This window comes from Rattus norvegicus, chromosome 12 (assembly GCF_021556685.1).
Source record: "Rattus norvegicus strain SHRSP/BbbUtx chromosome 12, alternate assembly SHRSP_T2T, whole genome shotgun sequence".
Lineage (NCBI taxonomy): Eukaryota > Metazoa > Chordata > Mammalia > Rodentia > Muridae > Rattus > Rattus norvegicus.
Window position 1 is genome coordinate 14,935,549 of NC_141545.1, and position 139,016 is coordinate 15,074,564.

Below are 139,016 nucleotides of genomic sequence, written 5' to 3' on the forward strand. Positions count from 1 at the left end.
GAGGCTGTCTTGGGCCTGAGAAAGAACAAAATGGGACCTGGTCAAAGATGCTCAAACATGACACCAGAGTAGCCCTTGAAGGAGCACTGGACAAAGAAATCACTAAAGCATAGCTGTCTGGTTCTCCCTAGCTTCTGCGAGAGGCTTTTGACACAGAAAGCCTCAGACAAGTGCTCAACCTGGATTATTTTCTGAGCTGGTCTGGATGTAGACCGGTAACCTAGTTTTTCCGACAGGCAGCCTCCAGTGAACTCCAACCACTTAAGAATAATTACAGACCAAAATGGCTTAGTTTTCAGGGAACTAATTCATAACAAACAAAACCCTGGAAACAGTCCAACATAAATATCTATTCCCAAGCCCATAAAAAAATATTTTTAGCAGTCAACTTCTTGAGAATGTTGCAGAAACAAATTCCTCTCTCTGGGCTCTCCACTCAACCTTTTCCTCCCTAGAAGGACTGAGCAATTAGTTAACTTGCATTCCACAGTGATAGTCAAACCGTTATCTGATTGCAATTACTGGCTTGAGAAAACACCCCCAGCTTTTTTGGGGGTAGGGGTGAGAGGGACAGCCCTGGCCAGGAAGCAGACCCCCTTCCTCCAGAATCCCACCTACTTCTTGCTTTTTTTAATGTAGTGCTGGGAATTGAACCCTGGACTTTCGAGTGAATGCTTACTACTTAGCTGGACCCCTAATCCTACGGCTGTGGTGGACCCCTAATCCTACGGCTGTGGTTTTTAAATTGCTCCTGGATGTGCTCTGAAAGTGTTAACACCTGCCTAGGCAACCCAGGCAAGGGCGGTCAGCTAGGGCTCCCGCTGGGAGGGCGTGGCTCAGCCTGTAATCCCAACACTTGGGAGGTTGAGGCAATACAGATTATAACGAGCCCAAGGCAAACCTGAACTACGAGGCAAGTAATAAACCAGCCAGGGCTACACAGCAAGACACAATCTTTAAAATCATTCATTAAAAGTGGCATTTAAGAGGAAACTAGATCTAACCAACCATTTCTTGCCACCTAGGAGGGCATCCAGCATCACATCCTAACCCTCAGCTCACCCTGTGTCCACACCTGAATATTGGACATGCTGAGACATCTCACTGAGGGCCTGGAGTCAATCACTTCAATGTCAGCTGTAGCTGCACCATACACTCTCCTGACAGTCCTTACCTGGATGCCTCCCGGAGTGTCCTGGATCTGTAGGGAGAGTTGATCCCCCTCTACATAGACGAGTCTCGAATACAGTTTGCCTGTACAACGAGAGGAGTTTGCATTTAAGTTCCCACAGCCCGAACGGCAAAAGAAAGAGAGAAGGGAAGGGAGGGCTAATAGAGTACAAGAGCCAGGGAGCATGAAAACATTCTAACCTGTGTTGGGTTCGTAGTCGCCGATGAATCTCTTGGTCAAGAAGCGCACAATCATTGCTGAAAAATGAAATAGGAAAATCAGCCGAAGAAGGGGTCAAGGTGGTCCAAACTGGGCCCTCAAAGAACAGTAGGCATTCCCCCCAGGTTCCCGGGACAAAGCTCCGCCGCCCCAAAGTGCCTTCCCCGCGGAACAGTGACTGGTCTTGGAAAGACCCTCAAGAGACGCCAACCCCTTCCAGAGCTCAGAAATGGACTGCTGAAGCAACAGGCAGGGGGTCTTTCTGCATCCCGGCATCCCTGCGGACGGGGATCCTCCGCTGTCCCTGGGTGACTTGGCGCGCCTTTGTCCCACTCACCGCTCTTGCCCACACAACTCGCGCCCAGCACCGCCAGCTTAATGTCCTTGGGCAGGAGGTAGTCGGAGGAGGACTCGGGGATGGGCGCTAGCAGAAAGTGCCCAGACATGGTGAGTGGCCGCATGGGCGCGTCCCGAGACCCCGCTGCAGAAGAGCCGGCTGGATACGCGCGGACACAGAGCGAGGAGATGTGGCGCGGCCAGCGATGCAGCCCAGGCTCTGGGATTTTAAAGAGCTCGGGGAGCGCGGTGGCTGCCTCTGGCGCCTCCTTTTCTCCGCCCCTTCCTGGAATGGTGGGAGCAGCGCGCGAGCAGAGCACTGTCATCTGCTGGTGTGTGCACCCCCAGGCTGCCTGATGCGCTCTGCTCGCCCAGCTGCGCGGGTTCCTGCGGATGGAGCCCAGGGGAAGCCTTTACTCAAATTGTATTTGCTGGGTCCTGGAAGCAGCCGCCAGCTAGCCTGGAGCATGAACCTGAGAGTGGAGCTGAGCCATTGGAAGAGCAAAAGCTGCAATTGGCTGGATGTTTCTGGGACAACGCGAAAGAGATCCCTTTTTCGTGTCTTTGATTGTCAAACAGTACCGATGAGAACCCTGACTTTGATCTTCAGCGTCCTGTAAACTTTGTATGTTGGCACACTGGCCTGCTATCCTAGTGGTTAAAAGGTAGAGGCAGGAGGGTCAGAAGTTCTAGGTCATCCTTGTCCACAAATAGGGTTTGAGGTCAAGGCCAGCTTGGACTACATAAGACCCGGTCTCAAATGTAAACAAACAAATAAATAAATAAAAAAAAATTTAAAGGGTACTGAGGGGTGACAGGGCACAGGGCCTAATTTTACTAATTTAATATGAATCAAGGTAATTGCAGTCACTTTCCTGTGAACTCCCTTAGGGGGCAGTCATGCCCACAGCTCAGCATCCAAACCCAGACAACAGCCCCTTTCTCCTGTGAACTGACTCACTCAAACTCAGTGAGCATCCCACCGGTTCTGGCCTGACAGATGAGGCTCCTGGACCTACTTTACTATTCAAATATTACACAGAACTTAACGTTTAAAAGATCTATTTACTTTTGCCGGTGCTCTATCTGCAATGTACAGCTGCATGCCAGAAGAGGGCATCGGATCCCATTATAAATGGTTGGGGGCCACCATGTGGTTGCTGGGAATTGAACTCAGAACCTCTGGAAGAGCAGTCAGTGCTCTTAACCGCTGGGCCATCTCTCCATCACACTTTCTCCACCCACTTCTGTTCTTAATCTACATCAGGCGGTGACAAGCTTGCCTGAGCTGAGAATTTATGAGCCTAATGAAATGATATTGCTCCACCACAGACTCGCTCAAGTTTGGCTCTGCGGGACTGTGGCAAGGCTTGTCCTCAGAGTGGCTGAGTATGGCCCCAAGACAGTAGGTAAGGTTGGACATCTGGAGGCTGGATGGGCAGAATCCATCATCCCTGGTGTGCTCTGTTGGCCAGCATGAACTCAGAAGATGGAGAAATGATGCTCTACCCTTTAATGACAGAGCAGCAAGCCACATAAGAAAAGGGCTGGCACACAGAAAGGGACAGGGTCTAGTTTTGCTGTTCAAAATGCCAATGAATGTGCTTCCTCCCACACACCGAGTAGCCCAAGTCTTGTGAGTCCTCCTTGACCTCAACCACTCCCTTCACATCACTGGTTAAGTTCCATGATTTCTTCTCCTCATATTTCTGAGTGTCTCCTGGGTACCCCCACTCCCCTTCTTTCTCACCTGAAGAATGTTCATGAAGTCAGCTAGAAGAGTCAGCACCTCTTCTTGTTCCTCTCTCAAAGACACAGGGAAATCTCTGCCAGAATTCTTACCTCCATTGTAACTTCTCAGGGTCCCCATCTCCTCTGTTACCAAAGTTGGAATATTTGATTGTTGTTCATTTCCACTGGGAAGAGGTCTTACCATGCATCCTTTTCCACAGCAAGTGGGGATACCTAACATTTCCAAGGAGCCTGCCCCCAGCACTCACATGTGTACACACACACACACACACACACACACACCCCACCACTTGGTTGGCCTTCTGAATGATTAAATGGATGGACATTGACTCTACTGTTTGAAATGGAATGGCCAAAAGTCCCGTTTATGTCTGTTGTTCTGATGATCCTAGAAAAAGATGTTCCAAGAGAGGCCTGCCATAGTTGAGTGGTATAGACTGTAATCTTCTCACAAGGCAATCATCCTCCACAAACGTTCAGTTTAGCCGGAGGAACTTCTGTTCTCCAAAGCCTGTTGAGAAGCTCTGGGGAGGTGGTTGTTTCTTGGAGTCTCTTGGCCTCTCCTTGATGGATACAAGATGGTTTCTGCAGCGTCCAGTTCTCACACAAATAGAGGGAGGGGAGGACTATCTCGCTTTGCCTCTTGAACTATGAAATGAAGTCTTTGGGTTGGGGACTTAGTTCAGTGGCAGAGCTTTTGCCTAGCACACCATTGGGCTTGTCTAGCTTTGGTTCAGAATAAACTAGGAGTGGCGGCTCACACCTATAATCCAATAAATGAGGAGTGGTGGCCTTCACCTATAATCCCAGTACCCAGGAAGCAGAGACAGGAAGATAACAAGTATTCTTGATGATGTTAAACCGGTGGTTCTCATCTTGTGGGCTATCCTTGACTACACAGTAAACTGAAGGCCATCCTGGGCTATATGAGAGCCCGTGTAAAAGAAAAAAAATTGTCCATTACATCTTACTAATCAGAGCAGACAAATAAACGCAAACGAAGGCAAGCAGTGCTCCAAAAGATGGCAAAGGCTGGGGTCGCAATGACTCTACCTTGGGTGCTCATGGTTCCTCCTGGAAGGACTAGAGACACTATTGATAATCATGAAAAATAAAACACAGAGAAGGACAGTTGAGCAGGGGCCAATACAATCTGTCGCAAACACCCTGCAATTCCCTGTGACAGAAATGCAGACTGAGAGAGAGAGAGAGAGAGAGAGAGAGAGAGAGAGAGAGAGAGAGAGAGAGAGAACTGCCTTGATTTAAGCTTGAGGCTAACCTCCCCACTCCTTTACCGTGTTTCCAGTCCCTCTGTTTAAGGCAGAGGTTCTCAGCAGTCATAAGTTCCTTTACAGTTCCTCACGTTGTGGAGACCCCTCCAACCATGAAACTATTTTTGTTGCTACTCTGTAAGTATAATTTTGCTAGGTATGAATCATCATGTAAATATCTGATATGTGACTCCTGTGAAAGGGGTCACAACCCACAGGATGAGAACCACCGGTTTAACATCATTCGCTAAGGAACATTCCAGAGCCTGTTCTCTGCCCAGAGGAAATTATGCCCTCAGGAGTGCTCCTGGCTTGGAAAAGCTTGAAGTGTGTCTCCATTCTCCTTGGAAGGGTTCTTCACATTCAGACTCGAAAAACAGCCTGACCCTTTTGTGAAGACAGTAAGCCACCAAACCAGAGAATTATAAATAGGCTCTCCTGAATCAATGCTGCCTGGGTCCTATCTCGTGTTATATCTGTGTCTAGAATTATGTAAAGCTGTGGTGTAACCAATGGAACAAAGGCAGGCTGGATGGATTTTAGGAAGAGAATAGGAATGCGTGGGCACAAACCCCGCACCAGTCTGTGGGTGTCTAGAATGAGTGTGAAGGGCAGAATTGGCAAACAGTAATAGCAGGTTGGGCAAGCTATTAACCCTTTCCAGCCACATGAAAGCTTAATTCCAGCCCTTCAGTGAGGTTTGCCCAGGGGCCCACTATAGTTGATAATCCCACCCACCATCCAAACTGAGGGTCAATCAATGTCTTTTTTTTCTCTTAGAGACAGTGTTTCTCTATATAGCTCTGGCTGTCCTGGAACTCAGAGATCTTCCTGCATCTGCCTCCCGAGCTGGGATTAAAGGTATGTGCAACAACCACCCGGCTTTACTTGAGAAAGTCCTTAACTGCTGACCTTAGGGGAGCTTTGGAGGCTCTAGCTGTAAGCTTCTCGGAAGCTCAGGAACCAAGCCTGTGCCCTCTACCACGTCCCTCCATTATCTCAAGCACCAGATAACTAAAACCCTCTTTGCGAGGCTGTGCTGGGTGTTGGTACAGAACACAAAAGAACAGCTGTGTTAAGAACTGCTTATCGGACATTCCTGGACGATCCCTCAGATACCCCAGCAGCGAAGGAATTGACTTTAACCCTCAGCTATATATTACTTGTTTACAAAAATTCTTAAACCTTATCTCCCACTCTGTGTGCGTGCTTGTGTGTGTGTAGGTCAAGTCAATCTTGAGTGTTATTCCTTGTTGCTTGTTTTGGTTTGGTTGGGGGTTTTTGTTTTTATTTTGAGACTGTGCTGCCCTGGGATGTCCTAGAACTCACTCTGTACATCAGGCTGCTGCCTCCACCTCCCTGCTGGGATCTAAGGCATGCAAGTGCTGGTGTGATCTCCACTTCAGCAAGTTCTCAAGTTGGTGCTGATAGCTAGAGAACCAAAGAAAAGCAACACATGGTGGGGGCCTTGAGGAGCCTGACAGTGGCATCTGAGAGGCCCCTGGAATAGAAAGCTGGTTGACACTGCCAATTATTATTAGATAAAATTCTAATTTGAAAAGGCTCTAAATGTGTTAACGAGATTTTGGCAACCTCTGAGGATAGTTGCATCAGAATGGCGGAGGTGGGAGCCAGATTTGTAGTGGGTAACCAGAAAAATAGCTACAAAAGGGACCAGAAGACACGAGAGAGACTGGTCTGTCATCTTCCCGAGGCTGTAGGCTTCAAGTCTAGGAAGTAGCAAGTGGAGAGGGACAAGATGGAGTCTGGGGGGCAATCAGTGCACCATGCAAGGGCAGCAGGTTTCAGGCAGCTCTTACTGTCAACCCACTGCCTTCTTCTAACTGCCCTCTTCCTGCACTCAATTATGGGGGATAGGCAGCCAATGAGAGCCCTGACACCTTTGTGCCCTCCCTTACACCCCCAGGACCCTCCCATCTTCCAGGTTGTCACCTCTTCCAAAAGAAAGGCTGTATGGGGGTTGGGGATTTAGCTCAGTGGTAGAGAGCTTGCCTAGCAAGCGCAAGACCCTGGGTTCGGTCCCCAACTCCGGGGGTTGGGGGGGGGGGAGAAAGGCTGTATGGCACTGTCTCCTTTGTCCTCTTTCCCTGGCAGAGTCCAATAAGTATCCCTGACCTCAACAAAAAGCTGGAAATACGTTGATTAAAAATCAGACTCCCCAAGGAAAAGATATATTGGGTCCTAAGTACTATAAAGAATAAAGGAACAGAAAGATAAAGGAGCTTGCTATTTTTATAGGCCGTTAAGAGGCAGTCTTGACAAAATCTGGCCAGAGGTTGAGTAAGGAAAGGGGACAGACCACAGGCATCTATGTAGGACAAGCATTCCAGCAAAGGAAATGTCATGCACAAGGGCTTTGAAGAAGTGTGTGCCCACCATATCAAAGGCACAGCAAGGGGAAGTGCAACCATATCCAAGCTCTGGATTAGAAGTCACTTAATCAGAAAGCCACAGTTTTGATGGTTTTATAGGGCAGGGTCATTGTCAGGATCTAAGTAATATTCCAAGTCATGAAACAGTATCAGCTGGAGAATAGATGTACTTCATAAGGGGTCAGAAAGACACCCCCCCCACACACACACACAAACTGCAAAGATGAAATGAAACTTAAACTCAGTAACAAGGAACTATCAGTTTTCAAAATTTTAGCATATGAGCCTAACTAAAAAGCTTGGGGCAAGCACTTTGTTGCTTTTTAAAGACAGGGGTTTCTCTGTGTAGCTGTGGCTGTCTCGGAAGTTGCTCTGTAGACCAGGCTCACCTAAATTCAAGAGGTGTGCCTGCCTCTGAAATCTGATTGCCACCTCGACCAGGCAAAACTGTTACCTCTTCGTCTATGTAAGTGTACAGTACGCTCAGAGACCCCAAGGCGCTGTTGGAGCCTCTGGAACTGTGCCTACTGATGGCTGTGAGCTATCACGTGAGTGCTGGAAACGGAACCTGGTCCTGTGTTAAGAGCAGCCGTCTCTCCAGCCCCCTTGCTCTTTTCCACTTACCAAAGTAATTCAAGCGCCGGCGGCATTCGCCTTTTGCTCAGACTTGAAGAAGCCCATCTTAAACTGCTGTGCTTCATGTCAGACGCAAACAACTTTTCCTGAATAGGTGTCTTGAAAATAAGTCCCCCTAACCAGCACTTCTCAAACTGTGGGTGGCAACCCTTTGAGGGGGTCCAACATCATTAGGACTCAGAGTAGCAACATGACAGTTATGAAGTGGCAATGAAATAATTGTTATGGTTGGGGGTCAGCACAGCATTGGGAAGGCTAAGAGCCACTGCTCATGTGAGTAACCACTTATGCCACTTCACTAGCCTTCCTGAATGGGGTTTCTCCTCTGGTCCGGGTAAATCATAAATCATGTACATGTACAAGGACATCTAGGAATCCTTCACTCTGGTCCAGTGTACTCAGGTTACTGACAAGATACCAGGACTTCCTGGCAAGGAACAAAGCATCCTTAAGTCTCCAGGTCTTTCTACATACCAGGGGCAAAATGGTAACAACTTCAGAGAAACAGTAGTTTTGCAAAGCATAGCAGAAATTAAGACCCCAGTTTCCCCATGACAGGCATCATGTCTCAGTCCTACCATATTGCAGTCTTCCAACACATACAACTCAGCAGCCCTCACATTTCAAATGAAGATAAAATTGTACACCCTTATCAGATGAAGAAATGTTGGCACTGCCAGCCATAGTGACACACACCTTTAATCCCAGCACTTAGGCAGATGTCTCCTCCCACCCCCAGCTGGGGACCGAACCCAGGGCCTTGCGCTTCCTAGGCAAGTGCTCTACCACTGAGCTAAATCCCCAACCCCAGGCAGATGTTTCTTAAATTCAAGGCCAGCCTTGTCTACAAGTCTAGGACAACCAGGGCCAGTTACCCTAGAATATTCAAGAGAATATAGGGCAGGTGTTTGCACGCACACGGACAGCCACCACCTAGGTGCACTGCACTTATGTACCCTGTCAAACGTAGTAGCCAACAACTGCAGAGCTTCAAGCTGGAGACAGTAAATGTGTCTGAAGACCGAGGCTTTCTTGAGGCAGTGTCATTAGGTAACCCTGGCTGACCTTGCAGCTTGTAATCTGCCTGCTTCCTGCATCCTGGTAAGGTGTGCAGGTATCACAGCAGCATGCTGGGTTTTTTCTTTTTTTTTTTTCGGAGCTGGGGACTGAACCCAGGGCCTTGCGCTTGCTAGGCAAGTGCTCTACCACTGAGCTAAATCCCCAACCCCAGCATGCTGGATTTTCAAGTATTTTGCTTAGATTTGGATGCTGCTGAGGGATTCTGCACTTGAGGAAAACAAAGCCTACAGTTGACAACTCAAGGGCTTTTAGTGTCTGAAGGAAAGCAAGCCCCATAAATGTAACAGACCATAGTGTCTGTGAGTGAAAAAGAAAAACATACCAAAAGACCAAGGCACTACCCTTGGGAACTAGGGAAAAAGTGGCTCTTAAAAACCATCCCTAATAAAAGGGTTGAAGCTTTTCAGTGCATTTAAGTAATTCTAACAGAATCACAACCAGGGACTGGGGTGGGCATCCACAGAGACAACTAAGGCAGTTCTGTGGTTTGTGTACTGGACATTTGTGTACCCACACTCACACCATGTGTACACAGACAGGTAGCAAGAATGTTAGTTCCACTGCCTATGAAGGTCGTCAACGGGACTTCACATGCTGTTCTAGAACAGGATGTTAGCAGCCGTGTGTTTCACTAAGGTAATAAGAGTACTTCTAGAGAACCCACCCTTACCTTCACTGTCCAATTTCAGTATAGCTGCCAGAGTATAAGGAGCTACCAGTTTGGCACTGCAAATTCCAATCCTGGGTTACAACCTAAGCACTGCCAAAATGGCCATCAGAGAAGCAGAAAGGCAGCCAATTAGACTCCATCTTTAACACTCTGTGGTGACATTTATTAAATGCACCTGTGATATACAGCCTGAAAGAACACCAGAAAGGTGAGCCCAATGCCAATTTGTCCTTGCTCTTTAGGTCAGGAAAACAATCAATGCTTTTTCAGCAAGTAGTACAAAATGTCTGTGGCCAGCCCTGTCCTTGGCTTGGTTTTGTTTGCCCGCTCTGGAGAATTCAGTCTTTGATGTGGGAACCACACCAGGCACGCACTCGCTGATACTCCACCTTGGGACCCTCACATGCTACTATGCAAGTCCTGCAGGGCTAGAGCCGCCTGCCTCGGCCTCCAGGTGCTAGTTTAGAGCTGCGCCACCATGCCTGGCCACAAACTAATTTCTCTCAGCTTTCCCCTGGTGATTCAGAACTAGGGTACATATTTTGTAAATATTCTAGACTACTTTCTATTCAAGAGTATACTTTCTGCACACTAAGCAGTATCATTTAGAAGAACAATTAGTAAAATCTGAACAGCAAAGACAATGAAAATTTGCTTTAACATTTTCTTTCAGGGAGAAGACACCACACTTCAACCTAAGGAGAAGACTTTGCAGTTCAGGTTCTTTATTTCCTTTGTATACATTAGGCCATGAATTCGTATGGAATGGGCTCCAGCAGCTCAGGCTCCTTTCCGTTAGTCCTCACAAAGTGGGCTTCTCTGGGTGGCGCAGGCTGGTAAAGGAATTATGGTAAAGTTTAGAGTCCTTTGGAATTAACAGGCATTCAATTCTTAAACTTATTAACAAAGTGAGCAAAGTCTTATAGATTCCTCAACTTCAACATTAATAAATACCGCCAAGCCGGCTCTCACCTGGCGCTTCAGCTGAACCCAGGTGCCCTTCTCTTTGGCTTCCTTTTTCTTCTGATCGTTCTCCTTCACCCGCTTCAGGAAGCTGTCTCTGCTCTTTGAGTGCTTGATGTGCTCAATCCGCACATTGATCCTCTTGGCCAGAATCTTGCCTCTGGAATGACCAAAGACCAATAAATTCTAAGTGCTTCATTCAGAAAGACAGCAAAAATGTACACTAACGTACACTAACACTTCACTTAAGACCAACATGGTGACATGTCAATCATTCTCACCCAAAGTTAGAGGACCGTAGAGGATACCTTAGTTGCTTTTCTGATGAAAACAAGCCCAAAAATCATAGTAACTTAGCCCCAGTAGGCTAAGCTTGTAATGAAGTTTTAATGCTATAAAAACCAGTACCAACCACACTCACAGAATCCTCCCTCCCCAATGTCAATGTTTCCCCTGACAGGTTACAAGACAAACACTTAAGTTTGCCTGAGTTTTAAAAGGTTATTTCCTTTGCCCCACTTGAATGGCCAATGAAGACATTAAGTCCAATTGGCAAAGTGAAAGGGGGTGTTTGACCAACTCCTTAGTTACAAAGAAAGGTGTTGTACTCACTTAACTTGCTTGTTCACAATGATGCCCACGGCATGCTGGGTGACATTGTAGACTCTTCCGGTTTTGCCATGGTAACACTTATGGGGCATTCCTTTTTGAACAGTGCCCATTCCCTAGTCAACAGACAAAGCATTACTGCAGCAATCCCTCCTTCCAAATCCTTGTAACTAACCAAGGCCCCCTTTCAAGGTCAACTCAAGAACTCTCAGAGCCGGTGAAATGTGGTTTTCACATTGCATCAAGCAATCAAATAGACAATCATCATTAAGTTCCAGAGCACCAGAATATATTCAACTACCCATCACAGAATGTAGACTTCACTGGGGTTTTCCTTTAATAATGAATTTTGTCTTCAGATGGGGTCTAACTGTATAGACCCACCTGGCTTTAAAACAAGAAACCTGCCTTCCCTTGTACCTGAGAGCCATCTAGGCTTAAATACATGAGCTACCACTCTCAATTTCTAATGTTATTTTTAATGGTATCTTCTACCCCCCCCATTCTGTGCTATTAACTTCAAGTAATTACATCAGCATTCCTAACTTGTGGTGCCTTTTCCTAACTTACCTTGATGTCTACAATATCACCCTTCTTGTAGATTCGCATGTATGTGGCCAAAGGAACGACTCCTGCAACAGGAAAAAAAGAACAAAGACATGTACACTTTCATGAGGGTACCAATTTTCAACACAAAGTATACGTTTAGTAGTTATATACACTGTAAAGGACGATTTTTTCCTACAAGCAAAGCCAGTCAAAGTAAGACATGCCACTTCTTTGCAGGGTGAGCCTGCAGACAATTATGAACTATGAGATGCACTTCTCCTTATGGCAGAACACAAGCGAATGCTGCTAACAAGCCACCATTTAACAAGCTGGGACACAGATAAATGCAATCATAAGTATCAAAGAGGATCGTGCCACTTACCATGTTTCCTAAAAGGTCTAGAGAACATATACCGAGTACCCCTCCTCTTTCCTTTTGTGTTCGTCATTTTGGCGAGTTACTGAAACCAGAAATAACAATTCAAATTTAATGTTAGCACTGTCCCATTAACCTCCTTCCAGTGTTTACATTGCCTTTTAAATTTATCAGGGGGATGTCACACAGAGCAGGCTCCCTCAACCTCATGAAGCACTAGAATTAAAGATGGGTGCCCACTATTCCTCTTAGCAGAAGAGCCCAAATTCCGTCATTAGAACCAGCAGGGCTGTATATTAAAACTTAAGCCAACATACTCATTATCTTCATGTAAAAGGGTCTAGAATGCCAAGACAATGAAGCCTACAACTCCAGGATAACTTGGAGACCACCAAACTCAGCCTGATCTTCGATGCTAGTTTCATTTTTACCAACCTAGTTTTCTATCAAAACTCTTAATTCCACACTTCCACTTGCTAATGTATTAGGAAGCATGTAGAGAAAAACCAGATTCCCACCAAATTTAATGCAAGCCCCAATGCTCTCTGCTACAAAGAACACTTAAGCTCACATTCCTCCCTGAAAATAGACTAGTTCTATAGGCAGCAAAGAGAACACAGAACCCGCAGATTTTTGGCACAGGAAGACTAAGACTACTCAATTGGCAGCTAATTTAGCACCGTCTAAGAACTTACCAACTACACATACTTAGAGCCAGATCTTGTTTTCCCACGAACCAACAAGGTTGGATTACTCCAGTCATACAGGGCAGAAATACCTGCCATTCCTAACCAACAAGGGAAGCCCCAAAGCATGGTGTACTAGGTAACCAACTGACCTTGCAGCCTTAATGTTACCTTCCTTCCCTACTCTCGTCTTCTAAGGGCCAAAATTTGCAAATTGCTAAGTGTTTCATGCATCCGGAGGTGGGATCCCCATTACATCTATATCATTACCAGGCTGACCCGGCGGGCACCCTTCTCGCCCTAGCCAATTCCAGGATTGTACACACCCAGATATCGTTAAGACCCAGAATCGTAAGTCCTAACCCAACAGCACATGCTCAAGTTTGGAGTTAGGCCGATGCCCGGCAACCAAGACTGGGCCAGGCCCAGTTACCCCGGATAGAAGCCCCCTAGCACACGCCGCACAGGGGAGTGGCCTCCAGACAGTCTCCCCACGACCCTAACAGGCAGTCTCCGCGGCCTGGGCTCCTCACGCAGCGTGTGCGGCGCCTAAGACCAGAGAGCCACGCGCACACCAACCTGGAAGATGGCTGCCCCGCCGGAAAGGAAGAGGGAGGGGCTGCGCGCTCTTACAAGGCCCGCGGGCTGCCCACGGCGCCGCCTGAAGAGAAACGGCCGGCCTGAGAGGATCTTCGAGAGAACCTCCATCGCCCCGATAACCTAGAGACTCCGTGAGCATGCTCTCCTTTGCACAGATTGAAGACAGCAGGCCAACAGAAACTCACACAGGCATCGTGTTAAACAGCCCAGAATGGGGCCCTCGCGGGCTTAGAGCCAGACGCGACTTCCGTAGCGTGCTGACGTTACCCTGCGTCATGTGACGTGAGGGACCGCCTCTCCTCTGTCTTGTCCTACGTTCTGTGGTGCGCTGCGTCTTAGTGTTCGTAGCGTGAGTCGCGTAGGCAAACAGTTACGTGTGGACAAAAACCTTGTCTGTGTGTATTTCAAGTTTTTCTCCAGAAGTTGTTAAACAACGCACCTACTAATATGTTAAAGTTTGAAAAGCCATGCATGGTGCGCATGCTCATAATCCCAGCCTTCGGGAGGCAGAGGCAAGAACATCTTCCTAAATTTCGAAACTGTCCTGAGCCATATAATTGAGACCCTGTCTCAAAAAAATCCTCATTTTGGTTTCCCTTCCTCTTGTATCTGTAGTTTGAATCTGTCCAGACACTCGCCTATCTTGATTAGTGTATATTAACTGTACAAAATGATAGGTTAAGGCAGGCATGTGTGTGTGTAAAATACTCTCATCATATTCACCCCCGTTAGCCTCACTTCCCTTCCTGACTGCCTCACTGGCTGTAGATAAGGGTGTTTATTTAGTCAGTCATATTGGACGCAGTATTCCTAATAATTTATTGGCAAAACCGAATTGGATATTTGAAACGCCCGGATAATAGACGAGGACTTTGAGAGACGGACGTTTTTATAATAGCTATTGGAATCCTCGTTGCACTTATGCAATAGTCCCCCCAATGTGCTGGTTCAGCCAGGAGATCTCTGATCTTTACTCTGGACTGTATAGTGTTGGGACCGAGCTGATGAGATTGCTGTCCAGCCTTGCTCAGGGAGAGCCTGATGACTGGAGTCCGCTCACTTCCCGCGGCTTCTGCCTGCTTCCAAGCCTCATCCTTGAATATTTATGAACTCTGAAAAACCACTGTATCCTGCTAATAAACCCCAATAATAAATTCATTAAAATCCAGTGAATGACATGTCCAGCCAGGGTTAGGTTTTGTTGTTTGAAATCCCATTCATTCATGCTAGCTGATGACCGTCTAATTGGAAGACTGTGGGATAACATTGAAGCCCCATCTCAGAGTGTGTGAAAAACATAACTGATTTAATTAACCAGGGGTTTGCAAACTTTAATATCTATGACCAAATTATGTACAGTTGCTTATAATTAATTTTTATCTTGGTCATAGCAAAATTTTATCCCCAAAGCAATTTTTTGTTTGATTTTGAGATAGAGTCTCATTATGTTACTATGACAGATTTGAAACTTAGAGGATTCTGCCTGCCTCTGCTTCCTGGGTGCTGAGATCAAAGGTGGACACCACCATATCTGGCCCAGTTTTTCTGTTTTTTTTTTTTTTTTTTTTTTTAGCATATTGCTTACTTGAGTTGATTTGGGTTGAGTGTAAACAAAATAATACTAGTGCTAGCCTAAGAGTTAAGAAGATGAAAATGCTATACAAAAATGAATACCAGAATGAAACATGTTCTTGCTCTGGGCCATTGTTTTAGACCTTACTCATTGTCTGTGATGTGTGTGTGTGTGTGTGTGTGTGTGTGTGTGCACGTGCGCACGTGTGTGTTAGCATGCCTCTGTGTATATGCACATACATATTCAGGTATATAAGTTGAGAGTTGCTAATAAGCAACTAGCATAAGTTGACTTAGGCTAAATATTCAGACCCTCAGTGCACAACTGGATGTTTTGTTATTTTGTCTTTTTTTTTTTTCAGAGCTGGGGACCGAACCCAGGGCCTTGCGCTTGCTAGGCAAGCACTCTACCACTGAGCTAAATCCCCAACCCCACAACTGGATGTTTTTATACTAACATTTTTAAGCTTCATAACCTGTACCTGCAGTCAATATACAAAATGTTTCCTAGTCAATCTACTCTCTCATCAGAATCATGAAATAGCCTCATTTCTGATCTCTACTTTCCATTATTTCTTTTGTCTCTTTCTTTCTTGAAACAAAGGGGCTAGAGAACTGAATCTAAGGCACGGTGTATGCCAGACAAGCTCTGTGAGGCTACACCCCTGCTCAGTATCCCGGGTTCTGTAAAAATATTGTTGTTTAACTGCATGTACAGCACCATATTTATGTTCTTTTTTTCCTCTCATTTTTTATTCTACTTAGTGTTTTCGATATTCGGTCGAGTTGCACGTGTCAGTAGTTCAACACTTTTTAGCGTTAACTAGTATGGCACTGTATGGATATACTGAAATGTGACTTCATTCCTGGTCTTTTGACTAAGATCGGGTAAGGTACATGACAATTTACTTTTCTCTTGATAAAAATTAAATTATTTGTTCTCTCTCTTAATAAAGCGCAAGTTTTCATGAGCTCGTTCTTACTTCTGTTGGGGTGATAGGTAGCAAGTACATTTCTGGTCATATATTAGGCCTTTACTTCATTAAAGCATTCCAAAGCAGCCCAAAGGGAACCCCAGCTTTGTTTATTTAGCACTCTCCTCTGAAGGAGTGACCATATATGCACTTTATTATGATGAAGGGGTCTCATTAAGTCTCTCAGGCTACTTTGAACTCTTGGGCTGAGTCATCCTTTTGCCTCAGGCTCCCCGGCAGCTGGGCTATTAAATTCGCTACTTTGCCGTCCACAAGAAATTAATTAGTACTGCAGGTTTCTTATTTGAGACAAGGTCTCAATATGTAGATCAGGCTAGCCTCAAACTCATAGAGATCTTCCTGCCTCCACCTCCCTGGGGCTGGTCTTAAAAAAGCGTGCTCCACCACCTCTGATTGTTTGATTTATCGTTTGTAAACTATTGGTGATCAAAGACCTCATGTATTAGTGTTCTTCCACTGACCTCTGTCCCCAGCTCTGCCACGTTTAAAAATAACTGTGTCACCAGCTCCATTGTACGAATCTGCAAACCAAAGTTTTTTCCTGAGCTCCTCATGATCGATTTGTCTCTATGTAGTAAGTGCAAAAATTCACATTTCATTGGGTATTTATGAGCATCTAGATTCAGTCGGGTACTGTAACACAAGATGAGGTTACAATGGCAGGGAGACTGGCAGGAGAGAAAGGTAAGCTCATACATTGTCCCAGGTGACCTAATAGAAGAGACCGAGTTTGAGCATTGAGGAAACTGGTGTTCCTGGATTGGAGGAAGTGAGCCAATGAGGAAGCTTCACACAGAGAGTCTAACGTAATGAAAGGTCAACAAAGGCAAGTGGAGTTCTTCCGGCAGAAAGAAAGCTTGTGAACAGACAGAGAGTCAGATCGCAACTTGAATTTTCAGAAAAATGAAATCACCTAATAACTACAGGAAGGAAGGTGAGCAGTGAGAGGTGGCTCCCCCAAAGCACGCACCAGCAGACTTGACTAAGACACTAAACCAAACACAGCTGTGGACTGGCGGTGTAGCTGAGTGGGGCAGAAACTGTCCTAGCATGCAGAACATCGTTTGTCCCAGCACTGGAAAAACAAAAACAAAAATAAAACAAAACAGTTTAGGTCCTGAATATAAATCTACATCTCTGTGCAGTATGCATTTGCCTCATGACGTATGAAGGACTTCATAAAGAATTATTTGAGGGGTTGGGGATTTAGCTCAGTGGTAGAGCGCTTGCCTAGCAAGCGCAAGGCCCTGGGTTCAGTCCCCAGCTCTGAAAAAAAGAAAAGAAAAAAAAAAAAAAAGAATTATTTGATGAGCCAGCTGGTGGCACAGGCCTTTAATCTCAGCACTTCGGAAGCAACAGGCAGATCTTTGAGCTTGAGGCCAGCCTGGTGTGTGTGGTACCTTCCAGGACAGCCAGGGCTAAACAGAGAAACTCTGTCTCAAAACAAACAAACAAGCAAAAGAGTTTTTTAATGTGCGTGTATGAATGTGTACCTGAGCGTGTGTGTGTGTGTGTGTGTGTGTGTGTGTGTGTGTGTGTGTGTGTGTGTGTGTAGGTAGTGCCCCCCCAGAGGACAGACAAGGTGGTAAGATCCTGTGGAATACAGAAAGTTGTAAGCCACCATTGGGTGTTGGGAATTGAAACAGGGGGTCCTCTGCAAGACCACTGAGCCATGTCTCTAACCCCAGAAGGATGATTTAAAAAGTGTGTTTTCTTGCTACTGCTGCTACTGCTCCTCCCCTCCTCCTCCTCCTCTTCCTACTTTTTCCTTCTCCCAAAGACATTGGCCATCAAGATAGAAGATCTGTCCTCCATGTCTAAGGCTCTATCTAGGCCCTGTTTGAGGGTCTTTCCTCTTTTTTCTGATTGCCCTTTATCCTGGGAAGAGGAACAATCAGTGGAAGGATTCTTGCAGATAAGAACTGAGGAGGATGTCCATGTGCTGGCACATAATTCTAATTGGGTGGCTGAAGCGGGGGGGATCGGGACTACAAAGTCATCCTCAGCTACATGGAAGCCTCAAGCCCATCCTGGGCTACACGAGTTCCTGTTAATGTGTGTACACACACACAGAAGGGAGGAAGGGTTTCTGCCGTCTACACAAAATTCTCATCTTCAGCAAAATATTCCTGAAATTATAATCAGCGAGGGGGAATAAATGCTATGGATAATTAAAAAGCATATCATTAGGAATATTTAAAAAATTAGTTAGGGTTGAAGAGATGGCTCAGCGGTTAAGAGCACTGACTCCTCTTCCAGAGGTCCTGAGTTCAATTCCCAGCAACCACATGGTGGCTCACAACCGTCTGTAATGGGATCTGGCGCCCTCTTCTGGTGTGTCTGAAGACAGCGACAATGTACTCACATACATTAAATAAATAAATAAATAAAATCTTTTTAAAAATAGTTAAATAAGCACCCTTTTCCCCTCTGAAGTTTTCATTTTCAATCTCAAGAAGCAGAATAATAAAACAACTAAAATATTGTTTTAAAAATCAGCTGAACGCAGGAAGGCACGAACAGGCTCGGAAGCAAGTAGCTGCATGTTCCAGTTGAATCCCGTCCTCTAGACCCATCCAGGATTGTCTTCATCTGAATGTTTTTGTTCCTGAGTCCTGTGCTCTGTTTCAGTGTCAAAGCTGTCTTCAGCTTTCTTTGATTCTAAGGTGAGGGCCATGTGAGGCAGAGCTAATGAAATGGTCAGGTATTGGGGACCATAAGTATGTAGAAGCAAGGAGGACAGTTGGGGAAGTAACTGCTTTGGCTGAGGCCCTACTGTGTGCAGGGAGTAGAACATAGATGGAGAATGTGGCAGGATGTGTTGGTGGTTTGTAATAGCTGGGGAGCATCCCTATGACTAGTAACCATATTCATTTCCAGTGACGTTGTCTGTTTCCCCTCATAACCATCATCTGAAGCTATACACCTGTGATGTGTAGCAATCTCCTCCAAATGAAAGTGTTCCATCAGGGAAGGAAGCTCTTAAGATTCAGTATATCCAAGCCAGGGAGTGGTGGTGCACACCTTTAAGCCAAGCACTTGGGAAACAGAGACAGGCAAATCTCTGTGAGTTCCAGAACAGCCTGTTCTACAGAGCCAGTTTTATTGGGCTACATAGAGAAACTCTGTCTTAACAAACAAGCAAACAACAAAGACTCAGTACATCCTCAAGACTCAGGAAATTCTGAAGGGTGGCTTGTTAAGACTCAGGAAGTAAACAATTAAAAAATCCCAGGAAGTCCCTAAAACTGAGCCATACCTCCTGCGTAAGACCCGTACCTCCTCAACATTGTATAACTGGTAAAGACTACTCCCGAGAATCAAGACAACTGAACTGTCTGGAAGAGATTCCCTGTCCTGTCTGAGTTGCCTGTAAGTTATGCAGAGAGCTCTATGGTTCCAGTTCTGGGGTGGGCTTCGGTGATGCAGTTGACTTTGGGTCATCCCTGCTTCTGCAAGTCACCCCTCACCCACATTCCAGGAACTAACCCCAATAAACTATTGGTTCACTGAATTGGATTTCTGTGGTATTATTCTTTTGGTCTCTTGTCAGTTCCCTTCTTGAGGTGAATAGATATCTGTGCTGTGTCTCCCCAGGAAAAGTGTCCCACAGCAACATGTCTTCCTGGAAAAGTCAATCTTTCAGTGTGAGAAAAAAGGCAGGCACACACACTGGTCCACATACTTACTTCATACAGGTGGGAATACTGATACAATTTGCTTTTGTCCTTATCCTGATTGACAGATGGATTGATTATGGAAACTCGAATTGAGAAGTTTCTGGGGCTAAATTCCAAGTTCACTGAAAATCAGTGATTATAAATATTTGACATGGCCAAGGATAGTGGCTCACGCCTTTAATCCCAGCACTGGTGAAGCAGAGGCAGGTGGATCTCTGAGAGCTGGAGGCCAGCCTGGTCTGGAGGCTAACCTGGTCTACAAACAAAGTTCAGGACAGCCAGGGCTAGTTACATGAAGAAACCCTGCCTCGAAAACACCAAAAATAAGTAAACAAACAAATATTTGACATAAACTGACATAGCCCACACAGGGCTAGCTGTTATTCAGAAGAAAGTTGAGAATGTTTGTTGACTGGTTGGTTTCAGCTTTATTTTGCTTTTTGGGTGAGTCTCTGACCCCAACATGCATGCTTCCTTAGTGGTCTTAGACCAGCAAAATGTTCCAGGAACCGGGATTTATAAGCTCATTTCCATTTCTCTGCGTGAATTCTAACAGATTTTAGTGCAGCCTTGCTGATTGCCTCAGGCTGGACGCTAGAGGGTTTTTGTTTGTTTGGTTTGTTTGTTCTTTGTTTGTTTTGTTTAAACTTGGATTTGTCCTGTAAACATGCTGCTTTAAAAAAAAAAAGTTGTTATTTTGAAAGATTATTATTGCGTAGCCCAGGTTAGCCCGAGCTTGAAGTGTCTAACCTCTGCTTTCCTAAGGCTGGATTACAGATCTAAATGCATCCTATTCCCACCTTACTTCGATGATTTTGGCATATCTTTAGACATTTAGAAAAAGTGCCCTTAATCCAACCAGCTCTGTGTGAGGAAAGAAGAGGAATCTAGTCGTTGCTATGCTTATTTAAACTTCTTATCTGGGGGACATTTTCCAAGAGAGATCCGCAGATGTTTTCTCAAGCTTGTGTTTCCAGTCGCTGTGTGAAATTGTGAGCAGTTAGGATTGTGTGTACTGACACTAGAAGATTTCTGCAGATGGCCTCTGCCTCTGAGCGATCATTCAGGTACGGGCTGTATTTTAACAGAATAAAAAGAACGTGGGGGAATATTACTTTGGCCGTCATACTGGCTGAGCAAAAACGAAACTTTAGTGTCCATTAGAGAAATCACTCTGCCAAAATTTGCTGTCATGCTAGGAAATTTTGAAATAGCCTCCTTTTTGGAAACAGACGGTAGTCACCACGATGACCACAGTGGCATCAAAATATTTCTGTAAAATAATTGATACCAAAATCCCTTTAGGGTTTTAGCTGGAATTTGTAGCTGAAGCAGACCATGGAGTGTCTAAGCAGTTGTCAGACGTTAATACTTAGTTCGAGCCACACCTGCAGCCTCAGAGGGTGGGATCGTGCTGCTAGCTGTTTTCTTCAGACTGACTTTAAACCATCCATGATGCTTGAATTTTGCCTTTGGATGTACTGGTTACTTCTTGGCACCAGATCAACTGGCTCTGGAATCACCTAGGAGACACACTTCTGGGTGTCTGTGTGTCGGCAAAGCTCTTACTGAGAAGTCCCATCCTAATGAAGGAGGGGCCATCCTACGATCTCAGACGCCAGACTGAAGAAAAAGGGACAAAGCGGGGCTGGTGAGATGGTTCAGTAGGAAAAGCGCCTGCTGCCACACAAGGTCAATGACCTGAGTGTTTCCCTGGGACCCGTGTAAAAGTGGGAGGAGGAAACTGACTCCACAGAGTTGGCCTTTGACCTCCACACATGTGCCATGGCAAGCATGCACAACACACACACACAGTGCCTGGCTGGTTTAGATGTAAGGAAGTCACCTCTTTTTGTCAAGTCTTCCCCACCATGATGGGCTCCTCTCAAACGGTGACCCAACATGCCCTACCCTCCCTGAACTGCTCTTGTCATTTCAGTCAAGGCAACAAGAAACTAATACAAAATGGTGATGCTTAAATGTTGGGTTTTTGTGATACCCTGAAAGCTCACGTTTTCTTTTTTTCTTTTTTTTCCAAGCTGGGGACCGAACCCAGGGCCTTGTGCTTGCTAGGCAAGCGCTCTACCACTGAGCTAAATCCCCAAACACCCCCCCACCCCCACCCCCACCCCCACCCCCACCCCTGCTCACGTTTTGATTGGAATGATCCCATTTAAATTATCTCCTAACATTCTGTTTATATTTTATTTGGTCTAGAATATTCTTGATACTGGTAACACTTAACAGGAAGCCTCCTGAGACAGCGGCCTGACTCCTCAGAAAAACCATGCCATAAGAAGGGGTGTTCTGGGGCTGGAGAGATGGCTCAGCGGTTAAGAGCACTGACTGCTTTTCCAGAGGTCCTGAGTTCAATTCCCAGCAACCACATGGTGGCTCACAACCATCTGTAATGGCGATCTGATGCCCTCTTCTGGTGTGTCTGAAGACAGCTACATGTACTCATAAAATAAATAAAGCTTTTTTTTTTTAAAGGGGTGTTCTGTCCCTATAAGATTGGCACTTTGTGTCTGTGCAGTATAGACACACACATATATGAATATATTACATACATATATTTAGGAGGAGAGAGGACTGTGGAATGGAAAGAAAACGATCTTGCCCAACTGGATTAATGTTAGTGTGGGGCCATTTTTAATGCCAACTTTGGTCTTGTTGAGAAATTTTCATTCACTTGTTGCAGTCTTACCAGGATGATCAGCTTGTGGGGCGGGGAGGGGAGGGGACTCTGCTCAGTGGCTGGAGTCCAGCAGCACTCGTGACGCACTGACTGCTTATGATGGGTGCTAGGGGTTCAGATGACAGACGAATCCTTGTGCTCTTGAAGTTTCCCTTCCATGGAGGGTAGTCAGTGATACATAGTCCAATGTTGTTTATAACCTTTCCTCACAATATGTGTGTCATGGAGGGTGGAGGCAGGGGCTAGAAGAAAGCGGAAATTACAAATCCCGGTTTGTACGGTATCCAGGGAAGACAGAAGGGGAAGGGGCTTATCCGCAAAGATGTGAGAAAGGGAGGGACAGAGGCTCGGAAGAGGGCCGAACCAGCCGGGAGATCAAGCGAAGGTTGTGTGGGCGTGGCCAGGATAGAGAGGGCGATAAGAAAGCACTTTCGTTACTGTTTCATTGCTTGTAGTTTGAGGGTTCAGTCCGTCATAGTGGGAAGGCGGTTCTCAGCTGCGGTGGAGGCTGAGATGCTGGCCACATGTGTCGAAACTCAGGAAGCCGAGGGAGATGGACGCTGATGTTCAGCGTTTAAAAAAAAAGTCAACGAAGAAAACTTGATGCAAACAGTTTTAGATTTATGTATTATGTGTATGTGTGAGTGCTTTGCTAGCATGCATGTCTGTATGCCACACGTTTCCCCGGTGCACACCAAGGTCAGAAGGGGACGTTAGATTTGCTGGAACTGGAGTTACAGACAGTTGTGAGCTGCCCAATGTGTGCTGGGAATGGAACCCACGCCCTCTGCGAGAGCAACAAGCGCTCTTTCGCTGTTGTTTTGTTTGTTTTTGAGAGAGGATTTCAACCAATGTTCTTTTTTTTTGTTGTTGTTCTTTTTTTCGGAGCTGGGGACCGAACCCAGGGCCTTGCGCTTCCTAGGCAAGCGCTCTACCACTGAGCTAAATCCCCAACCCCTCAACCAATGTTCTTAATCACCGAGTTATCACTTTAGTCTCTAAATAGAAATTTTAAAAGCAAAAGAGAAATGAGAAAGGAAAACTTAGCATCGGAATTTAAGACTTGCCCATGATACCTAGCTACAACCTTTTAAATTTCTGTAGACGTGTATGTATGGGTACCTGTTGGGGGCCTGAAGAAGTCTTCAGATCCACTAGAGCTGGAGTTACAGATGATTGTGAGCTGCCACTTGGGTGTCAGGAAGCAAATGAGTCCTTTGCAAGATAAGTTGGTGCCCTTAATTCCCAAGTCATCTCTCCAGCTCATTAAATAAATTAAAAAAAAAAAAAAAAAGATTATGTAGACAGTGCTCTGCCTGCATGTATACCTCCAGGCCAGAAGAGGGCATCAGATCTCATGACAGATGGTTCTGACCCACCCCTGTGGTTGCTGGGAATTGAACTCAGGATCTCAAGAGAGCAAACAGTGCTCTTAACCTCTGAGCCATCTTTCTAAGGCTCAGTTGATGTGGCGGTTTTACTGTGGCTTTGCTTTTCTCTTTTTTTTTTTTTTCCCTCCCTCCGGCTTTGCTTTTCAATCACTGCTCTGTAGGCCACACGTCTGCCAAAACCACACAGCCTAATTACTGTAGGTTGGTATAGTTTTTAAACTGGTCGTTGTTGTGTTTATACATAAATATATTGTGATGCTGTAATACATATGTCTTCTGTGGACTTCAAACCAAAGCGATTAGTGCCCCATTTCCTCAACACCACTGATTTTACAGACTTCAGGCTTTGCTCTTCTAGATCCTGGAGAATATAGAACCATTTATCCTGAACAGCAGAGAGGTCATTGCTCCGAGGAATGCTACAACTTACTCCTAATTGTGTTGAGTTTCCATCACCCACCCTTCCTTGTTTTCTCCTTTCCCAGTCTCTGACAATCTCTGTGCAACATTTAGAGACTTTTTTAAAAGAAGATTTACTTATTTATTATGAATGTTAGTACACTGCCACTCTCTTCAGACATACCAGGAAGAGGGAAAAGGGCATCAGATCCCATTACAGATGGTTGTGAGCCACCATGTGGTTGCTGGGAATTGAACTCAGGACCTCTGGAAGAGCAGTAGGTGTTCTTAACCACTGAGCCATCTCTCCAGCCTGAGAACTTTTTTAAAGATAAAATTTAGGGGCTGGAGAGATGGCTCAGCGGTTAAGAGCACCCGACTGCTCTTCCAGAGGTCATGAGTTCAATTCCCAGCAACCACATGGTGGCTCACAACCATCTGTAAAGAGATCTGATGCCCTCTTCTGGTGTATCTGAAGACAGCTACAGTGTACTTATATATAATAAATAAATAAATCTTAAAAAAAAAAAAAAAAAAAAAAAGATAAAATTTAGTGTCTTGTCCTCACAATTCCAGGGTATTATAGCTGAGGATAATCTTGGATTTGGGATCATCCTCCCTGTCTGCTCCTCCTTTCTTTCCTCTTCCTCTTCTCCTCCCCCCTTTTTCTCTTTTACATGTCTTTCTTCTCTTCCCTCCCCCATCTTTCTTCTCTGATCAATTTTCCTTTTCAAACCTTCTAGTCAAATTTTGCTGATGTCTTTATACTTTTAAATTCTACATTTTATGTTTTATTCATTTTAATTCCCACCTCCCCCCTCCCCCGGAGCTGGGGACCGAACCCAGGGCCTTGGCCTTCCTAGGCAAGCGCTCTACCACTGAGCTAAATCCCCAACCCCATTTTAATCATTTCTGTTTACATGTTTTTCTCTTTAATTCCTTTGGGTCTTTTTAATGATTTAACTGTTTGAAAGTATAATAAATTTTTTGGCTAGTAAGCCTTCCTCGAAGCAAGTGTTAAACATTACTTTTCCCCTATGAACGGACATTCCTCACATTTTTTTTTTTTAAACTGAGAACTGGGACATTTTGAAAAGCGTCATGTGCTTTCTCTGGGTTTCTCCCCCAAATCGTTCCTGCTCCGTGTCTAAGTGAGTTTTCTGAACTCCCTTTTCTCATGGGATCCTATTGTGCTTACCACACTGGCTTCAAATTCCTGAACTCCAGCAATCCTCCTGCTGCAGCCTCTAGGGTAGTTGCGACAACAGCATGCAGTATCCAGCAACCAAACTCATTTTAGAAGAATATTCTGGGTTGGGGATTTAGCTCAGTGGTAGAGCGCTTACCTAGCAAGCGCAAGGCCCTGGGTTCGGTCCCCAGCTCCGAAAAAAAGAACCAAAAAAAAAAAAAAAAAAAAAAAAAAAAGACAAGTTCTTGAGCATGTCTTCTAGACAGTTTTCTGGGACGAGGCAATGGGGCCATTATTTCCCCAGAAGAACTTCCATGTCTGGTTCATCTTGAACCAGTGGTGCAGTGCAGGCTTCTGCCCTCGAGGCTGCACCACTGGAGACTTGTGGAGCCAAGGCACCAAGCTGGAGTGAGCAGAGGAGTAACCAGGTGAGTCAAAATACCACAGGATGCTTAGGAGAAAAAAGCTCTCTGCCGGTGACCGTATGTTTTTGCTTAGGTCTCGGTTTTGGAAAAAATGATCATTTTTTGAAAGCTCATTCATTGCTTTTGTGAATATTTACTTTTATGATTCTTTTCCTTGGCTCTGACAACTGTCCAAAGGAGGAGGCAGGAGAGATGTGTGTGCTGTCAATCACCCACTAGCAAGGACCCGAGTGCCTAGTTCCTAGCCTGTCCTACTTGGCTGGGAGTCATGTGCAGCTGAGTCCTTATGTCCCCTCTAGGCCAGCAGTAGCACCAGAATGTAACCTCTAAGAGCTTTTGCATACGATGAGGGGACACCCAAAGGGATAATCATAACAAAATAGACACTATGCCTTCCCCAAAGTGCTGGAGGCAAGGGTCTTCATCCCTGGCCCATTGGAGATCACCTAGAATGTAATGTCAGGTGTAATCCTTTCCTGAAGTGCTAAAGGACAAAGAAGGGAGTCTTAAAATGACTCATTCTTTTTTTATTCTGGGTAATTTTAACATGTCATCTGACTAACAAGTCACCTCTAATAAAATAGAACTGGAAATAGATTTTTATTTCTCTTCCTTGTCTAGACTGTTTAATTTGGCTCTCCTCTGCTATTGCCTACTTCCCAAAGAAGCAGTCGAGTGTGGATTTTGTGGGAAGGACTCTGTTCAGGGTTTCACTTCATTACCGAGTAACCGAGGAAAAAAATCCAGCAGAAAGTGGAGATTTCTAGAGGGCACTGAGAACTTTTTGGAAGATGGAGGGCTCACAGACAAGTCCTCTAAACCAGAGTTCAGCTTCCGAGGTTAAAATCTGAATAAGCACAGCCGGGCATGGGGGTGAACACCTTTGACCCTGGCACTTGGGAGGCAGAGGCTGGTGCATTCCTGAGTTCAAGGCCAAGCTGGCTTACAGAGTGAGTTTCAGGACAGCGAGGGCTACACAGAGAAACCCTGTCTTCAAAAAAAAAAAAAAAAAGGAGGAGGAAGAGGAGGGAGAGGAGGAGGGAGGAAGAGGAAGAGGAGGAGAGAGGAGGAGGAGGAGAAGCGGGGAGGAAGAAAGAAAAGCACCAGGTAGAGCTGTTCTCCGTCTCAGTACTTCACTGCATTTGGGGATCTCCGTCCCCCAGCCCCAACCCAGGGTTCTGTCCCTGGATGATCCTGCATCCAGATTTCTTTACGAAGCTTTCCTCTGGTGGTGCTTTTGACTCTCACACGCTTCTTACTAAAGATTTTTAGAAGTCCCCCTCCCCCCAAAAAAAAATTCCAAAAAAGCCAGGTTAGTATACTAGAACACCTGCCCACCCGGTGGCTCATCTTTCTTTACCCACTCCAGCATCCGTTTTCCCCCCTTTCGAATTGTTCTGAGGGGGAAAAAGCCAGCTGTCAGCTTATTGTATCAGGAAACGTTTTAATATGCAACCTTTAAAAACAACCAAAATACCAATACCGCACTTTCCAAGAGGCCAATACCTTAACACCACGAACTGTCCTGTTCCTGGTTGCATTCCAATTTGCTTATAGTTTAACTTAAATTTAAAAATTGTAAATTAAAAGCCAGGGGGTCAAGTAAAGGTCACGTGGGATTGGGGCTGGGGATTTAGCTCAGTGGTAGAGCGCTTACCTAGGAAGCGCAAGGCCCTGGGTTCGGTCCCCAGCTCCGAAAAAAAGAACCAAAAAAAAAAAAAAAAAAGTCACGTGGGATTATCCTTTCTGTTTCCTAGACTCCTTTTAATCTATGTGTTTCTCCAAGACCCTTTCCCCTCCCACCCCCCTTGCCATTTATTTGCGGAATGAACCAGTTGTTCCTGCGTCGTACTCACAAGTTGGATTTTGCTCACCGTAACTCCATGGTGTTATGGTAACTAGTTTCTGCATATTATTCAGTCTGATAAGGACATAAAAATCAAACATGTCGGGCTGGAGAGATGGCTCAGCGGTTAAGAGCACCCGACTGCTCTTTCAGAGGTCCTGAGTTCAATTCCCAGCAACCACATGGTGGCTCACAACCATCTGTAAAGAGATCCGATTCCCTCTTCTGGTGTATCTGAAGACAGCTACAGTGTACTTATATATAATAAATAAATAAATCTTTAAAAAAAAAATCAAACATGTCAGGTTCTAATAACACCCCATCACAAAGGGCTCGTGGGTGGGGTGAACCTGATGCTGGGTTCATGAAAGGGTCAAGTGTGTTCAGTTACTCGATTCTAGCGACAACCGGGACCCGGGTGGAGGCCAAGGTTGTCAGTATGGGCCAGGAAGATGCAGAAAGGGCACAGGGTCTGCCTGCTCTTTGCCTCCTATCTCCAAGCCAGGGTTCAAGTAAAGGCCACATACGGTCATTCTGTTTCCTCTTTTAATTTATGTGTCTCCAAAACCCACTGCTGCCCTTGCAATGCATTGAGCCTGAAGTTCCCACTTTCAGGCCTTTCCTGAGGCGGTTGTAGATCAGTAGCTCATGTGTGGAAGGTTCCATCCTAGCACACAGATCTGAACATAAAGCTGTCCCCGCTTTTTGCTTTCTGCGTTAAGTGACTTCTGGGAAGTCCCTGTTAAGGCCATAGGTGAACGCGGAGAGACCTAGAAACTAGAAAGGACTCTGGAGCTGTCATAGAAACTAAAAAGAGCTCCCCCCTGACCTTTCCTCCCAAAGCAGCCATAAAAGTTAGCTGGCTTTCCTCCAGAAAATGGACTCTAAGATCCTCCTTTCAGATGAGCCCTGCCCCGTTCTGAGTGGAGGTGAAGCAGAGACACAGAAGAAGCTGAGTAGATGTGGGAGGACGCCAGGGAGCTTCGTGGAGATCAAAGGACAACCCTGCAGAGTTGCCTCTCGCCTGCCACGCTTCTGTGGGTTCCAGGAACTGTACCCAAGTGTCTTTCGCTGCTGAGACATCACACCACTGGGCCCGGGTGTGAAGCTCATGGGTGGGGTGAAGACTCCGTCCCACGGCGATACCATTTAAGCTTTACAGGGAAGGTTACGGAGTGTTTCCATACCGAGCAATTGTCATGAAGTAGGCATTTGTGATGTAGGCATTTGTGACCCAGAGCCATGTACACCCCCCCCCCAGCACCCTCCCCCCAGTGTCTTTTCAAGTGGAAAAATAAAATCAGTTAAAAGGTGAAGAGGGTTGGTGTATCGGTGTATCTGTTTGCCGGGTTCATTTCCTCCGAGGAGTCCCAGGCTTCGTGTGATGCGGCCTGGACTTGTTGCTGTGTTTTTCATACTTGTTCCCACTTAGAATTGGGAGCTTATGAGCCACCCAAGAATTAGACTAAGGCAAAAGCCAAAACACGGTTTCAATTACCTCTACAATCCAGACACGACTGATTGTCATCAGGGCCAGATACAGATACTGTTATCTTCCACAGGGGAAAAAAAATGTCCCCATAGATCCCAAGACCCTCGGAACTTCCCAGTGACCCTCCTGCTCACTGGGTCCAATTATAGTGTGACTGTGAACTGTCAAACAAAAACGGTGAACTGTATGGAATCCTAACAGGAGTCAATTCTGCCCTGAGACCAGACAGCGGTGATGTTTTGCTGTCCTTGATCGGGAAGGTAAAGAGCTTTTGGCTTCTTTTGCTGATAGAGAAGTGGAATAAAAGTGTCTCTAGATCATTCAGAGCAAACGGGGTGGGGGGGCGGCAGGGTGTCTCCTTGAGCATTCCACCCACAGCGACCACACTGAGAGAAACCCACAGGTATAAATATGCAGCCTCAGTTGGCTACCGACCTCCCAGACTCAGAGCAACAAATCCCTAAGGCGACAACGAAGACGAAGACGCAGACTTTTTGATGGATTTAGTCAAACAACTGACTGCAGAGGAGGGGGTGTGGCATAAACAGCTGGGGAGGGAGGAGGAAAGGCGGGAAGCCGTGGGAGATGCCACAATGCCCTTCCCTTATAGGCAGATCCCCAGAAACCAAGCAGAGACCAGGAAGTGGGATTTGGAGACCATAATGGAGGGCAGAGGGCAGAGAAGAAAGACTCAATGTTCCAGCCTCTGGCTTCTCCAGGGAGTCTAATTTGATCTAGAGTGCATTTACTTACTGTCATCGAAGAGAAGGCAAGACCAGTCAGTCTCCACTGTCTGATCTGAGAGCCACACCCCTCTGTTCCAGTTTCTGCCTCTCGTGGCTCTTTTTTCTGCTTCTGCTTCTCATAACTATCTCATTTCCGAGTCCGGTTATAGCTTTGTTATTTTCTTTTTGTGTCATTATAATAAAACACCAGAGATTGGGTATATTAAAAGAAAAAAGAAATTAGCTAAGCCATGGTGGTGCACATCTTCAATCCCAGCACTTGGGAGGCAGAGGCAGGCGGATCTCTGTGTTTGAGACCAGAATGAGTTCCAGGACAGCCAGGGATACACAGAGAAATTCTGTTTCTAAAAACAACGAATAAAAGAAGGAGAGGAAGAAAGATTATTTTCAAAGATATATTTATTTGTTTTATGTATGTGAGCACACTGTCTTTTCTTCAGACATACCAGAAGAGGGCATTGGATCCTATTATAGATGGTTGTGAGCCACCATGCGGTTGATGGGATTTGAACTCACGTCCTCTGGAAGAGCAGCCAGTGCTCTTTACCGCTGAGCCATCTCTCTAGCCCGAAAAAAGATATTTAGTTCATAGTTCTAGGAACGGAAATGTCAAGACTGGGCCTCCCGTCTATGTGTGACTGCATCGTGGCATGGCAGAAGGGATCACTCGGAGAGCATGTGTGAGGGAGGTCAGGGGCTGAGGGGAACAAAGCAGCAGAGGAAGGCCGCCAAACTCACTTTAGAGTGAACCACAATGGAAGCTGGAAGTCCTAAGACCTGGCCTAGCACCAGAAGACGGACACCAGTCCCTTCCCACGTCTCAACACTGCTCTCCTCGGATTAGTCCCTACACAAATCCCACGTCCGGGAGGGGCTCAGTGGCACTATTCCTCCAGGGACGCCCTCAAACTTCAAATCCTCTCGACTCCACTGATTTCGTTGGCGAATGCTTCACGTTGTAGCAGATGAAATACCGCGTCATCTTGTTGGGAAAACCATCGAAATAGTTTAAAAACAAGAGAGGGACACAAAAGCGGTTTGTTTTTTTTTCGGAGCTGGGGACCGAACCCAGGGCCTTGCACTTGCTAGGCAAGCGCTCTACCACTGAGCTAAATCCCCAACCCCGCAAAAGCGGTTTTAAGGGAGCTGTAGAATGGTAAGAGCACCAACTGCTCTTGCAGAGAATCCCGTTCCCAGCATCCACACAGCAGTGCTAACTGCCTGCAACTCCAGTTCAAGCAGGATCAGATAGATGCCTTCCTCTAAACTCTGTGGACTGAACAAATGCGACACACGTAAATTCACACACACACACACACACACACACACACACACACACACACACACTAAAGAAAGAAACTTAAAATGTACTGGTCTCAGACTGGCTCAATGGCTCAGTGGTTAAGAGCACTGACTGTTCTTCCAGAGGTCCTGAGTTCAATTCCCAGCAACCACACGGTGGCTCACAACCATCTGTCATAGGATCCGATGCCCTCTTCAGGTGTGTCTGAAGACAGCTACAGTGTATTTATATATAATAAAAATAAATAATTTTTTTAAAAGTTGCTCATTAAAAAATAAAAAATGTATTGGTCTCCTCTGCTTCGTGTGAAAATTTCTTACTTATTTTCTGTGCATATGCAAACTGAAAGCTTGCCTTCCAAGTCAATATAAACATCAGTTTTCTACATTGCAATCCCAATAGCTGTGGTATTTGAATGCTTTTCCTAGGGGTAAAGCTTGAGGGTGACGGTAGAACACAGGAGCCACTGGAATCTGTGTGATTTCTTCCCCTATGCTTTGACTTCCTTCGTGGAATACTATGTGTGTAGTTTGTTAAAAAAAAAAAATCAATGAATGTTTCACCTGCATGAACGTATGAGCGCTATATGCATGCAGTATATTTGCAGGCCAGAAGAGGGCGAACTGGGGTTACAGATGGTTGTGAGAAGTCACATGGATGCTGGGAATTGAACTCAGGTCCTCTGGAAGAACAGCCAGTGCTCTTAACTACTGAGCCACCTCTCCAACCCCTTTAATGATATTCTTTAAAGATTTAAGGATACCACTAGATCCATTGATTTGCTTATTTACTCCTTGGGGACACAACTGCTAATAATTTTTCCTACTTTGTTAGAGAATCAGAAAAGGAATCGTGTCCTCCGCTCTTCTGGATTGTCTGGTGGAGATTGCATCCGTCTGCTGTAACCTCTGTGGGTTTACAGGAAAGCTAAGGTGCCGGGGGATGGGTTCAAAGAAAGCCACCAAGATGACTAATAGCTCAAAACAATCGCCTGGAGGGAACAGGAATGAGTCAGCCAGGGCAAAAGAAGGCTAGAGGGTGATTAAACAAAAATCCCTTACACGAAAGACCGAGGAAGGCTCAGAGATGAGAAAAGGAAAGTGACCAATCCGGTCCCAGGAAGCCTGCCGCACATCAGCCAGTCAGTCTACCACAGAGCTACGTGGCCGGCCTTATTTTGGCTTTTGCGATACAGTCTCACCAGGCAGCCTAGGCTGGCCCTGAACTGGCAATGTAGCCCAAGCTGGCGTCTAACCGTGATTTATAGCTGTGTACCACCACAACTGACCTTGTGGAACTCCCAATGCCGATTCCACCCCACGCACTTAGCAAACAAGTACTGAGTTCTTGCCCTGTTCGAGGGAGGGAGAGAAGGCAAGTTCAGGAAAAGCAGGCCAGAGCTGCTGGGGACAGCCACAGGCTGGGAGCGTGGTGGGTGAGCCTTTCTGTGTCCCGAGTACCTCTCCCCAGTGCTGGCCAGTGCAATTTCTTCTCTTTCCGTTGAGAGGCTTTGAAATTGTGATTGCAAGCTGAGTTCTCTTTGAAGTTCCATAATCCAGCACTCTCTTCTTCTGTGCTTTTATCAAAATTATTCTCTCAAATCGCTATATCTGGGTTTTCCTGTTTCGTGATGAACGTTTTGGGAGTCAGAAAGGATGTTATTCATACTGTGGACATACCTGAATTCTGGAAAGTGGTCACACCGAGGTATGCCTTGTCTTCACTCACCCACATCCGGGCTCTGGGCTGTGGGAACGAAAGCAGATGAGGCATAAAATTAAAGCGATCCATCAGAATCGGAATAACACTTGTGGATGGTCTTTATGAGTTAAGCTGCAAACGAGGTTGGAGGGAAGCTTGTTTTTTCGAGTTTCTTTTTACAATCTAAAAGAGGAGCATTAAGAAAAAAGTTCCGGTTGGGGATTTAGCTCAGTGGTAGAGCGCTTGCCTATGCAAGCCCAAGGCCCTGGGTTCCGTCCTCAGTTCCGGAAAAAAGAAAAAGTTACCAAAAAAAAAAAAAAAAAGTTCCTTGTTGAATACAGTTGCGCACATCACGGTACTTGGGAGGTAGAAGTAAGAGGAACATAATAAGTTCAAGGCCAGCCTCAGTTATTTGAGACTCCTCATCTCAAACACCCCCCCCCCACACACACACACAAAAGATCTCATTTTTAGAAAATTGAACACTGTTGATCACGAAACCTCTGTCTCACCTCAGGTCTGGCTCCGACATAGTCTCCACTGGTCCTGACTCATGGTGCTCCTCCTTCTCTCACACTGATTGCCAACGACTCTCAATCACCCTCCTTATCATTCCATGATTTCTTTTCAGGTTTGGTTTGCTTTGGTTTTTCTTTGTTGAGACAGGATTTCTCCGTGTAAAACCCTGGCTGTCCTGGAACTCACCCTGTAGTCCTGGTTGGCCTCCAACTCAGAGATCCACCTGCCTCTGCCTCCTGAGTGCTGGAGTTAAAGGTATGCGCTCCTACGACCCGGTTATCATTTCAGTCTTTCTGAACAGCAGACAACTTCCATGCCCATTTCAAGCAGCTAGTGTGGCAGCCATCAGCCCAAACCAGACTATGCTTTGCTGTGAAATCCTATAGTAAAGCCTCGTGCATCTATAATATATGCTCAAAGATAAGCCCACAGCCTTTTAAAGGAAACTTGCAGAGTGACCTATCACCCGGAGCCCCCGTGTAAACCCTACACATAATGACCTCCAGTCGCTTTTGCAAATTCTCTGAGTCATCATTTCTCGATGCGTTATGACCCTAACACCAGGTGCAACACAGGAGGAAACACCCAACATAATTTTTTTTTTTGGTAGAAAACTTGGTTACCCAAATAATAGGCCATGAATTGAGAAGAGACAGACAGTATTTTTGATTACAAAGAGAAAAATGATCTTTGCTATCTATGGCCAACACATGGTAGAAAAAAAGAAATGGCAAGCTCTAAATATATAGAAATAGTTAAAATAAAAATAGAAATCTCCCGAAAAGGACATTAGGAAGCCCAGGGACAATAGAGGCGCTGGCAAAGTTACAGACATGGAATGGACAAAACCAGGAAGTGCCCATTGTTTTTTTTTTTTAAAGATTTATTCATTTATTATATATAAGTACACCGTAGCTGTCTTCAGACACACCAGAAGAGGGCATCAAATCTCTTTACAGATGGTTTTGAGCCACCATGTGGTTGCTGGGAATTGAACTCAGGACCTCTGGAAGAGCAGTCAGTGCTCTAACCGCTGAGCCACCTCTCCAGCCCCCGAAGTGCCCATTGTTAAGGAGTATGAAAAGTTACCGTAGTGAGCAAGCATGGAAAAGCGGGGTGAACCATGATGTGGCTTTAAAAGTCTCCTGTTAACAAGCATTTGAAAACAATACCCTCTCTAGAAGTGATGTGAGAGGGTAGCCTTTGCTCCTGATTGGAGGAAACACCCAAGTTTCTCTTCAGATCTCATGAGGAAACATTTGGACTGTCACCATGCGGATGGGGTGATGACTGGATGGCTAGAGTTGACATAAAGTTGTTTGTTTCTTGGTTTGTCTGTCTGTTTTGTTTTGAGACAGGGTCTTACTCTGTGGCTCTGGCTAACTGGAATCTGGAACCTGATTTGTAGACCAGGCTGACCTTAATCTCACAGAGGGGGTGGTGGTGTATGGTTTTAATCCCAGCCATCTGGAGGCAGAGGCGATTGGATCTCTGCGAGTTCGAGGCCCTGATCTACAGAGTTTCAGTATAGCCATGGGTCTGTAGATATGTATAGGGAGACCCTGTTTCAACAAAATAAAACAAAGCTTCTTGAGTAAGTCTGAGCCTACCTCAGGATATAGAGAACCCTGATCTAAAGAACACCTTTCCAAAGGCTGCTCTGACCTGAATGCAAGCTCCCTTTCGGACTGGGGTGGACATCTTTACTTAGCACCTATGTATGGCTTCCTCCCTGTTAGCTTACAGACGATTCCACTAGGCACCTCCCAGGGACCTAACAACAGCTCACAGCATCATCTGCCAGGTACCGGGTGTGGGCAGCATATAAAAGGACTGCTAGCCACCGCAGCGCTCTCTCTCTCTCTCTCTCTCTCTCTCTCTCTCTTCCCACTTGTTCTCTCCCTCTTTCCCTCTCCCCCTCCCTCCCTCCCCTCCTCCTCCCTCTCTTTCCTTCTCTGTGCCCCATCCTTTTCTCTGCCGTCATAGCTCAGCCATCTGTCTGCCTCTACTTCTCCTCCCTTCCCCCAACTAAAGCCCCTTATTCTAGATCTGTTGCATGGCATAATTTCTCAGGGAGAGACCTTGGCACGGACCCGCCTATATTTCACAACACCCCCTTATGACAGAAAGTTCAGAAGGAATTAAACATTAACTGGCTCTATGCCAGGGATTCTTCTGAGTCCAGAGGAGGCGAAGAGACGCTACGCTCAAGAGAGACGGGTAGGTGGCTCAGTGGGTAAAGGTGCTTACTGCCAAGGCCGATGAGCTGAGTTCAAGGTCCAGGACTTAGAGCAGTGGAAAGAGAGATCAATTCCTACAAGCTGTCCTCTGACCTCCACATGTGTGACTCCACATATGCACACACAGGAAAAGGAAGTAAATGAATGAACAAATAAATAAATAAATGATTTTTAAAAAAAAATAATTCTAACAGAGAATACAGACATGAGGTCATGGACACATGATCCAAGGGCTAGAGAGATGCTCAGGGGTTAAGAGTGCTCAGTGTTTGCCAGGCGGCTGTAATCCCAGCACTGGGGAGGCAGAGGCAGGAGGAGCTTTGTGAGTTTGAGGCCAGCCTGGTCTGCAGAGTGAGTTCCAGGACAGCCAGGGCTACACAGAGAAAGGGTATTTAGTGTTCTTGGCAGAGGAACTAGGTTCAGTTCCCAAAGTCCACATGACAGCTCATAATTGTCTATACCTCCAATTCCAGGTGATCTGGTGCTTTTCGTAGTCTTCCTGCATGCACATGGTGCACATATATACCCCCAGGCACATATGCATACACATTAATGTCAATAATACATATTCTTTAAAAAGATGAAAAGACGATCCCTCTGCAACACACAGTATTACTCGATGCATAAAAGGAAACGTAAGACGGTGCACCCCATTTTCCCTGCAGGATAGGTCCTTCTCAGGACTTCTAGCACCCGATCAGATCTTGTGGGAGGGAGAGAGATTTCCCAGAATGAAGAGCAACCATAACCTGATCGAATAATTCTTTGGCCAAGCCAGGACTCCGTGGGAAGGAAGCTACTGTGATGACAAGGAACAGCACTGGTAAACAGATGGTTCAACAGAGAACAAGCCACATGATCTCTCCGGACAGAAGGGGCAATTGTGGGCAGACTCCATGGCTAAAGGAAGTAACCTTGAAAGGCAGTGAACTTCCGGAAGTTGGAGTGAGTCTGGAAGTGGTTGGGAAGAAAGATGGGGCTGCAGTCGGGGAGGGGCTGGCAACGGAAACTGTTACCGGATCTGCAACTGGGATAACTGGGCAAGCATGTAGAGAAGGAACCGGAGGAGCACAGACTAGAGAAGAGAGAGGTGAGGCAGAGAGGCAGGTGCAGCGAGCTGCGGGGGAGTCATGAGGTCCTGACCCCCAACAGAATGAAGGTGGGGGTTCCGAAGGAAATGTACCCAACACGTGACTCCAGAGACGTAAATGACTGGGCATCCAGAAGAGACAGCGCTGGGAAGCAAAAGAAAAAAAGGACGGTACCCAGGTCTCCAACTTGGGCGACTGGTGGCTTCTGCCTGGCTCCCCCTAAGGTGGTTTAAAGGAGAGAGAATGGCCTCCACTATTTGGTTGATTCTGAGAGTTTACAGGGAGGGAGAGGCAAGGTGCTGAATCTGACAGAAGGCAAGCGGCCAACTCAGAAGCTGACTCACTAAATCGAAAGAATGAGCATCGATGCAAAAGAGAGGGTGAAGGTGCCTCTCGGGACCGGAAAGGTCTATTAGCACAAAGTACAATGCACGGATGCTGGTCGGCGGGCACCAAGCACGCTTTGTGCATCGCCATCTTTGCATTAAGACCATGATGGCAGCAGGTGACCTCCAGGAAGAACCAAAAGGACATGAAAGGGTTTAGGGTGGGGGACAGAAAAGGAGAATCTGCAGCTCTGGGTGATAACCTTCCCAGTGCTGCGAACCTTTAACACAGTTCATGTGGTGGTGACCTCCAGCCATAATTTTTTTTTTTTGCTATTTCATAATTGTGATGTTGCTACTGTTATGAATCATACTGTAAACATCTGACGTACAGGACGTCTGCTATGTGATGACCCCCCACAGGGGTCGCGACCCACAGGTTGAGAACAGCTGCTCTGCAGGGACCGCAAAGCAGCCAAAGCGATGGGTTCTTTGGGTGAACAAGCTCAAAACCGACCACTTGGCGTTCTGTCTTACCCTGGGTCCCTACCCCGTGGTGCTCTTGGGAGATAGTGGAAACCTGAAGAGGTGACAGCTAGTGGAAAAAAGTTAGGTTTCTGTGCAGGGGTGGGGGTTGGAGGTTGGGAGTGGGGAAGTCCACATTAGCTTTCTACCATCCAGAAGTGTATGGCCTGAAGACTGCTTCCCTACCTAGACTGCTCGCACCTAGATCAGCTAAACCTGCCCTCTTTACCCATCTGTAAACCATAAACTGTATGCAATAGGACCACTCCTTGTTTGACTGTATGCAAAAACCCCACCTCTATGTTCAACTCTATGTAACTCTATTAGCACTGTGAACTGGTGTTCCTCCATCTATCTGTCTGTCTGCCTGCCTGTCTGTCTTTTCTTCGTTCCCTTGATGCCCTAGTCAGGCTCATCCCTAAACTACACCTTAGTTTTCGAGGCAGCGTCTCTCACTGGACCTGGAAGCTCATCCTCCCATCTCTGCCTCCTCATCTCTGGGAGTGCAGCTACCCATGGTCTGTGCCCTGCTTTAGCTCAGAGGGGCTGAGCTCAGTTTGCTTGCCCACCAAACGCTTTATCAATTTGGTGATTGTTGGAGCTCCAGACATTTCTTTATTCTAAAAATGCTTCAGGGTGGTTTTTTGTTTGTTTGTTTGGACAACTTTTTTTTTTTCCCACAGAAGTGAAAGCGACACCTGTCTCCTACCACTGAGGACCCAGCTTAGACATTTTAGGGGTTCTCCAAGGGAAGCATTGCCTCTCAGAAGGCATCCTCAGTGGGCTGACCAGGATCAGGGCATAGGAGGTCCGTTGGGTGCTGATGTACAAATCCAAATGTGATGAAGACAGCAAAGCCACAAGTCAGAGCCCCAAATTTGCAGCGCAGGCTCCAGACAGTTGAACTGGGCCTCTGCAGATGTGGGGGGGGGGAACGACAGCTTTCAGGGAGAAGTGAGCAGCATTGGAGGAAATGAGAGAGTTTGGGTTGGGGAAGTTAAAGTCAGTGCTTGAGACTTTCCCAGGGGGTTTTACATTTCCCAGAGTTATTTGAGTTGAGCAAAATGAGGAACAAATTGGGGGAACAAAAGCATGATGTGTGACCCCTCAAATGGGGAGTTCAGTGGGGAGGAATATCGCCAGCGCCAGAGGAGACTATACATTTATTATGCCGGCTGGAACATTATAAACTTTATATATCAGAAAAATACTGTTTGAGACATGGTTTCTCTGTGGAGCCCTGGATGTCGCTCTGTAGACCAGGCTGGCCTCAAACTCAGAGATCTACCTGCCTCTTTCTCCCAAGTGCTGGGATTAAAGGTGTGCACCACCACTGCAGGGCATATCCATCAGAATTTATTTTACTTTTTCCCCTCAGTAGTGGCAATGAAACCAGGGCCTCCTACACTCTGGGCAAACAGGCAACACCTTAAGTGCAGAAGTTCGTTTTTACCTCCTCTGGAGTTGGACAGGCATTTATATGTTTCAGTTCATTCGGTAACAATGACTTACTGAGCATGTACTATTCTCTGCCAGTGAACAAAAATGTCACCTGACAGTTTCCCAGTCGGCACGGGTGTGACACCAGGCTCAGGCCTGGCCTCTTTGAGGTACTATGTAGGTAGAGATCTGGCGTCGAATGTCTCCCATGGTAAAAAGGAGGGAACGAGTTCTAGAAGGGAGGGATGGCAAGTGTGGACACTCAGAGGCTCGAGGAAACTTGATGGTATCTGAGGAAAAAATGGAGGAAAGAGTGAGAGGAGGGGAGGATGGGAAGGCAGAAAGGGAAGGATCAGAAGTGGGGGAGGGACAAGAAAGAGCTGGAGAGGGGAAAGAAAAGAGGAAGGGGAATGTAGTTAGTGTGTGACCACTAGATGATTTTACAAAGGAGACAGTATATCCTCAATGAACCCTGCTGTGATAGAAACCACATGATTGGCACTTGTCTTGTTTATCTCAAATGGGGATGTTGCCTGAATTTTTCAGAAAAACCCCAGGTGTGATGTACTGCCCCTAAAATATCTCTCTTCAAGAAACCATGCAGTCATGTTCTCTCTCTCCTCTCTCTCTCTCTCTCTCTCTCTCTCTCTCTCTCTCTCTCTCTCTCTCTCACACACACACACACACACACACACACACACACACACACACACTGTATAGAGCAGGCTCGCAGAGATCCACCTGTCTTTGCCTCCTGAGTGCTAGGATTAAAGGCTTAGGAGACGGGCTGGAGAGATGGCTCAGTGGTTAAGAGCACTGACTGCAGGGGTTGGGGATTTAGCTCAGTGGTAGAGCGCAAGGCCCTGGGTTCGGTCCCCAGCTCCGAAAAAAAGAAAAAAGAAAAAAGAAAAAAAAAAAAAAAAAGAGCAGTGACTGCTCTTCCAGCGGTCCTGAGTTCAATTCCCAGCAACCACATGGTGGCTCACAACCATCTGTAATGGGGTTGGGTGTGTCTGAAGATAGCTACAGTGTGCTTCTATACATTAAGTAAATAAATAAATCTTAAAAAAAAAATAGGCTTAGGAGACGAGGCCTGAGCATCTCTCATTGTTTCTGGAAGAACAGTCATAACCACTGAGCCCTCTTTCCAGCCCTCATCTCTTGTTTCTTAAACATCCCATCAGAGCTACTACCATGACGCATTGTGTTGATGGTCAACTCGATCGAATCTAGAATCATTCAGGAGACAAGCTTCTGGACATACGACCATATGTGGGAATTGGGGATCACATCGATTAGGTTAAGATGGAAAGATCCAGCTTAAAAGTAGAAGTCACGGGGTTGGGGATTTAGCTCAGTGGTAGAGTGCTTGCCTAGCAAGCGCAAGGCCCTGGGTTCGGTCCCCAACTCAAAAAAAAAAAAAAAAAAAAAAAAAAAAAAAAAAAAAAAAGTAGAAGTCACCATTCCCCAGGCCCAAAATCCTGGACCATATAAGAAAGAAGGTGTCCGGACAGGAGTTGCATTCACTGCCGTCCACTTCCTTGAACTGCGAGTCAAAATAAACTCCTCCTTCTTTAAATCACATTTGCGCTCCTTCCCCTGCTCCCCGCCTCCCGCCCCAGGTAGCAATGAGGCAGCCAGAGGGAGTCATGGCTGAGCCTGCACGGCTGCGCTCTCTTCTGTTTGGTGAAGGGAAACAGAAAATGTGCCTCGTGAGAACATTCAAAAGGGAATCTGCAGCTGGGCAGGCGGCACACGTCTTTGATCCCAGCACTCAGGAGGCAGAGGCAGAGAGAGGCAGGGGGATCTTTGTGGGTTTGGGGTCAGCCTAGTTTAGAGTTCCAGGACAGTCAGGGTTACATAGTGAGGTTCTTGTCTTGTGGGTGGAGGGGAAGGTATCTGCCTCTCAACTGAGGCTTAGCCACTTTCGAGTGTGTTCTAAACCCCAGCTTTCAAAACCGTAGGTTTGGAGACCCAACAGAGTTGAGATCACTGAATGGGGGAGTTATGAAAATGTTGACAAGAAAACTGTTTTGAATATGCAACAACTAGAAACTAATTGAAAATCTAGCCCACGCTGTGTCTGAGGTGTTATGGAAGCAACTATCTCGGTTGCATCAGGTGACTCCTTGGGTCTGTTCCTACAAAACCCAGACTTTGGGCTACAAATGCTGTCATGCCACTCCAAACACCTCAGCTCTGGTTCTAGACTTTTCTCTATCTTGAACCGCCGGGTTTCTACTGTACACACAAAGTGTTCTGCTCTTGCTGAAACATGATTTAGTTTGGGAAACTATAGGCTTTTGAACATTTCCCTACCGTCATTCCTCAGTGTATAAGTATCGAATTAATATAGCTCTGGGTTGTACTGTGTTAAAGTATTTGGGTTTTCAAATTACTGTTTGAATCGCTAAAAGGAATTTCATAAAAATGTACTAAGGGCCAGAGGTTGTAGTCCAGTTGGGTAGAGTGCTTGTCAAACATTTGTGAACCTCAGGGTAATGTTAGCCTTGGAGAGCAGACCAAAAGTTCAAGGTCATCGAGGTGGCCAGCTTATGAAACAGGAGACCCCTGTGATTCAGTATAATTTCATTTGGGTTTAGTTAGAACAGTTTTCATGGTGGCCCCAAATTCTTCTGCCATTTTGTACTATATGTTGAGGGGAAGCTTCATCCTCTGCATTGACAAATATAAAATCAAAATATCACTGGTAGTGGTGGCACACACTTTTTAATCCCAGCACTTGGGAGGCAGAGACAGGCAGAGCTCTGAGTTCAAGGCTAGCCTGGTCTACTGAGTGAGTTCCAGGTCAGCCAACATGGAGAAACTCTGTCTTGAAAAAACTTAAATAAATGTGTAAATAAATAAAATAAAAATATCATTCAGCTAAGAAAATGTTCTGCGTCCTGCCATGTCAAACATTCAGCCAAACCTTAATTGCTTAATTTTAAACATTTATTTATTTTGTGTATTTTGTGTGTTTCATGCACACACATGAAGGATGTATGGGAGTCAGTACTCTCTTTTTTTTTTTTTTTTCTTTTTTCTTTTTTTCGGAGCTGGGGACCGAACCCAGGGCCTTGTGCTTGCTAGGCAAGCGCTCTACCACTGAGCTAAATCCCCAACCCCAGTTCTCTCTTTTTACCATGTGGGTTCCAGGATCAAATTTAGTCATCAGGCATAGTAACAAGCACTTTTACTCACTGAGTCATCTCACTAGCCCAAGATTTACATTTTTATGAACAAAAGAAACAAGTAAATAATTTCATTACTAGGTCAATTTACTTTAGTTTTTAATGATAAAATTGTGTGTGTGCTAAAAAATTATTTTCAAATAAATTTCTTTATGTTTGTCTTAGTTAAGGTTTCCATTACTATGAAGAGACACCATGATCAAGGCAACTTTTATAAAGGACAACATTTAATTGGGGCTGGCTTACAGGTTCTGAGGTTCAGTTTATTATCATCAAGGGGGAAGCATGACAGCGTCCAGGGAGGCCTGGTACTGAAGGAGCTGAGAGTTCTACATCTTGTTCCAAAGGGAAACAGGAAAAGACTGTTTTCAGGCAGCTAGGAGTAGGGTCTCAAAGCCTACACCCACAGTGACACACTTCCTCTAACAAGGCCACACCTCCAAATAGTGCCAGCCCCTGGGCCAAGCATATTCAAACCACCACATTCTACTCTCTGCCCCGCCACATAGGGTTATTCAAACACATGAGTCATTCAAACACCTAGCCATAGTCTAATGAAAAATACATTTAGTGCAACTTCCAAAGTTCGCGTAATCCATAGCAGTCTCAACAATGTTAAAAGTCCAAAGTTCCAAGTCTCTTCTGAGATTCATCCAAACACTGAACTATAACTCCTTATAAAATCAAAAATAATAAAAAAAAGGAGATGGCATACCTTTAACATCTCAGGATGTACATTACCATTTCAAAATGTCATAGTGAGGAAATAGAGGACAAAAGCAAGACCAGAAGCCAGCTGGGCAAACTCCAACCTCTGTATCTCCATATCTGACGTCCAAGAGCTCTTCAGATCTCCAACTCCTTTCATCCTTGTTGACCACTGTTGGCAGATCTGGCATTCAGCAGCAACAAACTGTTCTCTTGGGCTGCTTCCTCTCCCTCTTAGCAGCTTTCCTCAGCAGATAGCCCATGGCTCTGGCATCTCCAACATCCTGGGGTCTACAGGTCAACTTCAACTTCACAGCTTCTTTCTTTTTCCAATGTCTGGGATCCACACATGATCTTCTGGGCTCCTCCAAAGGTGCATGGGTCACTTCTCCAGCTCTGCCCTCTGTAGCACTCTAAGCTCAGGTTGATCCACTCCACTGATGCTGCTGTTCTCGGTGATCATCCCATGGTACTGGTATCTCCAATATGTTGGAGTCTTCTGCTGCAACTAGGCTTCACCAATAATAGCCTCTCACAGACTCTTTTCATGGTACCAAGCCTCAACTTCTTTGCATGACCTCTTCAGTCCTGAGCTGTCAACAAGTGAGACTGCACCTTTACCAATGGCCTTCCATGGCTTCCCTCAGTGCCCAGCCTCAGCTGCTCTTCATGGTCCCTTCATGCCTTCAAAACCAGTGCCACCTGGGTGACTCTTATACATTACCAAGCACAGCTGCAGCATGAGGTACAACCTTGGCTACCTCTGGAACACAGCTTCTTTGTGCTCTCAGAAAACACTTTCCAGAAGATTTCACCTTATAATGCTGATCTTTTCTTAATCACCGCTAATTGCTTAGCTCCAACTAACCAGCATTAATTGTCCCAGTTGTCCCTTTTATTCTGGACTCTAAAGCCAGAGCCACATACCTGAGGCTGCCGAGTTCTACTGCTTGCTGGGGCTGGAACGTGGCCCCTTGTTCTATTGCCAGTTTTCTGTTTTCCAACTCCTTCACCTGCCTAAGCTTGGAGCTTGCTCTGTACCAGGCTGGACTAGAACTTAGAGAACTGCTCGCCCTCTGTCTTCTGGGATTAAAGGCATGCACCACCATGCCTGGGCCTAAGCTCTTCATAGCAATGATGCTTCAAGATCCAGATCAAAAGCTTGTGTCATCCCATGTCAAGTTGATACCTGATCATATCTCCTTATGTCCAAATGAGAGGAATAATCTAACTATCCATTGTTCAACCGCAAACACAAACAGTAAACCCAGCTGGGTGGTATCTTTGCCCTGAGATCATCACTTCTTTAATCTGTTTATCTTCTTTTTTTTTTTTTTTTTTTTTTTTTGGTTCTTTTTTTCGGAGCTGGGGACCGAACCCAGGGCCTTGCGCTTCCTAGGTAAGCGCTCTACCACTGAGCTAAATCCCCAGCCCCATCTGTTTATCTTCTTGAACACAAGATACTTCACTTCCTGGTTCCCCTTTATGACTTGAACCATACATTTTGTACTTTTTCTTTTTTAACCTTGATATACTTGACCAAAATATTCTTCATAAGATTAAACCACAGGATAAAGCCTAAGCTAGGCTTCTTTGAGACTTCCTTTGTCAATACAATTAATCTGAATCTTTTCACTTCAGCCTTAATCAGACTTTTCAGAAAAGGGCAAAAAGCAGCCATGTTCTTCACCAAAAAACAAACAAACAAACAAACAAAACCCACAAGAACAGTCTCTAGGTCACTAACATTCCTCTTGAGCTAGACTCCAACAGTTCAAATCACCCTCTGCAACAAAGTCTTCCATATTCCTGCTAGGATGGCCTATTAAGCCCCACTTAAATCATTCCACCACTTTCCAAATCCAAAGTCCCCAATCCACATTCTTCCAAACAAAAACATGGTCAGGCCTATTGCAGCAATACCTCAGTCTTAGTTAGGGCTTCCATTGCTGTGAAGAGACACCACGACCAAGGCAACTCTTATAAAGGACAACATTTAACTGGGGCTGGCTTACAGGTTCAGAGGGTCAGTTCATTACCATCATGAGGAAGCACGGCAGTGTCTGGGTGAGAGTGGTGCTGAAGGAGGTGAGAGTTCTACATCTTGTTCCAAAGGCAAACAGAAGGGTGTTTTTAGGCAGCTAGGAGGAGGGTCTCAAAGCCCAACCCTACAGTGACATACTTCCTCCAATAAGGCCACACCTCCTAATAGTGCCAGCCCCTGGGCCAAGTGTATGCAAACCATCATAATGGTTCATTGTTGTGGTGGGGAATTCACCAGAGAGGACTGCTTGAATGTGGGTTTAAGCCAATAAAAAAAATCTGTTAGCCAGCTGCCAACGACACTGGGTGTTCAGGAGCCCAGTATAGCCCCGAGTCTTTCTCAGTGTGAGCTTTTGGTTCTTTTTTTTTTTTTTTTTTTTTTTTTTTTCCGGAGCTGGGGACCGAACCCAGGGCCTTGCGCTTCCTAGGCAAGCGCTCTACCACTGAGCTAAATCCCCAGCCTCAGTGTGAGCTTTTAAGCACCAAAACCATGTTTTGGGTTGACATACTTCAATTAACAAGAACAGTTAGCCAGCAGAACTATAGAAGCCAAAAAGCACGGTTAGTACACTCAGAGACTTTCCTAGAACTGTGGTCTTTGATAGATTAGGTTTTGTTCTTTAGGCAGGTGGTAACTGTCCATGTGCTGAATTTATAGCCGAAATGTTACTTTCATCATGGCGACAGTTATGCTAAGGTCTGGGGCCCTGTTACGTTTATCAGTAAGTGTTGTGTTTTAAACAGGTCTCGACTATGTGGTTCTGGCTGTAGACCGGGCCGGCTTTGAACTCACAGAGACCCTCCTGGCTCTATCTCCCAAGTGCCAGGCCTAAAGGTGTGTACCACCACACCACCACACCCAGCTACTATGCTGCTTTTTAAACCTGGGCCACCCTGGCTAATTTGTGCAGGATGATTTATATGCTGTTATTCCTGAGGCCACACGGCTATTTCTCAGGGTCGCTCGAAGGTACAATAAATAGTTTAAGTAGCCTTGCTCTGAGACCACCCAAATGAACGTGTGCCCCTTACTGGTTGTCTGGTTGTCTAGCTGGTTTTTGACACAGGCTCCTTCCCAAGCTTATGTGTGCACATGCAAATTTGGGTGCATGAATGTGTATGTGTATGTATATGCGGTGTATATGTATGTGCTTGTATGTATATGTGTGTATATGTATATGCAGTGTATATGTGTGTACGTGTACGTGTGTGTACGTGTACGTGTGTGTATGTGTATGTGTGTGTGTGTATATACATGTATCTGCTCTGTCTTCACAACTATGATGAGGGTATGTGCTGAGGTCATAGAAAGCTGCCTTTATAGAGGAACCTGGTGTAGAAGTTTTGCCCAGCCAGTTGAAACGTCCAAAGTCACTTAGCAGAGTTAGTGAAATGGCTCAGCAGATAAAGGTACTTGTTGTCAAGACTAAAAGACCTGAGTTCAACCCCAAGAATCCACATGGTAAAAAAAGAACCGGGGTTGGATATTTAGCTCAGTGGTAGAGCGCTTGCCTAGCAAGTGCAAGTGCAAGGCCCTGGGTTCGGTCCCAAGCTCCAAAAAAAAGAAAACAGAAAAAAAAAAAAAACCCAACTACAGCAAGTTTGCCACACATGCGTGCATGCGTGGATACATGCATGCATGCATGCACGCACACACGTACGCACGCACGCACGCACACGCACACACACAACTTCCAGGGCATACAGCAAGTCAAAGCAAGCTAAGTAAGACCTCTTCAGTTCCAGAGAGGACAGAATTGCTGAGCTTTGGGCCAGGAAATAGACGTGTTTTCTAATGATCTGTATCAAGCCATCCGGCTCTGGAAGAGAAGAGCTGTAGGAGAGGCCTGGTGACTGAGGACACTGGCAGGTAAGAGATGGACAGATACATCTGGATGCTGCTGTAAAAAGAAGTCCAGTTGGAAGACACTTGGCCCAAGGAGGCACTGACAGTCATTCGTTCATGAGCAGCTTCCGGGTATGGGTGACCACAGAGAGTGCCAACAAACACAGCAAGGCCGGAGGGTAGCCCCGGTTCTGTTGCTGTGCTGAAGCCTTCCTCCGGGTCTCCAATGGGACCCTCTATGTCTGCAGAACCAGGACCCGTCTGACACATCGGCCCTGAGTAGAAGGCAGCTAGCCAGAAGAGGGCAGGAGGGTCCTAGCAACCCTTTCAAAGGCAGAGTGGTTCAGCTGTTCTAATAGCTGAGGCTTGACCAGCAGTTTCTCAGTGGTCAGGAACATATAGGTGAGACCTAGTTGGGTGAACACCAGGAGCAGCAGGACCTCAAGGAAGAAGATGCAGGAGTATATTTAGAGGAGGTAGTATCTTCCAGAAGTCACAGAACCACGGCTGGCTTTATCGCTGTCCACTATGGCTGATGTGGAGCAACGAGGAGTACCAACATCATCAGGGATGTTGATGTGGACGGAGCAGGCAGGCAGAAGCTAGAGAGCTCTCAGCAGGACCAACCAGGGGTAAAGGCGCACATCTCCCGCACCATCTCTGTTGCCTTTGACATCTTCCTCACTCACTGTGAGGAACTCGGCTGTCAGGAACAGCTGCAGAAGACATATTGTCACAAACAGAAAAGTATCCAGGCGACGTAGTCTGGACACCATTGTGAAACAGCTGCTCTATGAGGAGAGCATGTTGCAGCCAGCTGCTTCTGTACTGTGTTCGGTGTGACTGGAGCAGAGGTGAATAGGGTGGAGTTCGAGGCATGGGGTGAGGAGGGTGTATGGTGGGGTGTTTCTGGGTTCAGGAGAGGCAACCCCCTGCTGAGCACCAGGACTCAGCCAAGGAGCCTTCCCACTGCGGTCTGTGACAGAAACTTGATGGTGTCTATCTGTCTAATCTATCTATCTTCAAATGAATGAGACCATGTTTCAATTTTAAGTAGAAGCTGATAACTCTCTTCTTTTAGTTAAGTTCATTAGTTTCGTTTTGTTTTGTTGATGCTGGAGACCGAACCTAAGACCCCTTGCTAAGAATATGCTCTCCCCCTGAACTACATCTTACCCTTCCAATGGCTTTAAATCTGTGTTTAAATACAAACATGGGAGCTGGCACAATGGCTCAATGGTTAAGAGCACTGACTGCTCTACCAGGGGTCTTGAGTTCAATTCCCAGTAACCACATGGTGGCTCACAACCATCTGATGTCCTCTTCCGGTGTGTCTGAAGACAACAACAGTGTGCTCACATATATAAATAAATATATATTTCTCAATATAAATAAATACACGTTTTTAGATTTACAGGTTATAGGCCATTTGGAGCAGCCTATATAAGAGCTATGCCTATTGTATAGATACTCAACTTAATTTGCTGGATTAGAAGTGAGGTTTGAAAAGGTATTGTGCTGGGAGCGTAACTCAGTGGTTTGACACTTGCCTAGCCTACATAAGGTCCTGGGTTCCATTCCTGTGGTGAGTTGAATATGTTTGGCCCACGGGAAGTGGCACTATTAGGAGGTGTGGCCTTGTTGAAGTCACTGTATAAGTAGGCTTTGAGGTCTCTTAGTGCTCAAGCTCCACACAGTGTGGAGAGTTCCCTCCTGGCTGTCTTCAGATCAGTATGTAGAACTCTCAGCTCCTCCTGCACCATGTCTGCCTGGATGTTGCCATGCTTCCCGCCATGATGATAATGGACTGAACCTCTGAAAGTGTCAGCCAGCCCCAATTAAATGTTTTCCTTTCTAAGAATGTTGCCCTGGTCATGTTATTTCTTCGCAAGCAATGGAGACCCTAACTAAGACAATTTCCAACAGGACGATTTAGGGCTATTGCTGTTTTGATCGACACCTACTATCTGAACAGCTAGACAACATTACTAACCTAACCAAGGAGGTTGACTCATTCAGTTGGCAAGAAGTAGGGTAGAGGTAGGGAAAGACGTCAGATTTCAGGGACAGAGCCTGTGCTCTGGGTGTGTAGACCTGGGCTCTGTCCTCGTTGGGGTTGCAATAATGAGTGCCATACTTCACTTAGAAAACGAGCCTGAGATGATGGATCTCTGGGGTCACTGGAAGGGTTACACTTAGTGCATTCAAAGGGGCTGGGGAGCCGGCTTAGAGGTTAAGAGCACTGACTGCTCTTGCAGAGGACCTGGGGTTGATTCCCAGCACCCATGTGGCGACTTGAAAACCTTCTAGAACTCTAGTTTCAGGGAATCTGATGCCTTCTTCTGGCCTCCATGCCTATGAGCAAGTAAAACGCCCATACACATCAAGTAAAAATAAATAAAGCTTAAAAAAGAAAATACACCCAGCAGAGTACCAAGCATTTGACAGGAATTCTGAAGCAGCAAACTGGCGGCTCGAGGGTTTTATTTGCTTGCCATTTTAAATAATTATTTGTTGACTTTTGCTAATTTCTTTTTGACAACTTCATACATGTACTATTTATTCTCTTTTACTTAGTTTTGAGCCTGGGTCTCCCTATGTAGAGCTGGCTGATCTGTAGACTTGTTATCTAGTCCAGGCTGGCCTTGAACTCACAGAGACTCACTTTTCTCTGTCTCCTGTGCTGGGATTATAGGTGCCTGCCACCATACCCAGTGGCTGGGTATTCGTTCATTTATTTTATTTTTTTATTTTTTGGGACAAGAACTCAAGCGATCCAGGGTGGTCTTGAACTCACTACATAGCTCATTACCTTACCATACTAGGATTTATGAAGTGCTGATTATGAAACACCTACACACTACACAAGCACTTTGCCAACTAAGCCATATGTCCAGTTCCCATCCTGACCTTTAAAATATAGATGTCGTACGCCCATGCTCTATGCTTGCGGAGGCTAGAGAGAAGAGCGAGGAGACAAATGCTGCACAGACCTGTACTGGTGTAAATCAGAGTCCAAGCCCCTGCCGTGGTATCTATGGAAAAGAGGGAGGCCCCGCCTCCGCGCAGGTAGATACCTGGAGAATAGGCAGCTGCCTGAGGAACTTAGCTGTATTCAGTGGGTGTTCCCCTCCCCCAACGCTTACAATGGAATTGCTATGGAAACAGTATTCACGTACCAGAAATCTGTTTCTCCACTAAATTTTGTTCACATTCTTTGTCTCTTGAATGCTTTGAGAGTATGAAGTGAGGCTTATCAGATTTTAGGGCTTTCCTCGGAATTTGGGTCGCAAGTTCCACACGACGGGGTGTGGTGGGGGTTGGGTGGAAGGTAGAAAAGGTCCCACCCTCGGGTCACCAATCAAAACAAATCACAGGTTTTCTAAAGTAGTAATTTATGAAGTTTTATGAATTTTCTGCATGTAGAAAATAGAAAGGGTCCACCCACTAGCTAACATTGCGTATGTGCTCCTCTCACGCTGGCTTCAGCTTCTTTCTTGGGTCATCATACCCCACCCCCTCCCCCTTACAAATTCCAAGTTGGTTTCACACTGTCAGGCAGGATTGACTCCGCTTCCTCTCCTCCGCTATCTAATTCATAGTTAAATCTTGTCTTTTGTTTAAACCTAATTAGTCTTTTCTTAGGGAATTTGGCTCAGATGATTCACCCCAGAAAAACATCCAAGTGCTTGGGACTCTGGCGGGGTTGCCTTCCAACCCATCCAGTTTCCCAGACATGATCTCTGTTTCTGTTTCAACAGTGGGGCTGACTGTCCTTTAGAGCTGTGGGTCAGTCGCTCTAAAGGCTGCTTGATGCCACAGACACCGCAGAGCAAAAGATAGAGCTTTCCCCCTTTAAGACCCGCTCTAGCAAGCTAGGGTAGTGACTTTGTGTCGGCACTAGGACCCATCTGCAGGAGGAACGCGGCACCGGTCTCGCCCCGCCCCAACGCGCACTGGGTGGAGCCGTCTCTCCCAAACTCGTTCCCCCGTGGGAGGGCGGGGCAGCATGGGCGTGGCACAGCTGCGGTGGGCGTGACAGCGCCGGAGGGGGCGGGGCGGAACGACGCTGCCAGGTCGGCCGGGCGGTAGGGCCTGCGCGGAGCTCGCTCCCCAGCGCGCTGGGCGGGGTGTGCGGCGAGCGGCTTCCCGGGCAGGCGCGGGCCCTGAGGCGGCGGCTGCGCCGTGCGCCGGGGCGGAGCCGGGGGCGGGCGGGCGGCCGGCGGGCGGGGGCTGGGCCGGAGGAAGCCTGAGCGCCCGCGGCGACGACGGCAGCGGCGGCCCAGCAGGCTAGAAGCGTGGGTCCGCGGCTGCTCCGGGTGCGGCCGCGGGCTGCGGAGCGAGCGGGCGGCCCGGCTCCCCGCGTCCCCCGCCCGCCGCTACTGTCTGGAAGATGGCGCCGGGCGGATGGAAATCCTAATGACAGTCTCCAAATTCGCCTCCATCTGTACCATGGTAGGTGCGGCGGCAGCGCGGCCCGGGCGGCGGGTCCCCGCCTTCGAGGCACCGCCCGCGGGCCTGTTCGAGTGCGAGCGGACGGGGCGCGGGGCCGAGTGACCGCGGGGAAGGCGTGCTGGGCACAGCAGGCGAGGCCGGGGCACTAGGGATGGGATCGAGCGGGGCTCGGGGTTGGGTACTGACCGGGGGTCGCAGCTGAGGAAGGGGAACTCTGGGTCTGGACACCGGGGACTCAGAGATTGTGGCTGGGGACTAGGGCCTGGGGGCTCAGGGACGGGGTTGGGGGCCAGGGCTGCGGACTGGGGCTGGGGACTTGGGGACTCGAGGTGGGGACCGAGGTTGGGGGCTGGGGACTAGAGACCGGGGGCTCGAGCCGGAACTTTAAACTGGGCACTGGTACCGGGAAGCCAGGGGATTGGGCCAGAGGAAGGGACGAGGCATTTCCTTGGGGCCCTGCGCGGGGCAGGGCGGGGGTCTGCGGCAGGAAGGAAGGGTCTCGATCCTACCGGAGGACGGAAGTCCTGGCAGAGTTCCTGCTCGGGTTAGGTGGAGCCCCGGGGCCCGGGCTCGGGAAGGGGGCGTGTGAAGGTGGAAACTTTTTAAGAGTGCTGTTGAAATGTTCTCTTTATTTTCAACTCTGTGGAGAAAGGAACTCTTGCGGCTTCCAACCTGTGTCTGTCCAGATGGCAGCCTTGTCTCTGGGAATCCGTGTTAATCTTGAAATGCTGCATTAGCTTTCCTGTCATTTATTTACTTTAATAGAGCAGATGCCGCTGTGTGGTGTTGAAGTACACAGACCCCCACTCCCTCCAGAAAAGCGAAACGCGAGTGGGTTCCAAACGTGCTTTTGTGCATTGCCAGAAGCACCACGGTTTCCCACGTGATATGGCAAATTCATTACCTCCTTTATGAACTTCGACGTAGAGGTTGCGATTTATGAATCAATGAAAAGAGTTACTCTTTGCAATGTGGGTCCGGGGTTACATTACCAAAGACCTGCACCCTTCAGTTCCGTTTTTTGTGTCTTGAATTTTATGTAGGAGATTCTCCATCTCCCACCTGCAAGTGATCTCTCTCTGGGTGTGTGTGTGTGTGTGTGTGTGTGTGTGTGTGTGTGTGTGTGTGTGTGTGTTGGAGAATCAGGTAGGAAAAGTCAATTCTTTGCTGCATTCTGCGGAACAGTATAAAAAAAGGGGGGATGGAATTGGTGGAATTAACATACACAGCATCAAAAAAGTCATAAGATTATGGAACCACTGAAGGATCCATTTTCCACGTGAATAATTGTGTTTTCCTGGTGTTGAGAAGGGGGCTATATTAACAGTTTCTGGGATTGGTTGTGGTAATTAATTTTAGATTGCCACATGGGACAATTGAATCTTTTATGATGATAATTTTGCCAGATTGCCGAGCTCCACATATTTTGGGGTCATGGTTCATTGACAGAGTCTAGGGTTTCAGGAGTGGTGTGATTCCCCAAGACCCGTTCATTCACTCAGTCTGTCAGGTGTTCTCGCAGCAGCTGACTGGAACCAGGGGTACAGCAGTGATCCAGACAGTTCCCACAGCAGGGCTTCAAATAAGAGCCACAAAGGGTGTGGTGGTGGCACTCTCAAGGCAGAGACAAGCAGATCTCTGAGTTTGAAGCCAGCCTGGTCTACAGAGTGAGTTCCAGGACAGCCAGGGCTACACAGAGAAACCCTGTATCCAAAACCTAACACACCCCCCACCCAAAAAAAAAAAATAACCCAAACCAACCTTCACAGAACAAGAAAGAGCAGCAGGGCAGAGCCCAGGCAGGGTTCTGTACCTAGTGAGAGGCCGAGGTGAAGGATGTGTACTGGGAGCTCATCTCCTTAGGGCGTCTGCCCAGATGCATTAATTGCACATGGTGTGTGTATGCTTTTTGGCAAATGCATAGACATCCATTCCTGGCCAAAGAGAGGTTGTTACCGAGGTGCTATTAAGATTGGGCGTGTCTGTTCCCACTGCCCTCCCAGAGTCCGAGCTGAGCATCATCACAGTGATCTGCAGTTCTGAGTGTAGGCAAGGCTGCTGTCCATCTGCCGAGAGTGAATGAAAGTGAAAATCAGCAAAGGTCCTGCCCTGCTTGGAATGTGAATTGTCCAGTGAGTGAGTAACTCTCTCTTAAGCCGGTTACCTGACCTGAACACCACCCTGCCCATTTGCCTTATACAGTGGCACAGGCCTTTTGTGATCTCAGGTGTCCTGTGCTGTATATGTCCCCCTTGTCTGTTTATTTGTTTGATTTCCAACTTTGCTGGTGTTTTGAAGCAGGGTCTTATGTAGGTCATGCTGAGTTTGAATTTGGTATGCGGTGGAGGCTGGCCTTGAACTCATGATTCTCCTGCCTCTACTTTCCAGCCACTGAGATAACAGGCATGTACCATCACACCAGGCTTAGACTGTGAGGACTTTAAAGTGAAAAACTTACTGTTTATTTCTGCCATTTGATTGGCATCTTCATACAATGGGAAAAGATCTTCATTGACTCACAAAAGGTGAGTTTGAAGTCGAGGTGAACCTGTGGAACAGTGGAGGGCTGGGGGCCTGGACTTAGACATGGATGCATTGGAATGTCAGCAGCTTTGGAAACATTTACAGGAACACTTAGGATGAATTGAAATTTTATTCTGTAAATATGGAAGTTTACATAATTTATTCACTTGTCAAAATAAGGTGGAGAGCAAACCTGCAGTAGCTTTATTGTTTGAAATGGATTAAACATAAGTTGTGAGATATGCCTCGATTTAGATCCCTGCTATTCTGCTTTTGTGTGAAGATGAATGAGATGTGTTGGTCTTGGTTTCGGAGCCTGGCTCAGAGAGTGACTGACTTCAGCCTGTTCTGCATGTGCCTCCAGAATCGTTTACGTGCTGTCCGCTGTTGGCACACCTTCAGCTTGATGTGCTGGCTGGTGCTCCTCAGTGAAATTCTCTTCTCACAGCCTGGTGCGTGTAGTTGATGAGATGTTGAGTTCTGTACTTAATAATCAGCAAACGGCAGGGAAAGTGGCCCATCTATGCATGCAGAGGACTCTGGTTGGCTAGCTAATCCAGGTGCTCCCACTGGGAGTTCCTTAGCTGCAGCACTGGCTGAAGCTGGCCGCTGGCTCTGGTTGGTTGTGGGAATCCTAGGTGGGAACGACTTACTTGGGAGGGAGGGGAATTGGATAGAGCAGAAACAAGGAGGTTGAGTGAAGGCTTCTCATCATGAGATGGCACTGGCTTGGCTGCTTGCTAAGCAGGGAGGTGTGTGTGTGTGTGTGTGTGTGTGTGTGTGTGTGTGTGTGTGTGTGTAGGTGAACTGGACCCTGAAGCAAAAACTTTAAACCACTCTTTGAAGCAGTCTCAGGTAAACCTGCCTATTTTGCCTTTTCCTGCTCCTCCTGACTGCTGTGTGTGTGTGTGTGTGTGTGAGTGTGTGTGTGTGTGTGTGTGTGTGTGTGTGTGTGTGCCACTTAGCATCGTTCCAGAAGAGGAAGGGGCACAGTCTTAAAGCTTAGCTTTATTTGAAGGAATGTGGAGAAGTAAGGAGGTCACTGCCTTCCCTTCCTATCCACCCCCCCCCCCCCAACTTCTTTCTGTGTTTGGAACTCCTGAGTCTTCTGATCCATTAATGGCTGAGATTAAAAGTGGTCTCCACCATTCTTGGTGTACTTCCTTTCTGTGGTCATCAGGATTGATATTTTGATTTTATGTCTATGGTGAGAAACTGCTTCCCATAAAACATGTTGTGAAATGCCAGAAGGATGTTTAGGGACATTTAAGAAACTTTGCTGGTCTGTCCTGATCCCAAATCAAAATTCTTTATGTGGAGGCAGTGGATGGAACTTGGGTGCCATATTCCTCAGATGCCACCATCCACTCACCCCACTTCTTTCTTTCTCTTTTTGGCAATGCTTAGCCTGGAGCTTTCTAATGAAGCCTGGTGTTTGATTTTGGAATTAATTTTGGGTGATTGTTCATGCACACACACTAGAAGCCTGCCCAGTTTGTCACAGGTCATGTCCCTGTGGGATCATGGAATGGAGACTCTGGTGAAGAAGTGGAGTCTTGGGCTGTGTATTCCATACGCCTGTTTTCTGCTCTGATCCCCAAGCCAGGATCCAGGTGACAGTCCAGTTTGTCCCTTCAGTCACTATCATGATTGTTTCAAAAGTTGACCAATAAGCATGGAGAGTTGGATGCTCTAAGATAATTGGCAAGATGACCGGGTCACAGGGGTAGGTAATTAGGTGGCCAGCAGGTTGTGTTTATGAGATCAGAGCTGTGTTCTCAACCTTCCTGATGCTGAGACCTTTAATACAGTCGTTCATGCTGTGGTGATTCCCACCCATAACGTTATTTTATTGCTGTATCATAACTGTAATTTTGCTAGTTATGAATCATAATGTAATATCTGATATGCAGGCAATCAATATGTGACGTCTGTGGGTGTTGTTAGAGGGTAAAGTGATATAGTTATTAGGCATGAAATTATATATAAGACACAGTCTCTTGCTAATCTTGGACACTCACCACAAGTAAAGGTACTGTGCTGAACTACAGTAAAACAGCACATGGGGTACATACAGTGGACCTGCCTCATGCCAAGTGGCCTGATATCTCCTTCCCACCTCTCCACAACCTTACTATAGATCCCAAGTTGGTCAGTTACCACCCAGTTAGTTCCTGATCCACTCGGTTAGTTTCTGCCACTGAATCTGTACACAGCACCCTCTTTCACACAAGGCTTTTAAAAAATCTATGCTTTTGACCAGGTCACTGCAGATGAGGCTGCTCCTGCTCCCTGACCACATTCCTTCTTCCTGTCTGTAAAGTAATGTTAACTCTACTTCTACACCTTGCCATCGCAGGGAACACTTATCCTGAGTGCATTTCTTATAATTCCAGAAACTGAGATTTAACCACATTGGGGGCGGGCTGTTTCTCTTTGAGTAGTTGCTTCCAGAAACTCAATAGGCTGTTTTATTATGTATTTTATTCTGCATTATGCTATAATAAAAAAGGTAAATTCGAGCCCAGATTTTGACATTTAGATGTGTGTGTGGGAAAAAGTTTTCTTATAATTCCAAACTGGTTTTTTTTTTTTGTCATCTGTGAATGCAAGGATTGCATCAGATGTCTCTTTTAATTAAAAAAATTATCACTTGTATGTGTATGTAAATATGTGTGCACTGGCGAGCATGTCCTCTCCTGGGTAGGTGGGTTTTGGGGATTGAACTTGGTTGTCAGGCTGCTGACAAGCACCTTCACACATGGGGCCATCTTGCTGGCCCAGATTAGACAGTCTTCTGGTAAGCATTGCGTTGACTCCTTTTAGATCTAAAATTGAGGCCTCATTCTTTGAGAAGTTGTAGCTGATGTCATGATGCTGTCTGTGCTCCCATCAGGAACTCATAGTCTTGTTTGATTTTCCTGGCATCTTTTAGTGTTGCAGAATTTATGCAAAATTACACCCCATTGTAAATACACATTTTCCCCCTTTCAAGTCTTCACTGCAGATTAATGATTTCAGTATTTTATTACCATCAGACTAATCCAGATAGCTACTTACTAACCTCCGACTTCTGGACCTTATATGTGGGAGACACTCTACTACTAAGCTGCATCCTTGACACTTTTCTGTTTGTTCTAGTTTTGGCCTTTGAGATAGGGTCTTGGTGTATGGCCCTGAGATGCTTCTAGCCTGATCAATGTGTCTCAGCTCCTGAGAGCTGGACGTGCAGGGTCACAGCTCTGCACCCCCACACCTGGCTTTCTCAGTTTGGACACTTTTTTGCCTGTACTGTTGAAAGAAAAAGCATGCACTTGGATTGGTTCCCTTATGTAAGAGTCCACATTTATTTCCTAACTGTGACTTCTTGGGCTAAGTAACCTGTTGCCTGGAGTGTTGCACTGCTCCTGCTGTGGCCACTGGATGGGAATGGGGATGGGGTGAGGTGGGGTTAAGCTGTTTCTGTTGCCCTGGTGAATCTTACAGCCCAGCAAACACTCGCTGAGCCTGAACTTACCGGTTCATCCAGCATTAGTTATTAGCAGCAGCTGCCTCTGAGGACACTCACTTATATTTAAATTAAATTATAACACTAAAGCTAAGAATGAAGTTGATTATCTTCATTGAAAAGAAGTTGAAAAGTTTGAGAACTACTTTGTTTCGTCTGGCAACAGCAGTGCCTGACTGGCCTACTTTAAAGATTCAGGTAGCTTTGAGCACACTGTGAGGAGAACAGTTGAATCCAGTGATTTGTACATGCTAAGCACATGCTAAACCTATGCTCTGCCACCCCAGCAGCCAGCTTTTACCTTATTACCATGTTCATATAGATAATTGTTTAATACGCACAGTTTGTATAGAAGGAGGTAGGAATGGTGTAGAGTTTGTTTTGGAAGAATATCAAGACTGAAGTGGGGTGTGGTACTGTGTGCCTATAATTAAAGTACCTGGGAGGCTGAGGCAGGAGGATCATGAGCTTTAACAGCAGACCTTTGAGCCATGTATTGAGACCCTGTCTTAGGGGAAAACTAAAATCCCAGATTGCTGATGGTACAGTGTGATGCGAACCAGGGAGCTGGCTGGCTGCGATGCTAAACTCTTTGTTTAAAAAAATTACAGTAAGGTATTGTAGCTTGGTTCTTTTGCTGATACAGAGCAGTTAACCTCTTTTTGGTTTTTCAGACAGGATCTCTCTGTGTACCCCTGGCTGTCCTGGACTTGGTCTGTAGATAAGCTGGCCTCCGACTCAGAGATCGCCCTACCTCTGCCTCCTGAGTGCTGGAATCAAAGGCTCAGTGTGCCCTGCACCTTTTTTTTTTTTTTTATAAAGTAGGTTCCCTTGCTTCCCTGTCTGACATGGAATTCAGTAGCTGAGAATAACTTTTTTAATTAAAAAAAGTTTATGTATTCATATGCATGCGCACATGTCATGGTGCATGTGTGGAGGTCAGGAACAACCTTTCAGACTTAGTTCTTCTGTGTTTGGGGGATTGAGGTTAGGAGCTCAGGCTCTGTAGTCCATGTCTTAACTCACTGAGCTGTCTTGCTGACATCTCTCTGAACTTCTGATCCTTCTGCATCTTCCTCATGCGTGCTAGAACTACAGGCTAGGAGTCCGTGCTAGGTTTTATGTGGTATTGGGGATCGAACCCAGGACTTTGTGAATGCTAGGCTATCACTTTACTACATTTCAGCCTAAGAGCTGCTAAGTTCTGATGTCTGCAAAGTCTGAATGCTATAACATTTTTAAAAAGGTCTGAAGTTGTAGAAGTTGGGTTAATGTGTACAGAATTGCGTCTACTGGATTTTCTCGAGGGTATCTGAGAAGAGAACTTGAATAATTCTTCCAAGTTAGAAGTGCCTGTGTGGGTCAGGTAAGGCATGAAGGAAGTCTAGGGGCCTGGAGAGGATAGGCTAGAGCAGAGCCCTCTGTAGGGTAGACAGTTTTAGTGAACACTTTGTGGAACGGACATTCTTCTGCTTTGTTGGTGAGTATCTTAGCCTGTTGTCAATTCCTTATGACTTTGAAGACATTTTTTTTCTAGACTTTTAAAATGTTTAATATGTTGTTTATTTTATTTTAAGTGTGTGAGTGTTTATCTGTGAACCACATGCATGGAGTTCCTATGTGGGCTAGAAGAGGACATCAGATACTCCCCCAAAGGTCGTTTGTTCATTCGTTCAAGGTTGCGCTCCCCCCCACCCCCCTTGAGACAAGGTTTCTTTACAGTCTTAGCTCTTCTAGAACTCATGCAGAGATCCTCCTGCCTCTGCCTCCCAAGCACTAGGATTAAAGGGGCGCGCCACCACACCCAGCACATTTCTGTTTTTTAAAACAAACATTTTGAGGTCACATATTTATTAAACCAATTTGTTTAAAAAAGCTACTTCAGAATCTTAAATATGTAATTCACAAAGATGAGCCGAGTATTTTAGTTTTCATATTAAATATTTAAATACTTAAAGTGCATTTGTTTCTATATGTAATGTTTACAACAAACCAAACCATTGTGTATACATTAATCTCCAGTGGCTCCATAAATGCCACAGTTGTAGCCACATCTGTGTACTCACAGCAACCCATACGTTTACTGTGTGCTTCTGGAGGCCGGAACTTTGAAGTGGATGTTAGAGGGATTATTCTTTGGGAGGGTCTGGGAAGCCCAAGTTTCTTTCTTTTTTTTTTTTTTTTTTTTTTTTTTTAAATCTTTTCTACCTTAGAGGCTTCCTATGTTCCCTGGCCCCAGCTTCTCCTGTGTCTTTAGGTCAGCAATGTCTGGTCCTCAGATACTGATTTCCTGTCAGTCACTGACACTTGGGGTGGAGGGGCCCATCTGGATAATCCAGGATAATCTCCAAGCCAAGGCCATTTGATTTTAGCAACTTTAAGCCCTTATGCAACCTTAATTTCCCCTTGTCCTGTAACGCATCATATTTACGTGCTCTGGGGATTAGAGCATGGCGGGGGTGGGGATGGGGGGATGCGGGCGCCGGTGCGGGCTGGGGAAGGCTTTTCTCACATAGTTCACATAGTGCATTCTGAGGGCTGTAGCACGGCCTATGTAGGGGCCTGTGTAGGATGGGCCTCGTGTCTGCACTTTGACCAGTATAGCAAACAAGAGCGGTTACTTGAGTCCTGATACCATGCTTAGTCTCAGCGGAGCAGTCTTTACTGTGGGAGTCAGCTGCTAGATCTGTAGCTCGAGAGGTGATAAAAATGAGGTGGATCCTATGTGGTCTGGCCGCAGTGAGTGCTTTGGAATCATGTGACTGGCAGTGGTGGCAGGAGACAGCCCTGTGCTGCTGCAGACCTTCCTCCCCCCATTCTGACCAGTTCCTCTGCTCAGGTGAAGCTGGGGTTCCCAGCATAGTTTCTCTGTGTAGCCCTGGCAGTCCTAGAACTCAGGCTGGCCCCGAACTCAGAGATCTACCTGCTTCTGTCTCCTAAGTGCTAGGATTAAAGGCATGTGCCGCCACTACTGTTTTTTTTTTTTTTAAATTAAAGATTTTATTTTTATATATGCGTGTCTGTTTTAATGTGTGCAGATGCCCACAGACACTAGAAGAGAAAATTTGGTTCTCTGGGGTTCCTATGGTGGGGCTGGTGAACCACTGGGACATTTCTCTAGCCCTGAAGGAGATTATTGATTTACATTGATTAAAAAAATTATAGAACATACCTGTGTAAATAGAGTTAGAATTTATTAAGAAAATGTTTTGATACAGACTGAGTACATGTTAAGGCAAGAGAGTCACGTTTAAATGTCTCAGCCACAGCTATATATAGGATGTTTGTGGCTTTTGAAATTGCATTGCACAAAGGATTTAAAAAATTAAAAATGTTTTCATAGGGGCCAGATTCAGTTCCCAGCACCTCCATGTCATCTCATAACTGCCTGGAGCTCCAGTTCTGTGGGATCCAGTGCTGGCTTCTTTCCTTTGGCCTACAAGGGCACTAAGCTCACACATGGTGCACACACATACAGTCCACAAAACACTCATAAAATAAAGTGAAAGTAAGTCTAAAACAATATTCTGATGTGTTTGTTTTTAATCCAAGGAACTGTTTTGTTTGCTTGTTGTTTTGAGAGAAGGTTGCTCTGTTTAGTCTTGGCTGTTGTGGACTACACTTGTAGACCAGGCTGGCCTCAAACTTCTCCCTCATGTCTGGTCTAGGAACTTTCCTTAGTGAATGAAACCAAGGTGGCTGGAGGTTCATCTTGAGGGTCACAGTCCAAGAGCACAGATGAGTCAGTGAGACAGATGACAGACAGACAGAAAGGTCCAGAGAGTGCTTCCGGATGTGCTCCACAGGAAGTCAGGGAGGTTGACTGCAAGCATGGTTCTAAAGCTTAAGATATTTTCAGCCAGCAGGAGTATGGGGGTCCTCATATCCCCCTAATTTTCTCTAGTCTTAAATTCCTGGCTAGTCTTAAAGCTTCCTATCAAAAGGATGGGTGGGTTTCATTAAAACCTACCCTGAGGTTACAGGAAAGATTGGACACACTCTGCCTCTGAGGACTGCAGGACAGGAGAGGGTACTGATTTAAGCCAGTCAAAAGGTTTGCAGCTTGCTGTGGGGAAGGAGGTAGGGTCAAATGGCTAAAAGTCCAGTCAGAAGAATCCCAAGGTTTGAGCTGCCAGGACTGTTGGGATTAGATTTGGAATCTCAGTAAAGCTACTGGCTAGGCAGAGGAAAAACAAAACAAAACAAAACAAAACAAACAGTTAACAACTTAATCTTTCCCATTGTCTTCTTAAGTCTAGACATTCAGCATGACAGTGTAAGAGAAAAAAACATACTGAGAGGGAGAGAGAAAACACCAAATATTTATGTCTGAGCTGGATAAGGATGAGAGTGCTTCAGGTTCACAAGGTAGGGTAGTCGTGCCTCGAGGTGAGCCTCGGGTCTGACAGAGAGCACTGTTGACAGGTGGGTGCTCCCTGAGAGCTTGTGAGGCAGCAGGTTGCAAGATCTGACGCTGTACCAACTAGTGGATGATGGACGGCTTTTCATGTTGGAACCAAGGTCCATTCTTGTCCCATTTTGAAGTCTATTATTAGAGTTTGTGGAACTTTCTGTCACTTTAACTTTATATATAATTGTGTGGATCTGTACCTTGTGTACACAACTAAGTTTATATTGAAGAGTAAAACTGGATTTGAGTTTGGACACAGTAAGTTTAAATACATCGGCTATAGCACCTCATTGGACAGTTGGTGCCCATATTCTTTCTTAAAACTGTTGCTCTCTGGTTCTGGAGTAGTGAATCTAACTCTTCTGCCTTTCTCCAACGGGCGGTGCTCCACCACAGTGTTACGTCTCCTTCATGCTTCTGGGGCAGGGTCTGTCTTTATTATTTATTTTTAAAGGCAGGGTCTTGTGTATAACCAGGCTGGCTAGAAGTGTATGTGCAGCCGAGGACGGCCTTGAACTCATGATTCTTCTGTGTCTGCCACCCAAGTTAGGTTCACAAACATAACCAACCCCCAAATCCAGCCTTCTTCCTACTGTGTTACTTTGAGAAAGGGCAGAGTTGGCAAAGCTGGCCTTGAATTTGCCACTCTCCTGCCTTGGCCTGTACTAGCCAGGATTACAAGCCTGTGTTACCAGGCCTAGCTCTTTTTTTTTTTTTTTCTTTTCTTTTCTTTCTTTTTTTTTTTTTTTCCGGAGCTGGGGGCCGAACCCAGGGCCTTGCGCTTGCTAGGCAAGCGCTCTACCACTGAGCTAAATCCCCAACCCCCAGGCCTAGCTCTTAAAACATGTAGGTACAGTTCATACTCCATGTAATCTGTGTTTTATGGGACACAGTTCAGTGGTTTAGCATTTTGACCATCCTGTCAGTTGTCAGACATTTCTCCATCTCAGAAGACATTGCTCCCTTCAGCAGCCATCCTTCTGTACCTTCTTTCCCACTCTCCTCCCTCCCAGCCTCAGACAGCTACCATTGTATTTTTTATGTGGCTTTTGTGACTGGCTCTCTGCACTTGGTATCATTTTCAGGCCTATCTGTGTTAGAAGATGTACCAGTATTTTGTCACTTTTAGCGGATGTGTTTTCTACTGTATTTACATCACATGTTTTATCTGTTGGCTCATTGGCTTTGAGTTGTTTGCCATTTGGTGGATAAATGCTGCTGTGAAGTCAGGACAGTAAGTTTTGGGTGGTCCTGCCTTCTCTTTATCTTGGGCATCTGCTTAGAATCGCAGGGTTAGGGCCAATGAGGAGGCTCAGCAGGAAAAGGTCTTCACCACTCAAGCCTGCATTCCGGCCCTGGAATCCTTGTAAAGGTGAGAACCAACTCTGGTTCTCTGTCCTCTGCATGTGCAACTCACATTTTCTAACCACACACTCATGCACACACATGCACAGCCTATTTCCCATGGAATGGCCTTAGTACCCTTGCTGAAAACAGAAATGTATGAATATGCGGCTTTATTTCTGGAATCTTGGGTTTTTTTTAATTCTGTTTTTGAGATCCTGTCAAGGCTGTTTTCAAACTTGTTAAGTAGAGGATGACCTCACAGATAGATGCTGGGGTGACAGGCCTGGCCTCCACTCCTGCTGAAACCTCAGCTCTGTTTCCTTGAGCTGCCCATATGACCACCCTCCAGTGTTACTGCTTTGATTATGGGTGCTTTGAAGTGAGTTTTGAAATCAGGAAGTGGGGGTTCTCAGACTTTGTTCTTTTCATGATCACAGTCGACTCTTCTGGGTCTCATGTTGATTCTGCATGGGTTTTAGATCAGCTTGTCAGTGTCTAAACAAGTTGCTGGGATTCTGATAGGGATTACATGGATTGATTGTGGAGTATTGCCACTACATGGCCCATAGTGTGTGGGGATGGTTTTTTTCTGTTCCCCTCAATATGCTTTAAATTTTTTCAGTAATTTTAAAAGAGTTTGTTGAGTGTATTCTGGTGTATTAGGATGGTTTTGATGAAATTGTGGTCTTGTTAAAGATTGTTGAGTGTAAAAGATGTGGAAATAAGCAGTCTTGTCTTATGCCCAGCTCCTCAGAGCCCGTTTGTCCCAGCAGCTCTTGTATGAGCCTAAGATCTTGGTGTGAGATTGTGCTGTGTGGGTAGAGATAGGCTAATTCTTCCGTTCACACTGAGGTTTGCTTTTTTAAAAAGACACATGAGGTTGGGGATTTAGCTCAGTGGTAGAGCACTTGCCTAACAAAAAAAGAAAGACACACACACACACACACACACACACACACACACACACACACACACACACAGTAGCTGTCTTCAGACACACCAGAAGAGAAGATTGGATCCCATTGCAGATGGTTGGGAGCCACCATGTGGTTACTGGGAATTGAACTCAGGACATCTGGAAGAGCAGACAGTGCTCTTAACCACTGAGCCATCTCTCCAGCCCTGCTGTTGAGGTTTTTTTTTTTTTTTTTTTTTTTGGTTCTTTTTTTTTCCGGAGCTGGGGACCGAACCCAGGGCCTTGCGCTTCCTAGGTAGGCGCTCTACCACTGAGCTAAATCCCCAGCCCTGCTGTTGAGTTTTTATGGATGTTTCCTGTGTTTGTTTGTACATGTGCAGGTGTGTGTGTGTGTGTGTGTGTGTGTGTGTGTGTGTGTGTGTGTGATCCTGTCTCAGAAATCAAGGTGGATGGCCCAGGAATCTGCTAGTTTGGCCTCTTGGGTGATGTGATGGCAGACATGTCACTGCTCTTGGCCTTTCGACATGGGTTCTGGGGATCACAGTCATGTCTGTGTGTGTGCCTGCATGGCACACACTTTTGCAAACAGGCGAACAGTCTCCGTATTATCAGGTTGAGAATGTCTCCTGTGCCCTGTTCTGTTGGGTTTGTGTGTTTCTTTTCTTTGGTCATGAAAAGGTGTCACTTGTGTCTATGGAAGTGAGCGCATGATCTTACTTAAATTCAGGTAGCACGCTCTATGATAGGGATTAGTTTTAGGTGGTCAAACCACCCTTGCATTCTTGGGGTGACTCTGGGGGTTGCTGGTGCATGGCCCTCTGGAGTGTCGATGAGGTCATTTGCTAGGGCAGTGTTGGAGATTTGTGTGTACTTTTAGAAAACCAGTTTATTTTCTTCTCCTTTGTCTATGTGACTGAGGCTAGCCTAGAACTCCTAAGTCTTCCTGCCTCAGGCTCCCCAGTAGCTAGATGACAAGCCTACAGTTGTGCCTGGTGTGGGATTTGTTTTCTTGTGTGTGTGAATGGAGTATGAGTGTGTGCTGGGTGGAGGCCTCTTCTGTCACTCCACCTTACTCTGCTGAGACAGTCTCTTGATGAACTTGGAACTCACTGATTTTCTGCTGGCATCTGCCCAGCCAAGCCCTGTCAGCTTTCCCCAGTGCTGGGGATCCGGGTTTGCTTATGGCCTTGAGTGGCTTTTATGTGGGTGCTAGAGGTCCATACTCAGGGTCTCGTGCTTGACAGCAAGCCCTCCTAGCCGTGAGTCACCTCCCCAGCCTAGGATTCTATTTGATTGAGTCTGCTAACCTCTACCTTTAGTTTAGATTGTGTGGCCTGTTCATGTCTGGTGTTAGTGAGGCAGCATCTGGTTTTCATGTCTGCTTTCTGCTGCCTGTGTCTGTGTTCCCTTCACCATTTCTGTATTATGTGTGGAGGTTGACAGGATTTATAATCACCTATTGCACAAGCCCCCGGGCATGCCTGAGAGGATTTCCTAAAAGCCTTACCTAAGGTGGGGTCACCTAGCCTGAGTGTGGGTGGGGACCCTTCTGTGGATGAAGGTTCCAGACCTGAACTGAGCCCCAGCATCGGTCTTTGCTTCTGCACTGTGGGTGCAGTCTGGCCAGCTGCCTCAGGTTGCCTCCATGCCTTCTCCCACCAAAGTCAAACCTGGAGCTACAACACACTCTTCCTTTATTAGTTGCTTAAGCAGCACAGAGCGTGAGTTTTCATGGAGCAGTGTAGCTGTTTCTGATGGTCTGGCTTTAGGACAGTCTTGCTATGCGGGTAGGGTGGCCTCAAGTCACAGCCGTCCTGCCTTAGCCTCCCACGTGTTGGGATTGCTGGTGTGTACACCACACTCACTGTCCACTTGTTTTCAACTCATGCTTTAGGTTGGTTTTATTTTCTGTGTCTGAGTGTTTTGGCCACAAGTAAGTGTACCAGGTGTATGCTGTGCCAGAGGAGGCCAGAAGAGGGTGCTGTAGTAGAGTGGGAGTCAGACAGTTTCGAGCTGCCACGTGGGTGTGTGACCCAGGCTGGATTCCTCTGGAGGGTTGGTTGTGCTCTCAACTGCGAACCATCTCTGGCACCCCAGTACTCTTAAAATCAAGGACATTTTGCTGTTAACTTTTTTTCTCATTCTGTAGTCTTTTAACACATTTTTATTGCTAGTCTATTATAATAAAAATTTAGTGTTATAAAAATACTGTTAGAAAGGACTTTGGGGCAGTGATTCTTTTGTGACAGATAAGTCTGGCTGTGGGACTAAGCTGAGCTCGTGTTTCACGGTAGTGAGTAGAGTCTGAGTGAGTGCAGCCCAGTGATTCAGAGCAGGTCCGTGGGGCTAGTTTGGGTTGAGGTTATTGGTTTGCCTTTCCCCCTGAAAAGTCCCCGTATGGAACAACAAACTTTGGAAGTAAATGCTGTGTAGGAGGACATCAGTGAACCAATTGAGTTCCAAAGATTCTCTCTTGGAGCTTAGTTTTCTCTGCAGAAAGTGTTGAAATACAGTTCCTTGGCCAGGTGTCACCTCATCTGTACTGTAGCCTTAGTTTGATGGAAAAGTTGGTGAAGGGTTACCTCTGCTAGAAGCAAGGCAACGCTCTGTCCACCGAGAGGGGAACTCCCTGGGAAGTATCTGAACTTTGACAGTCACGTGGGGACATTGACATTTGGAGGGAAGTGCAAGATCTGTTAATAGCAATCATCGTGAGCCTCATCGGTCCTGCAGGGAATGAGGTCTGAAACCCATGTAGATCGTGCAGATTGTTAGAAAGCAAAAGAGGTGCTCATGAAGCAGAGGGGCGCAGAGGTTAAGGTGCAGGCTGCCGAGGCTGCATGCTTTTAGGTGGCTGCGGGGCAGGTGAGCAACAGTGGGGATGCAAGCAGGACTTCCCTTCTGGTGTACAAGGTGACTGGGTGGTCCTGAGACAGCTCTGCCATAAGCTAGTGTGGTTACCTAGAGGTCGTCAAGTAGAGGGGCATTGACCCACTGCCATTAGCAGTCCAAACTGCAGGCATCTCCAGACTACACAGGGCCCCAGCTGTCTAAGTTCCCCACTGCTCCATGACGCCGTAACTTGTGTCCCCGCGTGCACATGTGTGCATGAACATGCCAGAGGACAACCTCAGCTGTAATTCAGTCAATTGGGCATTATCCACTTCCTTTTTTGTGGGGGGGGGGATCTGGGGGCAGGGCCTTTCACTGACGTGGAGCTCAACAAGTAGTGGGGCTGTCTGTGTCTCCCTCCCTCCACTACACTTTTTCTTTTCTTTTTTTCCCTCTTCATTTTAGAGGCAGAATTTCTGTAGTCCTGGCTGTCTTGGAGCTTGCTATGTAGACCATGCTGGCCTTAGACACAGAGATTCACCTGCCTCTGTCCCCTCTCCCCCAGCACTGGGTTAAAGGTGTGTACCACCATACCAGACTTTACTTTTATTTTTACATGTCGTTTCTCCTAATTGAACTCGGCTCCAAATAGATTGTTTAGTAACCACTAACTGACCGAGCTATTTCCACAGCCCCATATCTCCACTTCTTACCCAAAGAGACTAATGTGATTTCCTTACTAACACTGACTAATATTCAGGCCACATTTCAGTAGCTCGGGTTGTCTCCAGCACGTCTTGTGTGGTCTTTTGTCTTCTGTTCTTCGGAGTCATGGTCCAGTAGTGACTCATGCTGTTGATTTGGGTGCCGTGTTCCATTAACCAAGTGCGGCCTCCTCCTTTCCATGGCTGTTGAGCAGGCAGGCTGGTTGTCACACCGAGAACTTGCTGTGTTTGAGTGTTTCCTGTGGTCTTTAGATGTGCTTCTTTGCCCTTTGATTTGCTGTAAAGGGGAAGTAGGTGCTAAGGCCTGGAGTGTGCTGGGAAGAATGCTCAGTGACTCACTGTGGGACGGAGCTGGGAGAAGTGCCACTGCTCCAGATGGAGACTGAAGCATCCTCCCTGTAAGCAAATCGCTTTACTTCCAGATAGCCAAAGTCATGGGGCTTGCCGCTTTGCCACCGCCTTCCACAGGGCATCCATGGAGAGAAGAGTGATCAGTTATTGAGTCAACAGCCAGCTACAATCCTGAATGAGCACTCCAGCGTGACCTTAAAAACAGTTAGGGTAGATCAGCACAGGCGGCTCAGCACAGCATTTGTGGGCAGGCTGTGCACACCGGTTGCCCTCAGTAAGACTGGAAACTGGGGGCTTGAGCACTGGCTCTTAGAGTATAGGAGCTATCCTTCAACTGCAGTCCCCGAGACAGCTGCCCATCAGTACAGCAGGAGGAGTGAATTAGGACTGTGCTGTCCCACAAGAATAACGAAGGGTGCCGTGTGCTGAGAAGCCGCGCGGGCCCTTGTGCATGCTAGTCACTTTCACGTTCCACGCACGAGTTCTCCAGGTTTGTGAGTGGAGGCTACCCCATTGTGGAGACTGAATCTGCTCAGAAGTCTTAGGCAAGTTGCAAGTGCGAGAGTTGCCCAGACTTTCTCTACTGCTTATTTGCATTTTGCTAAATCTGCTTTGCAAATATGATGTTTGCACATATGCCATCTCTCTGGACCTTCTGATAATGTCTTTCCTAGTATTGCCAGCTGTTTTGGTCTCATTTGACCTTGACGTGATGAGTGGGACAAGCCAGCCATTCTGCATGTTGTTCCTCAGGTGGGTTTGGCCGATGTTCCTTCATGATTAGATTCACATTATACATTTTTTTCCAAGTACGGAAACTGGTTCATCAAGTTTTTCCAGTGTGACATTACCTTAGTGCTTTTACTTTGTAATTAATTTCTGGGGAGATGCTTTCAAGATGACTGTAAATAGGGGTTGGGGATTTAGCTCAGTGGTAGAGCGCTTACCTAGGAAGTGCAAGGCCCTGGGTTCGGTCCCCAGCTCCGAAAAAAAGAACCAAAAAAAAAAAAAAAGATGACTGTAAATATACTGTTTCTCATCAAATTTTATTCATTAGATTTGGGGTTTTCTGTGTGGAGTTGGCAGTTCATTTTAAGAAGGAGGGTTCCTGTCATTCATTTGTTCGTGTCCTTAAAGCAGCATGGACTTTGCCTGTACAGACTGTGATCCTTGTCAACACTGACAGTGAAGGCTCCGATTGCCCCGCATGGTCAGCGGGCGTCAGACGGACTCTGTGCTCCTTGTCCTGCTCTGTATTCCTCTGTGTGTCCCCTCCCCCACCCCCGCAACACCCCGCCTTGCACTCTGCAGTGCCTTGCAGTGGAGAATAGTGCTTACAAACAGGTGCTTTCCTGTGTCCCCCCCCCCACCCTTCCTTCCTTCCTTCCTTCCTTGCTCCCTCCCTCCCTCCCTCCCTCCCTCCCTCCCTTCCTTCCTTCCTTCCTTCCTTCCTTCCTTCTGTGAGTTTATCATAATTTCAAATCAAATTAGTATTACAGATTGCTTTAGAAGAATTCTTATGGCATTTCTGAAACTCAGCATAACTTTGCTTCGTTCTTTTGGCTGAACAGTCACTGACCTCTTTTCTTAGAGCGGATGAACATTTCAAAGTGTGAAAAATTGTATTTCAAGCTAAAATGTCTGGATCTGTTCTATCTAAAGAATTCTTATTACATAGTGAAGAAAGAATATAGTTAATAGAAATGTCTTAGGGCTTAACTGAAAATACTGGTTTTGTTGTATATAAAATTAGAATCTCTAAAGAGTTTGTTTAGAGGATTAAGTTCCAAAATTTTTAAGGTAATGTATATAATTTCTAGGTGTAGGTTTTTTTCCTTTTTGAAATATTTACAAATTGCATCTGCTTGCCCGCCTGTGTGCCTGCTTTCTTGTGGGTATGTGCAGTACTCGTGGAGAACAGAAGAGGGTGTCAGGTCCCCTGGAGCTTGAGTTCTTGGTAGTAAGGTATCTGACATGGGTGCTGGGAACTGAACTGGGGCCTTTTCTACTGTAGATGAATATTATCCTTAATAGGCATAAAGAGCATGAAATTCATGCTTACATGTTTCTACACTTGTGATGTAGATTTAAAATCTCATATTCTAAAACTTAGAACTATACAACTTGAAAATGAAAGTTTAACGTAAGCATATACCTTACTGAGTTTGAGACTAAATAGGCCTGTGTGAATGCCTCACTTTAAACACAGGACTTGGAGGATCTGACCTCCATCTGACCAGAAAGCCTCCTCCTCCCTGAGGACAAGCTTTCATAGTGCTGGAAGGTGCTAGTCAAGCTTCCCAGAGAGGGAAGCTGTAGCGCCTAGGATCCACAGCAGTGTCTAGCATGGTGGGGGTAATTGTGGCACTTACGTCTTGGCAGCAACCACAGCTTAAGACCAACCTTAATAGGAGGTAACTGAATGTAAAATCATGGACCCTGGTGGAGAGCAATACCAGCATACTTCCTCCCTGTGTTCTAAGTACTTATCCTTGTACCACAGATAAATGGAACTCCCACTTCTCATCAAAGAAACTTATCTTTGCACTAGGTGGAGACATTGCAAAAAACCCTACAACTGGTTAAAGTGTGTAGAAAAGTGATCAGGGAACCTAGCCTCCGTCTGCAATACAGTTCTTGCAGGGCTTAAGGACCATCACTAAAGAGCTTATGGGAAATCGTGAGAGTCAGAGGACCAGGAAATGTGTGTTGAGTCAATTTTAAAGGTGATGGTTTTTCTCTATCCTGGCTACCTCCCAGATAAGAGACAGAGACTATTAAGATTTATTTAATAAGCTTTACAGCAGAGAACTCTGAGCAGTTGTCAATCTATTCTATTCCTCTAAGCTGATCTGGCCACCTCCCAGCCAAAGTCCCTGAGATACTAGTGTTTCAGAATGGATCTGGCTGGCTCTTTCTGCCCTAGGTGTGTTCCATGGTAGGCAGCTCTTGGTCCCCCCCAGTCCCCCCGTCCCCCAATCCCATGGATAGGAGTTCAGCCCTGTTCTCTTGTCTGTCAGCCACTGTTGATCGTTTTCTATCAACAAGTCAGAATAAATGGGGAGCACTGTTTACACAGCATTCAGGCAGGCCATACTTAGAATGAGCATGGCAGTGTCATGTTCTGATTGGGAGCAGAGACCTCAGCGTTTGAATAATACAAGGAAAATCTTTACACAGGGCACAAAAACAGTGTGCATACATGTGCTGTGCGTGAATGAGTGTCTTCTAGAAATGGCAGGGAAGCTTCTCCCATGGTCCCTTAAGTACGCTTACTGCCTAAACAAGACAGGTACACCACCAGTCAATAGACACGTTCACATGGAAAGGGACTTCTCACAGGGCCCGGCCCCCAGATTAACAGGGACAGAAAACTAATGACCTCCGAGAGGGGGAGAAATCATCTTTAGGGATGAGCACCCTAACTGGTTATCCAGTACCAGTTGATTAGCCATAGAATTGTATACACAGGTAAGATGATGTGGACTAAGCAATTACATGTATACGCATATACGTGTGTGTATATGTATGTGTATGCACATTGTTTTATTAATAGGTTAATATTGCATGCCTGTTGTTTTTATTGATAATTTTATTAATGAACTATAGAAAGAGGCAACTGTCACTTGTTGCTTGGCGTTCTTATGTGATGTGGTGGTACGTATTATGTCATTGGATGAGAAGGAGTACAGTAAGATCTGCAATCATTGGCCATTAATTTAGTCATAGTTTGAGGTTTTCTGAGCTGACTAATGGTCATGTTCAGTGTTATCCATGTGCTGTTGAGATGATGGATAAAAGAGAAAACAGCCACTTATACTATCCCGTGAGAAAAAAAAAAAACATCAAAAACTTGGAAGACTTGCTTGCTGGAAGGTTTCCCTCTGGGGTTGGAGGTTGGGGAGTGATGGACAGCAGGTGGGAGGGTGAGATGAGCAGGCCTAGATGCTCCTGGGAAACAGTCAGGCCTCACTCCTGCCCTGAGCCACTTTCCCCATGGCCTTGGGGCAGCAGAGGCAGAGCGACTGCTATTGAAGAGCATGGTGGCAGCTTGTACAGGGTGTGATCTCTTCCAGAGACAGCAAACCGTACCAGCTTCCTGCTCCTTCTCCATTTGGCCACAGTCGTAGGAGGTGATTATCCAGCTTTGTGCCAAGTCCTCATCTGAGAGGCACTGGCTTCCATCTTCCTTTTCGTGTTTCTAGAGAAGCAGGCCTCGATTGATGCTCTTTACCCTGCTCTGTGGCTTTGTGAATATGGAGCTCAAAGGAGCTCAATCTTCCTCACAAGTCAGACTTGAGCTGTGTCTGTACTAGGACACTGTAACTCTTTTCTTCAAACCTTATTTTTAATGATGGTTCTTAAACGTTTTAGCCTCCCTTGTAACCCACCGCCTACCTACCAGAGGTAGTGGAAAAGAAAGGTTACAGGGTTGGGGGTGGAGTGGACCTTTTTAGAAAGGTTCTTTGGAGCAATTCCCATTTGTGTTGTCTGGAAATCAGCTCCTAGGTTAGCAGGCAGTGGCAGCTTGGTCCATTCACAAACACTCCACGGATACACCAGCAGTCTAGTTTGGTAGAGTTGGGTTAGCAACAGTGGTGACACACCTAGCAGAGACAGCCCGGCCTCAGCCTCGGCTCGAATCAGCAGGAGGGACCAGGAGGAACACCAGGAGAAGTTCTCCAATGTGCCTCTCTCAGGGAAGAGAAGATCAGCGAAGACTTGACACTCACAAGGGTTGCACTGTACCAGCAAGCCATGTTCTCTCTCTGTCATTCTGTGGAGTCTTATTTATACCCTCCAAACAGCACGCGTCTCCACATGTCTTGCCTCAGCATTGGTCTTGTCTCAGCACGTGCATCCAGTCAGCCCGTCCGAGTCCGCAGAAGAAACTGCAACACACCCCCAAAAGGTTTTTGGTGCGGGTTCTCTTTACGGCATCATGACAAATGCAGCCCAACTACACAATGTAAGGCAGACTAATACATGCGTGTGGTTAGCTCAGAATCCTTCATCACGTGTCCTCTCACGTGCTTGCTTTAGCAGAACGTCCTCTCTCCTGCGTCTGCCTCAGTGAAGTCCAACTTAGCCTTTCACACCTGTGTCCACTTTTTAAAGGAAGGGCTGGTCCCCATGCCCCTTTGAGTCTTTTTTTTTTTTTTTAATATTTTATTTATTATATAGGAGTACACTGTAGCTGTCTTCAGACACACCAGAAGAGGGCATCAGATCTCATTACAGATGGTTGTGAGCCACCATGTGGTTGCTGGGATTTGAACTCAGGACCTTGGGAAGAGCAGTCGGTGCTCTTAACCACTGAGCCATCTCTCCAGCTCCCACCTGTGTCCACTTTAAGAAAACATTTCTTCACGTGTTTGCCCCAGCAAAGCATCATCCAACCAACTTTCCAAAGAACTCCTAAGTTTCCACTTCGTTGTCACCATTTAGATTCTGTGTGGCAGTGCTGAGGGCCTGCAGTGCATGCTTCTCTGCTCCCTTCTTTGCCGGGGAGAAGACTGAGGCCACCTGGTTATCCCGGGTGATGCTGCAGTTCATGTGAGAACTAGGTTAGGGGTGCAGCTTCCGAATGGGCAGTTGCCGCTCAGCCAGTTCACTGCCAGCCTGTCTGTGGGCTCCAGCAGGCCAGTGTCATAACCCAGTAACTGTAGTAAGGTTCCCTAAAGGGAAAATCCCTGATGTGCACCTCAAATATTCCACAGTGTCGTCTACTCTTGTCCTCATAGGCTGGCTGGTCAGTGTTGGAGCATGGGTTTTTATTTTGTTTTGCCTTCTTCTACTACTCTTTTTCTTCCTCCTCCCTTCCCCCCTCTTCCTCCTCACCTCCCCCCCCCCCTTATTTTCTACACAGGGTCTCACTGTGCAACTATGTCTGTCCTGGAACCCACTATGTAGATCAAGTTGGCCTGGAACTCTATGTAGACCAGGATGGCCTTGAACCCACAGGGCCTCAACCGCCTGAGTACCAGCATTAAATGCATATGTGGCTTTTATTTCAAGAATCAAATTCAGCAAGCAAGTCCAGAGATGAGAGACACACACATTTGGAGTTTCATTGCTTCCTAGCCTTTTGGCAGACATCAGATTAGACGTCTTCTCTGATCCTGGCCTGTTTTCTCTCTCTCTGGTGCTTCCTAACTCCGTATAAATAGGGTTTGTTTTCTTGTATCATTTGTTGACCTCAGTGGATTTTTAGTTCATTCTAGGACAGGTGTGAGAGAGGGTTAAGCTCCGTTCTCCTGTACGGTATGAAGCTGTGGTGTGGGCATTGCCCTGTACTTGAGAAGGTTCTGCCTGCTCTCAGGATGTGGCGTTCATGCCCTCCCACTGCACGGCTGCTTCCGTCCTTCCTTCCCTCCAGAAGCTTTCTTAGTTTTCCAAGGTCACTGGCTTCCTCACCCCACAGCGGCTTCTTTCCTTCCTGGTTTGGCTGTTCTCTTTAATGCACTTACCTCAGCTGACTGTTCAGTGCTCAACCTAGCAATGAGAAGTGCTAGCTTCTAAAATAAGGTTGAAACATGAAACTGAGAAGAATTTATTGAATTTTCTCATTAAACAACAGGAAAAGTGAGATATAATAGTTTAGAATAACTGTGTAGCATGCAAACACAATGCATACTTCCATTTCTTAGGTAGCAGGTCCAGATGCTACACAATCACTTATTTCTCAGTGACATGCATTACCATTTCACACAAACATGAACATTACTCATAATTAACTTTCCAAAGTAGCATGTCCTCATGTCCCCAAAACACACACATCTGGCCTTGAATGTGGACTTTGGAGGCAGGAGACTTCTAATTTCTAGCTTATTTCTACAGACATCATGCTTATCCTAAAGTAAGTGAATTATTTTAATGAAAACAGCACAGGGTATCAGCGTGCTTTCGTGTGATTTTGTATTTCTGAAACAGGTAGAAGGAAGACTTGTTGGATGAGTTCCTATGTTGGAGAGGGAAACGGTCAGATGCTCTCCTTGCTTTACCAGCAGAGGCTAGCATATTACTGCTTTCTTACTGTCAGGGCGACAGGCCAGTGTCATCCTTTGATGATAATCTCTCTGTATGGAAAGTCCTCACCTTTCCAAAAATATGTTGTGAGCGGTTGGGAGAGGTACACCTGGCCTTTGCCTGTGGCCGGCAAGTCTTACTGTCTGTGTATCTTAATTATCTGTATCTAATATAACCTAACACCATAATTCTCTGTAACAATTGACCTGTGAGACTGGCTCCTCTGTCTCTTGTTCTAGACGCTGGTCTTTGGCGGAGTGTGCTACATTGTAGCCCATGCTTTAGTGAAGTGTAGTGAGCTGCCATGCCTACTTGTGGACGGGAAGACAGCACAGGCATGGGACTGTGCTCCTCAGGAAACCCAGGCCCAGGCAGAGCAGCAGCGCCCAGGCCAGACTCGGGCCTGTAGCTTTACAGTCTAGCGTGCCTGCTTCCCGTCCCTTCCATAGTGGATTCATATTCTCATTTGATCGGTTTTTGTAAAATATTTGGGTAGGGGGTGAACACAGGGGTTTCTCTCCTAAAACTCGATCTGTAGACCAGGCTGGTGAGATCCACCTGCCTCTGTCTCCTGAGCACTGGGATTCAAGGTGTGCACCACCATTTCTGTTATTAATAAAATGAGTTTTAGTTGGCCACCCATTGGCAGAAAAATGGGTTAAAGCAACCTTGCTTGATTGACATCACAGGTTTTATTATGACTGCTGAAGTATTCTGTCTTTTCTAGGAACACTGTTGACCTTTAGGGTCTCAGGCTCATGCCCGGTGCCTGCTCTTTGTTGGCAGTGCTGGCTTCTCTCTGCCGCTGCCGCTCTGGGGACTTCTGCCTTGGAGCTTTGTGATCTGTTGCCTTTGCTCTTCATGTGCGCTAACCTGCGTTAGTAATTCTCACTCAGAACTCAAACTTCTTAGCATGTTGCTCCAACTTTTTTTGTGTGGGGGAATTGAATCCACCTTCCACAGTGTGAGTAATTTTGCCGTTTGTGGGATAGAAAAGACACTTCCTTTAAGGCACGGTTGAGCTGCTTTCCTGGGTGGGTCTGACGCTGTTGGTAATTGCACTGACCCACATGTTAGGTTTCATAGGGTCCAGCTTGTGGCTGTGAGTCGCCGTTGGAAGGGATTTATTTTCTCTTTCTGCCCTCTCAGCAGTAGCCATGAGTCAGGCACATTTCCTTCTTGTCTTCCTGTGGGGCTGAACTATTTCTTGGCTAAAAGTAGACTGAAAGGAAAGGTAAAGAAGTGGGACCAGGGGGTTGGGGATTTAGCTCAGTGGTAGAGCGTTTGCCTAGCAAGTGCAAGGCCCTGGGTTCGGTCCCCAGCTCCGAAAAAAAAAAAGAAAAGAAAAAAGAAAAAAAAAAGAAGTAGGACCAGGTTCTGGAGAGTTTGCTCAGCTGTTCTTCAGGAGGACCTGAGGCCACTTCATCCCCCATGTCGGACAGCTCCCAGCTCCTGTCACTCCAGCTCCCGGGACACCTGCACTCACATGCATGTAATAACCACACTCAGTACACACATACACATAAAAAATAGGAAAAATATAAACCATTTTTAAAAATAATAAATATGCTCAGAAAAGTGCCATCTCTCAGGAGGCTGGGACATTGGGGCCCAGCAGTCAGGCCAGTGGCTGACTTTGGGAGAAGACCATGAAAAAGGGAGAGTAGGGAAGAAAGCAGCCTTAGGGAGGGGGCAGTGGGGAGGTCAGGACACAGAGCAGGGGCTGCACGGGTATTGATGTGAATGGGAGGAAGTGCATGCTCTGTCTGTCTGTCTGTCTGCTTGCTTCTGGCTCCCTTCTAGTGTTTCTGAGTCCAGAAAGTCTGCCTCCCTATTGGGAGTTCCTGTGCCATGCAGGGTCATTGATGCTGCTTACCCTGTGGGCATCTGACTGATACTTCTGGGTCTTCCTGTAGGACAGTAGGTTATCGGCACTGGTCCAGTTGGATCTCCCGTCCTTTAGGGGTCCTGCTGCCCAGGCTGGCTGGGTCCTGCACTGTGCGAGCCTTCCCTTCCTTCCTTTTGGCTCCACGGTGGTTGCCAGCAAAGTCTTGTCCTATTACGGCATACAAGTCAGAAGTTTTCCTTGATTACTTGGGGGTGGGGAGTGTGCTAGGAGCGTGATTCCTGACTGATTTGTATAAACTAGTATTAAGTCATATGACTAAAAGCTATTCATTTTCAATATCAACTGTTTTTGAATAATGTTAATTTGCTGTAATTTGAGTATGGCCTTTTAAAGGATGTCTCAGCCTATATGACTGGACATTATAGAAATACTATAAATCCTGATATTTGTGGTTTTCGTTTTACAGGGCGCCAATGCCTCGGCATTAGAGAAAGAGATTGGTCCAGAACAGTTTCCGGTCAACGAGCACTATTTTGGATTAGTCAATGTAAGTGCGCTCCAGCCTTGACGCTTCGAGCACTGAGTCAGTGTACTTCCCCCTTCCTTACAGGACCCGCTTGTGTCATGAGGATTTAAAGTGACCTGTGGTTGAAAGGAGGTAACACTTTCAGCCTAATTTCACAGTTCTGGCAACAGAATTCTCCTAGCAAAAGTTTGACTTATAATTATAAGAGTGACCTCTCAGTATTTAAGAGTTCTTTAGCTAGTGGCATTGCACATGTAAGGCTACGTAAAAGCTCCCCGCTGGGAGGTGCCTGTGTCCTTAAAGCCTGGTAAGAACTTTGGAATTTAACTGAACACGACTTTACACTACTGAAACTTAACAAAGAAAAAATTATTATTTTCCTAGTTCCAGGTCTGTCCTGGATATTCAGTCTTGGTGTAGATACGGCATAAAAATGCATTTGATAGTGAAACTCTGCAGCCCTGTCCAGAACGGCTGCTCTTGCTAGACAGTCATAAAGCCATATCATATTCAGGTCCGGTTAATTTTGAGTTTTTTTAAAAGATACCCTGAGTCAGTGTAAATATAAACAGTGTTTGTGCTTCCCTTGAAGCCACATAGCAGCCACGTCAGGAAAAACGGAGGCATAAGCTGAGAAGAGACCATTGAGTTGATGGCTGCATTGATGGATGGAAATGCAGCTTCTGACCTTCTTGTCTCATTATTATATATAATATATAATAATTATATACATACAACAATAACAATAACTATTATTATACAAATCCTGCCACCTCTGAGGGGTCTCAGGACCGACCGCAAGGTAAGGTGGCCGAGAGTCTTGGACTCCATTCTGTGACTTACACTCTCAGACAGCTTCTGTTGCTTCCCCTTCTTCTGCCCAGCCCTTACTTTTCCGTCTCTCTGCTTTTCTCTCACTAGCTTGGCTGCTTTTTTATTTTTAGAGTTATAACACTGCTTACTCATAGAGGTGTCCCTTAAATATCAAGATTGGCTCAACTCTCTTGAGACGCCTGCACCCACACATGGGGTGTACAACTGTCTGTCCTTCACAAGCACGGCTTTCTATATTGTTGTGTGTGATTAAGTCTGTATCAAAACTCCAGCTTTGCTTAAAAACAACAGTATGGCCTGGGGGCGGTGATGTAGGGATGGGTGGGGAACTCAGAGGCCAGTGTTTTAGTCACGTTTCTGACTCTGGAACGTATGTGCGCTGTGAGCAGTACTGCATCCATGGAGCTGTTGTAGAAACTCTGAAGCGGGGTCAGACATCTGGGTGGTGAGCACTGTGCAGTGTGCTCACCGCCCTGGATTCCATGCTCCCAAACTTCAAGGGGGCTTACAGGAGGGGGAAGAAACTTTGGGGTTTGGTAAAGGAGAGAGACCGCTTCCATCAGCCTGTAATAGCGACATGTCCAGGCTTCTTTGCTTTGCCAAGGAGTACATGTGGAAGAGTTGCTGCTAGACCCACCTTCTGGGTCCCTTTCAGGCTAAGAAGGAGGGTTCATAATAAACACTCACCTGTGGGAGCAGGCCCTTTGTGTTTGCAAAACAGTGAGATAACCAATTTAATTGACCTACCAGAGACAAACGGGGTTATTCTCAGCATTGTTAATGATCAACTGGTTAATCTATTTTTAGTTACAGGTTGTTTTTGTTTTGTTTTTAATCTTTTAAAATTTGTATTAGCTAAGTTCTTTGAAAACATTGTTTTGAACTTTGATCATGTGTGAGCACATCTGGTATTTGCTGGCGAGGAGCTTGCAGGACCAACGAGCTTCTGAATGTGTGTGGTGCAGGTCACAGAGGAGAGCAGACAGTGGAATGCTAACCCCTCACTGCTGTGTGTGCGCCTCCTGTGGCAATGTAGTTCTCACACCACTCTTCCTGTACACGCACAGTGACTCCATTGCGAGCCTCCTATGGAGCCGCATTGGCAAAATCAGGATTGCTGGGGCCGGAGAGAAGGCTCAGGTTAAGCGCACTGGCTGTTCTTACAGAGGACCTGGGTTCAGTTCCCAGCTCTTACATGGTGGCTCCAGTCTCAGGAGATTATCTACCTTCCCTGGCCTCCCTGGGCACTGCATAAAGAGGTTCATACGTGTGCTGGCAAAGTACCTGTACACATAAAATGGAAATAAAATTCTAAAAATTTTTTAAAAATTACGTTGCCTTCCTCTTACGATGACTGTTTAAGCTGAGCTGTTTGGAACAAGGCCTGGTGTGGAGAAGAGAGAATAAAGTTGCTTTCTTTGCCTCCGTGGGTTATGGACTTGATTAGGTGAAGGCGCCTGGTTCTGTTTTCTTAAAATCAATTTCTTTCTTGTCCTGTGACTCTCTACTTGACAACCACAGCCTGGTTTTGGGATGTGTTCCAGAGATGCCAGAGATTTCCTGGTCAAAGAAAGCTGGTCCAGGGATGCTAGCTAGATTGTCAAGGTGCCCTGTCCCCTCACAGATGTGATGAGACACAGCTACTGGACAGGATGTGGAGAGGAGTCGGCCCCCACAAGGAGGCAAGGGCAGTAGAGTGGGAGTGAGCATCACTGTCCGTGCAGGGGTGGAAAGGCTTCCAGTTCAATTAACAACCTTTGGACCACTTGGGCGAATACAGAGGTTGGGGTCACCAGGGCCCACTGGTTGAAGAAGGTATTTTCTTAGTGGCCAGGGAGATAGCTGAACAGGTAAAAATGCTACCTTGTTGTGTGCATGCATGCCCATATATAATTAATATGAATTATAAGAAGTATTTTAGGGGCTGGAGAAAATTTGGCTCTTGACACGCCATGTCAGTTGGCCCTCAGCCAATTGTAACTCCAGTTCCAGGCTCACTCTCCTAAGTTTTTAAAACCAAGAATGGTGGCACACATCTTTCACCCCAGCACTTGGGAGGCAGAGGCTGGTGGGTCTTGGTGAGTTCAAGGCTGGCCTAGTTTACATAGTGTGTTCCCGGACAACCACAACCATGGCTACACAAAGAGAAACCCTGTATTGAAAAACAAAAGAAGAGGGTATATGTGTTTGTGTTTGTGTGTGTGTGTGTGTGTGTGTGTGTGTGTGTGTGTGTGTGTTCTTAGTTAGGGTTTTACTGCTATGAACAGACTACATGACTAAGGCAACTCTTATAAAGGACAACATTTAAGTGGGTCAGGAGTCTGTTATCGTCCTGGTAGGAAGCACAGCAGTGCCCATGGTGCTGGAGGGGCTGAGAATTCTGCATCTTCATCCAAAGGAAGTCAGGATCACCCTAGGAGGAGTGTCTCAAAGCCTATTCCAAGGCCACACCTACTAGTGCCACTCCCTGGGCCAAGCATCTTCAAACCACCACAGGGGGATGATGATGATGATGATGATGATGATGATGATGATGATGATGATGATGATGATGATGTTAATGATGATGATTGTTATTATTATGACAATGATGATGATGATGACGATGATAAAGAAGATTTAATATAAACTGATTGTTGAGAAAGAATCCTGACTCTTTAATGATTTCCTTAATAGAACTGAATATGTAAAGGAAAAACGACCCAATGGCAGGGCTCAGGGCTGGGTATGTGCTGCTTCAGAAGATGGACTGGCTGTATTGACATAGTAGGGACCTACACTGGAATGTTTTATGTCAGCTTGATGCAGACTAAAATCATAGATCAGACTGCATGTAACCCTGTAGGCATGTTCTTAGTTAGTAGTTCATAGGGGAGGGCCCAGCCCACTGTACGTGGTACCATCCCTGGGCTGGTGGTCTTGAGTTCTGTAAGAAAGCAGGCTGAGCAGACCACGGGGAGCAACCTAGTAAGCAGCACCCCTCCATGGGCTCTGACTCAGCTCCTGCCTCCAGGATCCTGTCCTGCTTGAGCTCCTGCCCTGGCCTTCTTCAGTGGTGGACTATGATGTGGAAGTGTAAGCCAGATAAACCCTCTCCTCTCCAGGTTGCTTTGGTCGTGGTGATTCATCACAGCAGTAGTGACCCTGATGCAGTCAGAGCCTCGTTTATAGTCTTCTCTGTATTGTACATGTCGTAGATGCCCCCTGGTTTCTCAGCTTGTGCCATTTGCTTCTTAGAACAGATGATGAGTCCCTTATTGTCTTTCTGATGTAACGTGAGGTTTTTCAATACAGGGTTTCTCTTTGTGTAGCCATGGTTGTGTTGTCCGGGAACACACTATGTAAACTAGGCTGGCCTTGAACTCACCGAGATCCACCAGCCTCTGCTTCTCAAGTGCTGGGGTGAAAGATGTGTGCCACCATTCTCGGTTTTAAAAACTTAGGAGAGGGAGTAAGAGCCTGGAACTGGAGTTAGAATTTGCCAAGGGCCAACTGACATGGTGTGAGGTGCTGTGTTTTTCTCTTATTTCTGGTGAAGTTGTTAAATATCTGTTACATATCTCTTGGTAAGGATCTCCAAATGCTGGTTATTTTCTACATTTTGGATGTCGTCTCTCTTTGACAGAACCAGAGTGTGCTGACCACTAGACTTCTATGGCTGTGGTATGGCTTCTACTTTGCAGATGAAATGAAGCTGGCTAATTAGTGATGAGTCTTAGTGATGTGTATTCTGCAGGGGCACGTTCTCCAGAGATAGCCAACAGTACTAGCGAGCCGTAGCCTAGATTGAGTATCTTTCCTGGGAGGTCTACATTTCACACTGTTCCTGAAGCCAGTGCTTTGCCCTCCCAAGCAGGTGTGGAGATGGGAAGTCACACGTTCTCACTGGGCCTTCATAGCTTTTAAAATCGATTTCTTTACAAACAAAAAAAGTTGCAGCTATTCTGAGGGCTTTGTCCCTTAGAGAAGGACATGCAAACAGAAGGTTTGCTGTTGCTGTGCTGTGAGCTTTCTTAACTCTGCAACTGTGGGCTAGGCCTGCTTCTGCCTTGCTGCTGTTACTCTACACAGATTCTGTATTTGCTTTTAACTTGGCATATGATGGTTCCATTTAACCCAGAGAAGGGAATTTTCAGCCCTATGTTTGCTCCGTAAGGTAGTGTCCTCTGTGCTTTTGAAGGGAAGAAGTAGGAGTTGAGTAAGCAGCACTTCCCCAAGACCTATGTGGGTGACACTGCTGCCAGCACTGCCTGCTGCCTTCTCTGATCCTCCAAGGCTGTCTCCTCCATGACTAACGTCCCAGTCAGCTTTGGTTTTAGTTTTTTGTTTTCTGTTTGTGCTTGGTATGTGGCGCCTGTGGGACCTTGATAGAAAATGTTTAGTTTATTTCTTGAAGGGTTTCTGTTGAGGGTTTGTGTTTTGTTTATTTGTTTTTGTGATAGGGTTTCTCTGTGTAGTCCTGGCTGTCCTGGAACTCACTCTGTAGACCAGGCTGGGCTAGAACTCAGAGATCTGCCTTCCTCTGCCTCCTGAGTGCTGGGATCAAAGGGGACCACAAGCAGCCTGAGTCTGTTTAAACCATTCTGTGAGACCCTTAGGGTCAGGGCAGAGGTAATCGCGACGGGCTGTAGAACAGAGCGCACATGCAGCCCTCTGCTTTCCTCAGGCTCCTCACTCATGCGCTCCATGCACTAACGCTCCACTCTTTGCTCTTGTAGTTTGGGAATACCTGCTACTGCAACTCCGTTCTCCAAGCACTTTATTTTTGTCGTCCGTTTCGGGACAAAGTTCTGGCATACAAGAGTCAGCCCAGAAAAAAGGAAAGCCTCCTCACCTGCCTGGCAGACCTCTTCCACAGCATAGCCACCCAGAAGAAGAAGGTCGGCGTGATCCCGCCCAAGAAGTTCATCACCAGATTGCGGAAGGAAAACGGTAAACCGTCTGTTTCCTGTGTACTGTTGCTTGTGTCCTAGGCAGGTAAACAGTGTGCCGTGATGCAGGTTGCTGGGGGTTTGGTTGTTTGTTTGTTTCGAGCACCATCTGTTTATACTTCATTCTGTGTTAGCCGTTTTACTAGAATATTCTGACTAAGGCAGGCCAGGGGAGATTGTTTGTTCTGATGTTCATCTAGAAGGACATGTGTTTTGTTTTGTCTGGAAAAATATAGCAGCAGGAACTTGAGAGGCTGCCCATTAGAGCGACCACATTTCAACCTGACACAGGAAGCACACAGAGAAAGAACACGGAGTAGAGTGAGTCAAGTTGTAAAAGTTCACGTCTTCCCCAGTGACTACTAACCTAGGAAGTCTCCTCCTCTGGATCGTTCCATAACCTTCCCAAAGCATCAGTAACTGGACCCAAGTTCAAACGCACGAGCCATGGGGAAGCAGAGATGTGGGGCTCCTGTTTCAGGTCCAGAGGTTCATGGGAAGTGTGATCAGTGTTGGGAGTGTGTCACTCAGCCGACATCCTGTGCACCAGCGAGTGAGGAAGCCCTGCTCTCTTCTGCCCGCTTGACATTTCTCCCAGGAGTGGTTGTTTTTTGCCTTCTGTGGTGGCATGTGCCTGGAACTCTAGCCCTCAGGAGACAGAGACATGGAGATAACCAGTTTGTAGCCAGCCTGGACCACATGAGATGCTGTATCCCCACATCTGCCCTGTAAGACAAAGCAAAACAAACAAAACTTTTCTATGGAGTGTGATTTCTTGGTTGTCCATTGCTTTCCTATGTTAATTCATTTCTCTTAAAACAAAAATCTTAAGATAGAGGGTAATTATTCCCCTCACTTTGGCCCCAAAAGTCACCTAAGTTTAGCTACTGAGAAGCCTCATCTTTTTCTTTCCTGTTTTTTGTTGTTGTTTTGTTTCTCATTTTTGTTTTTGTTTTATTCTGTTTGTGACAGGGTTTCTCTGTGTAGTCCTGGCTGTCTTGGAGCTCATTCTGTAGACTAGGCTGACCGCGAACTCACAGAAATCCATCTAACTTTGCCTCCTGAATGCCAGGATTAAAAGGTGGGGACCATTGCCACTACTGCCTGGCCCCCATCTCTTTCTAATGTGAGGTACTTCTCATGTAATTTCTGTAAGTCAGACAGTCCTTCCAGGAGATGGGCATTATTTTGCCCAAGGCTACAGAGTTCCTGGGAAGTGGCAGAGCTGGCGGTGGCTTCCTTCCTTCACAAGCCAGCTCTGTGTCCTATGACAGTGCTGCTGCCTCAGAAACATGAGTGAGAGTTGGGTAACCTGTGGGTCCAGCCTTCTGTTCCGTGTAGATATTTCAGTCAAAGTAGAAATGATGCTGAGCTGTTGAGTTTGATCTGCCTATCTTGTAGAGACTCACAGGTGTGACTTTATGACTGGTTGTTGAGTACACGGATGTGCAATGTACTGTACCTTTAAGGTAGTCAGTTACATTGGACACCAAGTGAATTGGAATGAGTCTTGTAAGAGCTGTCCCGACTCCTAGCCTGAATGGTGGGCTAGAGCTATTGCTGAAGAGATGTAAGAGGCGTTTGTTTTCCTCATATACGGAACCTTTGAGTCTTTCTTGCAGACCACATTTTCCTCTCATGAGAGGTTTAGATTCCAGACCTGCAGTTTTTTCTATTTTTAAGATCACAGGCCTAGGCGGTGGTGGCATGCCTCCAAGGCAAGCAGATTTCCTTTTTTTTTTTTTTAAATTCACCTATCTGATTTATTTATTTATTTTGTATCTGAGTACACTGTAGCTGTCTTCAGACACACCAGAAGGGGACATCAGATCTCATTACGGAGGTTGTGAGCTACCATGTGGTTGCTGGGAATTGAACTCAGGACCTCTGGAAGAGCAGTCGGTGCTCTTAACTGCTGAGCCATCTCTCCAGCCCGACAAGCAGATTTCTAAGTTCCAGGCCAGCCTGGTCTACAGAGCAAGTTCTTGGGACAGCCAGGGCTACACAGAGAAACCCTGTCTTCAAAACCAAGAAAGAAGGGAAAGAGAGAAAGAGAGAAAGACAGACAGACAGACAGACAGACAGACACAAAGCCTTTGGACTATGGTTTAAACTAATATAACGCAGTCTTGTCCTCTTGCCTGTCGATGCTCACCTCTGCAGGTGTGTCTGCTGGGAAACTTGTGCGCCATGCCTCTGTGTTTATACAGAGCACACACTGTTTTTCATGTGTGTAGCAGTAAGCCCTTATTGTCATTTAAATTGATTACCTGTGCTTTTTAAATGCACTTTGTCTTGTTTTTCTTAAAGGTTAATTGATTCATGCTGGACACAGGTGTCTCTCTCTCTCTCTCTCTCTCTCTCTCTCTCTCTCACACACACACACACACACACACACACACACACACACACACACACACACACACACACACACACACAGGCCCAAGCCCTGAAGTTATAGTGTTTTAAATGTCCTATTCAATTACGTGCTTAAAGACTTTTCCTGCTTGCCAAAACCTGAGAGATTTTTGTAGAGAGTTTTTAAAGTTTTTTTGTTTTTAGGAAGAGTAAATTGATAAAGCAACAGACCTACTTAATACTTGCTTCAATGAGACAGATGCCTGAATAAATATTTATGATAAATGTGTCTTCTCATACTTTCTATTCTTTTTTCTCAACTTCAGAAATCAGTTTGCTAGAAAAGAATTCTTATTTCTTGGTATTGCTGGCCTCTGTAAATATGTTTTGGAATACATTAATATTTACTTCAGGGTTTTGGATTTCTCCTTGAGAACTGCATGAGGATACACAGGCGAAAGTGTTTTTGCTGTCGCATGTTTTCCTTCTGATGCTCTGTTGTAAGGAGAGAATGTTGGTCACCTCAGCATTGTTGGTACCTGCTGCTGGCCCTCCTGCCTGACATAGCCTCCATCCTGGGTTCGAGGGGCTTGTGCTCCCAGTACAGCGTCACCCTGGCTATGGTTACGCGTGCTGCTTCACTGGTTGATGGTTTGGTATTTGGAGAAGGAACAGATTTGATGTCTATTCATTCAGTAAGTCTGTTTTCTTGGGTTTTAACTCCAGGTATCTGCACGAGCACAGGGGCTCTCACAGGCAGCATGGCTCCCCCAGCTTCACAGCTATGCTGTCTTTGATGATAGGTCGGACCCTGGGTAATTGTTCACATTGATTATTATATAACTCTGTGGAGGCCTGGGAATCTAGAAATAAGCCCTCAGGAGTCTGACCCTCCACAGGGGAAGGGCGGTGATAATAGCTATGTGTGTGGTGTGGCTTTACGAGGAAGGAGAAGCAAGTGGAGGTGGCATGGATGTGCGAGCAGCCACCTAGGGTGTGGGTGTTGGGACACTCTTGATCAAGTGAGATTAGAGGCTCGACATGTTGAAGTCACTTGATGGCCTAGGGGAAGCATGATGGAAGCCGGAAGTGCTGTGCAGGTGCACTGGAGGGTGGCCAGCTAGAAAGTTCACAGTTGGCAACCGTGTGGTACTGCGAAGACCATTAGGTGCAGGCCTGAGCCCAGAGCTTGGGAAGTTAGGGCTCAGGGAAGTCATTGTCATTAGGGCAAGAGCCCTATGGATGGGTGTCAGCTGGCAAGAACAGCATTCGAGGGGTTGAGCAGGGCTGCAGCAGAGGCTGCTGCAGGCCTCAGGAGGACATGAGACCCTCTAGCCAGTGCAGCTTCCTGTAGACTCACCATTTTACTGTGGAGGAAATGCAGCCCAGGCCAGTGAGGTAACCATTAGTGCTCACTGTCACCTGAACAACTCAGGCATTAAGGCAGGCTTGAGGTCTGACTTCATAAACCCCAGCATGTGTACTATACATGGTGTGTGTGCATGTGTGTGTGTGTGTATGTATGTGTGTGTGCATGTGTGTATTCGTGTGCGTTAACATTTTTCAAGTTAGGAGTCACATTTTCTTTGCACATATCATCATAGCTATTTGAACACCTGTCTTTTGTTCAGTTCATTTATTCATTCGTTCATCAAAAAATGTTAAGCACATCCTGATAGCGCCTGCCCACCCAACCAACACCCCTGTGGTGCTAGCGCTGCAGCTGTGGCTGACTAAGGGCTTGGCTCTGAAGGAGTCCGAGTGTGAAGAGCAGTGTCTTGGGCTCTGGAACACCGACAGAAGCGTGTGTCTGTGGAAGCTAAATGTGTGTATTTAAGCCTGGTGTGCGTCACACGCGCAGATGCCAGTCGTGTGCAAGCGACACTAATTAGAAAGATTTGAGTAAGTTTCTCATATTTACTTTATCCAGTTCTGTTCACCCCAAGAACAGCACAGTGCTTTCCTATGGAAGCTCTAGCTCTTTCTGTATTAGGAAGAAAGCATGGCCAGTGTAAGCACTGACGTCATCCTTACTCTTTGTGTTAATGTTGCAGCTGTAGTGGACTTGAGCTTCTTTCCATCCACTATTTAATACTGAAATTCCTGCCTCTCCCACTACACTGTGAGTTCCCTGATGGCGGGAACCCATTTGTTTTCCCTCCTCATTGAATTCCCAGCACATAACCTAGTTCCTGGCACATAGTAGGTGCTTACTGAATATTTGTTGAGTGAATGAATGAATTTGTATAACTTACCAAAGCAATTTTGAAGTCCATCTTTCTCATTTATAATATTTAGTAGAGTAGAAAACCACCCATAAGAAAACCAGTGTTTTAAAATGAGACAGTGCGAACCCTCAGCTCTTCTCTCTGGCTTGTATGTTGATATTGTGTAATCCTGCTGATCCCTTTAAACTATAAGTAGCCATTTTCCAGGGATGGCAAGATGGCGGTATACCGAGCATAACATTTACTGAACCCACACGAGGCCAGGCAGCAGCCTCGTGGGCCGTTTCTAAAAGTTCAAGATAGGACATTTTTCTTTCTTTTCTTTTCTTTTTTTAGGAGCTGGGGACTGAACCCAGGGCCTTGTGCTTGCTTGGCAAGCTCTCTACCACTGAGCTAAATCCCCAACCCCGAAGATAGGGCATTTTTTTTTAATATTTTATTTATTTTATTATATATATGAGTACACTGTAGCTGTCTTCAGACACACCAGAAGAGGGCATCAGATCTCATTACAGATGGTTGTGAGCCACCATGTGATTGCTGGGATTTGAACTCAGGACCTTGGGAAGAGCAGTCGGTGCCCTTAACCACTGAGCCATCTCTCCAGCCCAAGATAGGGCATTTTTAATGGATCTGAAGTCACTGTTATGTGGACCACCCCTTTCTCCTCCCCAAGAAGATTTTCATTAAAAATTCACTTGCATTTTTGGGCAATAAACGTAGCAGTTATTTTGAAAGAACATGCATATATGTGAGAGTGGTTGGGGGAGGATTGCAGGGTTGTAGATGGTGGCATTGATCCCGTTTGCTGCCCACTGCAGTGAGGTAATCACCCAAGGCTGCCAACTAGGCACCCAGCTCTTCTTAGAAAGCTTTCGTGCCTCCCTTCCCTTCCCCACTCTCTGCTTTTCCTCTCCCTTGGATCTCTGAAGCCTGCACCAGCCTTGAATTCTGTAGCTTGGGTTGGCATCAAACTCACTATGTCTCAGCCTCCAGTGTCAAGGTCACAGGCAAGAGGTATCACCCAGGCCATTTCTGTTTTCTAATGTCTTTTTATCATTCTTCTGGTCCTTAAAACTGGAGAGCAAGTGAAAAGCTGTCTCTTGTTTTGCTTTGTTTGCTGTTTTTGTGTTTTAAAGAAAAAGAGATTCCATTCAAGGAAGTGACCTTGACACTAGGATGTTGAAGTGGTCCGTGAGTTGGGAGAAGTTGGCTTATGAAGTCAGTGAAAGGAGCGAGGCTGTCTGTGTGGCTAGATCGTATGCTTTTCCTTTCTGATACTCAAGCAAGTGAGAGTAAGTTAGAAGTGGCAGCTGCGGGGTTGGGGATTTAGCTCAGTGGTAGAGCGCTTGCCTAGCAAGCGCAAGGCCCTGGGTTCGGTCCCCAGCTCCGAAAAAAAAAAAGAAAAGAGAAAAAAAAAAAAAAAGAAGTGGCAGCTGCAGGCTGGGAAGCAGCAGAGGTAGGTGAGACACAACTCCAGAAGCATCAGGGAGGGTGGACTGTGAAGGGAGCCCCAGCATTAGAAGTAGTGCCTCAGGAGAGGGTTTGCCCCATTGAGAGCAAAGGTCAAAGGTCATTGGCTTCCATTATCTCACCTTCACTTTAGAGCTTGCCTTGTTGGAGCTGTCTGGTGCTTGTAGTGTGTGATTTGCATGGCTTCAGGTGGAATGTTCTTTCTGAGAGGGGTCGTAGAGTGGCCGGCAGCATACACAAGTGCAGGGGTAGGCTGCAGTGCTCACGCTGGGCAGGGATGGGAAGTGGGCCACAGTGCTTTGGATCAACTGTCGCTGATGGCAAACCCCATGTACGTACAGAGATCAAGTTGATGTTAGTTAAGTCTGTTTGGACTGGGGCATGTGGCAGGCAGCTTTGGGATGCATGGGGTTTGTTTGGACTCTTACACATATCACAGGAGGCTTCAGGGGCTGGAATCCAGCAGGCAGTGAGGGGAAGGGCGCTCCGGCTACATTACTGCTGTATTAGTTTGAGAATGAAATTCGCAGTATGTAGAAGCAATTCAGGAACAAGCCGGGCAGGCTTTGTGTGAATTTACCCTGCAGTACAGGAAGTAGAAAGGCTCAGATCTGCAAGTCAAACTTGTTATTCTCAGTATAGAGAAGAGGGAGACTTTGTGGGCCAAGTAAGGGGAGGCACCCTACACTTGGTAAGCTGTGGTGGAAATGGGTAGGAATGATGGCTCCTACACAGCACTTGTGGGGTTGAAGCATGAGGATTGCCATGAGTTATGGAATGAGACCATTAGTATACAATCAGTATGCACTGTGGTCCAAGAGACTCTCCAGAAAAACTAGAAGCTCCTGAGGAAGAACTGGATCTTAGCAGAGTTCTCTGTATGCACTTCACACATCCACAGAAAGTGCAGGTCAGGATTGATGGTGTGCAGCAGGATTGATGGCGTGCAGGTCAGGATTGACGGGCTCCACTTCCGTTCTACTGTTTGATAAATGTAGCCATTCTCATTCATGGAGACCTGTTTCCTCTCGTCCATAGCAGAGCCATATCATGACGTAAGTAAGCTACCCATTCTTTTCATAAGCATTTAGAATATTTCCAGACTTTTGTTATGAATGGGTGGCCATGCCTAGGCTTTCAATGTCCGGGTCAGATTTACCTGGATGCACTTTTGCGAGAGCTAGACTGCATTTTATTAGAACCACCACACAGCCCTTCAGCACATGCTGTGCCATTGCATGGCCCTAGCACCAGTGCTAGAGACTGACCCTTTCCACTCAAGCCAACTAAGCCATGTTCTACTATTGTCAAAGGGATAGCCAGAGTTGTGGTTTCCCTGTTTTAATTTTTGTCTCCCAGTTAAGTATTGTTTACATACCTGAGTTTTTAGTCTGTGTCACCTGTTCATCTCCTCTGCCAGTTTTCTGTTGGTTTTCTCCTACCTTTACAAAGAAGGTTTAGGAGTTGGTCTTATGTTTGATCTAGAACACATGGATTACTGATTATGTAGTGTGCACTCCTCTTTTGCTCTGTCCTGTGTTCTTGCTGTCTGTGAAGCTGGTGTCCCCATCAGCGACAGCAGCCGTGGGGGCCAGTGCAGTGGCCTTTGAGCTTATAGTGCTGTGTTCTCAGCACACAGACTCTTTGTTACAACTGCAGGAGGCGGGCCCCTGGTGTTGAGTGAAGACGGTGCCTCAGGTGAATGACACTTCCTGCGGTCTGCGGTGTCAGACACTCTTGGTCCAACAGCTACACTCGCCACCAGAATGTTGTAAAGGCCCTGGCTTTGGAAATGACTTAATGCACAGAACTGACTTTAATGTGCTTACCTGGAGTTCTTTAAAAACAGCATTCAGTAGTTTCTGTCTTAGATATTCCCTACTTTTTTTTTCTAAATATGTATTTTTGTTGTTCCCTTGCGTTTGTTGGCATGCATGCGTATGTATGTACTGAGGTGCTAGGAGTTGACCTAGGGTCTCAAGATGCTAGGCAAGTGCTCCACCATTGAGCTTTATTCCCAGCCCTGTGTTGCTTTAAAAAGAGGCAGTTGTGGTTTTCCTTAACTATGCAGTGAGGATATAAAAGTAAAGATTGCTAGTGTAGCTCTTTTCAGCTTGTGGGCTCGCAGTTAGTAGGCCTGCTTTTCAGCTTGTAGGCTTGCAGTTAGTAGGTCTGCTTTGTATATTGCTGGGGGTGCGGGAGCGTCTTCATTTTATTTTTTGGGTCTGTTTTTCCTGGCAGGAAGGCTACTTTCTCCAGTCCTTATAAAATAAGGTCCCCAGTCCAAAGCAGGGCGTGAGCCTGTTGACTGCAGGGAACTCACATGCACTTAGCGGATCCGAGGAGCATCCAGTCTGTCATATGTATCCATGGCTGCTGGGGAGGAGTGGCCGTGGAGCTCAGAATCCAAGTAGACTGTAGTGATCATGTGGCCTGAGTGGAAAGTTCTTGATGCCACATCCACACCTGACTGCATGTCAGTCACCTGTAGGAGTGAAAAGCCTCATCCCTCTCCTACTAAATCAGACTCTACATGGCCTGGTAATTTCCTTTCATAAACCAGCTCTCAGCGTACACCCAGCCTTGTCAGTGAGCGGTGTCGCGCTCCTGCTGACAAGTTTGCCTTTGCTGAAGCATCTGCCGAAGGACCCAGGTGATGACAATCAGCTGCCACTCGCCATCCCCACTCCGCACCCCCACTGCCCCTCGTCATGGATCTGTAGTGCTGCGTTTTCAAAGCCTTCATTCATCCTAACTTCATTTCCCTCCAATTCAGTCAGAAGTTTTAGGTGTGAAGTTGTCTGTTTTCCTGTATATTGTGTATAATTAACATGTGCTTCTAGTTCTGATAAAATTCCAGATTTTATACCAGACATTGACTTTCCTGTTTTATTTTTAGAGCTGTTTGATAACTACATGCAACAAGATGCCCATGAATTCTTAAATTACCTACTCAATACAATTGCTGATATTCTACAAGAAGAAAGAAAGCAGGAGAAGCAAAATGGCCGATTACGTAACGGGGATGTGGACAGCGAGGATAACAACAGCACACCAGACCCAACGTGGGTCCACGAGATTTTTCAGGGAACATTAACTAATGAAACCAGGTGTCTTACTTGTGAAACTGTAAGTCCATCAGCGTAGCTGTCAGTCTAAGGCCCTGCCTGTGCTTTTGTGTAGCCCTGTCAGGTGCTGCGTGCCTGTGAGGAGGATGCAAGGGTGCTCGCTGCAGTTTGCAGCGTGATGTTGCTTAGTTTAAGAGGCTTTAGAACGACAGGTCACTGAAACTTTCTGTAAGGTGAGATTAGAGGACACATAAGGAAGGGCACACTTGGAAGCATAGCTCCAGGTCTTCACCTCAGGGACAGTACTGAACCAAGCATGGTCCGTCTGCTGAGTCTGAATAGCATCAAAGGACATGCTCAGCATAGGGGCGTGTGGTGCCACCACTAGACACAGCGCTCTTCTCTTGTGAATATTTGCTAAGGTCCAGGAATGTAAAGCAGAAACTAGGGTGGAGCGAGCATTAACTGATGTCAGTTAAACGTGATGTGCCCTACCTCTGGCCCGACCAGCAGCACAGTGGTTACTGATATGGTCGTCTCCAGGACCTGTGTTAGCAACTGCACACATGCTATGAGGTGGCTACATTGTTGCTAGGTGATGGGGACGTCCCAGTCCCAGAATACTTATACAAGGCCACTGTCCTGTGTGGGCTGTTAGGACAGCAGTGTGGCCCATGACTGGGTATTTATTTCCCCTTTTCTACAGTTGTGCATGTGTCCATTGTTGGAATAGAACAGTACCGTGTGCCCTGAAGGACAGGAGCACCCTTTGGGTGGACACTTGGTCAAGACGAAGCTTCATATTTGTTGCCAAGAATCAAATAGCCTTGACTAGGAAATAAATAAAAGTGCCCTTCCTGTGTGAGTCTTAGTGGTGGGTCTCCTCCGGGTCAGGGCAGAGGCAAACTGCACAGCACTGTGTGAAGATGCTTTTGGCTAGAGAAAGGCTGGCTGTCAAGTGGGCCTTTTCATTGCCCGGACCAGCAGTCAGTGGTGCAGGGCAATGTTTGATTGCTAATTATTACAGCAATGTTGCCACTGGAATATTAGATAGGATCAGGGAAGTAGACTTTTTTTTTTTTTTTTGGTTCTTTTTTTCGGAGCTGGGGACCGAACCCAGGGCCTTGTGCTTCCTAGGTAAGCGCTCTACCACTGAGCTAAATCCCCAACCCCTTCTGAGCTAAATCCCCAACCCCGACGTTTTTTATGTGTACTATAATGAACTTTGATCTGTTACAAGACATCAGTATATGTATACATGTACGTGTGTGGTACATACACCTCAGTTGTCAATAAAACAAAATAGTTACTTAACATGCTGAGAAATGTAGTAACAGGTAAGACTCATGTAGATTTAAGGCCTCTGGTAGACTTGGAGTGCTCTGCCAGGCCTTTGAAGGTTTGTATTGGATGAGGAAGACAGAGAAGAAACCTTTTTGAAGGAGAAAGCGATATTAGCCATTCTGTTCAAATGTTTGACTATTTATTAAAATGACTTGTGTGGGATGGGTACTGTTGTTCTACCAATAATTTCTGTGGCCTGCAGTATACATCGCAGAGAATTTCCTTACGATCTTAAGCCATCAGTAAGTGCTCAGGTTGCTGCCTTTATCGAAATCAGCTGGGGGTGAAATCGCGGCGTTCTCCAGAGTGTAAATACACGTCATTCCTTTATAACACTCATTTAAGACCCAATCCCGCCAGGGTAGAAGGTAGTAGAAGATTATTAAGCTGGAATCTTACCTGCAAGATGCCCAGCAGGGAACAAAGATTGAGCAGTGGTGTCCAGACGGTGTTAGAGTAGAGGCCAGGACGGGTTCCATCCTGAGTTAAGTGTGCAGTGGATACAGTGGAAGGGTTCAGAAGGGAGCTGGGCCACCACTGCTGCACCTCTCTGTGTTCCCCCAAGGTTGATTGCCGTCACACGCCTTGTCTTTCCTTTTTCCACTGTTTCCCATTAAATGTGGATGTTCCCGAGTTACATTGTATGTGGCTCTCATTCTGCATCAGGGGCATCAGTCCATAGTCATTAACACGGGTCGTGTGAGCCCCATCCAGATCTCCAACCTAGATGGCTCCTCCTACAAGTCCTGGTCTTGAGGATCTAGTCCAGAGCGACTGGGCCTCTGAGAACCAGAGTGTGTGACACGACGAACTTTGAGTGTCATCACTCTGGGAGCAGCACATTCTCATCCCCTCGTCCTCAGCCCAGGAGATGGCGGGTGGTCAGTGTCTTCCCATACGGGAGATGTAAGGGGCGGGCAGTTGCTCGGTGCTTCTTTGGTATCTCAGACCAGTTAGTTGTCTTCTGAGCACTGTACGTTTAACCTGGCGGCTGGAACCTGCTCTCCTGGTCATTGAAATAACTCCTGTTTTACAGATAAGCAGCAAAGATGAAGATTTTTTAGACCTTTCTGTTGACGTGGAACAAAACACATCAATCACTCACTGCCTAAGGTTTGTGCAAGAGCCTTTCCTTTGCAGTGTAATGCTTACTTTTGGTTTGGAGTATTTGTAAGTGGATGAGTAAGCCTCAGGATGCCTAACAAGCTCGTCTTGTGTTTTAGAGGGTTCAGTAACACGGAGACTCTGTGCAGTGAATACAAATACTACTGTGAAGAATGCCGGAGCAAGCAGGAGGCACACAAACGGTAGGCCGGACGCCACACTGTGAGTGTGTGTGCACACTGTGTGTGTGCCCCGGGGACCACAGAGAGATCAGAGGACCTGGGTCAGGACTCGGTCCTTCCACCACCTGGGGATCGAACTCTGGGCTTTGGGCAGAACTGTTCTGCCAGCCTTTTTCAAATTATTCTAATGATTCTTTGACTGTGCATCGAGTGCTCCTTCTTGACTCTGTGCGTGTGCATATGAGAGAGAGAGAGAGAGAGAGAGAGAGAGAGAAAGAGAGAGAGAGAGAGAGAGAGAGAGAGAGAGAGAGAGATCATGCAGCCTGCTTCTGCCTCCTGAGTGCTGGGATAAAGGTATGTCCCACATGCCTGACTCAGGGTTTGTTTTGTTCCTTTTTAAACATGGGTACTGGGGTCTAAATGCGGAGTCCCATGCTTGCGTTCTTACCCACTGAGCCGACTCTCCAGCTAAGCACAGCCTTAGCTCCAGCCCCAGCCCCACATTCTTCCTGCCGGTGTTAGCAGTGAAGGCTCAGTGAGAATTGCTAGATGAGCGGCAGCTACCCAGGCTGGAACCATACCTTACATCTGGGATTCATGTCTTCGGGTGTTTGGCTCAGATGTCTTAGAACGGAGTCTTGCAGCGTCGTGTTTCGTGATGTGTAATTGTAGTGTGCTCTTGGTGTTTGAATGTCCCTATGCTTGCTGATTTTCTAGGACTCAGTACTTGGTATGTAGTCATGCTTATGGCTAATATCATCACTGAAAAAGATACAGAGCAAAGGACAAAGACAGGCAGACTTCAGAGGCCCTGTTGCAGTGAAGTGACACAAGAAACTGAATTTCCCCTGCCTGAAACTCTTGGAAACTCTTTGCATGGGAAACTCTTTGCAGGCTCCATGCCCGGGTTTCCCATTCTGTGCTCGTCATACAGGCTTTCTCTGTTACTTCACACTGAATTCCAGGCTCTCAGAAGGGAAGCAGGTGTTCAGCACTCACACACTGGTCAGACAGTTTGGGCCCAAGAGGATAGCTGATGTGTGGGGTTTGACGTGCTCCTTAGACCTGAGTTCCCAAGTGCCACTCACTCTAATTCCTAGAGCCAGGCTTCCTGGGAGTCTGCTGGCCATGCTGGGTCTCTGTACGTGACACTGCTGCCACCACTGTCACCCAACTCTTGGCTAAGGTATTTCCTAGAATTCCTCATGAAAGCTACGTTTTCTCCTGTTGGAGTTTTTAAGTATTTAGTGTAGGGATATTTAAGGATTACGAATATTTCCTCCTTCATTAAGCTGCCATTTAAAACTTCAGGCACACGCACACAGTCATTACTCTTCCTGTTTCTGTGTTCTGGCTATTCCAGCCCAGCTGGTGGCCGGGGAGGCCCCTGTGGCTCCTGGGTGATGTTTGTTCTGACCTCACTTGAGCTTCTTCGCTCACCTTGGACCTAGCTGAGCCCTCTCGGCTCTGTGGTCCTGCTCTAGGGGAAATGGCACCCAGGACTCTGGATATGTGCCCTGCTGGTGAGATGTCAGGACTCCTGAGCCTTTCCTGAACTGAGCAGGCGTGTGCACAGGCATGTGTCTGCGTCTGTACCTGTGTGTGCTGAAAGCCATGAATTTGCTGTGGCTCCCGTTAGCCGACAGCATGGCTTCCTTGCCGTGCTTCCTCTTTAGCCTTTTAATTCCCGCCTCTGGTAGTGAAGGTTGGCTCCTGTTGTCTCTACTCGTAAAAGTATCTTTTATTTGCCTGGTACAACTGTTGCCTGGAGGCTTATTGTCTCTGTTTACTAATCTGGACCTAGTCCTGGAAGCGGCTAGGTTCTGTACAATCTTACACAGGCCAGAGTGAGTTCAGTAAGCTCACCCTCTAGTTCTTTCTGAGCTCTGGCTGGCCGGTCAGCTCGGCTGTCCTGGCTCAAACTCCTCTCTCAGCTGACTGATTTAGTCTGCTTCTCCCAGCTTCTGATGGAATTGCTGTTTGGCCTTAGACGAACTTTGACAGTCTGTTCTAATCTGGCTCCTTCTCATTCTCTGGCTTTTTTTGTCTTCACCTGTGTCTAGCTTGTTCTTTCTGCAGCCTGTTTCTCTATAGCTGTCCTGGTACACCTGCCTCCTCCCTCTCTGCCCGCTCTTAAGTAGACTTGCTCTGCTCTCTGTTCTCATGAGAGGTGGGCATATCCTATTCTGTCAAACCTTTCTCTGATTTGTCTCTTGGCCTCTCAACTAGACATCACTTTCAAACATGGTTGCTTCCTTCTACAAACTTTACCTTCATTGTTGGGATTAAAGGTGTGTGCTAAGAGCTTGTCTGTATTCCAGCAGAGGAATGAAAGGTGTGTGCTAAGTCTGAGCCACACCACAAACCAAAAACAAGTTTTTCCAGTAAACAACACAGTCTTGGGGTTCACAGTGTGATCAAATAACCTGCAACATTTACTCCATTTTTGGTTAGCACCCCTGTAAGTAGCTGGTCTCTCTTTCCCAGCCTGACCCAGCCTGACCTTCTCTCAACCCTCCTGCAGATACCCTCAGTCCCTCCTCCTTGCTTATGCAAATTGCTCTTTTCTGGTCCCAATAGTTTGAATGGGTTGCTCATAAAAAGAAGGGGGGGAAAGATGATATTGGGGCGTGGAGCAGTGCAGGGGTCAAGGCCAGCATGTAAAGTGGAGGATTGAGCAGTAAGATGAGCTTTGCTTTTAAGAGGATTGACTGTTGAGCAAGGACTGTGAGGGTAAGCAACAGTGGGAGAAATAGCAGTAAAGAAGAAAACAAATACAGTGTTAGAATGTTTCCCAGTTAAAAGCCAAATTCTTTGATTCCCAGATGAATTTATCCCCTTGTAGAATATATGTCATTGTTACACCTTGTGACTGTTAACTGTGGCAGACACTCTGTCTGAATTCATCTTGAGTACTGTTGTGGGAGTTTCCTCGTGGAGGTAACCATTCAGTTCAGCTCGGGTACAGAAGATAGACCAAGGCGATTGCATGTCTAGCTCGGTATAATAGCATTGGGTTTGTTGCAGTGGCCCCCTGAAGCATGGCCAGTGACCACGTCCCTGGATCTCCCTGCTCAGTGTGCAGGCTGCTCCCAGGAAGAGTCTTCCCTTTCCCAGAGTAGTTTGAGTTTCCTAGGGAGAAGAACCAATAGGATTAATGTTGAGAGATTTGATCGAATTTAAGGGCCACTGCTTGATACAGAGACTCTTGGGAAAAGCTCCTTTTATCGCCTTACTACATGGGCATAGATGTTTTAGGTCATAATGAGGCTCAAGCATATGCTTATCAATCAGAGTAGGAACTAAAACAATCAAGACATTTTTGCCAGTGAGAAATAGGTTTATTTGTTCCTTTAGTGTAAAAATCTGCGCTTTGGGACCCATCAAACTCCAAGAAAGCATTTTCTGAACCCTTCTGCTTATGGAAGGGTCTTCCCTGGAAAATGCTGTCAAGATGCCTGGAAAGTACTGGTTGGGTGAACATGGTAGTCGAGAGAGACAGAGCTCCACAGCCCTACTAGTTAACTGAAGCATTGGCTGAGCTGTGTGAGGTCTGGCTTCACTGTGGAAGAGAAACAAACCTGTCTGCAGAGTGCCGGCTGCGGCAGTGCACTTTGCTGTGAGCATTGCCTCAGAGGCACGGGCTTTGCTGGGATCCAGAAGGTTGTAGTGGCTCCGAGGGCAGCAGACGGACAGCGGCTGGCTCTGGGGTTGCTGCAGCTGCTGCTTAGCCAGTCATTGCCACTGGCCACACTCCACTTGTTCCCAGGTCACAGTCAGAGCAAGAGTGGGTAACCTTTGGGAAGAGGGGACAAATGACCACCTCTGCAGCTGCAGGAGGACTGGCTCTGTGGCCGCTCTCACTTGGTCACTGTCAGCCTCTGATGCACCGCGGTGCTCTTCATCATCAGGGACTCCTCTCTGTGAACCATCTTCACCCAGCACCGCTGTGCGTCCTTAGCGCTCCTGGGTCAGAGGAGCCGCTGATGTTCCCAGCTGTCTCTGCTGCTTTACAACCCGTTTTCAACTCAAACAAGAAAGCTTCTCACGTCTGCTCTCTGTCTAATGCCAGTTCTATAATGTAAAATGAATATAAGTAAATAAATCATTGTCAAAAACAGGCAGTGAGGTGTGTGCTCTGGCATGCTGTCTAACAGAAGCAAACCTAGTAAGCACGCAGTGGTGCACGCCTTTCATCCCGGCACTCAGGCGGCACAAGCAGGGGATCTTTGTGACTTTGAGGCCAGTCTGGTCTACAAAATGAGTTCCAGGACAGCCAGGGCTACACAGAGGGGGAAAATTATTCCAGTAAATTATTCCAGTATCAACGTTAGATTACAACAGGGGCAAAAGCAATTCTTTTGCACCAACTTAATACTTCTTTTCAGCTCACAGTGAATGTTTTCTGAAATTCAGTCTTATTTTTCAGGATGAAAGTTAAGAAACTACCCATGATCCTGGCTCTGCACCTGAAGAGGTTTAAGTACATGGACCAGCTTCATCGATATACAAAGCTTTCTTACCGGGTGGTGTTTCCTTTAGAACTCCGTCTGTTTAACACTTCAGGAGACGCAACCAACCCTGACAGAATGTATGACCTGGTCGCTGTTGTGGTTCACTGTGGAAGGTAACTGGGACTGAGAGCATGTTCAGGGTGTTCACAGTGACTGAGCAAAAGTAGAGACTGTGTAGAAAAAACAAGTCATGTGTGTGTTTTTCCTGCCTGGTGTCCTCAGAGGCCTGAAGGGGGCGTCAGATCCACTGGAACTGGAGTTACAGACAGTTGCGAGCCACCGGGTGGTGCTGGGAGCAAGAGCAGCCGGTGCTCTAACCACTGAGCCATCTCTCCAGCCCCCCACCCCCTTTTTTTTTTAAAGACGGAATCTTTGTTGTGAAGCCCAGGGTGGCCTCAGTCTCCTCAGTGCTAGAGTCTTAGGTCTGCGCTCCCACTCCTGGCTGGACACTGATGTCCTTCATCTTGCTCAAGATCAGTTTGCTTTGAAATTAGCTTTTGAAATACATACTTCATCAGCCCTTCCTTAAACCTTCAACACTTTAAATTTATGCTTTCATTTTTATTCTTGTCTGGCTTAGTCTGAGGGCCTGATGTCACAGCTTATACAATATGACTGTCTGTTGGTTTTGGTGTTGAAATGATGCAGCCTGAATAGATTTTGCAAGACAGACTGTTTCCGAGTGTGGTTAGTAGGGTGTGTTCTCATCAGTGGCTGCGAGAAGCCTTTGAGTGGTGGTGGACATTCCACTCAACAGTTCACCGCTCTGATTGTACCTCCACTCCCAGACAGCCAGACTCACGGACAGTCCCACTCGAATCCCACTCGAATCCACAGGACATGTGTTCCCTGTGTGGACACATATGCTTATAGCCCTTTCTTGTGATGTGGGGGCTAAACCCGGAGTCTTACACGAGACAAGTAAATGCCATTCCACCCAGCTGCCTGCCCAGACCTCGAAGAGGACAGAGCATTCCTCTCGAGCAGGGAAGTTAACTCCCAGCACCCGCCTCAGGAGGCTGGCACCTGCCCAAGGGCTCAGAAGCCCTCCCTCCTCAGGCCTGTTGAGGCACCTGCTCTTGAGTGCAAGCGTGCAAGAGTGTGAGCGTGTACTGCACACAGACACACACTGGAATTTTTTTAACTTTGAAATTTAGGACAAGAAGGTAATATAAATGTTTTCTTTTTAAATTAACTTTTGCTTTTTTTCTTTTGTTTTAGTGGTCCCAATCGAGGCCATTATATTGCAATAGTTAAGAGTCATGATTTTTGGTTGTTATTTGATGACGACATTGTAGAAGTAAGTAGCTTCTTAATTTCCTTGGAGTTGTGCGTTTTCTTTACTTTTTCCCTTCAGAGCTGTTCATTCATGTGTGGCTGGTGGCATAGTGAGAAGTCAGAGCTCAAGTATGGACACCTAAAGCAGTGTAGTAAGGCTTTGCCGTGATAAAACCAAGGTGCCCTATACGATAGGCTTGCAATTGAGCTTATGCTTTCAGACTCGAGCCCATGGTAGAGGCAGGAAGAGCTCACACCTTGATCTGCATGCAGGAGGCAGAGAAACCACAGTGGGAGTGGGGAGAGTGGGAATAAAGTACAAAGCTAACCCCCAGTGTCACCCCAGTGACACACCTCCTAACCCTTCCCAAACAGCGTCTCCAACTGAGACCAGGCACCCAAACATCCGAGTTCCTAGGGGCCATTCTCAGTCAATGCACCAAACCTACTGTGAACTTTGCTTTGCCAAGGTGAACATACTCTCATGGATGTTCATAGCCACTGGGCAGATGAGAGTGTGCTGTCCGCACCCTGACAGGCTCCCGGGTTCCTGTTTGGCCAGCACAGCACTCCACATCTCTGCCCTCCTTGCTGCTACTTGCTGCTTCATTTTACCATGGCGACTAGTGTTGTCCTGTGCTTTGTGAGCACATCCTCACAGCTCTGAGCCTGCCTCTCATTCCTACGTTGCTGTGAGCGCCAGGGCTCCTGCTCACCCTGTAGTTGGCTGCGGTATGGATGGATAGAGCACTTGAGATGTGGTGGTCATCAAGGATGACCGTTCTGAACAGTCCTCCTCGTGCTGGTGCTTCACCAACAGCGTCTCTCTCACCTTTCTTGATTCTAGGCTACACTGTTGGGTTGACCATTTTTACACATCCAAAGTAGTTGACAGTTAATGTTTTTCACATGGTTCAGCTGTTACTTGTCACTTGGAAGGAGAGGTGCTGGCTCCAGGGTAGCTACTGTGTTCTTTGAACCTGTTGCTCAAGGTGTTTCCAACATGACTTCCCCCAACTCTTTGGCCTCATTCTTCATAACACTGGACACTTGTTCATTGAGTTTAAGCACGGTTGTCATGGTTGTCCAAGCCGGAAGTGCTCATGCCTCTGTTCTGCCTTTCAGAAAATAGACGCACAAGCTATTGAAGAATTCTACGGACTGACATCTGACATCTCCAAGAACTCTGAGTCTGGGTACATCCTTTTCTATCAGTCTCGGGACTGAAAGGTGCCGCAGTGGAAAGAAGCTTCTGCTTGCTTCTCTGGTTGCTTCCGAAAGGATCGAGCTGATGTTTAAGAAGAGAGAAAGAGAGACAGACAGACGCAGGACGCTCAGGGCAGTAGCTCACTTTGCATACAATAAAGCAAAGGCTGGATTAACACGCCCTTCCGGTCACGTTAGTTGAATTTTTTGCTCAGGAATCATGCTGTCTGCAGTTCCACACAAGGACGTGATCAGAGATACCAGCTCTTGTGAAGCAGCTGCCAGCTGCCGACACGGTTTCCGTAGTCATCGCACCAAGGATGATGTGAGTTCTTCGGGAGGGCAGTGGAGGAGTTAGGATGTGCTAGGGTGATTGAGCACACCACACTGTGCGCCAGCGCGCGGGATGCGTGTGTGCACTGTGCATGGAGCAGTGACGGTCTCTTCAAGCATCCCGAAAAGTACCTTTGGGCCCAACACTTGCAGTTGCCTTCCTGACGCACAGAGCACAGACACGGAGCCCAGTGTCAGGAGGTCAAAGATACCTGCTTCTCTGGAGAAGCGTGTGATCATATACAGTGTATGTACATGGAGGGAACAGCTGGTCAAAACTGGCTTCTTGATTCCCCAAGGGGAGAGACTGGCTTTGTAATGATCTTTTTTCCTTATTTATTTTACTTAAACTGGTTGAGTCCAAGCATTGTATGAAGTGCCCGTGATTCTACCAGCTAGTCTTGGCGTATTTGATTAGTTTGTCAGCTGAGGCAGTCCTGTTGTCCGTTTCTGTTTTCAAGGTGAACTGAACATTGTAACTGAATCACTAAGGTAATCATGAGAGGATCGTAGTGAGCGGGGTCAGTGCTGTCCCGAGGGACTGTCTCTGGCTGAGCAGTGAGCGGGGGGGGGGGGGGGGGTCAGTGCTGTCCCGAGGGACTGTCTCTGGCTGAGCACTTGCTCCTTGGTTATAGTTTGTCACTTTTTTTTAAAGCTTTAAATGCAGTGAAGTAGGAGTTCCCTGTTGCTAGAGTGATAAAGGAAGCCCCAGCATGAGGCTGGCGTGCTGCCAGCCCGAACCCCAGGACGTCGGTGCGTACAGCTGTGGCAGTCTTTAGTCCTGTTTTAGCCTTGGGAAGGACTAATAGAGCAGCCAGAACCCCATCAGCCAGGGCAGCTCAAGCCCTTTGGAAGATTACATTTTGGTAGTGTAGTAATCTCAAAAAGAAGCCCCTCGCCCTCCTGACCTGAGTGTCCTATTAGAGCGCTGTTCAGACACTTACAGCTAGATCTGTTGGGAGTTTAGGGAACAGTACGGGAGTCTCCACATATGGCCAGGCATCAAGTGTATGACAGTGGCTGAATGTAACTTGCAGTAAGTGGTTGAGGATTCTACTCAAAGTCCAGCTTCAGACTCTGGGTAGCCATCCTCACACACACTCCTCATAGTGTGGTGGCGGCCTGTTGATAAAGCCCCTGGTTTTCTAAAGCTATTTTACTAAAACTGTTGACTGAGAAGAAAACAGCAAAAAGAAATGTTTTTTGTGCTGCTATGATTAACATTTATTTTCTACCTTTAGCTCAGGAAATGACTTCATCTATTCATCCCATAAGCAGATTTGCAACGGGGTCACTTAGCTAATCGGGCTTCGTAGACAGATGTGCTGGGAGAAAAAGATGACCTTTTGGCAAACTCATTTTGATAGTTTCTGAAGCCTTACCCTGGCTGGGTTTCGTGATCTGCCAGCATTGCACAGAGAACGGCAACCAAGAGCACGGGGGTTAGAGCTGCGCGCGAGAGAGCACACGCCCGTCGGGCCCACACCAGACTGTGTTGGAATTCAGAACTGCATTCTCTGCAGCTTTGTGTTCAAAGAAAAGGCATAAAGTAGGGCTGAGGCCTTGAGGCTGCCGTGCGCAGCCCTGAAGTACTGTGTCTGCTTGCACACGTTATTTTGAAGCAGGAAAAGCCTAGTTAAGTTCTCCACAAGGCAAGTTATAGCAGGGGGCCAAGCTCCAGGCAGGCAGCCTTGCTTGGCTCAGGTCTGTGCTGTACGGTTTGCAGGGGACGGAATCCTGGGTGTTGGCTCTAAATTTACTTTTTATCCTTAGTGCAGATGGATCTGAGTAAGACATTTTGAATTTTATCAGAAACTCAGTAAACTTAAAAAAACATACAGGGTTTGGGTTGGGGACTGGGATAACAGGTATAAGAAGTGAGAAAGAAAGGTGACCCACCCAGCACACATTTCAGGTGATTGTTTGCCTGTGATTATGATGAGGGCAGATGCGAGTTTGGACAAGGCTGGTTGCTCTGTAATTATGTACATGTTTGCTTGGGCAGCCGTCCCAAATTTTGTATATTAGAACAAGAGTTTCTATGAATTATCATAACTAAAGTAAATATTCTAAGTGGAGCCCACTTGCGATCATCAGCCTCTGTCACGAGGATTTTACCTTTAGAAGGTTACTCAAGACAGGAGCCGGTGGCTTAGGAAGGGGCAAGGAAATGTGCTGTAGCGGCCTGTGGCCTCAGCCATCAGCATCCCTTGGGGTTTTCTTTCCATGATGGCCATAGAAGACCTCACTTTGATAACATGCTCCTCCTGATGCTTTCTGTAAAGATGTTCTTCATAAGCAGTCTCTCGTGAGGGATGTGGCTGGGAGCTGGGAGGCAAGGGACTGCAGTGAACTTAGCTGTGTGACCTTGGGCAAGTCACCTAACCTCTCTGTGCTTCAGTCTCCCTCTTGTAAATGGGAGTAATACCTACCTCACAGGGTTGTTGTGGGGATTAATTAGAGAGGAAGTCTGTAAAGCATTTAAAAGGTTCTTGAAGAAGGCGCTATATAAATACAAAATAATATCTATTAAAGTTGGCTTATTTGTGCTTGTCGGTTTTTAACTATATGTTTTTTCCTTTTGCCCAAAATGTATTTGAAATTAGAAGCATACATTTTAGGAATATGTATTAGACCTTTTGTGAGTTGCAACTTTTGTTCTCCAGAGCCCCTAAAAACCCACACACATATAAAACAGTGCTTTCTCCAGCCCACGTTCTCCACAGCTCGTTCTCCAGCCTGTGACAGACTCCCCAAGTCGAACATCTTATAACAGGGAAAGGTTTGTTTGGGCAAGGGATCTAGGCTTGCACCTTGCATCGTGGAAGCCACAGTCAACTTCCTACTGTTGGCCCCAGCAACTGTGGCCTGGGGGAGTGCCAGGTCCAGACTGGCTGCCATTCGGGGCATGCCTTTTGAGACAGATCCTAGAGGTAAGTTCCCAGAGGCCAGTGTCCGTCTGCCCCTCCTCCTCTGCATGTACTCAGGCTCTGGGCCGAGCATCTGAGTAGGTGAGGTCAGCATCTCTGCGCCTCCCTTTGTTTTCCCAGCAGCCCTCTGTCCTGAGTCCTGAGGGCCGCCTGTTGCGGCTGCTTTGTTAGGGCTCTGAAAGACAGTTCCCAGCAGTGAGAGGACATTAGGCCTGGCCACTCCTTTTTTCCAAGCCTGGAGCAGATGAAGTCACGCCTCCCAGGTTTGCTCACAGCCTCAAAGCCTTTCTCACTGGTCAGTAACCCATCCCTACCCCCCACAGTCCCTCTCAGTCCCTCCCAGCCCTCCGCACTGGCTTCTGAAGGAAGAGTGTTTGGATGCTGGTCTCTCTGATCCTGGACAGAGTGTCTGACTTCTGCTGTCAGTCAGTCATGACATCATCTTACCAGAGCTCTGCCAGACACACTCAGATGAGAATATCCCATCATGCTCTAGGTGGTTATGACTTGGGTACCTGAGCCATAGCCGGTTTCTCATTGCGGTGAGGTGAAATGATGGCCACTCCTGACCCTTCTTGTGGGTCCAGATAACGGAGCCACGTGCACCTAGCATTTCGTGCAGTTGCCCATGTTGTCCACCTGGGCAGGACTCTGTCCATGTTAAACAGTGACTTTTCTCTGTCAGTTAGAGTCAAAAGGCAGGAAAAATACCTCTGGCATGACGTGGTAGTGGAGAAATCTCAAACACAGAAGACCGCAGCAGACTGAGTGGTTGAGGAAAGGCAGTTTGGGGTGGGGTAGAAACACAGGCACAGACCCTCTGCAAAGCAGGGGCGGGAATTCAAGGAACAGACAATTTCAGTCTTTTGTTTTCAGTACCTGAAGGTGTCCTGTAATCAGGGTCAGTCAAATTGAAGATAAATGCTTGATTGGCTCACCACTGTTTTATAATCTGTCCTGTTCTGGCCTCAAACTTGTTGAGCCGGTCCAACTGTGGGGTGCAGGCATGGGGGTTGCTGCTGGTGGGAGATAGGCACCCACAAAGCTTTTGTCTAAGCCTCAGATCCGGAAGGTAAGGAAGCCAGCCACCTTGGGAATTCTCCATCTTTATTATGTAGCCGTGGCCCTTCTCCCTACCGGATCTGCCTACCTGGGAGGCGCTCGCTCTCCCACTTGCTGAGCCTCTGGTCACCACAGATGTGTCCGTGTGACTGATGTACACCCCTCGCAGGTGGAATTGGGAAGGATTTGTTTCCTGCCTGTTATTAAATGGTTCCCAAGGCTCAGGTGTGCAGTAGAGTGTGCCAACATTTACTTTCCTTTATTTTTTTTTTTTAATTCAGTTTTGGTAAATATCACAGGCTGGTCATTGCTATCCTATACTCACCATCCTGCTTCTGAGAGAATTTCCTTTCTTATAAAGTTTAAATGACACAGGGGAAACTCTGTTTTACAAAACCCAAAGAAATAAATAAAGCTTAAGTAACATTTCATTGTCCCTGCCCCCATGCATCATTTGATGACAGGTTAGGACTGGTGTGCACATTGGAGCCCTTGAGTCTTCCTGGGCGAGTGTGTGGGAAATGCTGGAGCATAGGGAATTCTATGCCATTAAGTTTAAAGAACCAACCATGCCAGCACCTCTCCAGTCTTCTGCCTTCTCAGCCTCCGGGTGTTTACCCCTCTCTGTTGTGCTTTTGGGTTGAGTGGCTGCCATCAAGATAGGTGTGAAGTAATGTATCCCCTAATGGTTTGGTTTGTGAACCCCCGTTGTCCGCTCTCACACCCATTGACCCTAAGATTGTAGCAGTGATACTCGAGGTGCTTGTAGACCAGTAGCCGGGCCTCTGCAATTCGGGTGTCTCACATTTCCTTTTGTTGTCCAGTTGCTAGGGCTAGAACCTCCAGCACCGCTCTGATCGGAAGCTGTAGAAGTGGGCAGGGCATCTTCCTGATTCCCCAGGGTGAGCTTCCTTCCGCCTTTTACACTGAGGATGACGTAATCTATAGTTTTCCCTACGTGGCCTTTATCATTTCGAGGGCAGATTGGAAACATCACATTCCCTCACATGTCTGAGCTACTGAGGTCATCAGGTGCTGTTCGCCCCTTGTATCAGTATGGCATGTGACAGTTCTGGTCATTTAAGGAGCTATCCTTGTCTTCTGGAAGTGAGCGCCACAAGGTTTCGGTATGTAGGCTTTTTTTTTTTTTTTTTTTTTTGGTTCTTTTTTTCGGAGCTGGGGACCGAACCCAGTGCCTTGCGCTTCCTAGGCAAGCGCTCTACCACTGAGCTAAATCCCCAGCCCCGGTATGTAGGCTTTTAATGTGGCTCCTGAGTTCCATTTGGTAGAATTTGATTGGCCGGTTCCCCCGTTGACATTGATGCAGCAGCAGTAGCGTGCATTCCTCGATACCCACCCCAGTGTTCTGAGTTCCCAAATGAAAGACAGATGCAGCCTTAATCAGCTTAATGGCTGGGCCACGCCCAAACCTCCATGTTGCTAATGCCTCCCCTCTGATACTCCTGAGTTATTACTTACTAAAATCTATATTCCGTCTTTGCTACCCTCGACCTAATTGGGAGCAGAGAGACTGGGGCCGCTCTTCCTCTGCTTGTTACTGATCGATGTGCTCTCCTGCACTCTCAAGCCTGGATCTTACTCCTCTCCTGGTATGGTGATTCTCCCTTCTCTCCTTCCCCTTGCCTTTGAATCCTAACGTGTCGCCTACTTCCCTGCCCAGCCATTGGCTGCTGGCAACTTTATTTACTGGGGGCCGGGACCCTTCTCTTACAATATTGAGGGAACCCAAATAAGTCGTACTGACTGGTTGTGTGTGTCAACGTGATAAAAGCTGGAGTTATCACAGAGAAAGGAGCCCCCCTTGAGGAAACCAGCTGTAAAGCATTTTCTCAATGATCAAGGGTGGGTGGGTGCCATCCCTTGGTGGTAGTCCATGGGCTCTATGAGAAAGCAGGCTGAGCAAGCCAGGGGAAGCAATCCAGTAAGCAGCACCCCTCCATGGCCTCTGCATCAGCTCCTGCTTCCTGCCCTGTGTGAGTTTCAGTCCTGACTTCCTGTGATGATGAACAGCAATGTGGAAGTGTGAGCTGAATAAACCCTTTCCTCCCCAACTTGCTTCTTGGTCATGATGTTTGTGCAGGAATAGAAACCATGACTAAGACACAAGAGTCTTAGACAAACCCGTAACATACAGGTCTGTAGTTTTTGTTTTTCCTTTCCCTTTCTCTTGTGATGCTGAGAATCAAATCTGGGACCTTGGACCCTCTTATCACTGAGCTGTACCCCAGCCTTCATTTCTGTTTTGTGTACTGTCTTTGACCTTTCTATCAGAGTGACAGTGGCCTCGCAGAATGAGTTAGGAAGTTGTCCTCCGTTAGACTTTAGACATTTGGGGCAATGTAAGAGCAACGGTTTTTTGTTTTTTGTTTTTGTTTTTCTTTGTTTTTAACCAGTAACTGACACCTATATTTGTCATTCTTGAGGAATCGGAAGCCATACAGTCTTTGTCACTAAAGAAATCACCTAAGGGGTTAGGGATTTAGCTCAGTGGTAGAGCGCTTGCCTAGCAAGCGCGAGGCCCTGGGTTTGGTCCCCAGCTCCGGAAAAAAAAAAAGAAAAGAAAAGAAAAGAAAAAAGAAATCACCTAAGGAGGCAAAAGCAGCCTCGTTTGGTGGGAAGGAACATACAGCTTTTAAGGAGGTGATAGTGAGGGGTTGGGGATTTAGCTCAGAGGTAGAGCTCTTGCCTAGGAAGTGCAAGGCCCTGGGTTCGGTCCCCAGCTCTGGGGGGGGGGGGAGGTGACAGTGGTACTCATGGATTGCAGGTCAAGATTGGTTGAAAGGACTGGGGATGGAGGGATGCTAATTAACGATGTGGTTGGGAACAGAAATGAGAAGCCCATGCCGAAACAAGTATTTCACTTTTGCCCTGATCGCTTCCGAAGTCACTCATCGAGGCAGCCACGGACTCCTGAGAAAAGCTGTAAAATATCTCACACCACACTCATTTATTGTAGTTCACGGTGATTTCAAGTGTTTTCTCAGTTTTTAATCTGGTTTCAAACTTTGGGGAGGAAAAAAAGCTCACAGTGTGATCACTTTAAGAACTGTCTTAAGGGCTGGAGAGATGGCTCAGCGGTGAAGAGCACTGTCCGCTCTTCCAGAGGTCCTGAGTTCAATTCCCAGCAACCACATGGTGGCTCACAACCATCTGTAATAGGATCAGATGCCCTCTTCTGGTGCTACAGTATACTTATATACATTAAATAAATAATCAAAAAACAATTTAAAAAAACTTAAAAGAACTGTCTTAATATCACACACAGTGGTGGTAGTGCACACCTTTAATCCCAGCATGTAGGAGACAGAAGCAGGTGTTGGAGGTCAGCCTGGTCTACAGAGTGAGTTCCAGGGCTACACAGAGAAACCCTGTCTCTAAAAACTAAAAACCAACACCACCACCACCACCACCACCACCACCACACACACACACTCCAAAAGAACTGGCTTAATATCAAGAAAAATAGCCCTGTTTCAACGGTCAGACTCGTCATTCTTAAATCTGGATAACTGTAGAATGTTCTGACTCCTGAGATAAATCCTGAAAGATTTTCTTTCACTGACTGGAGATGAAGAATTCCCCCACCTCCTCAACCTAGGAGGGTCTAATCAGATTCTGGGCTTCCCGAATCTCAACAAGTTTGGAACAGATTTGGAGTTCTGCATCCCATTTCTGTGAGCTCACTGTCAGTGTAGTGTCCCCGCCAGCGGGGACCCAGTTATTCAGGGTCCCGAAGAGGCTTTCTACCTGTGGGCCAAAATGGGGGTGAAGAGAAGAAGGAGACCAAGCAAAAGTTCTGTTGTCAAGGTCTCGTTTATTGGGATGAACGTTACAGCTTTTAAGGCTTTCAGGTAGGGGGAGTGACCTTTGTGAAATATGAAGGAGGGGGAGATGAGGGTATAGGCAGTGATAGCTGGAGGCAAAGAAGTCAGGCGATGAGGTCAGGTGGTGGAGACACTGGGTGTTGACTGAGGAGATAACTGGTATCTGCTTGAGCTGAGGCATCCCTTGAATGTTATACTCCTGTGCCGTAAATTCATGGGAGAGGCTTTATCCAACAATCTTAAGATTTATGGCAGTCATCTTTGGGGTGAGTCTCTGTGGCCAAACAGCCCAGAGTCACTTTGAACCATGCAGTCAAAAAGCGGCTAGGCCCAAATCCAATATGGCTCCGTGCAGTGTAGCATTGATCTGACCTGAGAGTTATCAACCAGATCCTAAACGCATCTTAGCCAGTGTAAGAGCACAGTGCTTGAAAGTTGCCTTGTGGGTTGATGTGCTTGAGTTAAACTGGGACAGCATTGGGAAGCAGGGAGAGTGTGGTACTGTATCCCTGGGACTGCTTGTTCAGCTGTGTGTAAGTGTGTGTGTGTGTGTGTGCACGTGTGCGTGCACTCAGAGATTCCCCCTGCCTCTGCCATCCCCCAGTGTAAGCTAAGTCAGATTCTTTGAACCTACTCAGAGTCGCATTAGGAGCCTCACCCCTCTTTTCAGCTGTGGAAGCCCACTGACAGTTGCAGTCAGACGGTCCCACATTTTCTCTTCCTGTGTCTGAGTTCGAGGCTTCAGGCTGCCCTTTCCTGTTCATACTAGATGATCATGGATTGCTGCAGTTGACCATTGGGAAGTTGCCTCTGGTCCTCTACCTAAGAAATGGGGAGGGTGAGTGGAATATGCCTGCATCCAGGTTTCAAAGAGAAAGAGTTGAGCTGATGTGTCAAAGTGAAGTCGGTGGCACTGGGCACATCCGCTCTGCATACACAGAACACCTTACCCAGAAGGAGGTTCAGACTTGGGCGGTTGAAGATACTTTATTCTATAGCCTCTGTAATGAAAGGCTTACATTTAAAAATATCCAAGGAAGCCAGGCATGGTGATGTGTGCCTACAGACCCAGCACACCGAAAGTAGACGCAAGATTGGGGATTCAAAGGTGGCGACAGCTACACAGGAGATTTAAGGCCATCCTAGGCCACATGAGACCCTGTCTCCAAAATGAAGTGTCAGCAACATGTCCTACCACGTCATAGTATCAATTTGTAATAACTTCCCAGAAATTCCTGAAAATACACATTGGGCCACTTGTAGACAGTATTGAAGGAAGAGAAAAACAATTTTACCACGTTTTTTTAAAAAATGCTACTCTCGGTGTGTCGGACACTTTTCTATTACTGTTATAAAATATCATGACCAGTGTAACTTATAAAAGAAAGTGTTTAATTGGGCTTATGGTTTCAAGAAGGTTAGAGTCCATGGTGGTTGAGTAAAGGCGTGGGAGCAGAGAGCACACTGAATACCAGGAAACCTCAAAGTCTACCAGTCCCTGACAGCTGATCCTTCCCAAACACTTCCACCAATGGGGGGGCGGGGCAAGGATTGAAGCAGCCAGGTGTAAACAAGAAGCGCAAGCATTAATCCCAGCACTGGGAAGGCAGAGACATGTGAGTCTCTGAGTTCAAGACCAGCTTGGTCTACAGAGCAAGTTCCGAGATATCCAGAACTACACAGAAAGACCCTGGTGGGGGAAGACGTGGATGGTGAAAGAAAATTCAAATGAGCCTATAAGGAGCCATTCTCCTTCAAACCATCAAACAATTTATAAAGCCTTCATCCATTGCAAGCGTAATATTCTGTGTGCATATTTGGACCATTTAGTTTTTAACCTCCTAGCCACAATTTTGCCAGTGAAGCTTTTTGGCTAGAGACCATTTTCCAAGTGGTGTTTATTTCAGGCCACAAGCATGGATATGTTCTTGGTTAGACTTTTACTGGCAACTAATTTTTCTTTTTTTATAGTATACCAAAATTGGGGGTTGGGGATTTAGCTCAGTGGTAGAGTGCTTGCCTAGCAAGCGCAAGGCCCTGGGTTTGGTCCCCAGCTCCGAAAAAAAGGAAAAAAAAAATAGTATACCAAAATTGTGTCTGGATTTCAGGTGGGGGTGTGGTGCTGATCACATGACTTGGAGAGTAGACACACGATCAAGGCAACCTATAAAAAAAGTGTTAATTGGTCTGACACTTTGAGAGGGTTCGAATCTGTGGTGGTGGGGCAAAGGCATGGCTTCAGAAATAGCCAAGAGCTCACATCTCCATTCTCTCCCCTCCCTTCCCCCCTGACAAGATTTCTCTGTGTAACCCCAGCTGTCCTGGAACTCACTCTGTAGTCCAGGTTGGCCTCAAACTCACAGAAATCTACCTGCCTCTGCCTCCCGAGTGTGTCACATCTTGATCTAAAAGAGGCAGAGAGGTGAACACTGGGAATGCTAAGTGGCTTTTGGAACCACACTGTCAGTCCACAGTGACACACACACCTCCTCCAACAAGGGCACCCCTAATCCTTCCCAAACACTTCCACCAACTTGGGGATCAAGTATTCAAACATATGAGCCTCCGGGGTTCATTCTCTTTCAAACCAACACACCCACCAAGAAGAAAGGCCCGTTTAAAATGGAGTATGAACATTGTGATGCCAATATATATGTATTATTGACTTTCTGTTTTTCATGCTAAACTTTTAGTGCTAATTGCAAAGTACATTAATTTGATGTTACGCAGAGCGAGATGGTCTGCCAAAGTGGACGGCGGAAAGCTTTGCCTGGTGCAGGGTGCTCCTGGGCTACGGTACGGGGCAGGGCGTGTGGAGGCTGTGATGAGACTCAGGTGGGACTCGGCTGTAAGACTGGGACGGTCGGGGCACCAGTGAAGATTCCCGTTTGCCCAGTTTCCGGAGGTGGATGGGAAAGACCCGAGAGTGCAGTGGGTGGGCCCTTAGCATTTCGTCTAGGCTCCACCCCACGGTTACCTGGCAACGGCATGGGGTGGTTAGAGTTCCGGTACTAGCATTTGTTTCCAGTAAATTGACTTTGCCTATTATTCCCAGAGGCCGGGGATGCTAATGAGAAGACAGCGAGCCATTAACTAGACTCCTCGTGCTTGGGCCGCACCCAGTCAGGGGCCAAACCATCCCACTGGGACTTGAGGTTAGGTAGAGTTGAAATGGGCTGCCATTTCAAGTGTCCCAAGACCGAGTTTCAGTGTCCTTCCTTGCAGTGTAGCAAAGATGGCCGATTCTATTGTGTGTCAAGTCGGCAGAACCAGTACACCATGGCTTTCCCACACTCTCGATAAGCAGTACAGTTCAACAAAACAAAACACAGAAAGGTCAAGCTCACAATTAGAACTGGTTTGAAAACTGGCCCCAACACTTCTGTGTGAAGGGAGGAAGGTCTCTTTACAGCTCAGTCTGCTTGTACAGCTCTGCCTACACGTTGGACGGACGTGTGTTCCACTTTCCCTCAGCTCCCTCACCTTCTCACTAAATATGAGCCTCCTTGAAGGCTAATGCACAGGGCTGACCGTTGTGTGTGCGCTCAGTGTTAGTTTCAACCCGGAATACTCGCAAAACCACAGACTGCCACAAACCTGGAAAGCCAGTGTCAGCATGGGTCGTCCATTTCTGTTTCTATGAGGCCTCTTAGTTGACCTGTCCTGCACATGCCCATGTCCCCTACACAATGACTGCTGAAGGTTAATTTTTTGGTTTGTGGAAGGATATTGAACTTACAGAATGAATATGTATATTTATTGAACCTGTGTTCTCTGCAAGAGCAGCAGGTTCTCTTAACTGCTGAGCCTTGTCTTTTTTTTTTTAAATTATGTTTGTGAGGGTGCGTAGGGGTAGTATGTGCATTTGAATGCAGTACCCACAGTGTGTGTGTGAGTACATGTATGTGTGTGTATGTATGTGTGTGTGCATGCATGTGTATGTACATCTGTGTGTATGTATGTGTGTATGTCTATGTGTATGTGTATGTGTGTATGTATGTCTGTGTATATGTCTATGTGTATGTATGTGTATATGTATGTATGTATGTGTATATATGTGTGTATATATGTCTGTGTGTATGTATATACGTGTGTGTATATGTATGTATATGGACATTTTTTAGAATGGCTTATAGGCCATAGTATATGGCATATAGGTCTAGCTAGTCCAACAATGGCTGTTAACCAACAGAAGGTCCAAGAATCCAGAAGTCCATGAGGCTGAGTGTCTCAGCTGGTCTTCAGTATAGCCTGGAATCCCAAAGAAGTAGGCTCTAATGGTCTTCTGGCCTCGGAAGGTCCAGATTAGAAATGAGTCTTCCAGGCTGGAGAGATGGCTCAGCAGTTAAGAGCACCCGATTGCTCTTCCAGAGGTCCTGAGTTCAAATCCCAGCAACCACATGGTGGCTCACAACCATCTGTAATGGGATCTGATGCCCTCTTCTGGTGTGTCTGAGGACAGCTGCAATGTACTTATATATAATAAATGAATAAATCTTGTTTTTTTTTTCTTTTTTTTTTTCTTTTTTCAGAGCTGGGGACCAAACCCAGGGCCTTGCTCTCGCTAGGCAAGCGCTCTACCACTGAGCTAAATCCCCAACCCCTAAATGAATAAATCTTTAAAAAAAAAAAAAAGAACTGAGTCTTCCCACTTCAAATGAAGTGAGGATGGCTGTCCCAGGTCTAACCTCGTAAGCAATTCGTGACTTTATCAGAGTACCAGGCGATGCTGTGTTTGGCTAACTCAGCCAAGCTCCTTGGTTTCCCAGCAGCAGTTATAAAATCAAAACAGAGGGTGGGTGTCAGGGTCAGTGCAGTCACTGTGGCAACAAGACGGAGGAAGTTTCTCCATAAGCCCTTTTAGGATGGTGTCTGGGTTCTTGTAGGAAGTCGCTTCTGCCGTTTAAGGGGCTCTCTCCATTTTGGTGTTCTATGCACCTCATTTCCGTGTTTGGGGTGTGAGTCTTGTCAGATTCGAGTATTGCCACAAGTCTTCAAAATCAGGGTCAGAAAGAGTTTAATAGGGAGAGTTACTATTTTCCTGAGGATTAAACATAACCAGAGGATGGAATTATTCCATAATCAATGACATTAGCCGCTTGATTAAAAACACAAATGTGATTTAGTCCTGAGTTATCCTCTGGTTTACTGTTCTCCAAAATGAGATTATGGTAATACAGGAGCAGAGCCTCTTGTACTCAGGCAGCTGTCCTGATGCCAGGACTCCGGAGAAATGGGCTTCTGACACGGATTTTCTATTCCTGAACTACCGGGGGGGAAGTACTGATCATCCCCACACTGAGTCACAGCTCCTGTGCCCACTGAAGGCTGTCTGAAGACGGCATGGGCTGAAGACAAAAGCTTTGGACTCCGATATCGACTTCTCCGTCCCACCAGCTGTGTAAACTTCACATCACTTAACCGTATTCGGGCTGTTTCGAATAGAATAAAACTTGGAGGGAAAAAAAAAAAGGTAGCTGCTTTGTAGGATTGCTTTCCGGCGGTTCAGACACTGTGTGTAAAAGGTGAGGCGACTCACGTCTGTAATCCCAGCCAGCCCTTGAGTGAGGCAGGAAAACTGCCTTGAGTTTGGGGTCAGGATGGGCTGTGAAATGAGATCCTGTCTAAGAACTCGACCTCAGTACGTGGCTAGCCCACAGCGAAGGCATTTCGTGGGATGCAGAGCACGATGCCACTGGGATTAATTCCAGAGCAGGAGGTCTCTCTTTCTGCCCTCTGGGAAGAGAAGCACATAATGCCAGTGGCTGTTAGCTCCCAATGCTTAGAGACTCTTCTGGGTGCTTCTGAAAAGGGCTTACTGTAAACTCTAATTTTAGCTCACCTGCTTTTGGTGGTGGCCATGGTGTGATGTTTTTTCCTCCTGTGTAGCCCTGGCTGTCCTGGAACTTCCTTTGTAGACCAGGCTGGCCTCAAACTCAGAGATCTACCTGCCTCTGCCTCCCAAGTGTTGGGATTAAAGGTGAGCACCACCACTGTCCAGTTAGTTTATCTGCTTTGAGGATGGGTATTCATATCTTTTTAAAGAACTGGTGATATAAAATGCTGTGGTGGCTGAAGAGGACTGCACTGGTCCCTTAGTGGAGGCTGCCTGGCCAGTATCAGTGGTCCTCAAGGAGATGTTGCCTTGCCAAGGACTGGTTGCATATGGATGGTTATGAGCAACCATGTGGTAACAACCTGGGTCCTCTGAAGAGCGGCCAGTGATCTTAACTACTGAGCTCTATTATATCTTTAGTTATATGTATGTGTGAAGAATATATGCAGTACCTACAGAGGCCAAAAAAAGGCATCAGAGTCCTTGGTGCTGGAGTTACACGAGGTTGGGAATCACTAGACATGCTAGGGACAATAGCTTTAACATTCATCCCCAAGACCTGGGCTGTCCAGAATGACAAAATCATAATGTCAAAGCGGGATGCTTTTGAGAGTCATGGATGGGACCCTAAGTTGTCTGCTGGAAGATAGGCTATAAGCTAAGGCTGTCTTGGGCAAAGAGGGATACATAGAGCATTCCAGAAACATCTACAATGAAAAGCCAGGTTCTCCAACGCTGTTACAGTTCAACACCCATCCTAGCAGGAGTGTCTCCAAACCACCTGTCCCAAACACCCCAAGAGTGCCTGGTTTTAGGGACAGTTTATAAAGCCACCTGTGTCTTCAGGGGCAGGGAAGAACATCGAACCTTTGCGTGCCAGCTTCCTGTGGGAAGTAGCAGGCTGAGGGTGTGCTTCCTCTGAGATCAGGAATGCACGGGGAGCTTCGCAGGTGTCCCGCAGGAATGTGATTTAAGGGAAAATCCCCAGGCCTAGAGGTTGGCTCCTGCAGCTGCTTTCCTGCTGCGGTGTGGATATTGAAATGACTCATTCTGAGCCTGGCATCTTAGGGATGGGTACAGGATCACTCGTCCTTCGTGTGTGTGCGCGGAATGCCACTGAAGCCCGTGCGGGATTGCGGTTCACCCGTCCACCCCCAACTCCCCGCTAACCTCTTCCCCCTGTTGCCGATGGCGACGGAGGAGAAATGTCATAGGCACGTGGGTACTTCGCAGCGATGGAGCCCGGCTCTACTCAACTTCACAGCCTGCCAGCGCATGCGTCCCCTCTCCAGCTCTCCAGCTCCAAACGCCAGCCATCTGCTCCTGCTGACATAAGTGTATTCTGTTATTTATAGCTTAGTTGTCTTGTCTTTCATTCAATTTCAGTTTTTAAAACGTCGTTAAGGTTGGTTTGTATGGTCCACGGGTGTCATGTGCACTTAAAATATACATCGTTTGCGGTTCTTCCAGACCCCGTTCCTCATCGGTCGGGCGCAGTTGGTTGATGCTCTTGTCTTGTTCATCTATGTTCTCATCGATTTTTCTGCTGATCCTCTTTCCCAGTGAGAAGAATGTTGAACACCCCAGCGGTAATTGTGGAGATTTTTTTAGCATCCCTTGCTTGATCAAATGAGCTGGCCGGACTGTGTTATGCCTCCACTGACATTTTTCCTCATTGAATTTGAAGCTCTATCTTTGGGTGCCTACATACTTCAGATAGGTTTTTTTTTTTTTTTTTTTTTTTTTTTTTTTTTTTTTTTTTTTTGGAGCTGTGGACCAAACCCAGGGCCTTGCGCTTGCTAGGCAAGCGCTCTACCACTGAGCTAAATCCCCAACCCCGCATACTTCAGATAGTTAATGGCCGTGTCCTGAAGTCAGTTTAATAATCATATAGAAATGGAGTTTTCTTTGTTTCCTACTTGTGTGAGTTCATTCGTCAATGGTCACGGCATACCTATTAGACGGCATTCATTATACAGCACTCCTCCAGCTCTTGCAGCCTTCCCGTCCCCTCCTCTGTGATGCTCCCTTGGCTGGGAGGGGGTGACACAGATGTTCCATTTAGCACTAGATACTCAACAGTCACTTACTGTCAGCTCTCTGACCAATTGTGAGTCTCTATGGTAACCACCACCTACTTCAAAAAGAGGCTGCTCTGACCAGTGCTATATAGCGTGGGTCCCACGACTGCTCCACCACAGGGCTCAGCTGCTCAGGGAGGCAGGACTAGGGAAGTTTGATCATGCTTACGCCATGACAGGGGTTGGGGTGTGTGTGTGGGGGAAGGCGAGGGTAGGTATTGAACTGTAGGGAAGCCTCGGGACACCACTCTGGGGTTGGGGAAGTGCAGTCTGAGACACTGGATGGGGGGGGGGCGCTGCAAGGAGGGCGGGGCCGTTGGGTTCTCCGGCTCTTGGGCACCCGGGCTCTTGGATATCCAGGCACCGCTGGATGCCTTGGAAGAGCAGAGAATGGAGTAGGAGCTGCTAGCCGGTTTGAGCTTGCTGGCTGTGGCAGCTGTGGCTGGGAGCACAGAGAGGCCTTCTACAGGAGGTTACACAGCTCTGTAGGCAAGGCCTCCTCTGTGGCTCCCCACGGTGGATCCCAGTGAAAAGAGGCAGTCCACGGTTTTAAGACGTTTATTGTCATGGCGGAAAGTGGATGAGTCAAACCGTACCTCAGTTCTCAGGGTGGGCCTGGAGATTAAATACCTTTTGCAGGGAGGAGTGTCTGGGAAGGAGAGGTTATTGGCTAAGCCTCCAGGCCTTTGGGCATCTCATTATAACAGAGATCTGTCTTGAGCCTGTGTGATCTGTGGTCACATCATGTACCTGTAGAGGGGCTTGGAGCATTGCCCTGAAAGACCTCCGGAGAGGACCTTTCCCTCAGGAGGAGACCCAAGCGCCCAGTGACCGAGCCGAGTCCACTGGGATGCAATCAGCAAGAGGGTTTATTGGAAAACACAGGTACCTGCGGGCACACAGTCTCTTCGGAGGACTTGCGCGCCCAGCAGCTCCAGCATGGGGCTTTTATAGGGATTGGGGAAGCAGGAGCGGGCGTACAGAAGCAGATGCATAGTTACGGGGATTGGTGGATTCAAACGAGGCACATAGACATGTTCACATATGATTGGCTATTTCACATGATGAGGTAATAAGGTATAGCTACACACATTGGCAGGTTTGGGGTGTCCTGGATGTCGGGGGCTGGGGGCTTATCTCTTCCTGCCAGGTGGACTGTGAGTCAGATCCGGTACTCCTGGTCTGTTCTGCATTCCTTTCCTTTTATGGTCTGTTAGTTCTAGCGGCAGGGCGGGGCTGCCTGGACTTGCTCTTCACAGTGTTTAGCCCTGAGTTTGTGAATTTTGAAACTTACTCTTTTAACTTCATATTTTTAAACCTTAAATCTGTATAATTTTCCTTTCAGCCATTACTGATGCCCACAAATCTATGCGGGAGTGGGGGGGGTGCTGAGGCTAGAGACAGGGGCTTAGTATCCAGGGAGTCAGGAGAAACACTTACCTCCCTTCAGGGTCATCAAGGTTTCAAGCCTTAGTCCAACAGGAAACCAGGGTGCCTTTCCCGGTCCTACAGTGCTGGGAGCAGCACTAATCTATAGGTCTGAACATAAATATTTCAGGGCCGTTTGATGGACACATGTATGTCCACTTAGTAGAACAACACTAGACACTTCCCCTCTAGGGTCTATGATTTTTTTTGTGTGTGTGAATGTTTTGAAACTCCATTGAATTTCTGTCTCATTGTCTTTCCGTTCCCCACCAGTAAAATTGACAGAAGTGACAGATGACTGTAAGATTATAAAAATATGAGCCCATGGTACAAGAATGAAGTGCATGTTGGGTAAGGATTGGTTGGTATCGCTGGTGCTGGATGAGAAGTGGGAACAAAGAGGTTTGGCTTCTCATTCTGCGCCAAAGTATAACGCAGAGGCCATCAGGTGATTCCACTTGTCACCTGGGAAGCTCTTACAGCCTCCACTGAGAGCCAGCACTGGGGTAAGGCACAAATGGCGATCTCTTGGCGCAGAGCTGAATCAGATAGTATTCCTCTGCTCAAGTACTGGTCCTGAATCCCGACTTGTCACGAAGGGCCTTATCTCAGACTTCTGAATGGGCTTACAGTAACAGGCATGGATTCCCTCCTTTGGTGTGAGACTCGGCACCCGTCAGAGAGTGGTGAGTTGCCCCTGGGACAGCCCTGCCACTATTGCACCAGTACCCACACCTTGCCTAGCAGGCTGCAGTGCAGTGTGCAGGATACACAGCAAAATGGGAAGATTTCCCCGACCAATGCCGAGAGCAGCACTAATCTACAGAGACGGACATAAATATTTCAGGGCAGTTCGATGGCCAGAGAATGTACGTTTAGTGGACAGCGACAGCTTCCCCACTAGGATGGACTTTTCTCTCCCGGATGTCTGGATAACGCCTGGCACTTTTCCACACTATGATATCTGCCTGTGGTTTGAATAAGGATGGACCCCCGTAGGCTTCCACGGCTGTGGCCTTGGAGGAAGTGTGTCTCTAGGGATGGGCTCTGAGGTTTCGAAACCCCATGCCAGTCTCTGTCTTCTTCTCTGCCTGCCTACCTGTGGATCAGGGTGTTAACTCCTTCAGGTGCTTCTCCGGCACCACATGTAGCACCTGCTCCCCATCCTGATGAGAGGCTACGTGTCTGAAACTAAGCCAGCCGTTGTTAAATGCATTCTCTTAGAAGAGTTGCCTTGTCACAGCGTCTCTTCACAGCAATAGAACAGTTGCTGAAGCACTAACCCAACAGGGAGGAAACTTCCAGGTTAGTTCTGCCCCGACTTTTCTCAACGTTCTACAACCAAAGCAGAGGAGTTCTTCAGCGACGGGGTCTCACTGCCTAGTTCCAGAGCTCAATCTCGGCGAGTACCTGTCTTAGTTTAGAGACTTCAGAGACCTCACCGACGACTTATGAGGAGGGGTACCCCAATGACCTCTACCCCACTCTTGAGATGGGGTCCTGTTGTTTTGCCCATAGTAGCCTTGATCTTCGTCACCCTCTGCCTTAGCCTCTTGAATCGTGAGGTGACAGGTCTGAGACACCAAGCTGTCTCTGACGACATAGATGGCGGTGAGATCTGGGAGAACGGAGCCGACAAGTGAGCCGGCTAAACTCACGTGACAGCCAACTCTGTTCAGAGCCTCAGACAATTTATACTCCGAGGGTGCAGAAAGAAATTACACGAGTAAAGTTCTCACAGGTTCAAGCCGTAGACAAGGACAAGGACAAGGACAAGATGACCAAAAACATGGCTTTGCGCAGTCATACAAAGGAGAGTTTCAACATTTAATAAAATTGCAGAAACAAGTGATAATGAGTAGCCCGAGTAAACTCATTCCTGTCTGCTATACCCGGGAGGAGCACAGAACCATTCTAAGAACAATTCCGTGCTTTGAAGGAACTGAGGTCACAAGACTCGAGTTTTCTCGGGCAGGGAGGACGTTCTCACAAGCACGGAGAATTCTCACTCTGCTTCATTCCCCGGACCCTGCTCCAACAACGTGGTTGGCTGCTTTTTTTTTAATCTTCTGAAGCGGTCGTATTTTAATCCACTCTAAACTCCCCAGTGAGGGTGCGTGTGCTCCTTGCTACCCGTCCAGATGTTTTGGATTCAAGAATGAAAGACACACACAGACTTATTTTTAATATGCCCTAAGCAGCTCAGTGGCTGGGCCACTTCCTACTCATTCATGGCCCAGGCACACTCCCCTCCGATATTCCTGAGTTAATACTTACTAAATCTACGTTTCATCCTTGCTGCCCTGGACCCTGCTGAACGGCCCTCCTGAGGCCACTTTCTTCCCATACCTACATGTTGACTGTCTCACCCTCCCGCACCTCTCCGGCGTGGTGGCCTGTCTCCTAATCCCTCATCATGGTAGAATCCCTTCTTTCTCCTTCCTCAGTCCCTTCCTGAGAATCCTAAAAGTTCTGCTTCTGTCTCCCTGCCCAGCCACTGGCTGCTGGTAACTTTATTAACCAGTCAAAAGACCAACTGTGAACAGACTTCCTTTAGCCCCACGTGCAGGACTCTGCAAACAGGTTTTGGGGTACCATAATTAGCGTGAGAACACAAGCTGCTACGATCTTTATTTTCTGTGCATCGCTGTTTTGCCTACATGTATGTCTGTGTGAGGGTGTCAGATCTTGGAGTTACGGACAGTTGTGAGTTGCCATGCAGATGCTGGGATTTGAACCCTGGTCCTCTGGAAGAGCAATCAATGCCCGCAACTGCTGAGGCATCTCTCCAGCCCCTACTTTTTTTTTGGAAGTGAGAAACCCACAGACTTTGAGTCACTGCTCCCTTTTGTGTTTAAGTTGATTTACTGTGAGATCAGCTGACACTGTCACTGGTCAGCTTGAAGTCATCACATGACAATTGGACATGGAGCCCACCCTCCCTTCCAGGATTTCTATGCCTCGGTCTCAAGCCCGGTGCAGTCAATAAAAGCTTTCATATTCAGTAAAGTAAGTTTGGGGAGGAGAGCCTAAGTTTGCTCCTGGGCCTACGTCAAAGTGACCTACCTGCTCAAGAACCTCTCTTCTCTTTCCAGTTGTCTCCTGCCATCCTCTCTGTGTCTAAGCACACTTCTGCCTCAATCACCAAGTGTCACTTGAAGTGAGTGAAGTTCAAGTCTACACTTGAAGTCTACACTTGAAGCGTAGACTCGCTGGGGAGCAGTAAGCACGAGGTATCCCATACTAGGGTTCACTCGACAGCTAACAGCCTTATCTTTCTTCTTCTTTTTTTTTTTTTTCGGAGCTGGGGATCGAACCCAGGGCCTTGGGCTTCCTAGGCAAGCGCTCTACCACTGAGCTAAATCCCCAACCCTAGGAAATGCTCTTAACCACTGAGCCATCCTTCCAAAACTTTTGCGGTTTTTTTTTTTTTTCGGAGCTGGGGACCGAACCCAGGACCTTGCGCTTCCTAGGCAAGCGCTCTACCACTGAGCTAAATACCCAGGACCTTGCGCTTCCTAGGCAAGCGCTCTACCACTGAGCTAAATCCCCAACCCCCAGCCTTATCTTTCTTGATACCAATTAAGTGCTTAAACCGCTTGGCTGCTTAAAACAAACAAACAAACAAACAAACAAACAAAAAACAAAAACAACGGCCCTCTTTAGCCTTTTGCGGTGAACTCAGAGCCATCCACAGGGCCTTTACAAATGACAGCGGAACAAGGCCCGTCCGGGCCTGACGGTGACAGTGGGAGATGGCTTTCCCAGACACTTATAAAAAGGAGAAGAGACGAGAAACCGGTTGTGAAAGTTCATAGGCCAATTAAACGGAACGTTTCATCTCATCCCTCATCCCGAATGTGGTTTTCCCAGGGCTGCAGAAGCAGCTGTGACGTCACTGGGTCACGTGCTTCCCCAGGCGCGAGGTGCGTGAGACAGTCTGGGTCTGAAGAGCGGGTCCCATGCTTGCCTGCTTGCTGTTAGCGTCGTCTCCCTGGAGCGTGACCGTGAGCCAAGCATTAGGGAGTTGTCCTTATGAAGACAAATAGAAACACTGACTTCGGTAAATCGCACGTTCATACTTTCTGCCTCCTAAAGTCCTCCACAGTCATCCACGTTGTCACGAATGAGATGGTTTGCCTTTGTCTAGGGCTGAGCGCATGCCACCACTTGTCCTTACAGAACAGGGTAACACCGGGTCACCATATCTATCTATATGCATCGGGGAGGCATTTAGATTGGTTTGGTAAATCCAGCTTTCTCCTTCATTAACCCCTTTTGTCTTGATCAGTGCAGAAGAAACGTCTTTGACTCAAAGAACCAACTCTGATTACATTGATTTTTCTCTTTGTGTTTCTGTTTTAGATTTTATTGACTTGTATTTCTGTTAACTTTATTTCCCCCCCTTCCCTCTCCCCCTTGTTTGTTAACTTTATATTTGTCCTTTTTTACTTTTTTTTTTTTTTTTTCCGGAGCTGGGGACCGAACCCAGGGCCTTGCGCTCGCTAGGCAGGCACTCTACCGTGAGCTAAATCCCCAACCGCATATTTGTCCTTTTTTGTTCTTTAATTTCTTTGGGCAGAAACCTAGGTACCTGACTTCAGGTTTTTTTGTTTTGTTTTGTTGTTTTTACCCCCTTCCCATATGCATCCCCATGCAAACTGTGCTGTTTGTTTTTCCCTGTTAAGGTTATCTGTGAAGAGAGACCTGTCACTTGAGCAAACATCTCCCTCTGATTGGCCTGGATGGCAGGAGAAAGCAGACTGAGCAAGCCAGGGGGAGCCAGCCAGTAAGCAGCATTCCCCTTTGGAATCTGCTTCAGTTCCTGCCTCCCGGTTCCTGCTTGAGCTTCTGTCTTGAGCTCCATCAGTGACTGACTGTAAACTGTAAAATGAGTGAAACCCTTTCCTCCCCACATTGCTTTTGGTGTTTTATCACAGCAGTAGAAACCCTAACTAAAACAAAATGTGTATTAACTTTCAAATTGTTGGTTCTTGTGCAATCTTCTTCCTACGGCTGATCTTTCATTAATTCTCAGGGACTTGTGGGAATGGTTGAAGTCTCGCTCCATTCTCCTTTATGTCTTGACACTTTTTTTTTTCCTAGACTAAAATACACTCTAATCTGGAGAGAGTGTGTGTGCCCTTGAAGGTGTGTGTCTACTGTCTTGAGAAGTAATTATTTTCAAAGTTCTTTATATCTTTGCTTGCTACTCTGTCTGATCATTCTATCGATTGCTAAGAAAGAAGAACGGGATTTTCCACCTGATAGCTGGCTTGTCTCTCCCCTGAGAACCTTTTGTCAGGTTTCACGGTGTGGGCTCTGTAGTCAGGTGTGTGGACATCATCAACCACACCATCTTCCAGGCGACTATATTTTATTATATTTTATTTTCATGTGTTGCTTCTCCTTTCCTCTACATTGCTATTAAAACGTTTTGGGTTTTTGTTTTGTTTTGGCACAGTCTGTACATACATATTTTTTTCCTGGTCTTTTCTTTTACCATATTTGCCCTTATAGATCTCAAGGGCCCTTCTTTTTCTGCTTCTTGTGTTGGTTTCACAATCTGCCTTTTTTGGGGGGGGTTTGTTTGTTTGAGGCAAGGTTTGTCTGTGTAGCCCTGCCTGGCCTGGAACTTGCTCTGTAGCTCCAATCTGCCTCTCCCTCCTGAGTGCTGGGGTCAAAGACCTGAGCCACCCTGCCCAGCTGTATTATTTAAATCTTTAATTGGTATTTAAATCTATGTTTTCCACTCCATAATAGCGTTCTTGGGATGGATGTGCACATTTAAAAGGAACTCGATCTACTTGCGTTGACTTAATTCAGACACTCCTCTGTACTTTCTCCTGCTCTGTTCTCCTCAGATGCACAGGGTGATTTTCTGCCTACTGCCCTTCCTACTATTCTTGTCAAGGGTGTGTGGATCCCTGTTGAGTCTCCCCTCCATCACACTCTAATACTATGTCACTGGCGAAATTGGGGGAGTTTCTATAGGGGATCTCCCTATCCACTGGCCACTATTTAGTTCCAGATCTGATCATTTCTTATGTAAGTTACTGCGTGAGCTTATGTCACATCCGGCCTCCACGTGGGCCCTGGAGGGAACATTGAAAAATGAAAGTCACTTAGTGCCACCCTCCAGACCAAGTCCTATGTCAGCAGGCCTCTAAGGTAACTACAGTCTGTGCAGTACATGCCCTCAGTGTAGAGAACTCGACTGTTTCAGGTGCACAGTGTGTGTAGAAGTGACTGGTGCACAGTGTGGCCTCCAAACTGTTTGCTGAAGGACTGAGTGAGTGAATACACCTTTATGACTTCATTTCCCAGCGTTGCTCTGATTTTAGCAGGACGTGGTGGTGGTGTACACCCGTACTCCCAGCACTCAATACGGACTACTTAGCCAGTTATGTTTCAGTTTGGGATCTAGCCTGGGCTACATGATGAAACAGTGTCTAAGAGAAAAGAGAAAAAGATCTTTATTCCTACTAAGATTCTGGCTCCCCAAACGCTTGAGCTCTTTTTTCCTGAGATGTCTATTCAACGACTGATGACTTCAGTGAAAGCAGAGGGGTTCTGGGGTATCCCAGGGTATATCCAAAACAGGGCTCTGCACACTTCCATGAGCACTCAGTGGTGAAGTGGAGGCTGGGGCATGGACTGTGGACAGACAGGAGCTGGGATGCAGAGGACTCTACAACAGCTGACAGGCTTATCAAGGGATCTGCAGGACAGAGCAAAGGCAGAGGAGGCTCTGAGCCCCTGGAAGGGTTCTGAATGCTGGTCATGATACAGTGTGTGTTAAGGAGAAAGAAAGATGTCTCCTCCTCCTCCTCCCCCCCTCCTCCTCTTCCTCTTCCTTCCTTCCCTCCTTCTTCTTATCCTCTCCCTCCTCCTCTCCTTCCTCCTCTCCCTCCTCTCCCTCCGCCTCTACTCCCTCCTCCCCATCCTCCTCTCCCTCCTCCTCTCCCTCCTCCTCTTCTCCCTCCTCCTCTTCTCCTTCCTCTCCCTCCTCCTGTCCCTCCTCCTGTTCTCCCTCCTCCCCCTCCTCTCCTCCCTCCTCTCCCCCTTCTTTTCTTCTCCTCCTCCAACAGGGTATCTCTGCATAACAGCACTAGCTGTTCTGGAACTCGCTTTGTAGACCAGACTGGGCTTGAACTCACAGAGATCTGCCTGCCTTTGCCTCCCTGTCACTAGGATTAAAGGCATGCTCCATCACACTCAGCTGGGGAAGAAGTCTTGATGGGCCATTGGCCCTTGAGTTGCTTCTCTGCATTGCAGCACTGTCCCATCAGGCAGGCTGGCTGTGGAAGCTATCCGCATCCTTGTTCCTCGATGCTAAGCTGTCAGCCCCTGAAGCCTGAGGTCTGTCAACAGAGAGGTCTAAAGCGAGAGCTGAAGGCTGATGACAGATAGAAGGCAGCTCTTCTTGGGTTTTGAACTCACCAGAGCTACATTATTCACTTCCCCGGGTCTCCAGCTTGCCAGCACACCTTCAGAGTTCGGGACTTGTGAGCCTCCGTGCTCATATGAGCCAATGAAGTCTTATACATGTGGGTTCTGTTTCTCTAGAGCACATTCTGAGAAAGCTCTCTTTCTCTGTTGCAAAGAATGAGCCTGTGAGGAGAAGCCTCTGTGGCCCTATTTAGGATTCTGCTGTGGGGGTTGGGCTTCAGGAATTGCCTCACAAACCACATGGACACCAGACTCAGTCAGCCAGGGATAGTTTATTGAGCATATACCCCAGAACTGGTCGACCAGAACCATGGCCCAGATTCGGGAACTGAACCATGACCCCAAGTTAAGATCCTACAGGACTTTTTTAAGCCCAAAATCCACAAATATTTGTGCCAAAGTTATCTCACCAATCAGGATTTAGGGGTAGCGGATTTCATTAGGAACGTGTCTTTCTTGTACATTTATCCTGCTACCATTGGTTGGCATGTTCAGCTGAGACAGGGGACTTACCTTGTCTAGTAGTCACGTCCCAACTTGTCTACCAGGATGGGACTTGTCTAACATTCATGTCTTTTTTTTTTTTTTTTTTTTTTATTAACTTGAGTATTTCTTATATACATTTCGAGTGTTATTCCCTTTCCCGGTTTCCGGGCAAACATCCCCCTCCCCCCTCCCCTTCCTTATGGGTGTTCCCCTCCCAACCCTCCCACCATTGCCGCCCTCCCCCCATAGACTAGTTCACTGGGGGTTCAGTCTTAGCAGGACCCAGGGCTTCCCCTTCCACTGGTGCTCTTACTAGGATATTCATTGCTGCCTATGGGGTCAGAGTCCAGGGTCAGTCCATGTATAGTCTTTAGGTAGTGGCTTAGTCCCTAACATTCATGTCTTAACTCTCCAACCAGGATGTCAGCTACCCACGTCCATGTCTCTTTCTGCCAAGTAGGATGTCAGTTTTCAGGGAGGTCTTGAGAACTTAAACTTCACCGGACACCATGACTCAAAATGGGAGTCTTATTCCAAATACTTTCTTATATCGGTGCGGGTGTCTCTCCTACGTTGGGGTCCATCCCAGAGGCAGCTTATACCATAAAAGCTAACACGCTGGTGCAGGAGGTGCTGTTGGGTGGCTGATGCAAGTCCAAGCTTACTGTGGGTAACTATACACAGCAGTTCTATTGACGTGTATCGTGATTGGTTTCCAAGGGCACAGAACATAACAGGGTACGCAACCAATCTGGGCATGAGGAAGTTTCCTAGCAACAGCAGAAACATAGGAGAAAGTTTCCTTACAATGGCAGGCCAGTCAGGTAACAGTCACCTAGGACTCAACATTCCATCTAGGCCTTGATGTTTTACCTAGGCCTTAGCAATGGTCCCCATGGCAGCTCTCTCGAGCTAGGACTGCCATCTTTGGGTTGGAAGAACACCAGTTGAGGTCAAGAGCTCTGTTGACAATGGCAAGGGAGAGAGAGCTGTGCCTCTGGTGTCATTCTTGAGTCACTGAACCTGTTATGGCCAACTCGGCCCACGCTCCTTGGCCTATGAGACAGAACTTCTTGTTTAATTCTTACTACCAAAAGTGTTCATATTAAACACATTGTTTATCAACTGTGAGGGCCAGCAATGACAGCAGTAGACGCTCTGTTTTAGGCTATCACGCGCAGCCTGTTGGTTTTCCCAGAGCCCTTACTTTACTTTTTTTTTTTTTTAATTATATATTTGTTTTACTGATTGATTTTTGCAGCTCTGGGGACTAAATGTAAGATGTCATGCACACCAGGCAAGTGTCCTCCCGTGAAGCCACACCCACAGCTCCATTTATTTCTCCTTACGAGAGGGCGTTTCTACATAGCCCGGTCTAATCCAAAGCTAGGGTTCTGCCTCAAACTCCCGAGTGCTGGGATGAAGAGTGTGGCCCACTGTGGTCCCCGGTGATCTGTGCCCACACTTGGGTTTGACCCTTGTAGACTTCAGCGACTCTCCGCTGTGTGTTCTCTCACTGAGACCCTCAGAACGAAGTCTCTGTGCTTGGATTTTCTAACCAAGCTGTATCCGGTTTGTTCTGCTCCAAGCTGGGGCAGTGGGATCTCTCACTCGTGCCCAAGTTTCCCCATGCATTTTATGTCTCCTTCAAGACTCAGTCAAAGCACCAAGTCACCTGTTAGCTCCTGTCCCTCCTCAAAGGTTGAATACAGCGCTCCAGGGCATGTTTTGTCTTTGGTTTGGTTTGGTTTAGAGCGTATGTTTGTGTGTGGTGGGGAGGGTGCACGTGCACACGTGCGTGTGTGTTGTAGGTCTGTAGATCTGAGTGTTGACCTAGGGTTACTATTGATGTGATGATAAACACCGTGACCAAAAGCAACCTGGGAAGAAAGGTTCACGTGTCCCAGATCACCAAGGCAGGAACCTGGAGGCAGGAGCTGATGCAGAGGCCAAGAGGGATGTTACTTATTGGCTGGTTCCTTTTTTTTTTTTTTTTTTGGTTCTTTTTTTTCCCGGAGCTGGGGACCGAACCCAGGACCTTGCGCTTCCTAGGCAAGCGCTCTAACCACTGAGCTAAATCCCCAGCCCCATTTGCTGGTTCCTTATGGGTTGCTCAGCCCCATTTTTATAAAACCCAGGACCATAAGCCTAGGGCTGTAGCCACAGTCGGCTGGCACCTCCCACATCAACCGCTAATTAAGAAAATGCTCTACATCCTTGCCTACAGCCGGATCTTACGGAGGCAGAGGCACATTCTCAGCGGAGGCTCCTTCCTCTCAGACGACTTTAGATTGTGTCAAGTTAGCGTAAAACCAGCCAGTAGAGGTGCATAGAGCTGGAGTTAGCAGGCGGTTGTGAGCCATCCAGGTCGAGTGCCAGGAACTGAGCCCTGGTCCTCTGGAAGAACTGCAGTCTGCCCTTGACTGCCGAGCCATCTCTCCAGCCCCTTAAAGATCAGCTTATTTTTACTTTATGCGTATGAGTGTTTTGCCTCCATGTTTGTACGTATTATTATATTGAATGTGGTGCCCACGGGTGCCAGAAAAAAAGCTTCAGTTTCCCCAGAACTGAAGTTACAGACAGTTGTGAGGCTCCATGTGGGTGCTGGGAATTGAACCCCGGAAATCTATAGAAGAGTAGCCAGGGCTCTTAGCCACTGAGCCTTCTCTCCAGCCCACTGTGTCGTGTTTCCTTATTGGACCCTTTGACCGGAACCTCTAAAACCTTTCAGAAAACCTGTTTACGCCCCCACCCCCACCCCGTTAGTATCTTTCATTCCTATCTGTTGTCCGGTGCCTGAAACCGTACTAAGTATTTATCAGAGACAAAATAGGATCCACTCCTTGCTGCCGTGCCCTCCCCCAGGGGACTCCAGGCCTTCTGTGGAGGCACTTCTGTGGCAGGAAGCCCAGAGGGATTAGGGAATTAGGAGGCCTGCTGTTAGCAGCTGCCTCTCCAATCTTGCCCTGTGGCCCCACACTCCCAGAGGCCAGGGTGACAGGGCAGCTGCTTGCTCTTCCGCTCCTCTTCCTCTCTTCCTTGGGAACAAATGTCGAAAGCCACCCAACAGCTGAGGAAGAAATGCTTTAGCATAGAGGGGAGCCTGCCAATCTGAGATCCCAGAGCTGCGAGCCCTTGCCCGTGCCTCCACCTGTGCAGGGGCCCATCTGCAGAGGCTACCCACAGAAGCCCCACTCCGGCCATTGTGGAAACGGAGCTCAAAGGTAATGAGACACAGAGAGCAGGCCATAATGGCTTCCACTAGCAGATACAAGTGGCCAACGGATGATTGAGGTTGAGGTTGGCGAGTTCTCCTTTGCCAGATGTAATGCGCTCCATTAATACAGCTGAGGTTTTCAGCAAAACGAGACTGGCTTCAGCTTGGGAAGAGTGAAGGTGGCTGGGGGAAGCAGACTGAGGGGGTGTGGGAGAGAATAGCCCAGGCCTGAGCAGAGGGAGCCTGCTTGGCAGGCAGAGGTGAGATATGTTCATGTCCCAGCAGGCAGAGGCCTGGGCCACTCTCCTCATTAGCAGTGCTTCTGTCTCATTTGGTGTGCACACGGGCTCTGTGCACTTGGGAAATCAATTCTCGAATTCAGATGCCCCACTCCAGCTGGTGCCTGCCTGGCCCAAGGGGCAGATGGATTAATGCCTTGCTCTGATGTCAAGAAAGGACTGGAGAGAGGAGTCCGCACAAGAAAGCCAGCGTCTGTCCCAGCGAGGCCACGGAGTAACGCTCGAGTGGGAGCCGGTGGAATCGAGATGTCACAATTCATTCATTTATTCTGCAAATGGTTACCGTGCTGCTCATGTGACAGAGAGCTGGGGGTCTCTGATGGGCCCTTGGGGTTCAGATCCACTGTCCAGCTCCTGAACCCAGATGCCTTCCTGTCTGGGGGGTTGAGGGGAAGATGTATGATCCATGCGGCTAGTGCTGTGTGCTCCATTAGAGCATGTGCAGAGGAAGAGGGGACAGCTAAGCCAGACCAAGGGCAGACACGAGGTGACAGGGACAGGACATACACAGGAGAGAAAGCTGACACTTTTAGGACCAACAGTATGCCAGGTACCCTCCTCTACCTGGGGAACAGAGGCTCGGTGAGGGTCACCTCATGTAGGAGCTGCCGGAGTCCAGCCCTGGGCCGTATTATCCTGACTAATGCCAGTCAGGAACAAAGGAGGGACCAGAAGAAGGTCATGTTAGCTACATTGTTTTAGACCCTGAATTGGATGCCTTGACACTGGGAATCCTACAGGACTAGTAGATGCCTGCAGAAGATAAACCACTTTTCTGTTCAGAAGCATGGTTGAGGACTTCCATTCCGTTCTAATCACCCTAAAGTCAGGACCGGAAAGGCATCGACAGCCCCTGTGTACAGAACCAACCCTGCCGACCCAGCACCTGCTTACTCTGCCTTGACTGTTCCTTCCCACAGAGACCAAAATGAAAGCTTGCCCTTCCTCTGCCTCCTAACCAACCTAGCACTTCCCTGTCTGGTCCCATGTGATGTGCTGTGGCCTCCTGGGGGATCCGTGAGTAACAATAGCTTCCCAACATTCTTAGTGCCAATGGCAGCTGTCTCCTGATCCATTAGCCCGACCGCAGCTGATTAATAATACAACCCACACTTAAGAACAGGCAGAGGCAATAGCTGGGGTCAGGAGACTAACAAGAGGGAGTCTTGCATGTTCCCTGAGCTGATGGGGCTGGGCCCATAGTACAGGGCTAGAGAAGGCGGGCAGAGGTTGGTGGGTACTTGGCAAAGACAGTCTTGCATCTTGTGGTGCCTCTTACAGGCATGAGCTGACTCAGGGTTTGTCAGGATCGTAGGAAAGTCAGAGTTGGGCTCTTTGTAGATGTCCCATCACAGCAAGGAAAGAGTCAGAACCAGGGCCGGGCAATAGGGTAGCATGGGATGTCAGATGTGAGAGGCACTCACTGGGAGATAATGTAGAGTTTGGTGAGAGAGAATGACAGGGAGGAAGAAGTTTGGACGGGTGTTCTATCCCACCACGTGTGCTGCTGTAACAGAAACCCTAAGCGAAGCCACACAGGAAGAGTGGAAACATTCCTCGTGGTTTAGGAGGCTGGGAAATCCGTGATTAAGGGGTTGTACCTGGTGAGGGCCTTTACGCTGCTTCTTACTATCATGGGAAGTGAGAGGGAGAGAGAGAGAGAGAGAGAGAGAGAGAGAGAGAGAGAGAGAGAGAGAGAGGCGCCAAGGGGGCAGCCTCAACCCCTCTCATAACCAGCACCCAGCTGTGCATGAGGATAGAGCTCTTATGACCTCAACGCCTATGCTCAGGTCCCACCTTCGAGCACTGGGATGAAGTTTCCAACATACAAACTTTGGGAAACAAATGTGAGGTATAGCAGGGTCAGAAAGACGGCTCAGTGGGTAAGCGGCATGCCGTGTAAGCCTGAGGACCTGAGTTCGGATCCCAGCACCCACATAAAGCTAGGCACACATCTCTAACCCCAGCACTGATGGCCTGTAAGTCAGGTAGCTCCTGGGTCTCACTGGCCACCAGTCTAGGCAATGGGTGAAGTCCAGGTGAAGTTCAGAGAGACCCTACCCCCAAAACAAACAAAAACCAAAACAACAAAAACAACCACAAGCTAGGCTGGAGCTGGCGTTGGCTCAGTGGTTAAGAGCACTGACTGCTCTTCCAGAGGTCCTGAGTTCAAATCCCAGCAACCACATGGTGGCTCACAACCATCTGTAATGAGGCCTGATGCCCTCTTCTGGTGTGTCTGAAGATAGCTACAGTGTACTTATGTATAATAAATAAATAAATCTTTAAAAAAAAAAAGAGCATATACTGCCCCTCCAGAGGATCTGGGTTCGATTCTCAGCACCCACACGGCAGCTCACAACTGTCTGTGACTCCAGTCCCAGAGAATCCAGTACGCACGCATGTGATACGCAGACATGCACGCAGGCAAAACATAAAATTATAAACAAATGAATAAACAGAAAGGCAATGGTGGAAGACATTGTCTGTCATCCACATCCACACTCACAAGTAAGTGGATTGGTGCACACGTGCGCGTGCGCACGCGCGCGCGCACACACACACACACACACTAGCAGGCACACACATTAGCAATACCTTCTGCATTGTGACCTGCAACTATTGGCCCAACCTGCTCTTCAATTCCGAGCTCAGGAAAACAGATTAAAATGGAGAATTAATTCCACCCTCTGGGACTTCTAAAATGGCAGCATTATACCCACTGCTCCTTCATTACTGGTTATCGCTAACCAAACTTAAGTGAGAGCGCTGACTGTGAACGACCATGCAGTATTGTATATATGCAAAGGCTTCTTCTCCACAGGGACCTTGAAGATGCTCTCTGTCCACATCTTGTAAAAGCTTAGCCCACCCCGGGGAGACACAAATCAGTGGAGGCTGAGGCACCGGACACAGAGTTCCTCCTGTGCCGTCGTACGGCCAGATGACTCCCCGTGACAAAAATCGCCTGCACACCTCAGAATGCTGACAAAGGTCGAGGAGTTGAATAAACACAGCCTCACTTTTAAAGCCGTGCGTCTGAACAACATGGCCCCTCATGAAGATGCATACATTTAGGCTTTTATGTGTTAGTTTTATAAGTGGACTGCCGTTTACCTGAGCAGAGGTAGTCACCCTCCTGGGCTTTTCCTTCCCAATAGATCTCCTGTGTAAGGTTTGTGGTGTGGTGTGACCTTGTGGTAGTCCTTGGCTCCTGACTGCCAGGATACCTTTCCCATCCGAGCTGTAATGCTTACACAGGGAAAGGAGGGTCTCTCTCTCTCTCTCTCTCTCTCTCTCTCTCTCTCTCTCTCTTTCTCTCTCTCCGCACACACACACATGTCTGTGTGGGAGGTAGAAGATAATTAAACTATAGAGGTAATAATAATCTTCGTGCCATTCCTTGATTAATGATTGATTCGGGAGGGCCCAGCCCACTGTGGGCAGTGCCCTTTCCTGGACTAGTGTTCTGGGTTACATAAAAGGATGAGCAGGCCATGGAGAACAGGCCAGTAAGCAGTGTTTCTCCATAACCTCTGCTTCAGTTCCTGCCTTGGGTTCCTGTCCTGACCGTGACCTGGAAGTGAGCTGGAATAAACCTTTTCCTCCACAGGTAGATTTTGGTCATAGTGTTTTTTGTCACGGTGATGGAAACCCTACATGAGGCAGTATACTTGTGTGATAATGAGATTTCCTTTCAGAGGCAAAGGGAACTCACAGGAAGTCCCTGCTAACGACGAGGCCCTCCACAGAGCCCAATGGTCTGAGCCTCACTTGCGACTGGCTCCCACTTTGAAGACATTAAATGCCTGTGGAGGACTTTCAGACCCTTCTGAGGCTGAATGAAATCTGGGAAGGGTTTGGATCACAGCTATGAGGCTGAAGCCATTGATCCGGCAGAGTAGGAACGGTGTCGGGAGGAGGCGTCTCAGAATAGACCTCCAAGTTTTCTGTGGTTATGGTGGTGTTAGCCAGTTGCAGGGTTTGTTTTGTTTTGCTTTGAATCAGCATGTCAAATATTCAATCAAACCAGGAAGGATTCCTTTTGGTTTAGTTTCAGAGTTTTTTTTTTTTTTTTTGGTTCTTTTTTTTTTCGGAGCTGGGGACCGAACCCAGGGCCTTGTGCTTCCTAGGCAAGCAGTCTACCACTGAGCTAAATCCCCAGCCCCAGTTTCAGAGTTTTTAGTCCACCGTAGTAGGGAGCGAGTGGTGGAGCAAAGCGGCTCACTTCGCAGTGGGCAGGAGGGGGCAGGGAGCTGCCTGCCATCTTGGGTATCCTTCTTTCGTTCCATTCCAGCCCTCAGCTGATGGGGTGATGCCTCGCTCCCCTCGTTAACTCTCCCTGGAGACACCCTTGCAGACACTCTCAGAGGTCAGCCCCTCTGATCCAGGCCATTCTCTGTCCCACTTATGCTCAGTCAAGATCAGCCACAGCAGGTGGTCCTTTTGGCCCATCTCTCCTCCTGGATACAGGCCCGAGAGCAGAGCCAAGAGATCGATTCAGACTGTAAGAAATCAATCATGATTGTTCGTTTTCAATATGAAGATGCACTTAGAGATGATTAAACCGTCCCAGACAGGCAAGAGGTGTGAGGTCCCATTCTTCTGGAGCCGGAAACTGTTCAGAGCAATGGCGGTTGTTAACGTGACTGAACCCACAAAGAGGGTGTCAGAGCCCTTGGAACTAGAGTTGTTGTGAGTCACCATGCGAGTGCTGGGAACTGATCTCAGGTTCCCTAGAAGAATAGTAAGTGGCCTTAACCGGGGAACCCTCTCTCCAGCCCCATGTGTTTATTACTAAAAATGTGAGAGCTCTTTTAGGGGCATGTGGTAAAGGGGTAGGGGAAGGGTTTGAGCAAAGACCCATGAGACTAGACAGATGGGGGGACTTCTGTATTTCAAAGGTCTTTGTAATGGGGCTCAGTGGGCAAGAATGCTTGTTCTGTAAGGAACTGAGTTCATACCCCTGGTCCTGTGTAAAATAGCTGGGGCATGACTGCATGTGCCTGTGACCCCAGCAATCATACGTGGAGATCCCAAGTGCATGCTGGCCACTCAGCCGGGCTGAAACAGCAAGCTCAGGGCACCGTCACATAGACAGTGACAAAGAATGACACCTGATGTCCTGCCCCAAGAGTGCATGCACACCCGCGCACGCACACGCACACGCACACGCATGTATATTTCTGTTTCCACAGTCAGGGCATTTACCATGGGATCTTCCCCTGAAAGACAGGTGATATGGTATTGGCTGAAGCCTCGGCCTCCCACCATCAGGACCCCATCTGCCCACCGCAGCCTGTTGCCATGATGTCCTTACCTCTGTGGCTTTGGGCAAATCTTGTGTTGAGACTCTGTACAATAGGGGTAGTTGTAACACCTGCCCTCACGGAAAGCATACACAGACTGGGCTTCCCTTGGGGCCAGCCACGGGCCACATGCTTAGCACAGTCAGACAGCGATGATAACGAAGGCAGAGAGGCAACCCCAGGATCCTGGTTCGTATTGTGGGAGGTCTCTAAAATAAAGCAACAGTGGCAAAAGAAGAATACAGTGGGACAGGTGCTGGCTTGTGAACCGCAGGAATTAACAGTGCTATGTATCCTCGGGACAGCCAACTTACTGTCAAAGCAGGAGCTCATGGTAGAGGCCGGGGTTTGTTGGAACCCTTGGAGCAGGAGACCTAAGAGGGAAGAGGGTGTCTAGCTTTGGTGGCCAGTGATATTGTAGGCTGGTGGATTCAGAACTGCTGTGTTCTGAGACCTTGCACCCAGGGAACCGGATACCGTTAGCATCCTGAATTTCAGTGGGATGTCTTGCTGCAGACAGAATCACTGACGTTTACCCTCTTAGAGCTCTATTTTTTTTCCTCCATCTTTATTAACTTGGGTATTTCTTATTTACATTTCAATTGTTATTCCCTTTCCTGGTTTCCCGGTCAACATCACCCTAACCCTTCCCCCTCCCCTTCCTTATGTGTGTTCCCCTCCCCATCCTCCCCCCATTGCCGCCCTCCCCGCAACAATCACGTTCACTGGGGGTTCAGTCTTGGGAGGACCAAGGGCTTCCCCTTCCACTGGTGCTCTTACTAGGCTATTCATTGCTACCTATGAGGTCAGAGTCCAGGGTCAGTCCATGTATAGTCTTTGGGTAGTGGCTTAGTCCCTGGAAGCTCTGGTTGCTTGGCATTGTTGTTCATATGGGGTCTCGAGCCCCTTCAAGCTCTTTCAGTCCTTTCTCTGATTCCTTCAACGGGGATCCCATTCTCAGTTCAATGATTTAATGATGGCATTCGCCTATGTATTTGCTGTATTCTGGCTGTGTCTCTCAGGAGAGATCCACATCCGGCTCCTGTCAGCCTGCACTTCTTTGCTTCAGCCATCTTATCTAGTTTGGTGGCTGTATATGTATGGGCCACATGTGGGGCAGGCTCTGAATGGGTGTTCCTTCTGCCTCTGTTCTAAACTTTGCCTCCCTATTCCCTCCCAAGGGTATTCTTGTTCCCCTTTTAAAGGAGTGAAGCATTCAGAGCTCTATTTTTAACACTCAAAAGCACCAACTAGCAAACTGTTGGGCTTTTTTTCCCCCCTGACTTAGAGATCTTTTTCAATGAGCAGGAAAAGTGGTGGGCGGGTCGGTAGACAAGAACAGAGAGGGCTATAGCTATAGTCTTAGCTAAAGGCTTAAGTAAGAGTCGGGATAAATCCTGTGAGACTTTTGGTCCCTCAGAGTCTCACCGTGGCGGGGAGATATGTGGCCTTCCTCGCTGGAGACATATTTGCTCCTTCAGGTCTTTTTGACATTTGGTTGAGAGAGGCTATTTATTTCTTAGCCAGACAGGGTGCTCCGTGGAGAATGATTGGTCTTATGCTGCCACCTACTGGCTGATTTGGCAGTTACATGCAATTGCGAGTTGGTTTCAGAATTTACACATCCTTTCCTTTATCTTTAAAGTAAAAAAAAAAAGTCTTTAGTTTCCCACTCTCACAGCGGGAGACGGGGAAAGCGCCTTCCCTGGACTCTGATGGCAAGGCACCTTGTTCTCTCCTTCCTTGTCGCTGGACTCTCCTGGCAGCCTGACACAGGGAGCATCTCTTTGTTGTGTATCATGTGCTCCTGTCGATTTTCCCCGCCACTATTCAGCAGTGGAGCTCTCCCTGTTGGCCGCCACCCTTGGAGAGAGCAGAGCGCCGCTGCAAGGACCTTAGACCTAAACACAGTCGTTGCTTTTTGACCCTAGAGCCAACTTTGTTCGTCGAGGATTAAACTCATTCAGGGAAAACATTTCCAAACAAACTTCCCAGAGTCTGCTGCTACTGCCAGCATTCTTGAGCCTCGTATAAAAAAGATGTCCCCAGCTGAGAAACTATGGAAGGGTAATATCATTTGTGTGCCAGGAGCATGGAGAAGATTAAGTGTTGATTTGAGTGGAAAAATGGGAGAATGGGGGTGGGGGGAGTAAGGGGTGGACTTAGGAGGGGGTGGGTGGGATGGGGCATTTGGAGGGGTCAAACAGAAAGATTAGCCAGGCGCCTGGCAATTCTCGGGAGGCAGAAGGATTGTGAGTTTTGAGTCAGCCTGGGCTACATAGCAAGACCTCGGTAAATAATAATAATAATAATAATAATAATAATAATAATAATAACAACAACAACAACAATAACAATGACAACAACACCAATACCCAAAGATATCAAAGACATAATGTTGAATGATATAGAGCCAGAGACATAAGGTTACCCCATCTGCGAGTACATTTATTCAACTTCTAAAACCAGATACCACAAATCTACCTTGCTAGACGTTCAGACAATACTTCTGTTGGAGTGAAAGACTGAGGGAACTGACTGAGTGTGGGAGGGATGTGGGGACACCAGGACACAGGAATGTTCTTTGCCAATGATCGTCTGGCTGCTGTAAGCATGGACATGGGCACACACAATGCTCTGTTGGAATGTGTGCATCCTACTACCCAAATGACACCATTTTTTTTCTCTAAAGAAATAAGAACCATCTTTTTTGTCATTGAATAATACTTACAACATCAACAACAATAATGACGACGATGAAGGAGGAGGAGGAGGAGGAGGAGGAGGAGAAGAAGAAGAGGAAGAAGAAGAAGAAGAAGAAGAAGAAGAAGAAGAAGAAGAAGAAGAAGAAGAAGAAGAAGAAGAAGAGGAAGAGGAAGAGGAAGAGGAAGAGGAGGAAGAGGAAGAGGAGGAAGAGGAAGAGGAAGAGGAGGAAGAGGAGGAGGAGGAGGAAGAAGAAGAAGAAGAAGAAGAAGAAGAAGAAGAAGAAGAAGAAGAAGAAGAAGAAGAAGAAGAAGAAGAAGAAGAAGAAAGCCGTCTGCTAGTAGCTTGTTCCGAAGCCCATGG

General features: G+C 47.0%; 3 protein-coding genes, 2 long non-coding RNA genes, 2 other non-coding genes and 1 pseudogene across 17 annotated transcripts in view; 2 read left to right on the forward strand and 6 right to left on the reverse strand.

Moving 5' to 3' along the window:
• Rasl11a (RAS-like family 11 member A) overlaps positions 1 to 1,928 on the reverse strand; it is a 2,752-nt gene extending 824 nt beyond the window's left edge. The window contains 4 exon segments of the mRNA NM_001401113.2: positions 1 to 15; positions 1,175 to 1,254; positions 1,372 to 1,428; positions 1,728 to 1,928. The exon segment at positions 1 to 15 is cut by the window's left edge and continues 824 nt beyond it. Coding sequence (NP_001388042.1) covers positions 1 to 15; positions 1,175 to 1,254; positions 1,372 to 1,428; positions 1,728 to 1,851 — 276 coding nt within the window. The 5' untranslated portion in view covers positions 1,852 to 1,928.
• Positions 1,929 to 9,669: 7,741 nt separating this feature from the next.
• Positions 9,670 to 13,317, reverse strand: Rpl21 (ribosomal protein L21). 7 transcript variants are annotated; one of them, XM_087579411.1, is made up of 6 exons: positions 13,075 to 13,317; positions 12,032 to 12,110; positions 11,671 to 11,732; positions 11,104 to 11,216; positions 10,501 to 10,651; positions 9,670 to 10,361 (listed from the first exon to the last, which is right to left on the reverse strand). In XM_087579411.1, exons 2-6 carry the CDS (start codon positions 12,096 to 12,098, stop codon positions 10,272 to 10,274), a joined length of 483 nt encoding a protein of 160 aa, XP_087435537.1. In that variant the 5' UTR covers positions 12,099 to 12,110; positions 13,075 to 13,317; the 3' UTR covers positions 9,670 to 10,271.
• Snora27 (small nucleolar RNA, H/ACA box 27) lies at positions 10,934 to 11,062 on the reverse strand. Its single transcript, XR_015635010.1, has one exon. It is a non-coding gene; the product is annotated as a small nucleolar RNA SNORA27 (small nucleolar RNA).
• On the reverse strand, positions 11,304 to 11,374 carry Snord102 (small nucleolar RNA, C/D box 102). Its single transcript, XR_015635009.1, has one exon. It is a non-coding gene; the product is annotated as a small nucleolar RNA SNORD102 (small nucleolar RNA).
• Positions 13,318 to 25,167: 11,850 nt separating the features above from the next.
• LOC148002180 (uncharacterized) lies at positions 25,168 to 28,822 on the forward strand. Its single transcript, XR_015634624.1, has 2 exons — positions 25,168 to 25,663; positions 28,409 to 28,822. It is a non-coding gene; the product is annotated as an uncharacterized LOC148002180 (long non-coding RNA).
• Positions 28,823 to 30,132: 1,310 nt separating this feature from the next.
• On the reverse strand, positions 30,133 to 49,779 carry LOC148002181 (uncharacterized). Of its 3 annotated transcripts, XR_015634626.1 has the most exons (5): positions 49,674 to 49,760; positions 32,776 to 32,793; positions 32,508 to 32,667; positions 32,336 to 32,399; positions 30,133 to 30,726 (listed from the first exon to the last, which is right to left on the reverse strand). It is a non-coding gene; the product is annotated as an uncharacterized LOC148002181 (long non-coding RNA). The 3 variants fall into 3 exon arrangements; XR_015634625.1 differs by lacking the exon at positions 30,133 to 30,726 and having other exon boundaries at positions 32,399 to 32,667; XR_015634627.1 differs by lacking the exons at positions 30,133 to 30,726; positions 32,336 to 32,399 and having other exon boundaries at positions 32,402 to 32,667; positions 32,751 to 32,793; positions 49,674 to 49,779.
• Positions 46,606 to 47,456, reverse strand: Lmbr1l-ps1 (limb development membrane protein 1-like, pseudogene 1; annotated as a pseudogene).
• A 1,152-nt stretch (positions 49,780 to 50,931) lies between the features above and the next one.
• Positions 50,932 to 104,569, forward strand: Usp12 (ubiquitin specific peptidase 12). Of its 3 annotated transcripts, XM_087578740.1 has the most exons (10): positions 53,159 to 53,267; positions 53,524 to 53,660; positions 77,093 to 77,173; positions 82,705 to 82,918; positions 91,876 to 92,105; positions 94,425 to 94,501; positions 94,612 to 94,695; positions 99,104 to 99,301; positions 100,410 to 100,488; positions 101,592 to 104,569. In XM_087578740.1, exons 5-10 carry the CDS (start codon positions 91,893 to 91,895, stop codon positions 101,691 to 101,693), a joined length of 753 nt encoding a protein of 250 aa, XP_087434866.1. In that variant the 5' UTR covers positions 53,159 to 53,267; positions 53,524 to 53,660; positions 77,093 to 77,173; positions 82,705 to 82,918; positions 91,876 to 91,892; the 3' UTR covers positions 101,694 to 104,569.
• The last annotated feature ends 34,447 nt before the right edge of the window (positions 104,570 to 139,016 follow it).

Excerpts from the sequence above, each read along its gene's own strand:
- Usp12 (XM_087578739.1), top strand. The coding sequence starts at position 51,088 with ATGGAAATCCTAATGACAGTCTCCAAATTCGCCTCCATCTGTACCATG. Across the intron at positions 77,174-82,704 it reads ACTATTTTGGATTAGTCAAT|TTTGGGAATACCTGCTACTG; the intron begins GTAAGTGCGCTC and ends TTGCTCTTGTAG. Across the intron at positions 82,919-91,875 it reads CAGATTGCGGAAGGAAAACG|AGCTGTTTGATAACTACATG; the intron begins GTAAACCGTCTG and ends TTTTATTTTTAG.
- Rpl21 (XM_087579411.1), bottom strand. The coding sequence starts at position 12,098 with ATGACGAACACAAAAGGAAAGAGGAGGGGTACTCGGTATATGTTCTCT. Across the intron at positions 11,733-12,031 it reads TAGACCTTTTAGGAAACATG|GAGTCGTTCCTTTGGCCACA; the intron begins GTAAGTGGCACG and ends TTCCTGTTGCAG. Across the intron at positions 11,217-11,670 it reads GTGATATTGTAGACATCAAG|GGAATGGGCACTGTTCAAAA; the intron begins GTAAGTTAGGAA and ends TCTGTTGACTAG.